Source organism: Paroedura picta, chromosome 13 (assembly GCF_049243985.1).
Source record: "Paroedura picta isolate Pp20150507F chromosome 13, Ppicta_v3.0, whole genome shotgun sequence".
NCBI classification, from domain to species: domain Eukaryota; kingdom Metazoa; phylum Chordata; class Lepidosauria; order Squamata; family Gekkonidae; genus Paroedura; species Paroedura picta.
The window spans coordinates 6157742-6267169 of record NC_135381.1 but is presented as its reverse complement, the minus strand read 5'-3'; the positions used below and the strand labels follow the sequence as shown (position 1 = coordinate 6267169).

Here is a 109428-nt window from a genome sequence, read left to right as displayed (position 1 = left end):
GAGGAGAAGGAGGAGAAGGAGGAGGAGGAGAAGGAGAAGGAGGAGAAGGAGAAGGAGAAGAAGAAGAAGAAGAAGAGAAGAAGAAGAAGAGTTGGTTCGTATATGACACTTTGCTCTACCAGATGGAATCTCAAAGCGGCTTACAATTGCCTTCCTTTCCTCTCCCCACCACAGACATCTTGTGAGGGAGGTGAGACCATGAGATAGCTCTGACAAGACTGCTCTGTGGGAACAGCACTATCAGGGCTGTGACAAGCCCAGGGTCACCCACCTGATTGCATGCACAGGAGCAGGGATTCAAACCCGGCTCACGAGATTAGAAGCCGCCACTCTTAACCACGACACCAAGCTGGCTGGCTGTAGATGCAATCTACTGCCTCGGACGGTGGTGGAGTCTCCTCCATTGGAAGTTTTGAGGAGGAGATGAGATAAGCCCATCAGGAGTGTATGAGAAGGTGGTGGGCTGGACTGGATGGTCCTTGGTAGCCCCTACAGCTCCAGGAGATTCTGATTCTGAGATGTACTTTGGAAACCAGATGGGCTCATCTCCAGCTTGCGTGGACGTTATCCGGGAGCCGAAGTCTCCTGACAGCGATTCGAGCAATGCTCATCCATCCATCAAGTTCTCTTTGAGATTAGAAGTCTCTGTAGAAGACAGGCGTTAGATTGCCAGCATAGGGCAAAGAGATTTGGGAAGGAGGCAGCTCCCGAAATCAGCAGCGCTAAATCTCATGTGCTTGAAAGTTGTTCAGCATGGCGAGATTTTCCTCCCTTTCTCCCAACCTGACAGCATGGTTACATCTTTCTCCAATATCTGGCCTACTTGTAGCAAAGGATAGTCAATATCTATTAACTTCTCTCTCTCGTGCAGTCGATAGCTTGCTCCTTCAATTCCTTCCCTCTCTTTCCCCCCCCCCTCTCTGAAATTTCACAACATATGGGTGAAAAGGTTTGTCATTGTTTTTTAACTTCTCTTTTTCTTAATACGTTTGAATGGACAGATGGATGGATGTGCTCTTTCAGCTCCATCTTGAAAGAGTTGGTTCTTCTATGCCGCATTTCTCTACCTGAAGGAGTCTCAAGGTGGCTTATATTCACCTTCCCTTTCCTCTCCCCACAACAGACACCCTGTGAGGGAGGTGAGGCTGAGGGAGCCCTGATATTACTGAAGAAGAAGAAGAGTTGGTTCTTAGATGCTGCTTTTCTCTACCTGAAGGAGTCTCAAAGTGGCTTACATTCACCTTCCCTTCCTCTCCCCACAACAGACACCCTGTGAGGGAGGTGAGGCTGAGGGAGCCCTGATATTACTGAAGAAGAAGAAGAGCTGGTTCTTACATGCCACTTTTCTGTCCCCGAGGGAGTCTCCAAGCGGCTTACATTCTCCTTCCCTTCCTCTCTGCACAACAGACACTTGGTGAGGTAGGTGGGGCTGAGAGAGCTCAGAGAGAACTGTGAGTGGCCCAAGGTCACCCAGCGGGCTGCACGTGGAGGAGTCACAGGGAATCAAACCCAGTTCTTTAGATTAGAGGCCTCCAATCTTAATCACTACATTGTAGCAGCCCTGAAGAGGCATGATGAACCCACTGCTCAAAGAATAAAATATTATGAAGGGAAACATTGTTAAAAGTCACTTTGACCTATGGGTGGGATCACCCAACTTCAGGAAAAAATGTCCAGCATGCCCAGTGTGGACAGCTTTGTTCACCTCCTCATCTGGCCGGGTTTGTGTTTCAATTATTCCGGAGAAGGCCGCTTCTTTCTTGCCCTAATAAACACCACCGAGGAAATTAAATTACTCAGACACCACGACACAAAGTGGTTTTGACATCTCTCCCAGGCACAAAGATCCTGCCGTGTTCACTGCTTAAGTGCGTTGGCCGGCACTGGAGGCCTCATGTTTATGGAGGAGGAGGAGGAGGAGGAGGAGGAGGGTTCATTGTCAAGACCAAAGAGCCAAAATTAATTCCAAAATGTTATGGAATTTGCCAGGAGAACGTTGCCTCTTCTGTCACGGATGTGACATCCCTGTTGGAACGGATGATAGCCAAAGGGGTAGCTAGGGCTGACAGGTAACCCGGGCCAACAGCAGGTGATGGAAGGGACAGAGCTGTCGGATCCCAGTTTCGAAACTCCCGGACACTTGGGGATGGAGCTTGGGGTCCCCCCGTGGGGCACAATGCCACAAAGTCAGCCCCCAAAGCATCTGTTTTTTTCCAGGGGAACTGATCTCTGTATGCTAGAAGAAGAAGAAGAGTCGGTTTTTATACCCTGCTTTCCACTCCCCAAAGGAGTCTCAGAGCGGCTGACGATCGCCTTCCCTTCCTCTCCCCACAACAGCCCTGTGAGGTAGGTGAGGCTGAGAGAGCTCTGATAGAACTGCTCTGTGAGAACATTGGGTAGGCTCACGGTCATTGCAGTCCATCCGGAGAGCTACAATTTGGCCAGCCCAGCCTTGGATGAAAGGGCTGCCAGCTCTGGGTTGGGGAATACCTGGGGGGATTTGGATAGTGGAGCGCGACAGGAGGGGCAGGAATTGGGGAGGGGCTTCAAGGGGGCATCATGCCCAAAAGTCCACCTTCCAAAGCAGATGTTTCCTCCAGGGCAGGGGTAGTCAACCTGTGGTCCTCCAGATGTTCATGGACTACAATTCCCATGAGACCCTGCCAGCAAATGACTACACCTGCTCCAGGGGACCTAACCTCTGTTGCCCGGAGACCAGGTGTCATTCCAAGAGATCTCCAGGCCCCACCTGGTAATTGAGAACCCAATTCGATCCTCCCCTTCCCCTTGCCGTTCATCCCCGAATCTGGCCCTTTCTTTCCAGCTTTTTCTGCCTCCCGGAAGAACGGCCTGTTGAAAAAGCCTTCGTAACCCATTCCATCTTAAATGCAAGTTGCCTTACAGAGGGGCCGGCACCTCCAAAATAACTGGTAGCTGCCTTTCTTCTGCCAGAAAATGAAAATGTCCCTAAACAATACCAGGAGGCTGCATTTCACACCCACCATTAGACCGAGAACCCTTTGTAAAATAGAGCGTTCCGACTCTTTCTTTTTCTCCTTGGCCTCCTGGCGCAGATAACCTTTGATTCTGCCCTTTGAAAGCCCTGTTCTTGACACAGGGGAGGTGAGAGCCGGAACCTTGACACCCCCCTACGATGCTTTTCTTTCCGTTGCTTTCTTCCTCGCGTCAGCCTTTCATCCTCCATGACGCCCCCCCTTTGGGCATGTAGCCGCGCATTCATCACCATGTCCCCTCTTTAAAGCAATGCACTTGACAGCCAGAAGCAGGGATGGGCCTTATGCCCTCCTGGAGCGCTTCTTGCGGAGACTCTCTTGAAATTTGGAAATGCCGCACAAAAGAATCTCACTGCGATTGCACCTGCGACCACATCAAGGTCACCTTTTTTGCAAAGGTTGTATCCACTTGCACCTGCACATCAGGGTTGTGGAAGACAGCGAAACAGACAAAAGTGCACATCCCACCCAGGGATAATGCACTTTCAACGTGCTTTTGAAGCTGGATTGTCCTGGGCAAAGCAGGGAAATCTACTTCTAAAGTGCATTGGAAGTGCATTATCCTACGTGTGTGGAATTGACCAGAAAGCGCAACAAATGACACACGCACAGCATTTTGTACCAAAAACCCCCCCGTATTGGTTCAACGGTTAAGTAATTTGAAACTCCACAATCCAGAGGGAAATTTGGACGAAGACAATATCGGAAGCATCCCTAAGTAAAGAAGAGGTTTTGATTTACTCTCGGACCTAGCTACACTTGACCTAGCTGTGCTTTGAGGACTGAGAGGGCGACGTGATGGATTTGCTGCAATACCAAAGGGGGTCGTAATGTTCAATATGTCATCGCTCTAAAGGTGAGGATCATCACAGCAAAATAAAGGGGGGTGGAAGGAGGAGAAGAAGACGAGCAAATGTTTAACAGCAAAAAAAGAGCCTTTTCATCGAAACGTGGAAGATGGAGACAGATGGTCCTGGATGAGCTCCGTCAGAGCTTTCATCACAGATCCTCTCGGCTTCTCTGCAAACACGACTGCAGTCTGGCTCCCACAAAGAGGGCAAATCCAGATCTGGGCTGTGCCACTTCGGATTCACTTCTGCCAGCATAGCATAGCGGCTGGAGCAGCTATTTTCAGACAGGGTTATTCCAGAGCTCCGAAGGAGTTACTCCGATTGGAGAAGATTTTATTGTTTTAAAATATATTTTTTAATTTTAAAAAATTTACCAGGGTGATTTTCTCCATATTAGGGGACCACTCACCACCTCCCAAAGTGGAACACACAGCCTGTGCGCGGATTGCTTTCTTCCCAGATTTCCCCTTGCCCTGGCAGCCAGTTCTGATCCTAGGAAAATATATTCTTACGTCTTGCTAGGATTGCCAACTTTCTGATGGTGCCTGGAGATCTCCCAAAGTTACAGGTGATCTCTAAGTCACACAGGTTTCCCCCCCACACACACTAGAATTGCTGCTTAGCATGATGGGCTTTATGACAGCTGAGATGAATACTTCCTTGTTTTGCTCAGGCAAAGTGCTGCACACTCAAAAACAAAACTAACTTCTTATTTACCAAGTATTTTATTTTATTAGTGACGCCCTGCATACAAAACATGTGACTTCTGGGGGCGTGGCACGGGGGCATGGCCAGCTGACATCACTTCCAGGGTTACTCAAAGGCTGAAGAATATTTCATGGGTTACCCCATGGTTAAAAGGTTGAAAAGGCTGGGTTAGAGCTCTAGATTAGGATCTGGCAGACCCGGGTTTGAATCTCCATTCTCCCCTGGAAGCTTGTTGAAGGACCTTGGGCTGGTCATGTTGAGCTGTTGTGAAGCTAAAAACAAAAGAATGGGAGAATAATGTTGTAAACTGCATTTGGTCCACATTGAGGTGCAAAAGTGTGGTTTAATAAATAAACACAGGAGGGCTGAACTGTCCTCCATAAAGAAAAAAATCCCCTGTCCATAGAAAATCAACATGCCAGGAAGTTAGCTAGTATATAGCACTTCACTCTGTTACCTGCAGGCAGCCGATTTTCAGGGTGGTGTGGGGCTGTATTTCACCCAGGCCTTGACCTGTCTGCTTTTTTAAAGGACTAAGGCAATGCTGTCCAATTTCCGTTGAGTCCCACATTGTAAATCTCAGCAAGAGTCGAAAAAGCCATTCTAAGCTAACCTTCTTAACTAATCAACTTGGAAAGCCGATATCTGCGTTTTGAAGATACATAAAGATAGGTAGCCATGTCACTGTGTCCGTAGCAGTAGAAAAGAGCAAGTGTCAAGACTTTTAAAAAATCACGTGGCTGGGGAAGAGAGTTCGGGAGTCACTTCGTCAGGTAGACCGAGATGGGTCGCCGTGTTAGTCTGCCTGCAGTAGCAGAAAAGAGCAAGAAACCAGCAGCCCCTTGAAAACTGGCAAAATAGGTGGCAGGGTAAGAGCTTCCGTCTGTCACTGCTCACTTCTTCGGGTAGATCCAGACGGGCAGCCGTGTTTCTCTGCCTGTAGCAGGAGAAAAGAGCCACAGTCCAAGTCCAGAAGCACCTTCAAGACGAACGAAATTCGTGGCATGGGAGGAGCTGTGGTGAGTCACGACACACTTCCTCTGACTGCAGAGCTGTCCGGTCAAAGGCCATCCCTGCAGCCACTAAGCCGCAATGATCTCATCCAAAGGGGTCTAAATCCAGTAGCATCACCTCTTAGGACTTCTCCCCACTCAGGGAAATGGGTGTACCTGAGGGTTGCTAGTGCTGAGAAAAACATGGAGATTTGGGAAGTGAAGCCTGAGGGGGGGTGGGGGGCTGAGGACAGAAAGAACCTCAATGGGGTATTATGTCACAGGGCCCACCCGCCCAATGCTGCCACATTCTCCAAGGGAATGGATCCCAGTCATCTAGAACAGGGGTAGCCAACCTGTGGTCCTCCAGATGTCCATGGACTACAATTCCCATGAGCCCCCTGCCAGCAAACGCTGGCAGGGGGCTCATGGGAATTGTAGTCCATGGACATCTGGAGGACCACAGGTTGACTACCCCTGATCTAGAAATCGATTCTGGGCAACTGCCGTGTGCCTGCACACGTTTCTACGAGACTCACCAAGGAGACCCCTGAGATAAACCAGGGCTCGACCCCAGCTGGTGGCTTCATCCCTCGACAGACGGATGGAAGAGCCACTGCAGAGTACAATTTCGGGGCTGTTTGCGACAGAAAAGGGGCTGGGAAGAAAACAGCCTGTTTCAGGAGGAAGCTGCCTGGCAGGTTCAATTAAATGGAGCTAATTAAATTGGGAAGGCTGGGGGGGGGCTGTAAGCAAAGATTCCCCCTCCCCGCTCCCCTCGAAGCCATTTTATTACCGTATCAGGGACCGCTTCCTAATAAATAAGGCGTGGAGATAAATGGAGACAGAACAATTAACAAACACGATGATTCAGCTTCTCGGGCTTTTAAGGAGTTTATCTAATCTTTATTCACAATGCCAGGGCTCGTAGATAGATCAGGGCGATGATGGCAAGTTAATTTAGCCATTTAGAGTGCACTTTTCAGATCTCTTAACCCGGATTGTTTCAACCTTTCTGTACGGCTGGGGCTGCACGCCATTTGGGGAGGGAGGGAGGGAGGGGGAGTTGTTGGGCTTTGTAGCTTGCTTTTCACTACCTGAAGGAGTCTCAAAGCAGCCTACATTTGCCTTTTCCTTCCTCTCCCCACAATAGGCACCCTGTGAGGTAGCTGGAGCTGAGAGCTCTGGGAGAACTGGGACTGGCCCAAGGTCACTCAAAGTGGCTTGCAAGCACCTTCCCTCCCTCACCCCCACAGCAGACACTCCATGAGGTGAGTGGGGCTGAGAAAGCTCTGAAAGAACTGCAACTGGCCCAAGGTCACTCAGTAGGCCCCATGCGTCTCAAAATGGCTTACAATCGCCTTTCCCTTCCTCTCCCCACAACAGATACCCTGTGAGGTAGGTGAGGTGGAGAGAGCCCTGAGAGAACTGTGTCTAGCCCAAGGACACCCAGCTGGCTGGCTGAGGAGGAGAAGTGGGGAATCCAACCCGGTTCTCCAGATTAAACTCCACCACTCTTGACCGCTGGACCAATCTGCCTCTTTTTTAAAAATTTCGGGACCACTAAAAGGATAGGAGGGAATTTCCTCCTCCCTAACTTAGTAATGAAGTTTTAAAAGTCTGGGGGGGGGGAGGGAACCCATTCTTTGGAAGCATCAGCATACAACTTGCATCCGCCCAGGATAAATTCGGTGACCTTTTGATTCTGCTGCGATCAGGTCCCCCCTCCCTCCCCCGCCCCCTGCTTGTACTGCCTTTTCAATGCCTACCTACCAGTTTGAGCGGCAGGGGCTGATCAATACCGCTCCCAGGCTTAATGGTATCCATAAATCAGGTGCGATATAAATTGTTAAGCTGCCGGCCACGCCGAATCCCCGGCGTCGTTAATCTCGGGTGCCCGATGATCCGCCCTGGGCTCACGTGGTCGGAGGAGACCCAAAACCGGGAGTTCATTGCGGTTGGACAGAAGCAAGGATTCAACTGAGAGCCCTGGATCCAGCCTGGGGTTTCTTAGGCGTATGAAAACATCGTCCCCAGCAGGTCTCCCCCGTTCATTTCCTTCAAGCGGGAGAGCACCACCTTCCAAAGCAGCCTTCTGCTCCAGGGGGACTGACCTCTGCAGCCTAGAAATGAGTTTGTAATTCCATTAGGTCTCTACTCACTACCTGGAGATTGGCTGCCTCAAAGGGAGGTGCAGCGGTTCACAAGAAGAGATGGGTTTTTATACCCCACTTGGCACCATCCAAAGCGGCTTACAAACACCTTTTTCCCGCCCTCTCTCCACAACAGACACCCCGGGAGGTAGGTGGGGGCCGAGAGAGCTCTAAGAGAACTGCTATGCGAGAACAGCTCTAAGAGAACTGTTCCAAGGACACCCAAGTTCCACCCCTAAGCCTCTGGAAATGTTTTCCAGCCTGCAGTTGGCAGCCCTGCAGTTTGGAGAAGAATCTGGGGCAGGGGTAGTCAAACTGCGGCCCTCCAGATGTCCATGGACTACAACTCCCAGAAGCCCCTGCCAGCATTCTGGGAGTTGTAGTCCATGGACATCTGGAGGGCCACAGTTTGACTACCCCTGCTCTATGGCATTGCATTCTTGCTGAGCTCCCTTCTCTCCACCAAAGTGTCCTGGAAAGGAATGATTTTGGAAAACTGAAAATATTAATGCTGGCAGGGGCTTCTGGGAGTTGTAGTCCATGGACATCAGGAGGGCTGCAGTTTGACTACCCCTGATCTGGGGGGTCTGAGTTCAAATCCACACATTGCCCCCCCTACCAACAAAATGCAGCATTCCTAAATTGGCTATTCCACAGTTGCCGGCATCTGCTTCCATCCCTCGAGCTGCCCCAAGCAGGAGGCAGATGGTGATTCAAAAGAGACTGATGAAGCTGTTTGTAGTAGCAAAACCGGGGGGGGGGGGGAGGTGGAAGAGAGAGAGAGAGACGCCTCGGACATTAGTATGCTAAGCCCCATGATGGGTCACATTTGTAAGAGTTTTCCCCTTCCGGCTGTACACTAATATATTTGAGAATGCTCTCGTGTCGTGCGGCGTCAGGCGACAGCGTTTCCCGCTCCGTTCCGCCGAGAGGAACACGCTTCAATCTGCCACCCGCTCTTGAAGCCTGACCTTTACTGGCCGTTCTGCAATCTGGCTGGCAAACCGGTCGCAAGTTGGGATACCCTGGGAAGACTGGTGGGAGGCAGATCTTACCCAGGGCCCTGCGAGAGGCTGGGGGTAGGGGTGTGATGGGGGGCAGGAATCAATTTGGCCTCTTCTCACAGCAACGGAACAGGCCGGGCAGGTTTCGGCTGCAGACGGGCAGCGGGAGACCGTGGCGGACACGATCCCAGCCAGCTTCTCGTCTCAATGCTCCTGGAATACCGGAGGCAGAAATCCCCGTAAGTGGCAGAGCACAGAACGGCTAAACGCTGCAGCAGAAGCCGTGGGTTCCTCGTGGGCGTACAGGCAAGAAAGCAGCAACAAACAAAACGGAGGCTTCTCTTTGGCTTTTCAGTCGAATTTAACTACTCTCGTATAGGAAATCCATTCCTCGATAGGACAGCAGAAAGACAGAGGGGATAAAGGGGCAGGAAGTCTACATCAGCCATTATCAGTCTTTTGGGGGCTTTTGGGAGCGCTTCTCAGGTTCCAGGAACGCCTGCAGGAGGGATTTCCATCTTCCAATGCAGCTATTCTCTACAGGGGAAGGGATTTTCGTCACCCGGCGATCAGTTGTAATTCTGGGAAATGCCCAGCTACCAGCTGGAGGTTGGCAACTCTAATTGTTCGGTCTCTTTGATTCTATTAAATGATTCTTTGGTTTTTTCAATTCCGGTATCATGGGGACTGAACTAAAATTTGGGAGACCCAGGTTCGACCCCCCCCCCACTCGTTGTCGGGCTATGCAAAATCTGCGGGGTGCATAATTGGACAAAGTATAAGGCCTATCCTGCAGGGGGCATCGGAAGAGATGCGTAGTTGGCATGGTTCGAATAAGAACGTCCTGTTTTTCAAGCCATCTCCTCCTGCAAGCTGATTGGCTCGCTGGGAGACTTCCTGTTGCTTTGAGCGTACTTCCTCCCTGCTTGCCTCCAGAACCAATAGAGCAGACCGAATGTCAGTCAGAGACAGTTAGGCCGTCGGACTCTCTCTCCTCTCTTTTTCTCGACAAAGTTGTCTCTCCTCGTAATAAAACTATTTTATTCTTTTTAAGCAGCCTGCTGCTTCGCACCCTTCTTGCATATCTAAAGTCAGCCAAAGAAAGTACCTCCGGCCAGGGACCAGGGGGTTGCTTCTTACAGACCAAGCTGGCCCAGTGGCTCCATTTCAATTTAATTGACTTCACAGGGTCAAGGCCTGCTTTGAAACATTAGAACAGGGGTAGTCGAACTGCGGCCCTCCAGATGTCCATGGACTACAATTCCCAGGAGCCCCCTGCCAGCGAATGCTGGCAGGGGGCTCCTGGGAATTGTAGTCCATGGACATCTGGAGGGCCGCAGTTTGACTACCCCTGCATTAGAATATCTGTTCAGGCATCACTGATATACCCCCTCAGGCAGGAGCCTGGGGCTAAGAGAGAGGAGCAGAGATTTCTCTAGGTAGCGGATTCTGGAACCTCTCTGCCACCTGAGGAAGGGGAGGGGAGAATAAGATCAGACCTGTAACAAAACCAAGAATTGCAGGCCTTCGGCCCCCAAAGCGTGCCTTCGCCAAACCCCACAGGCCTTGGAAAGATTATGCCTCAGAGAAATCATAGGCTAGAAGACATGGCTCACCACGGATGAGGAATCGCCCCTTCATTTTACAGAGACGATCCCTATTCTTTCGGGAAAGGGGAACAGAAGAAGGAAATATAATTTAAAAATGGGCCGCGGCCCCATAAATAATGGAAGGGAATTAATTTTCGACGGTTCAGGCCAAATGAACTTTGATGCAATATATCAACAGGGAGACGTTACGGTGGGAAAGTTGGCTCTTCTATCACAAAATGCTGAGGCTATTGAATTTTTTAAAAATGACGGTCTGCAAAGGGGGGGGGAGGGGATATATGCCCAAGTCACAAGCCGGGCCATCTGCTTTCTGTAGCCTGTGAATAACGTGGCATTCATCGGACAGTCAAAATGTGAAAATCAACTACCAAGCCCAAGTTTCTAGTCCTCATGGTTCCGGAGAAACATTTCAAAATATCCAAGGTGTCTGTTGAGTTCGTTCATGTCAATGAATAGTAATCAAAGATGGAGTGAAAAAAATTGGTAGGACCAAAGCCCTTATTTTTGCAGTAACGAACGAGTTTTAAAGAACTATTTATGTGCTGCTTTTGTCAGCAAGAGAGACCCCCAGATGGCTTTACATCCTTCTTCCCACTTTTATACTCATGACAATCCTTCTGAGATTCTTTGTTTCCCTGCTCCTCCGCATTGCAGCCAGCTGGATGTTTCTGGATCAAGCCCCTCATGTGCCGAGCAGAGGCCCCAAACCCCAAGAAGTGACAATTCATTTCCTGCCTCCCCCCCCCCCCCCATGTTATTCACCCCACCTTCTTCTCGGTTTACAATGTGATCACACGCCTGTCTAAACAACCACCTTGAAATAGATTCTTCAGGCCTGTTTCCCCCATAAAACATGGCAATAATAATTATTTCTCCTGTAAACGCAACCGGTTCCTGTTGGAGCTGTAATTTCCATTCCCCCAAGCCGTCCATGTGTGGTTGATGGCCGTCAAACTCCAGGCCTGCAGGAGGTTGGGGGGCAGGTCCTTCGGGGGGGGGGGATGGACGGATGGAGGGGAGCATTAGCCTTTCAGATTTTACCACACAGGGTGTGGACACCGTTTGTCGATTTCACAAAGTAAGGTTGCCAACTCTGGTTTGGAAAATACCTGGAGGGCAGCACCAGGAGCAGGCAGGATATAGGGTGGGGGCAGATCCCAGTGGAGTCCAAAGCAGCCCTTTTATCCAGGGGAACTGATCCCTGTAGTCTGGAGATGTGCTGTAACTCCAGGAGATCCCCAGGTCCCACCTGGATCCCGGCACCTGTATCCAAGGAGCTGAGGATGGCCTCCATGATTCCCCCTTCCCCTTCCTTTTCGGCCTCACAACAACCCTTGGAGGTAGGCAGCATGGAGAGACCCAAGCTAAAGGTTTCCCGGAGAACGGCATAGCCAGGTCAGGGGCTCATGGGAATTGTAGTCCATGGACATCTGGAGGACCGCAGATTGACTACCCCTGACCTAGATGGCATTCAGAATGCCTGCCCCGGAGGTTGAACTGCCACATCCAGGTCAGGGCTGGAGGTCGCCCCAAATGACCGTTCATCTCCAAACTACGTACATGGTGTCTTAGGTATCTAAAACACGCATTCCATATCTCCTGGAGGAAATGCCTGCTTGGAAGATGAACTGTATGTTGTTATACACTACTGAGGACCCTCCCGAAACTGGATCCTTCCATGCTCCACCCTTAAATTGCCAGGAACTTCTGAATCCAGGGCTGGCACCCCTGCCCAGATGCCCGCCCACCCTATGGACCCTTGGTTTGCTAAATTATGCAGCGACGAAGGACATTGTGCTTTAAGGATAAACCATCTCCCTGCCCCAAATCCCACCCGCTCCAAGCTCCACCCCAAAACTCTCCAGGTATTTTCCAGCTCAGAGCTGGCAGCCCTAGCCGCTGTTCACGCCTGATGCACCTGGTTGCACGAGGTTAGGCTTCTTAAAAAGTCTTTCGTTGGCAGGTTTTGTCTTTTAATCGTTCTCCTCATTCAGCCATGAAACTTCCGCCTGCCCTGAGTCCGTGTCATAAATTTAATATACTTCCTTCGAGTGGAAGTTTCTCATCACAGGCTGAGCCTGTTTGCTTGGGGTTTTTATTCCGCCGCAGAGCTGCCCTCCGAGATATTTGGGTTATTATGTACAGCATTAGAATATTCAGTGGTTTCCATCATCCCGCGCTGATCCCCGAAGCCTAGCTATTATATTATGGGATAGCAGGCTAGCGTGACAGCATTTTCTATGTAAATATGGGATTACTGCCTGTAAACACAGATAAGAAAGGGAGATTTGTGTCGGTAAGAAAATTGATTGGCTTCTCGCCTCCCCTGTTCTTGAATCATCTACTGGAGGGCCAAAATAATCCTAGAGGTGTAACAGTGTTCAAGTTGGGAGTTTTGATAATTTGCCATTTGGTACTTTGAGCATGGGGAGGAGGAAGGGGCCCCAAGACATGCACGCCTATCCATCCGTTCAAAGGGGCATGTGTGCACACTGGCCCGAGTTTCAATTCGCAAAAGAAGCCAAGCACCGAACTGCTTGAGAGTAGAACAGTTGGATTAAGAAGTGAAACAACTATGTGTAGAGAGAGGAGGGAAGAGAGAATCCTAACTGTCTAATTGTTTCCTGTCTGCTGCAGAGAGGAAATGTGAAGAAGAATCATAGATTCATAGAGTTGGAAGGGACCTCCAGGGCCATCTAGTCCAACCCTCTGCACAATGCAGGAACTCACAACTACCTGCCCACCCACAGTGACCCCAATTTCATGCCAAAATAACCCCCCTAACAATCTCCAGAATCCAGTCTGGCCTGGAGGGAATTCACCCACCATCCCCCAGTGGCGATTCCCTGGGTATGCAAGGAAGGGCCACAAGAGACAAACCCTGGCCCATCCCTTCCTGCCCACCCACCCACCCACAATCTGCCTAAGTTCATCAAATCAGCATTTCTGACAGATGACTCTCTGGCCTCTGTTTCCAAACTTCCAAAGAAGGAGAATCCACCACCTCCCGAGGAAGCCTGTCCCACTGCAAAGTTGGTTTCTATACCCCACTTTTTACTACCCAAAGGAGTCTTCTGCACACCGTCTGGTCTGTTCCCTGGAACCTGAAGATGTCCCTCACGACACTATCTCTTATTTTGCACATTCTGGCTCGGGCGAGTAGTTCTGACCGCCTTCTGGACACTAGGCGCATAATGGTCGATTTCGCTTTGTTCTAGCTGTCCTTTGAAGATAAAAGCCTTTCTGCCGTGGGAACAGCTAATGGCAGGGATACAGTGTATAGGTGGGAGAAGGAGGGGTGTCTATATGTACCCCAAGACTGGTCAAGTCAGTTCTGCTTAGCAATAGATTATCTTCGGAGATTGGCACCTTCCGTAGTCCTTCTGGAAAACGGCGAGCTTTGGCTGTTACCCCACCATACTGATGCTTGAAGCCGGCCTTGGTGCACGGAGATCTGTGCGCATGGAGACATGCAGCTGTGCCCACAGAAGGGTGTGCCCACAGAGGTTTGGTACATCTCCCTGGATGTGCAAACGGGCCACAGCCTTTAAAGGAATGAGCTGAGGAAGGCGGACAGGTCGTTGCCAAGGGAAAACGCATTTCTCTTCCACACACGCCCCACCTGAGGGGGATTGGCCGTTGGATGGTGTTTTTTATGGCTATACGGATTCAAAAGGAGCCTCCGCCATCTGTTCTGCTGTGTAATTATAAATGCAAAAGGGGGGGGGGAGGAGAGAGAGAACCATAATTCACATACGCATAATACTTTTTTGAAAAGGGAAGGGAATGAGCAATTTAAATGCATGCGCATCTTGGCAAGTGAATCGTTTTTTAGATGTTTTTTTTAAAAGGTGTCTCCTGTCCATCAGTTTGCAGGTAGATAGAATCCTGCACCCAACCACCAAAAAGAAGGAGATATGGGTTTTATACCCCGCATTTCTCTACCCTAAGGCCTCACTAGTCTCAAAGCAGCTTCCAGTCGCCTTCCCTTCCTCTCTGCACCACAGACACCCTGTAAGGTAGATGGGCCTGTGAGAGCTCTGAGAGAACTGCGAATGGACCAAGGTCGCCCAGCAGGCCTCACAAGTCTCAAAGGGGCTTCCAATCGCCTTCCCTTCCTCTCCCCACAACAGACACCTTGTGAGGGAGGTGAGGCTGAGAGAGCCCTGATATTACTGAAGCAGAAGAGTTGGTTCTTATATGCTGCTTTTCCCTACCCAAAGGAGGCTCAAAATGGCTTACAGTCACCTTCCCTTTCCTCTCCCCACAACAGACACCCTGTGAGGGAGGGGAGGCTGAGAGAGCTCTGAGAGGAACTGCTCTGTGAGAACAGAACTATCAGGACTGTGATGAGCCCAGATCTGATGCCGTAGAATCAATACTATAAAGAAGCTACTTTATCCAGGGGAAATCACAGGGTTGCCAGCTCCAGATTGGGACATACCTGCAGATTTTGGGGGGGGGAGCTGAAGAACCGTAGGAGGGTGGGGATTGAGGAGGGGAGGGACACAGAGTCCTCCTTCCCAGGTGGCCATTTCCCCTGAGAGATCTGATCTCTGTCACTTGGACATCAGTTGTAAGAGATCTCCAGCCACTGCCTGGGGGTTGGCAACACTATGGACTCACCTCTGTCATTTCAGCATATTGCCACCCTGCAAAGCAGCCATTTCCTCCATGGGGGCGACTCTCTGTTGCCTGGAGATTGGTTCTAATTCTGAGAGACCTCCAGGCCCCACCTGGAGATTGGCAACCCTTCCTGCTCGCCCAAAAGGCTGGGCCTGTTCTGTATCGGCCACCTCCGCCTTCTAAAATTGCAAAATGGCCCTCAGCCTTTCCTTTGGCCAATATTTTCGCCCGGAACCCATTAAACAAAGGAATGTCGCCCCCTGCTGTTCATCACTATTCAGGACGGTTGTGACGCCCTGGATTCGAATCCTGCGACAAACTCAGATGAGCTCTCCTTTCTTAGCAACCGCTCCGGTCGCCGTCTGCCGGCCTGGGCCCCGATCTATATTTCACCGCGATGCTTCGTGTGCCGCTCTTCAAGCTTCCCGAACTTTCAGGCATTAATTCTGTACTTAAAGAGAGGCCCAGTCCCCCACCCCTCCCCTCCCCAAACCACCAATGCCGGGTTTATTTGCAATCCCCCGGTAGCTGCAATACATCCAGTCTAATGCTGGGGTTTCTGGCTGTGCAGAAATGAGAAAGAGCAAAATTGAAACGCGAACACGAGGCCATCACTCACGTAAAACAAACCCGAGGAGCGTCGGGCGACGGGAACAAACAACTCACTCGGCTTGCTCTTCGCCAGGCTATGCCTCGCCGGTTCTGGGGACTGCAGACTCACGTTTAGCATAGAGACATTTATCATGCGCTGTTCTTGCCACAATCTTCAAGTACATTCCAGGGAATCGGAAAATGCAGCCATTCATCACGGGAGCGCTTTCGGTGCAAGTCGCTTGCTGGAGCGTCAGCGTCCCGAGAAAACCAAAGGCGAGTCGCGCTCCACCCAACTGGGACCGGGCGGTTTCGTCGCCCGGGGGGATCTGCTGAAAGCGGCCCCTCTCGAGGTGACATGCGTCATTAGGGGAGCGAGTCCAGCGGCTCTGAGATGAATGCACGCTTGCGGGTTCGGACCCCAGGTCCCCCTAATGGGCTAACCACACGGCGGGGAAAGAAGGCAAATGCAATCATGGGCTGTATCAACAGGGGCATCACATAAAAATCACAGGATGTCGTAGCTCCGCTGTAGACCGCATTGGTCAGACCCCACCTGGAGTCCTGGGTGCGGTTTTGATGGCCTCAGAATGGAGGACAAAATGGAGGGGGTTCAGAGGAGTGATGAGGATGATCCAGGGCCTGGGGACCAAGCCCTGTGAAAGAAAGGCTGAGGGGAATGTTCAGTCTGGAGAAGAGGAGGTCAAGAGGGGACAGGATGGCTCTCTTGAAGTATCTGAAAGGTTGTTACTTAGAGAAGGGCAGGGCATGGTTCCTGTTAGCAGCAGAGGAGAGGACCCGCAGTAAGGAGCTTAAGCCACACGTAGAACAATATTAGCGAGATATCAGGAAAAAACTTTTTCATGGTCAGAGTAGTTCAGCAGTGGATTCGACTGCCCACGGAGGTGGGGAGCTCCCCTTCACTGGTGGTCTTCAAGCAGCAGCTGGACAGATCCTCATCCTGGATGCTTGAGGCTGATACTGCACTGAGCAGGGGAGTGGGACTAGATGGCCTGGATGGCCCCTTCCCACTCTAGGATTCTATGAATCTAGTTCCGCAGTGGAATGGGCTGCCTAAAGAGGTGGGGAGCTCCCCCTCACTGGCCGTCTTCAAGCACTGGCAGGATAGATCCTTCTCCTAGATGCTGGAGGCTGATCCTGCACTGAGCAGGGGGTGGGACTAGATGGCCTCTATGGCCCCTTCCCACTCTAGGATTCTATAATCATTTTCATAGCAAGAGCTATACAAACTTTTAACACAAAATAATCCAAACTCACGTGTCACAAAAGAGGAGAGGGGGTTGGTTTCTAATAGCAGAGCTTCTAGGGGCAGGCCAGCCACAGGTGAGGACAAGGTATCAGCACCTCAGGAGCAGCTGGCAGGAGAAAAATATGAGTTTTGCAAATAAGGCCAAAGTGGGGACAAATGGCTTGATAAGGACTGAATGTATTCCAAGAGGCAAAATATGTTCAGAGCTGTGTTCAGAGAGGGGCGGACTACAAATCGAATAAATAAAATAAATAAATAAGCCATGCTCTCTTTCTTCGAAGACCAGAAGTCTGGAAGCCATAGTGGAAATCCTAGAAAAGACGCCACATGAATTACTTCAGCAAAATATCTCTGGCCATTCATAGAATCATAGAGTTCGAAGGGACCTCCTGGGTCATCTAGTCCAACCCCCTGCACTGTGCAGGACACTCACAACCCTCTCGCTCATCCACTGTCGCCTGCCACCCCCTTGAGCCTTCACAGAATCAGCCTCTCCATCAGATGGCTATCCAGACTCTGTTTAAACATTTCCAAAGATGGAGAACCTACCACCTCCCGAGAAAGCCTGCTCCACTGAGAAACCGCTCTCACTGTCAGAAATTTCTTCCGGAGGTTTAGACGGAATTTCTCTTGAATTAATTTCATCCCATTGGTTCTGGTCCGTCCCTCTGGGGCAAGAGAGAACAATTCTGCTCCATCCTCTCCATGGCAGCCTTTTAAATACTTGAAGATGGTTATCAGATCCCCTCTCAGACATCTCCTCTCCAGGCTCAACAAACCAAGCACCTCTGCTTTCAGCCCTGAAATCAAATTAAGGTCTGGTGTTCCAGCCAGAATACCCATCTTTGCTTCTTCTTTTAAAAACTTCCATTCTGTTACAAAAATTTATCCCATTACACTATTCCCTTCCCTGCAACGCACGCATACCCCCGAACCAGTGGGTCAAAGAGATGGCCTTAATTACTTTACAAATTAAATTTCCCTTCCCAAGTCCCCAAAGTCATTATATAGAAACATATGCATGAAAAGCTTCTTTTACCCAATCTATCGAAGGAGAAAACCAAGGGAGAATTCTGAGGGCCTGGGGGCAGAAAAAGCAATCGCAGGATTGAATCCGGGGCCCCAGGAAAATGCTCATCAACAACTGGTCCTTGCCCTCCCGCAATTTTTCCGGGAATAATTTGCACCTTCGTCCTCATGGATCTCACCCCTCAACAACAACAAAATGATTTACTCTGGCAAGAGAAAATAAGCCGTTTTCTCTGCAAAACACATTTCTCCTTGCCGTTCACACCCAGGGCTTACAGGCGTGGAGCCATGCTTCAAAAAGCCATTGCTGACCTCTAGTGTCCGTTTTTCTACAGTCAGAGAAAGCTTTGCCATTTCAGACCTTCCCAGAAAGCTGAGAGAATGTGCCCATGGAAGGGTGGTGGTGGATCACAGTAGGGGGCCCAGCCTCCCCCTGACTCACGTGCCCCCACTAGAACAGGGGACCTCCCATTTTTATCAGCTCAGAGGCACCTTTGATATTTTTGAGCGAAGCAGCTGTCGTTTGAGATGGAGCCAAAGAGAACATCTCCCTAGGGCAGGGATCCCAACCAGGGTGCAAGGGAGCCCTGGGGTTCAGCAAGCCCTGGGGGTTCCAAGAGTGCCATAGAGTCTGTCCTTCGAAGCCTTCATTTCTTCCAGAATTGATCTCTGAAGCCTGGACATGAGCTTTAATTATGGGGGTTCTCCAGGCCTTACCTGGAAGCTGGCATCCCTAGCTGTACTAGTAAACCACAGCCCGTAATGTCCCAATATGATAGGAGGTTCCTAGAATCATAGAGTTGGAAGGGACCTCCACGATCATCTAGTCCACCCCCCTGAAGAATGCAGGAAATTCACAACTAAAACACCTTTTTTTGGTGTAGTGGTTAGGAGTGCGGACTTGTAATCTGGCATGCCAGGTTCGATTCTGCGCTCCCCCACATGCAACCAGCTGGGTGACCTTGGGCTCGCCACGGCACTGATAAAACTGTTCTGACCGGGCAGTGATATCAGTGCTCTCTCAGCCTCACCCACCCCACAGGGTGTCTGTTGTGGGGGGAGGAATGGGAAGGCGACTGTAAGCCGCTTTGAGCCTCCTTCGGGTAGGGAAAAGCGGCATATAAGAACCAACTCTTCTTCTTCTTCTTCTTCTTCTTCTTTTTTCTTCTTCATTTGTACCTTGAAAGGGCCAGCTTGGTGTCACGATTAAGGACAGCAGCCTTTAATCTGATGAACCAGATTTGATTCCCCACACCTCCTCCTCCGCATGCAGTCAGCCGGGTGACCTTGGGCTAGTCCCAGTTCTCTCAGAGCTCCCAGACCAACCTACCTCACAGGGTCCCTGTCGTGGGGAAAGGAAGGTGAGGCGGTTGTAAGCCGCTTTGAGACTCCTTCAGATAGCAAAAAAGTGGGGTACAAAGAACCAGCTCTTCTCTCTCTTATCATACCTCCAGATTCAACTAAGAAACTTCAGGCAAGAAGAAAAGGAGGGGAGAACTCGTATCCCAAGTTCCGAAAACGAAGCCTTAAACTTCCTTGAAAACCCGACGGTTGATCATTTCGACCACGTGCCGTTGCCTCAAAAGACATTTCAGTAAACGAGGCAAGATCTCCGAGAACTAACAATTTATTCGCGAAACACCCCGCGTATGACTTAAAACCATGTATAATGAAGCGCCCCGTTCTCTCTCCAGAATACAGAGCGGTTCCTGCACTTGATTTCCCAGTCCGGCCGCCTGCTCCGTGCACCATGACATACCGATGCGATTTTAAAACCGTCACAGGAGCCCGGGTGGAATTTAGTGCGCCACGGCTCCGACAGGTCAAAAATTAAAGATTACAAATTAAAGCGTAAATGCTCAAAATGTTCTACATGGGCTTTTATGGAAATGTAATAAACTTGCTCTCCCGTACGCCGGGATTGTACGTTTGTTTGCAAATGAGAGATAACAGCCGCTACAAAATATAACATGAATAAATGTATTTCTCGCGTTCGTTTCAAGGGGTGGTGGGGGGGGGGGGGGATAGCATTAGCCTGAAGCCCTAACCCGAGAGAGTTTAGACAGTCTTGGAGGAAGAGATTTGGCTGTGTGAATTAAAGATTTCAGTGTATTTCAACGCATTGGTTTCTCACAGGCTTTTTATCTATTCCACTCCATCCTAGAATCATAGAGTTGGAAGGGACCTCCTGGGTCATCTAGTCCAACCCCCTACATTATGCAGGACACTCCCAACCCTATCGCTCATCCACTGTCACCTGCCACCGCCTTGAACCTTCACAGAATCAGCCTCTGACCAAGAAAGCTAAGGGGAGAAGAGGACCGAGGTGGGATGGATGTAGGTTTCCAGAGAAGCAGCTATTGCTCTCGTACAGTGCAGAGTTTTCCCTGGGTTTCAGACTTCTGGGTTCTTCCCGACCCTTTATGATGTGCAGTACTTTCAAGCCACCTAATAAGTCAACCCCATAAACTGACTGAAAAGGTTTTATTATACAGGGTTTACCAAGGGAAACGGAAAACGTGCATCACGCCAGTGTAAAGTAGTCTGCCAAAACGTCGTTCTTCTGACCAAAGAGGCCTGTGGCTCGTTGAAATTCCAAAGGGACAGAGGTGGCTTTTTTCTTTAGATCTCTGTCAAAGATCTAGCGGGGAGAAAGAGACGGAGAAGGACAGAAGTTTAATTTCACATTCCTTTCGGGAACACCCTTTCCAGCCCAGATGTTCTGTCCACATCCAAAGGCTTCTTAATCGATTAGGGCCAGGCAGTTCACTAAAACAGGGGTAGTCAACCCGTGGCCCTCCAGATGTTCATGGACTACAATTCCCATGAGCCCCTGCCAGCGTTTGCTGGCGGGGGCTCATGGGAATTGTAGTCCATGAACATCTGGAGGACCACAGGTTGACTACCCTTGCACTAAAATATAGAGAAGGCTAGGCCGGGCTTTCTCAAGCTGGATTTCTTGACCATCTCAGAAGGGTTTCCTGAATTCATTTTATATTTATTTAACTTAGTTAAACATTTATCGGGTGACAGGACCATGTATGGTCAGATTGCCCCGCCCCTCTCCCAAAATGGCCAATGGTGAGACTGGGAGGGGCCCCAGGTGGGCGTGACCACAGCTCTGCTTCCCGACCCTATGTGCACGATCACAACAATTCTGGGGGGTTTTGAAGCCTGAAGAATGCTTCAGGGGTTTCTTTCTATTTCTAGTTGTCTGGGCGGTATTGTGGCATTGACTTTTTATTTTGCTTTTATTATCATCTGTCCTTTGATAAAGAGACAGAAAGCCAAACACACGTTGTATCCCACTGGGAATCAGTCCTACCTTCCACTGTGAAAGTTCAAACTTCACACCGCAGGAAACCAACCCCCCCTTCGAGGTACCGTTACCTCGTAAGACGTCAGCTCCAGGAGGTCAGTCAAGTCTTCCTCCGACTCGGATAGGGCTGTGTTGATCGAAGCAGCGGCTTTGGCCACGTCCGGGTGGTAATGCCTCTGCAGGGTCTGGGGTGCAGAGAACAAAATGGGAGGTAGCGGGGGGAACAACCTTTGTTCAAGTCCTGGCTGCCCTGAGAGGACGTGTTTCATCTATAGGGCCCACGTCTCTATTGTAGAGTGTATTCTTCCCTTCCTCTCCCCACCACAGACACCCTGGGAGGCAGAGAGAGCTCTGAGAGAACTGTGGCCAGCCCAAGGTCACCCAGCTGGCTGCGTGTGGAAGTGCGGGGAATCAAACCCAGCTGGCCAGATTACAAGCTGCCGCTCTTAACCACGATACCAAGCTAGCTCTCTAGGCTAAGGTCTCAGAGTCTTGGGTTCAAATCCTCCATCGGGACTAGAAAGTTGCTTCTCGGCACAGAATGTTCACTCTTGGTGAAGGGAAGGCATGAGGGAAACGCCTCTGTGCTCTCCTTGGTTGTCGTCCCCACCTCCCCATGCTTGGGACAACTTATTGAAGACTTTTCTGTTAGGTAGTAGCACTTGGCAGGTGCAGAATCTTAGGTGCCTCCTGCGGAGAGCTCCCTGAATGTTGCAAACTAGCAACGCCAAATCCTTACCACCAATCTGCTACTTTTCCACCCAAAGGGAGGAGCTGGTGTCCTTAAACTGGAATGAGCGTTTGAAAAGACAACCTTCCACGCAGTCTGCAGAGGGGGAACTTGGAACACTGATGCCTCATTCGGCTCATCTTTTTTTTTTGAGATTATTCCTTAAACTTCTCCAAAAACTCTTTCTGAGACGCACCTGGATCTCCCAGAGGGAGCTCTCTAGGGCCCGGCTCTCTGAAGGATCTTCTTCTTCCATCACGTACGGATCTGCTGGCAGCTCTGCAGATGAAGGAGCAAGTGATTACCGAGAAAAGGCCTGGAAACAGTCGTGCAATGAGATCACGGATCATGGGGACAAAGGACTACAATTCCCATGAGCCCCTGCCAATGGTTTAAGATAAGTTGAAGAATTACGTTGGGAGGATTTTATAGACAGCTTTAAATTGTTTAGGCTAAAAATTAAGGTCTGTCGTAACTCAGCCTTTCAGATAGAGCCGAGCCTGGTACAGGCATGCAGACAGGGACTCATGGGAATCGTAGTCCATGGACATCTGGAGAATCAAACATTTGGCCACTCTTGTTCTAGGCCAAGCTGGTTCTCTGTGTACAAATGTCAGTACCAGCAGGGGCTCATGGGAATTGTAGTCCATGGACATCGGGAGAGCCACAGTTTGGCCACCACTGTTCTAGGCCAAGCCTTTGTGTACAGCACTGGCAGGGGCTCATGGGAATTGTAGTCCGTGGGCATCTGGAGAACCACAGTTTGGCCACCACTGTTCTAGGCCAAGCCTTTGTGTACAGCACTGGCAGGGGCTCATGGGAATTGTAGTCCGTGGGCATCTGGAGAACCACAGTTTGGCCACCCTGGCCTAAAAAGTCCCACAAGCCTTGGCGTAGATTTCATAACCTTGTTCCCCAAACAGCTTCCCCAAGGAAGAGCCGCCCCAGACGCTGGACTTCCAGAAGCATTGAGGGGCTTTCTTCTCACCTTCGGGGCCGCCGGGCCTGTGGACGAGCACTTTGCACGAGGGGTGCCTCCGTAAGAGGTTGCAGATGAAGGGGATGGCCATCAGCAAAGCATCAGGAGGAGCGGCCAGGCAGAGGCGTGCCAGGCGCTTGGCAAAGGCCGCTACCAGGTAGGACGGCAGGTGCCTGTCGGACAAGAAGGGGGAGAATCCCTCTTTCATTACCCTTCCGTGATTCCAGAAAAGCACAAAGCTTCTCGAGACAGACATCCGAGAAGAAAACGAACTTGGTTTTTAGATTAAGGCTCCCTCCCCGACTGGACAAAACACAAGGGTCTGTCTAGTGCAGCCTTTCTCGCTTTTTAATTGAGAACCCCCTGAAACCTTCTTCAGACTTTGAGAAACCCCAGAAGTGGCAGAACATGGTTGGGAAGCAGAGCTGTGGACACGCCCACCCGGGGCCCCTCCCCTTCCCACCCCCTCCAGGCCCTTCATTGGCCATTTGGGGACAGGTGGGGTGGGGGGTCAACACGACCATACATGCTTGTATCACCTGATTTTTTAAAATCGTCCACTAGAGGGACTAAAACACGAGCAAGAACAGGAAAGAAACCAAGCAACAGGAAAATGTTTTTAAAAACAATGTTAATTCACTCCCACCCATTGGGGAAACCCTTCAAGAAACCCCGGGATTTCACAAAACCCTGGTTGAGAAAACCTGCCCTAATTAACAGCCTTTCTAGGGTAGGGTGTCCGCAGCTCATGCCCTGGGTGCCGTACTTGATAGAGGCACACTGGGCCCCATCAAGCCCTCATAGGGCACACTGGGCCCCATCAAGCCCCCTGACCAGCCTGTGCCGAGTGACGCCTGTCCCACAATGCTGTGCACCTGAGGCTGACCCCGGTGGCTGTTTGCATCAGACAGAGTGATGCCCGAAGCCCCCCCCCCTCCCCAGCGCAAACCCCCACAGCCCTCCTCCTGGCACGGGTGTCCATGTGAGCCGAGTTTTATACCAGCCATAAAGCGTTGTAATATCAAATCGTCCACTAGAGGGACTAAAACACGAGCAAGAACAGGAAAGAAACCAAGCAACAGGAATGCAGAACGTGGCAGAGCACAGAGCGTAAACAGGGCTCACAGTCTTTTCCCCGTGCTCGTACTTACGAAGACGACAAGAAGAGATCCAGCAAATGGAAAAATCGGGCGCGGTACTTCACGTAAAAGATGGAGGGGTCCAGAAGGCTGTAGAGTTTCTTATAGAAATCAGGATACTCCCTACGCAAAGGGGACAGACCAAACAGACCATGTGATGTGCTTCAGCCCAGAGAGAGAGAGAGAGAGAAAGAGAGAGATTGGGGCATGACAAAGCGGAGTTGTCGTCCTTTCAAGTCAATATAGTAAAAAATGAAAGTAACTAGCGGCCTACAATGCTACGGGCCAATTAACCAGCTCACTCTATGATTCACAATAAACCTGGGCAGGGAAATGTTATTGGAGAATGGGAGAAACTTACAGATTATGATGGAGAATCAGGACAAACAACCCGTTTAAGGCAAGAAGACTGATCGCTCCACCTAGAAGAGAATAGAATAAAGAATAAACGCATCACAAAATCTCTCCCGGACCATCCTACCTGCAGGACTGCCTCTCCTTACCTATGTCATAGGCGACCGTCAGGAAGTCGATCATGAGGGTGGGCTCGTTCAAATGAGGCAGGATGGAGTCGTGCAAGATCACCAGGACCTTCTTGTAGAGGCTGCTGGGGAGCTGCGGGCACAATGGGAAGAGAGAAGGGACAAAAATCACATTCAAGCACGTCTGCACTGGATAAGGTCCCCTCCAGAGGCGGCCTCGAATCTGGAGAACTCTGATTGCTTCCTCATTTCTACACAGGAAGCCTGCTGGGAGATCTTGGGCCAGTCTCTGTTCTAGTGGCCAGCCGCTGTGTGAAAAGGGAAGGGGATGGGAAGTCGCTTTGAGACACCTTTGGGTAGAGAAAAACAGGGTATAAAAACCAACTCTTCTTCTTCATCTCCCATTCCTCTGGTGACTGGGAGTGTGAGCCAGACTCCCGGGGATGCCTGGGGGAGGAGGGCAGAGGAGCAGAGGAGGAAATAAATCAGGATCTCTGCTACCTCTTCTCCTGAACCCGCCGCTAGGAGGATCGGGGCCTTGTGCCTCCTCCCCCTGCTCAGGCAAGCCACATGCAAAGGAGTCATGGCCCACTTTTGGGAAACAGCCTGCCATTTGAGAAGTTAGAAAGCTCACTGAAGGATCCCAAGAGTTTTAACCCCTCCTGAGGCATCCTGGCTACAGGGACTGCAGTCAGGGGGGAAAAGGGCTCTGTGATAGTCATCCAAGGCCTCCCGCTCTCACCTTATGTTTAAGAAACCCAAGCCACATCCTCTCAAAGGCCCTTCGGTGCTCCTGAAAACAAAGGAAAGAGCAAGGTTAACACAGCAAAGCTCTCCTCTCTCTCTCACACACACACACAAACAATTCCCAGACTCACTAATTCCTAGGTGTCCCACATCCAGACAGAACTGGCCTATCAGTGACTATGAACCTCCATGTGCAGAGGCAGTATACCCCAATACACCATCTCCACCAGGGAGGGTTAAATTAGGGGTATTGCTGTCCTGCCTTGCTCAAGAGCTTCCCAAAAACATCTAAACAGCTACTGGAGGGAACAGGATTCCGAAATAAGTGGATTCCTAGCCTCCAGCGAGGGAGTTCTGATACGGCAGCCCGACGCTAAACTGGTTAAGAGAAGCCAGTTTACCTTCAATTTCGACACTTTCCATTCCTCCTGGTTTGCTACGGAGAGGAGAGAAGGAGAAAGTAAACACACCATACCAGAAGCCGTTCTTCTTGCAGAACACGATCGCACCACCTTATTTGGTCAACATCTGCAGGTTTTATTTTGTAAAATCCTGCAATTAACTTTAGAATATGTCAGTCGGGATTCCCAACCAGGGGTCCATGGGGATACCAGAGGGGGTCCACAGCCTGTCCCCTCCTGCTTTAATGCAGCGGTAGTCAACCTGTGGTCCTCCAGTTGTTCATGGACCACAATTCCCATGAGCCCCTGCCAGCGTTTGCTGGCAGGGGCTCATGGGAATTGTAGTCCATGAACATCTGGAGGACCACAGGTTGACTACCCGTGCTTTAATGCACTCGGTCAGCAGCTAGTTGCTTCCAATGCTTGCCCTCCCCAGCATGAGTGAGTTTGCTCATGGTTTCTGCACCTGGGTGTGTGTGTATGGGGGGGGGGATCCTGTATGCCTACTCCTGCCTTAAACCACCTCCTCTCTCTCTTCCCCGAGTCCTCCTCGAGCCCGTCTGTTAATGGGGGCAGTGATGTCACAGAGAACCAATCCATTCCTGGGGCCATGATACTGTCCTACCTCGCAGGGCTGTTTTGAGACTATCAACCTAACATGTTGTTTTCCTGCTTTTGCACAGTTCTCCTAGGATTGCAAATATCAAAGGGGAGGCCTGGAGATCTCCTGGGATTATAACAGACCTCCAGGCAAACGAGAGGAGGAAGTGGCTGCTTTGGAAGGGGGGGGGGGGGAGGGAGGGAATCTATGGTGTTATTTCCTGCTGAGGTGCCACCCCAAATCCAGCTATCTTCAGGCTCCAGCCCCCAAATCTCCAGGACTTTCTCAACCTGGGCTTGGCAACCCTGGATCCTCCCCTCCTCATTTATCATCGCTACAGCCCTATGAGAGAGATAAGGCAGAGATCGTAACTGGCCCCAGTCAGCCCTTCAAGGTTTGTGACAGAGCGGGGGGATTTGAACCCAGGTCCCCCCAGGGTCGGAGCCCGACCCTCAACTCCCACTAAACCAGGCCGCCTGTAGAAAGCACCGTGCGTCCCGCCAACTCCATACAGACGTGGGAAGCGATCATTGTGAGCATCTCGCTCTCCTCACCGTGCTTCACAAGGAAGTTCTTGATCTCGCTCTCCTCGCTCGGCATGGAGACGGACGACAGGAAGGCAAAGGCGTTCTTCTGGAAGATGGGGAGCGGCTGTTTGGGGAAGGAGCAAAATTAGCACAAGGAGGAGAAGAGGACTAGATGGACCCCTGGTCTGACCCAGCAGGGCTCTTCTGATGTTCTGAGGAAGGCCTCGGCCTCTCCGCCCTGCGGTTGGCCCTCAAAGGGATTCATTGGCCGCTGCGTGAGGCAGGATGCTGGACTAGGTGGACCCCTGGTCTGATCCAGCAGGGCTCTGGAGAGCCAGTTTGGTGTAGTGGTTAGGAGTGCGGACTTCTAATCTGGCATGCCAGGTTCGATTCTGCGCTCCCCCACATGCAACCAGCTGGGTGACCTTGGGCTCGCCACGGCACTGATAAAACTGTTCTGACTGGGCAGTGATATCAGGGCTCTCTCAGCCTCACCCACCCCACAGGGTGTCTGTTGTGGGGAGAGGAATGGGAAGGCGAATGTAAGCCGCTTTGAGACTCCTTCGGGTAGGGAAAAGCGGCATATAAGAACCAACTCTTCTTCTTCTTCTTCTTCTCATCTTCTTATGAAGACCTCAGCCTCTATGCCCTGTTATTGGCCCTCAGGAGGAACTGGTTGGCCACTGTGGGAGACAGGAGGCTGGACTAGATGGACCCCTGGTCTGACCCAGCAGGGCTCTTCTGATGTCCTTAGGAAGGCCTCGGCCTCTCTGCCCTGTTGTTGGCCTTCCAGGAGAACTGGTTAGCCATGGTATAAGACAGGATGCTGGGCTAGGTGGACCACTGGACTGATCCAGCAGGGCTCTTCTCATGTTCTTATAAAGATCCTGACCTCTATGCCCTGTTGTTGGCCACCTGGAGGAACTGGTTGGCCACTATATGAGGCAAGATGCTGGACTGGGTGGACCACTGGTCTGATCCAGCAGGGCTCTTCTGATGTTCTTAGGAAGGCCATGGCCTCGGTGCTTGTCGGCCCTCCGCAGTACCTAGCTGTCCACTGTAGATGCAGGACTGAATAGGCTACAGGTCTGACTTAGCAGGACTTTTCTCATGGCCCCCAAGCTGAGAACGTGATTTCCCCCAGCAGTATGAAGAGTGTTCCCGCTGGAGTTATCATTCCCTCCACCCCAACCATCAAGTTCCAAGCCATCCTGGGCTCTCTTTCTCCGCCACACGATTGCTGGTACCTCTTTGGTCTTCTGCATGACGTTGCCGATGTTCTCGGCCACCGCCTTCATCGCGAAGAACCGGACGTCGTCCCGCTCCAGGTACTCTTGGAAGCGAGAGATCAGGAGGCAAGAATCTTCTTCGGCCGAGATCAAGCCCTTCACCACCAACTAGCGCGGAAAAGAGGGCATGGCGGGCATTGCTATAATTATCCTTAAGGGCATCATTGCACAACAAATTGTAATGACTGGGGAAGGCACTGGCCAACCTCCCCGTATTGAGTCTGCCATGAAAACGCTAGAGGGCGTCACCCCAAGGGTCAGACATGACCCGGTGCTTGCACAGGGGATAGCTTTATCTTTAAATCCACAAAGGCTTCGAATAACCCACAACGGCCTACCTTTAAAAGGTCTCGAGGGAAGTTGAGGCTCCAGTCTGCTTGGACCAGGGGGCGAGCAGCTTCCAGCTCCACAAATTTCATCAGGGTGCAGAGAGCAGCTTCCTTTGAAAACAGATGAGGCAAAGAGAAGTGGAAAAGGCAAGAGCCCTATGGGAAAAAATTCCCTTTATTTGGACTTCACTGGCGCAAAAGGATCTTTGCGATGCCGGCTTCATGCCCGTTCCTGGGACGTCAACCCTCAACACGCGTTCTCAGGACGGCCACAGAAAAGGAACTGGACACCCCGTGCAAAGAACATTCGTAGAAGAACATGATTGTGACATCTTGGCTGACGGCGGGTACGAGAGGGTCACTATGGCCTAATTTGCTCCCTGAGATGGCTACACCCCTCTGCACAGTGCCTTCGTCAAAAAGACCTGAACTCCCTGCACATAGAAAACGCATCAGAGACGAGGCAAAACTTTGAGCATGGCGTCGACACGCAGGAAAACAGTTTCTTTGGGGGCAGGGGTCTAATCTGGAACTCTCGGTCTCGGGAGCCCCCCCCCCCCCCGCACACACCTGAACTGGTAGAGCCCAGACCCCCTTCAGACTGGCTTCGACTTGGTCCTGCCCGACTCACTTTGATTTGGAAAGATTCGTGGCTCATCAACTCCGAAAGGCAGTGGACGCAACTGTTGTACCGATGTCGCATCCAGATTTTATACTTCTCTTCTGCGCTGTAGCTTTCTGAGGGGGAGGAGGAGGTACATTTACACCCTGCAAATGTAGTTTCTCCAGGCTAAAGAGCCCTAACCTCTTTCACCTTCCTTCACAAGGAAGCTGTTTCACCCCCTTCGTCATTCTAGCCGTCCTTTTCGCTCCCCCTTTTCTAACACTATAATGACTTTTTTTTTGTTTTGCTCAGTCACAGATTTTCTAAATGAGCAGAACAAGAAGAAAAGCATTCAAAGCAACCTGAAAAAATATAAACACACTTTCCTTAGGGGTGCAGCGCTCAGCCTGATAGAAACAGGACATCAATATGGCAAAAGACTGTCCCGGATGTGTGACATCTGCCCATGCTACCACCATTTCCTGCAATGCCTAGTTTGCACGGCCCTGATCCGTAGCGCCATCTTGGTGAGTGGCGGGCTCTAATCTGGCAAGCCGGGTTTGATTCCCCGCTCCTCTACATGCAGTAAGCTGGGTGAGCTTGGGCGAATGATGGTTCTGTTAGAACTGTTCTCACAGAGCAGTTCTTCCAGAGCTCTCCCGAGGAAGGTTAGGCGATGATCAGCCGCTTTGAGATTCCTTCAAGTAGTGAAAAGCGGGGTAGAAAAAAAAAGATCTCTCATCGATACCGCTAAGCTCACATAAGTTTTTATTTCAGACCCTTCGGCTCTAAAATGCCCAGCACTGGATCCCCGTGGGAATGTCTCACCTGGGAGGGATTCCTCTTCCGGAGGCAGCTGCCCCACAAACAGTTCACCCCGCTGCAGAAAAGCCCCAAAGAGACGGCTGCAAGTCCGGATAGCGCTCAAGACCACCTCGGCCTCCTCGGCCTGTTGGGAAAGGGAGCCCAGGTGGGCAGGAAGGAAAGGAGGACGGAAAAAGGTTTCATTTTAGATGCATCGGCCCAAGGCACGAAGCCAGGGTTAGGAGGGCCAGAAATGGCCCCACACTGAGTTGAAAACATTGACTGGCTGGTTCACTCTGCAGTCCTAAAGGGCTGCAGGACACCCTCCTACACCCACTGGTTGTCTACGTCCCACTAGCAACCCTGGGTGCCAGCCTCCAGGTGAGCCCTGCAGATCTTCAAGGGTTGAATGTTAAAAGTCTATTGCTTTCATTGGGCACAATTTTAAAAAAGAACTTCGGGAATTAAACTTTAGGAATATATACACACAGCCATTCAATCTTGCAGGTCCTAACTGCCACCAATTAGGTTTTTATGGTTCTATTCCCAGTCCTCCCCACACATTTTGGGTTTTGTTTTGGGACCTAGGGATCTCCTGGAATGCCAGCTCATGGCCAGGTGACAGAGATCAGTTCCCCCTGGAGAAAAGGGCTGCTTTCTCAGGATGCCAGCCTCCAGGTGGGACCTGGAGATCCCCTGTAATGCCATCTCATGGCCAGGTGACAGAGACGAGTTCCCCCTGGAGAAAAAGGCTGCTTCCTCAGGATGCCAGCCTCCAGGTGGGACCTGGAGATCCCCTGGAATGCCAGCTCATGTCCAAGTCACAGAGATCAGTACCCCCTGGAGAAAAGGGCTGGTTTCTGGGGATGCCAGCCTCCAGGTGGGGCCTGGGGATCCCCTGGCATTCCAGGAGACTGTAGGGCATCGCAGCCCCCTGCCGCCCCTGTCCTCCCCATTCCCCAAATCCCCAGGCGTTCCCCGCCCGGACCTGCCTCCCCCGGGCGCCTGCCCACCTGCAGCAGCTCCAGGATGTCGAAGACGCGGTTGGCGTGGCTCCGGCCGGACAGCAGCGCCTCCAGGCAGTCGCCCAGCGTCGCCTCCGCAGCAGCCATGGCCGGACGGCTCCTCTCCCCACGTGCGCGGAAGGGAAGGGAAGGAGGAAGGACGCCCGGCTCGCCCCGCCTTCCCTCCGCCTCCCTTGCGCCCCTTCTGGCCCAGCAGACGCGTGCAAGGCGCTGAAGCCGCTCCTTTGCGCGCCGGCGCAGGGAACTCTGTTTTGGAGGGGGGCTGTAATCTCATCCCCCCCCCCTTATCCACTTCTAGGTTCCAGCCCGAAATCGCCTGGAGTCTCTCCAGTGCGCCTGCCCTTGCTTGGCAGGTTTAGCCCAGAGCGGGCTCTCAGCCTGCGGATACAGGAGGCTGCTTTGCGCTGGAGCCGATGCCCAGCCGTGCCCGATCCTGTCCGATCTGGGAATCGAGTCAGGGCGGATCCCGGGCTAGGCTTCGGAGGGGAGGCCTCCACGGATTGGGGTGGGCGTCCCTCCAAGGAGCACGAGGGGTCATGGTGCAGAGGCAGGCAATGGCAGACCACCTCTGGACGCTGGGTGGGCCAAGGAGCACTAGGGGGTCATTATGCGGAGACAGGCAATGGCAGAAAACATCCTAACGTCCCTGCCTAGTATTTGGATGGGAGACCTCCAAGGATTTGGGTGGGAGTTCCTCCAAAGGACACCAGGGGTCATTATGCAGAGGCAGACAATGGCAGGCCACCTCCAAATGTCTCTAGTCCAGCAGCCGGACAATCCTCGCGTGGCCTAACATACACACCATACGATAAATAACATAGTCTTTGGTCCAAGTTCTGCCACACCAACGGGGCAAAAAGTCCAGAAGCCCTCCCACTGTCACCCCCCCAAGCATACAGAGCATCACTGCCCCTAAGGCTGGCAGGGGCTCATGGGAATTGTAGTCCATGGACATCTGGAGGGACGCAGTTTGACTACCCCTAGACCTTGGGGTTCACAGCCACTCATGGGCCTCTGCTCCAGATGTTTATCCAGTTGCCTCTTGAAGATTCAGCACTACATACTGTTAATTAGCGGGAACTTACTACCCTCCATAAAAAAAAATCTCCAGGTACCTCCAGGTAGGTGGAAGTTGATCATCTCCCTCTCCTACAAATGTTTTCACCTTTTCAGCGGACTTACCTTGAAACCCGTTTTAGTATTCGTGTCTCCCCAACAGAACAGCAGGCCGGGCTAAATGGTCTTTCCGGTTAAATCAAAGGTCGAAGAAGGCCTTGGTTGAAGAGAATCTACAGAGGTGCCGGTCCCAAATTTGGGACCCCCCGAACTCTTTATGCAAACCTAGTTCTGAGACTGAAACTATTTTTGAAACATGCCGCTAACTCAGGCACCAAGAGCCTTTTCAGTGTTGGCCCCGACCTGGTGGAATGAGCTCCCAGGAGAGCTGAGGGCGGAGCTGACAAAGTTTCACAGGGTCTGTAAAATGGAGCTTTTCAGCCAGGTATTTGGTTGAGGGCAGGACTAAGATCTAGCCCCCCCCCCTTCCAGGCTGCACTGTACCATCTTGTGACCCCCCTCAGGGATTGGCTGTAGGCAGAGGGACACTTTTTAGGCATCTTCTTGATGAACTTTAGTGTTTCATGGGGTAGGGAGGGATTACTGGGTTTTATGTCTGACGTAACCCACCCTGAGTCATTCGAAAGAGGCAAGGACTGTCTTTGAGACCCCCAAACCCCCCAATTCTGCATTCCATAGGGATCAAAAAGCCACTGCAAATGAGAGTCAGGAAACTCACGTATCTTTTTGTTGGGATTTTGTTAAGCCCCGTGTTGGTCTAGGGCTGTAATAAAGACCAAATGATGCGGCGGATGTTATACAAATGTACACTTTATTACACTTTCAGGTAGGATACAGCACAACTCCTTACAATCCTACTGGGTCAAGTACAAATGTGTTGTGTTCATAAAGGTATTTACAAGTTCCTAGCACGCTTGGGAGGCGGAGAGAGGAAGAAAGGGAGGAGGAGGGGGAGGAGGAGAAATCTAAAGTTTCATCTGAACCGTACGGGGAAACAGAAACGGCCCCTGAGCCAGTCAAAAGCAGAAGACGGACATTATAAGATGGGGGGGGTGGGGGGACGGGGGGTGGGGGTGTACCTCTGTTTTGTATGTTACATTAAGTTCATGCAGGGATTTTATTTTTCAAACAGAAGACAATATCGGCGGTCCAACCAGGGCTACCTATCACATCGAAACAGATAAACGTCAGCACAGAAACGGGGGCGGAAATCTATCGAGAGCCGCATTCCTGCGCACGCCTCGCTCGAAATGAACGGGGACGGCGTCAAATCTCGGACTGGCTTCTGAGTCAAGGGTCATTTCGCTTTGCGGCGTTTGCACGGGAAATTATCCCAGCGGTTTCCGCAACTGTCCGGACCGACTGCTCCAGGGCCCGCGGGACGCTCCGAAACGCAAAGCGATACGCTCCGGGGACGGGGTTTCAAAACGGCTTCGGTCGGAGGAACCCGACAAGCACAGCTGAGCACAAACAATCACGAACGGAATATCCGTAGAAGGATGAGCCGGCGAGGAAAGCGGGAAGCAGCCGGAGGAAAATGTGGAGGGGGCAGGAGCCCTGGAGAGGATTCCTGGGGGCTATCGCGGTCGGTTGCCGGGCCAAGGGCTGCCCATCTATGCCCGTAAGATATTTAATTAAGACCAGGATCTGTGGGAGGTGTGCATGGCTAGCCTATGGAACCATGGATTTCGGGCAGGGATTTGTGCTGCAGTCAACCCCGGGACGGAAGTCTGTTTTCTCAAAACTCTCAGCCTTTCCGATCTGCGAAAGGCTGCGGCGGAAGCGGCCGGACAAGCCTTTAACTGTGCTCAGCGTTTCCGTCACGTGCGCCTGCTCCTCTCTTTTGGATCGTGGCCTTGGCTAAATGGGAGGGGAGATATTAAACAAAAAAAATCCCCCACTCAAGGAAGCTTCTTGCTAAAATCACGCACACACGCGCACACTGAATATCCCATATTTCAGGGATGGCCAAACTGTGGCTTCTCCAGACGTCCATGGACTACAATTCCCAGCATGGCAGGGGCTCATGGGAATTGTAGTCTATGGACATCTGAGAGCCACAGTTTGGCCCCTCCTGCCGTATTTCTTTGTCCTAACGGCCTGCTAGGTAGTACAGCAACCAAAGCAGGGGACTCATTCCCGGACGTAAGCAGTGTCCAGTTAATGTCCATAAAAAGGCCCTGGAGAAAGAAATTGGGGGCTGGGGGGAGCCACAGCTGTTCCAACTGGATCCCGGCCTGCTCAAGAACCTGGAAGAGTGTTGTGTGCTGCTTCGCAGAAGTGGGAACTCCAACACTTGCTCAAAAGGGTTTAAAAAAACAACAACACACAAACCTTTAGAAAAGGAATCACACGACCACGGTACTCCTACTTTTTGCTCCTATGAAGGATCGATTAGAATTCACTTTTCTACTTCTTCCTCCGGAGCAGAAAGGGTTAACTTGAACGTTTCAAAAGAGGATCTACAAACTTGGAACACAAGGCAAATGTGGGACGGAAATCCGCCTCGTCCCCCCCACTGAATCTGGGATGCCCCGTGGGAAGGACACCCAAACCAATATTAAGCAAACGTTTTCTTTTACGAATTAAGGGGGCGTGGGGAGAGGGTGGGGAGTCACAATTCAACACACATGGCCACTATCACACAGAATTCTTTTTTTTTTTCGTTCCTTTTTTGTCTCTCCAAAAAACCCACATGCCTACAACATTCATTAGGTGAAGAAAGAAAGAAAAAAAAGGTAAAAGAGAGCCGAAGGGATGGGGAGTCCAAAAACTGTACACCAAATGAAACAAACCGACAAATGAAAAACTGATTCAAACTAGCAAATGTTTTGTTAAAAAGACTTGCCAAAAAATGGAGCCTGGAATATGGTTTGTAATTACAAATATTTACAAATCTTCACATTGATTGGCTAAAGGCTTTCGCTTTTCCTGTTTGCTAAGCCCATCGCCCTGGGCATTCGGCAAAAGGCTGGATTCGAATGCAACTTCCAAGGAACGAGAGACATGACAGTTTCGCCAAGTGCTATCGGGGGTCCCTGCTGCCCTCTCAGACTGTAAGCCCACGCTTGAGGCAAGATTCCCACCCCCACCCCCGCCAGTGATGACCATAGACTACAATTACTATGAGCCCCTGCGAGTACAGTCAACTGGCAGGGGCTCATGGTGCCTGTACTCTCTGGACACCTAAAAAGCCACCGTTTGGACGCCTTGAGTCTAGAACATGCAGACAAAATTTGACAGATGCCTGAACACAATCTTGTCGTTACATTTCGGTGGAAAGAAGTGTAGATCGAATTTACACGCTACGGAGTCGGAACGAGCAAATGGACAACAGGTAGGCATTCTGCTGGGATGATGGGGAAGCATCCTCTGAATGCATCCTAGCTTAGAGAGAGGTGCACTGCAGAAGCATTTGCTGTTCAAGAGCCTCCAGCACGAACAGAGAAGATTCGTGGCCTCGTGGAAGAGGCGTGTCTTGCGAGAAACCGGCCTTATGCTTCCAGGAAGCTCAGAGGAGTGCGTTGCTTCTGCCTCCCGCTACAGAGCCTGACGCTCAACTGGGCTTGTTGGGTGCCTTCAAGCGGACCGGGGCCCTCATCTGCACTTTGGCTTGCTGGGTTTGGCTGTCGACGGGCGCTGGGGCCTGGGCCGGGTTGGGGACTCCGGGGCCCTGGAGTTGGGGCGATGCTGTGGTGACCACCTGCTGCTGGATCAGTTTCTGCTGGACCACTTGAGCGGGAGCGGTGGTGGCCGGGATCACTTGGACTTGCTGCTGTCCTGCCGTCGTCTGGGACAAGGTGACCGTCTGCGGCTGAGCTTGAACCTGAGCCGGGGGGCATGACAAATACATTCGCTATCTGATAGCTCGCTTCCTAGGCACCCACCGTCCTTCTCCTTTTTTGGGGGGTGGGGGGCATTGTGGAGAAGGGGGTCCCTTCAGGTACCAAGGACCCAGACTGTTTTACACCTTACAGGTAAGAACTGGAACCTTGAACCTGAACTTCTTTATATAAAACATTTATTGGCTGCTATTCTGCCTTACAGGGACTCAAGGCAGCATCCAAAGGGGTCCCTGCTCAGGAGGGCCTGAACATCTAGAGCAGCAGGTATGTGCAAGGGGAGGGCTATTCCGGCCCGTACTGGGCTGGTGCGGTGGGAGGTAGGAGGGAATAGGATGAGGTTATGCTGCCAGGGGATTTTATAACTGTAGGTTTTGTTGTAAACTGCCACAAACAGGCTTGGACTGGGAGCGGCGGTCAATAAATCAAATAATAAAAATTAAAAAAACAAAGTGAGCCCCTGCAAAATGCAGTAAAATGCTTACGAACCCGCCAATTTAAAACCAACAATTGAAATCTGCTGGGTGCTGGGGAAAAACCTGACAATTTGCAGCTTACCTAGATCTTTTAACCCCCCCCCCCCCCCAATTTCCATCGTTCTGAAAGGGAACCCACGGAGCACAGAGAGCTGACAAGCAACCACTCCCATGAGCCTCACCTGCTGGGAAACGGACACCATTTGCTGAATGTTCGCCACAGCGGCTTGCTGCGAGACCACCTGCGGGATCTTTGCGACCTTGAAGAATGATGGAGCGGGGAGGGGGAGGAGCAAAGGTCTGTGTTAAAATGCTTGGCAAATATTTGCTTTCAGACAGTGGGCTCTGCTCCACACTGATTCACTTGGGAGGAGGGTGAGAAGGAACTGATTTATGTAGCATAGAAGAAGCCCTGCTGGATCAGACCAGGGGTCCATCTAGTCCAGCATCCTGTCTCACACAGCGGCCAGCCAGTTCCTCTGGAGAGCCAACGACAGGTCATGGAGGCTGAGCCCCTACTCCTGAGGTTGCCTCTGGGCTCTGGGATTCAGAGTTTAGTGCTTCTGAAGGTGGAGGTTCCCCTCAGCCACCACGGCTGATGGGCTTATCCTCCATGAATCTCTCTCGCCCCCTTTCTGAGCTGCTCATTCCTCATTACATCCTCTTGAAGCAAATCCTGCATTTTAATCAGCCTCTGTGTACAGAGGTATTCCCTTCTGCCCGTCCTAAACCAGCTGACCCCATCCGCTCCCCTGGATGCCCTCTGCGTCCACTGAGTTCTGTCAAAGCTCTCTCAGCCTCACCTCCCTCCCAGGAAGTCTGTTGTGGGGAGAGCGAGAGAAGCTGATTGTCAGCTGCTTTGAGACTTCTTTGGGCAGTGAAAAGTGGGGTATAAAACCCAACTCTTCTTCTATTTTGGACTGCTGGTGCTGACTACCAGCTCCACAGATGGGGAGTGGGGGACACAGCCAGACTCATAGAATCATAGAGTTGGATGGGGCCATAAAGGCCATCTAGTCCAACCCCCTGCTCAACGCAGGATCAGCCCTAAGCATCCTAAAGCATCCCCGGTACCTGTATTTGGGTCTGGACTTGCTGGGCCCCACCAGGTTTGTGGGTCTGAGAAAGAGGAGCTGTTAGGAACTGCGTCTTGATAGCCGGTTGCGTGGCGTAGGTGACTTTTTGCTGCTGCGACGTCTGCTGTTGGGCCTGGACTGTGACTTGCTGGGGGTTGATCTGTAGAGACAACACACGGTTTAACGTGTTAGTTATCGACAGCACGAAGCCCTGCCGGTAGAACCCTTTCTTCTTGCTCGAAGAAAAAAAGGGAAGAAAGGGAAGAAAGAAAACGCAGAAAATGGAGAAAGAGAAGGTGGAAAGAAAAACGAGAAGGCAGAAAGAAGGTGGAAAGGAAAAGGCAGGAAAAGGAAAGAAAGAGAAGGTGGAAAGAAAAAAGAGAAGGTGGAAAAGAGTTGGAAAGAAGATAGAAAAGGGAGAAAGTAAGTTGAATGAAAAATGAGAAGGCAGAAAGAAGGTGGAAAGGAGAAGGCAGGAAAAGGAAAGAAAGAAGGTGGAAAGAAAAACGAGAAGGTGGAAAAGAGTTGGAAAGAAGATAGAAAAGGGAGAAAGTAAGCTGAATGAAAAACGAGAAGGCAGAAAGAAGGTGGAAAAGGGAGGTGGAAAAAGCAGAATGAAGACAGAAAGGAGAAAGAGAAGGCAGAAAAAAAAGAAGTGGAAAAAAAGAAGGTGGAAAAAAGGTGGAAAGAAAAGACAAAGAAAATGAACAGAAAAAGGCAGAAAGAAGGTGGAAACAACAGGGAAAAAAGATAGAAAGAGGATAGAGAAGGCTGAAAAAGGAGGAAAAAAAGACAGAACAAAGGCAGAAAGAGAAGGTAGAAAAAGGAGAGAAAGGCAGGAAGAGAGAAGAGACCTTTTGCTGAACGGCCGCTTGTCCTTGGGCAACCTGGGGCTGGATGGCTTTCTGCTGCTGAGCTGCCTGGTGATGGTGCTTGAGCTTCAAGAGCTGCTGGACATGCAGCGGCTGGGCCACCACCGTCTGCCCTCCTGCGTGGGACGAAAAAAGAAGGGGAGGGTGAGCTTCTTCCAAGATAACACCTGAGATTCCCGAGGGACAGCTTCTCTCAAAATGCCAGAACGCGAGGACACCCGACGCAGCTGATGGGCAGGAGGGGCGGGGAGGGCAAAAGGAAAGCCTGCTTTACGCAGAGAGTAACTACTACGTGGGATTCACTGTCAGAGGACCTAGTGATGGCCACAGGAAACAGCAGCCTGAAAAGGGGATGAGATACCTTTTCCTCCACGAATCTATCAACAGCAGCACCTTCCGAGGCACTATGCTTCTGAATCCCGGAGCCAGGAGACAACCCAGGGAGAGCGGGGGTGGCTAGGCCTTTATGCCCTGTTGTTGGCTTTCCAGAGGAACTGGTGGGCCGCCGCATAAGGTGAGATGCTGGGCTACTAGACTGGCCACTGGTTAGAAGCTCTAGATCAGGGGTAGTCAAACTGCGGCCCTCCAGATGTCCATGGACTACAATTCCCAGGAGCCCTTGCCAGCATTCGCCAGCGAATGCTGGCAAGGGCTCCTGGGAATTGTAGTCCATGGACATCTGGAGGGCCGCAGTTTGACTACCCCTGCTCTAGATGTACCAGCCACTCTCTTCCCTTACGCTGATTGTTAAGAGCTATCAAGTTTCTTCGTAGTTCTTCTCTTGCTGGCCCCTTGCTTGTTTCCGTTCCCCGTTCGAGCCGTCTAACCTGCATCAGCTCCATCTCTCGTGACGGCCCTGGAAAGGTTTCCCGAACTGCCACCAAATCTTTGGCATTACTTAACTTTAAACTTATTAATTTTTTTAACATTTGTTAAACATTTCTCGGGTGATAAGTTGACCTGCTCCCCCCTCCCAATGACGACCCTGGAGGGGGGTGGGAATGGGAGGGGCCCCGGGTGGATGGGTCCGCAGCTCTGCTTCCCAACCGTATTCCGCATACATTTCAAGGGTTTCTCGAAGCCTGAAAAATATTTCGGGTCTTTCTCGATGGAACAAAAGGGAAGAAAAGCTGCCATATTTTGTGTTTTCCTTTGCCTCATTGCACAGCGTATAGCGGGTCTGCTCCCTAGGGGGGTTTTGGGGTGCGAGAGGACGAAAGCTGAAATGGAAAGAGCTCAGAATCGTTCTGGTTCCCCCCCCTCTCCTCTCCCTCCCCACAAACACCTCGAATTCCAAGAAGCTGGGTGATACCTGCGGCCTTCTGCGGCTGCCCAATAGCGACGCTAATCCCGGCGACAGTGACGGGGAGCGTGGTGACTCCTGCGGAAGATACCACGGCGGCCGGCACGGACACAACCGGGGGTTTCGCCAAGGCCACCTGGGCCGCTTGCGGCGTCTGCGCCTGGATCTGACCTTGGGCTTGAAGCTGCGAAGCGGCAACACGAGTCTAAGCAGTAAGGAATTCAGATTATTGCACAGGCAGAGGGAAGAGGGGCCCGGCTGCTCTTTTTTTGGGGGGGGGGGGATGAAAAGTGGTGGTGAGAGGCCAGCAGTCGACCCCCATACACAGAAAGGCCCCAGCTTCAACCCCATACAATTAATTGCTAAGGTATCCAATCCAGAGGCCACAGAAGAGTACAGGAGCCTGGAATTGGAAGGGGCCTCCTGGGTCATCTAGTCCAACCCTCTGCACTATGCAGGACACTCAGAACCATATCGCTCATCTACTGTCACCTGCCACCCCCTTGAACCTTCACAGAATCAGCCTCTCCGTCAGATGGCTCTCCAGCCTCTGTTTAAAAATCTCCAGAAATGGAGAACCCCCCACATCCCACTTCTGGGGTTTCTCAAAGCTTGAAGGATGTCTCAGGGGTTTCTCAACAGTCAAAAGGGCTGAATGAAAGAGGCATCCTCCTTAGGCAAGGGGGAACTACATGCCCCAGCAAGAGTGCATAGCTCTTGTCTCTCTGGCAGAGCGACACCTGTGAGTCTTCCTATAACACTCAAAAAAGATTGTCTGCAATGGGGGACTTCATGAGAGGTGACAGGATGGCCGGCCTTCGGGGGGTGCTGAACTCCCCACCTGGCCTCCGGACGTCAAACTTCCCCCAACGGGTTGCTAAGCAGTAAAAGCTCTAAGGAACCGCCCCTCTGAGCTTCATGCTGCTCTTAAGCCATGAGGTCTAGAAACTCACCTTGCGCACCTTTCTGAAAGGGAATTTAGCACTCCACAAGAGCTGCCCTCTTGCGCCTCTGAGTGGCCGCATTCCGCTATTGCAGATGTCAGCTGGACAGATACTCCCCTCTCCATTCCCCCAATTGCAGCCACCTGGGAAGTACCCTTGGGCAGACATTCACAGGGCAGGGGGGTGGGGAGGGAGGTAACTCACCAAGCGAGCAACCTGGAGGTTGGTGACGGTGGTGCCCGTCAGGACCGCCCCGGGCCTTGGTGCCGCGACGGCCGTGAGCTGCTGGGGCTGCTGCTGCTGCTGCACTTGGACTTGCGTGCCCTGCTGCGGGGCTCCTCCCGACGCCTGCTGCTGGGCGGCCTGCTGCTGCGGAAGCTGCAGCTTCTGCTTCTGCAACTTGATCAGCTGTTCCTGGAAGGATTCGCTTGTTTTATTTCTTGTGGGGAGCCACACGTCTCGGGGAGGTCTGAGACTTGTCTGACAGCCAGGGCAAGGGACGGTGGGAGGTGGACGTTGCCGGCATCCGCCTAGTGGTCCCTGGAGGAACTGCCACCCAAATCCTTGGAGGTCTCCCATCCAGATACGGCACAGGGCCAGTCCTGCTTAGCATCCGAGATCTGGGCTGTCCAGGTCCGGGGTTACTACATGACACAGTTTGGCCACCCCTTCTACTATATGAAGTTGGCCCTCAATGAGTTGAACAGAGGGAAGCAACACACATTTCCCTAGAGGCCCTTGCAGAAGCCCAAACCACCATCCTTTCTCTGGCTGTTAAAGCAGCATTGCAGTTTTTTGTCTGGAGAGCTGGACCGGATGTGGCTTCCAGTCCCTACTGGCCATGACGCTCAGCAGGAGACCTTGGGCCAAACATTCTCAGAGCTTCACCCACCTCGCAGAAGTGTTGGTGAGGCTAAAAAAGAGGGGAAAAAAGAGGCCCACATGGCCTACAGTTCCCATGAGCCCCTGTCGGCATGCTGATGGCAGGGGCTCATGGCAATGGTAGGCCATGGATCTCTGAAGAGCTACATTTTGACACTAAGATAAAAATGCACAGAATAGAACCACGGTGATGAGCACTGCCCTCCAATCCAGGTGTGAGATTTCCTTCCACAAAGCTTTGGAAGTGACACCGGTGGAGTGGAGAAAGCCCGTGGCCGCGTGACTTGCAGGGCGCTGCCCTCACCTGCGACAGCTTCCCCACCGCTTTGATCTGGGCTGGTGACTGGGCCTGGGATTGGGCCTGGGGCACCTGGACCTGTGCGGCCGCCTGCTGCTGTTGCTGCTGCTGCCGCAGGATCTGGAAGTGGGCCTGGGAGAGCGTTTTCCCCGAGAGCTGAACACCCGCTGGAGCTGCTGAAAAAGAGAAATGGGGGGGGGGAGAATCAGGGCAAGGGGCCGTCAAGGGCTAGGAGCCCCACGGTATACAGAGAACGCTCTGTCTGCGGGTCTGGATTCTTGGTGCTTGAGGACCATCAGTGGGAGGACGTCTATGTAGAAAACCCACAAGAGAGATGAGCTGTGGAAACATTGTGCGCTCACTGGTATTACTCGGAAACCAGAAAGGCTTATGGGCCGGTCAAACGGGAAACGAACGATAGGCAGAGGAGGCTGCATTCTAATCGCAATCAGATGCTGAAAAATCGACCCTCTCACCTGGCGTCACCTGGGTCACCAGCGATCGTGGCTGAGTCTGAACCGGGGTCAGGTTGGTAGTCACCACGGCCGAGGCTGTCACAGAGGTGACCGCTCGGACCCCTGGAGTCGAGGCTATGGTCACCAGTTCTGCCGAGGCAGTGGGCGTTGCACCTGACCTCTGCTGGGCGTGCACCACCTGGGCCGTGGCCGTGCCCCCGGAGGCCTGCAGGAGGAGGGAAGGTGCTAATATTCACTGGAGAGAAGGCAGTGGGCCTCCTGACTGTTTTAATGTGAGTGACTAACGGGTTTAAAAAGCTGAAAAGGTTTTAACTCAACACGGAACGGACGCTCACTCACCCCCAGCGTCCCAGGGATTACAGGTGACGCCAGCCGTTTGTTGATTGGCTGAAAGGTGGCAGCCGGAGCTCCGGGCACGGTGTTCACGATAACGTTCCCACTCACGGTGGCTGAAAGCAAAGCCGAGGTCACTCGGAGACCGCCGCCCGAATGAGCGTCCTGAGTTGCGTTTTCTCGTCCCCCGCCGTGTTCCGTAACTACGCTGGGTGCCGCTTACCTGTCTGTATGCTTGTTCCAGTCACGGACGTTTTCATAGTGCCCGCCTGGTTGCAAAAGCAAAAAAGACAATCCGCAGTCAATCACAGTCAAAGATCAAGGTCACAGGGACCGTAAAGGCCCGAAGGGAAGTGAAAAGCTTTAAGCTTCAGCTTCCTCAAAAACGGAAGTCAAATGTGCGCCGGTTACAGGCTCAAGTTTCGCGAATCCTTTGTCAGTGATAATTGACTACAAGAAAACCAAGCGACCAAGGCACGAAGTCCGTTTCAGACAATGTACAAAGGCTCTCTCTCACCAATCAGGCTTACAAGGATTCAACAGCCCAACGACAGTCCCAATTCTCCCCATCGTTGGGTTGTTGAACTCTTGTAAGCCTGATTGGCATTCGGGTTGTTTACCCCTTGAATGGATTACTTCAAGCACACGCAAAGGAACAGACTGCACGATTTTTCTCTCCCTTGACGAAAGCTTTCTACTAAATATGGACGTCGTACGTGACAAAAAGGATATTTTATAGGTTCGGTTACTAGGGCCTCCACATAAACACCCTGGTCCCTCCTTCTCACGTTTCCCAGTCTGTGGCCCCTTTCAAACGTGGCAGCACCCCCCACCCCCAAGGGGACACGTAGTCCTACTTGAGAATGGCTGTGCTAAAACGTGCAACGATACTGATTCCCGATGGGGGTGTTGACATTCATAGTAAGGCTTCGTGGCCAAGCCCCCAGCCCCTTCCTCCCGTAGCGGGTCTTACCAGTCCTGCTGCATTGGCCCCGGTGGTGGCGGACGTCTGTGCCACGGCCTGGGGCTGCGCGGCTGCCGGGGCTTGAGCCTGGGGCTGGGGCTGGGCTTGCTGGACGGCTGCTTGCTGTGGGCCTGCTTGCTGCTGGGGACCCGCCTGCTGTTGGGCCCTCTGTTGCTCAGCCAGCGCCTAGACAACAGAAATGGCAAAGAGTCCACGGGATGGAAGAGCCTCTGTTCAAACCAATGCCCCCTTTAAATATCTTCTGCACCAAAACCCTTGGGAAGGATTTCCACCTCAGATTGCCCTTTGGTCAAGCAATTCCAACCAGCTGAGGATCTCTGGGGATCAGGATCCCGTTGAAACTATCCGAGTTCCGCAGGGCCTATAAGATGGAGTTCTTCCGCTGGGCCTATGGTTGAGGCCAGCTAGATTGATTAAAGCTAAACAATATAGTAATATCAGGCCTCCCTCCTGCCCCCTCTGCCTTCTTTTCCGTCCACTTCAATAACAGTGTTGAATGGTGATCCTATATAATTTTAACTAGGCTTTTATCTTATGTCTCATTGGTTTATTGAGTGTTTCAGACTTTGTAAACCGCTCCGATACGGGGAACCAAGAGTGATGGTATATCAGTGAATCAACCCAACCAATTAGACCTCAGTTAGGGCCCCTGTTTCTCCTACCCCCTCCTTTCTCCCATAGGACTGAGAGGACTGGAGTAGTGCATTTTAACGACCGCTGCCACAAAACCTCATGAAATGGGTCCAGACGAGACGAGACCCAGAAACATCTGAACCGGCCACCTAAGACCCGGGCTGAACACGCCTCCCTTCAGTTTCCAGCACAGGACAAAAGTCTTTGGGACGGAAAATGGCTAACACTTGGCCTCTTGTGCCTTCCATTTTTTTACAAAACAGCCACACGGAGAAGACCTAACTACGGATCGGCCAGTGCCTTGTCCAGTTTTAGGTTTTCAACCAAAACAGGGAAAGGGAACCCTTTGCTCGGCCTACCTTTTTCTCCTTGGCGATACGCTCTGCTCGGAGAGACGCGACTTGAATGGGAGGGAGGGGCTTGTCATAGTTGATTCCGCTGGAAGGAAAAGTGGAATGGATTAGCTTAGAAAGCAAAAACACAGCCATCGAATTGCTGTTCTATTTACGCCCGCCACCCTGCCCCAGTTTCTACGCTCTTGCAGCCCTGGGAAAGCACTAAGAGCGACTGTGCCCCAGGCCCAACCGCAGATCAGCTGCCTACCTCTCGGCCAGCACGGACGTGTGCTTGGGATTCTTCTGGAAGGGATTCATGCCGAGCCTGAAACAAAACCCAGAAAACAAGAGTTGCGAGGCAAACATGTCAAGGATCCTTTGTGATCAAGTCTGGAGTCTAGTAGGATAAGGAACATAAGGCCCAACAAGATTCCTGGGGTGTGAGGATTTGAGCATCCAGACTCCTTTTGTCAGATGTCTCGGTGACCAAGAACCTCACAGTGGCACCCTTCTGAAGGAAGAGACCTTGATGTGCACAAAGGGCACAGCGCAACCGTGCTCATGAGTACGTCAAATCTGTCTCAACTCCAGTCCTCTCCAGCCCCTTTGCCCATGCCAAATGTGCGTCCCCGTGGCATGCTTCCCCACATGCGCCCGCCACCTAAGGCATAATGTGCATTTTCTCAATCAAGAAAATACAGACAGCACGCAGACATCTTGGACTTTGTATAGGAGATTGTGAATTGTATATTTTTAGGGGTAATTTTATCTGGGTTTTTTATCTGTTGTAACCTGCCACGAGCCTTGTGGGAGTGGTGGGCTAAAAATCAAATAAACTAAAGTAAACCTAAACCCTTCTGGCAAACCTTGCTGAAAACAAAATTAATCACACGTGGACTGCAGACAGGCGAACAAGAAAACTGCGGCGTTGACCCGTTTGGAAAAGAGGTGCCGCTTCTTTTGTTTGTCTTTTTAAAAGCCCATCATCCAACTCCAGAGCTAGAAAGAGCCACTCGTACCCTCGATTAGACGTACCCAGATCCTGTGCTAGCCTCTGTCCTGTCCTGACTTCCCGCAGACACATTACTGCAGGATTCCAAGATAACCGACTGTGCAGATCTAGAGAATGCCTTTTTCTGCGTTCCAAGGTGTTTGCGTGGGGAAGGGGACACACTTACAGGGGCTTGATCGGGGGGCTCCGCTTCCCGGCGATCACTTTCATCATCTCAAAATGGTTCGTGTACAGCTGGGTGTGCGTCGCGCCCTCGTCCTGGGCGTACAGCTGACTCGTTCGCAGCGGGCGGCTGTTCTTTGTCTAAAGGTGAAGGCACAATGAGATGACTTTTGTGGGGCGGCGAGAGGAAAGGGGAGAAAAAAGAAAACCACGCAGGGGCGCCTGCTTTCGTGCTGGAGAACTCCCAATCTGCTCTGCTTGCAAATACTAACGGTGGGTTGGAAAAAGACTACGGGGCACGTTCTCCTTTGAGGATGTGGGGATGCAGAGCACAAATGCAGGGGCATTAAACGCCCCCTCCAAAGAGCTCTGTGGTCAGCAAATTCCAATCTGCTGACAATCCCTGGCCCTAAAGAGGTCGCCTGACCTTGAACAGAGCCAGGGCCTTTTTGGTCCTGGATCCAGCCTGGTGGAATGAGCTGCCTGCAGAAACATGGGCCCTTGCAGAGCTCCCTAAATTCCGAATGACCTACAAATCAGCATTCTTCCACCGGGCGTTTGGTTCAGGCTGCACCTCCATTATCCCTCTGGGCCTACTACCTACTGCTGGGTGGGTACCCCCTTCTCAAGCCAGGCTTTTACCGAAATAGCCTGCACCTTTCCCAGGTGTGTCCTTGCAGTGGTGGAATGGACCCCATGGTCCAAACCAGAGGCACAGGGCTGCTTCGGCCTCAGGCCAGATGCTGCCATATAGGATCCATCCTAGCCACATGGATTCTAAGTCCACCGGGTGCCCTTAGCTGAGCTGACTTATTTCCCATTCATTCCAAAAAAGGCTCAGAGCAGACAAACCTGGGAGCTACCAAGCGCCCGGGGGAAAGAAAGTGTCTTTACAGGCTGATGAACAACGAGGCAAACCTCAAAAGGATGCTAAAACAGAGCTGGGCTCCGCTGTCCATATTTTGTGAGAATAAAATAAATTCCTGGCAATCGTGTGAAAAAGGGGGAGCGTTTGCACTGGATGAAAGACTATGAGAAACTCAAAATGCACATGGCAAGAATGTGGTAATTTGGGAGGGGGAGGGATGCTTCGCACCCAAGTATCTACATTATAGGGTTGTGAGTGTCTTGCATTGCGTGGGGGGTTGGACTAGATGACCCAGGAGGTCCCTTCCAATCCTGTTATTCTATGATTCTACCTCTTCAAATTCCCCTGGTCTCCCCTGTTCCGGCCTGGTCCAAACAATCATGTTCTAAAGTTGCATATGTTCCCCACTAGCCTGGCTTCCCAACCAACATTATGAGGTTAACTGCAAAACCCCCACGGCTTTCCCCCCTAAAGGTATTTTGCTGACCTGAAACCAGTTAAGGGGGAGCTACTCCCAACTGGCCCCGCCCCCTCCTCCACAGTGAGGTTCTAGAGAATGCTCTTTAGACAAAGGTTATTCCAAACACTATCACTACTTTGAAACTACGTTTCTGGCAGCTTAGAATCGGGGGTGATACGTTACCTGATGGGGCGTTGCAGGGGTTAATTCATTAAATGTCTGCAAAGCAATCAGATTTCAAAATGAAAAGTAAAAAAATGCCAGCAACAGAATGTTTAGGAAAAGAAAAAGAGAAACGTGCTAACTGAAATAATTGTGCGGAATGAGGTGGCGTTTCTTGGGAGGTGGACAAACTCTGCTTTGGTTTTTGGTTCCACCCCCTCCCTTTTTTTTCCGAGGAATTCAAACTGGCTCAAGCGGCTCGTGGTGAGAATCGTGCCTTCAATTGTCTCCTTCCCCTCCCCGCCCCCCGAGGCAAGGACGCCTGGTGCCAAGCTCTACCGCGCCAACGCGGAAAAGAGGCGTGAAGGCTTTTAAAAACAGCCCAATTTCAGCGTTTGGGTCGGGGCTCAAAAGACGAATCCGCCTCACTCCTCCTTCTGCCCACCTCTGTTGATGCTTAGAGATACCAGACTGTCTGCATCAGAAAAACAATTTATAAGTGCACACCTTATAAATGCTTTTTGTCTTCTTCTTAGGGTTCGCTTCGTACATAAGCTGCAAAATAAGAAGCACAGTTTGACTTTCCACGATGGGTCGGGGGCGAGATAAAAAGGATGTCTCTCGTACAGCCACAGTGTGGAATTGAGAGCAGGGAGATTGGGGCGCTCACATCCCGGATCAATAGGGAGGAGGGGGAAAGGAACATGCCGAAGGCCACGGGCATGTTCAATGTATGGTCTACTAAGACTCCTAGATCCTTTTTGCATATACTACTGGCAAGATAAGTCTCCCCAATCCTATATTGGTGTAGAAGCTTACCTAAATGCAGAACTTTACATTTGTCCCTATTGAACTTCATTTTAGCCCACTTCTCAAGCCTATCAAGATCATCCTGTACCCTGATTCTGTCTTCTGTTGTGTTTGCTACCCCTCCCCAGTTTAGTATCGGCTGCAAATTTAATAAGTACCCCCTCTAATCCCTCAATCACCCTTCTGTAAAATGGGTGTAACAGTGCCTGACCTCACAGGGATTTGTCAGGGCTCTTAAGCACGTTGGCCGTTTTTTTAAAAGGGTGTGCCACATCAAATATTGTCAAAAATCAAAAAGGAGGGTTATAATTTTTTTTAAAACCAAGTTGAAATAGGACCCGCTCGCCTTGCTTGCACCCCCAATGGGGTGCGCGAAAGACGCGTGGTTCGGGCAGCACCCACCTTTCCTTCCTCTCTCGGGATGACGACGTTCTCGTAGCGGCTGCGGCACTGTTTGGGGGAGCGGTAGACGCGGCTGCAGGAGTTCACCACGTCGCAGACGAGGTCCCAGTTGGGCGTGTGAGCTGGGGACACGATGGCGAGGTTGAGGGGCAGCTCCAGCAACTGCTTGACGGCCTGGAAACGGGGAAAAGGGGCGGGAGAACAGAGGACGGCAAGGTGATAAGCTATCAGTGATATCGCTCGTTTCTTCCACGCTCAACTTGGTCAAGTGCCTTATGGAAAGGCAGCCAAGTGGGGCGAGATCCTGCTTCACAGGCCGCATTTGGTTTGGGTATGGATTCCTCACTGGCGCCATGGGAGCTTGCTGGGTGACTTGTGTCTGGTCACACCGTCTCTGCCTAACGGGGCTCGTGGTGGGGATAAAATGGAGATGAAGAGGAGGGTGACCCAGAATTTGAGTTCCAGTGGGGGCGATAGGCAGGATGTAAATAAATAAAATCAATCGACACAACCTTCTGTGGGGACTGCCTCCGTGCCTATGTCCCCAAAAGAGCTCTATGCTCCACCACCACCAACCGGCTAATAATCCCTGGCCCCAAAGAAGCCCACCTGGCCTCAACTAGGGGCAGAGCCGTTTCGGTCCCGGCCCCCACCTGGTGGAATGAGCCCTCAAAGGAGATCAGGGCCCTGATGGAGCTAAAACAGTTCTGCAGGGCCGGCAAAAGGGAGCTCTTTCACCAGGCCTTTGGTTGAGACCAGGTGACTGGCAACATCTACAGGGTCTCTGCCCCCTCCCTCCCAGAGATCCACCCATGCGTTCTGCTCTGGACCTGTTTGCATTATACTCTGTTACCTCTGTTATAGTTCAATGTTATTGTTATTGTGAAAAGCTGAGTTCCATGGACTGTTTTCTACGTTTTATGTAAACCACCCTGAGCCATAGGGGAGTTCGGTATATAAATACAATCAATCAATCAATCATTCAATGGTTGAGGCACTCAGTCAGGAGCCCCATTGTACCTCCTGCTGCATAGCCTAGCTGCCAGTGGAAAGGGTCCCATGAGGGGGCACCCAATACATGCCTGTACCCACTGGGCTAATAGATGTGCTGGGTGGGGAGCAGAGAGTGCCGATCCGTCTCACCTGGAGCAGGGCCCAGTCTTCGCTGATGAGCCATTCCGGATTGTCTTGGCCGGCCTCCGCCGCCGGCTTCACAAGCGTGGGCAGGGGCTTGGCGAACTGCGTCTGCTGCTTCAGGAGGAGGTTCTTCTTCTGCTCTTTCCCCTCCCGCCGCATCTTTAGCATCCCCGGAGTGGCCCGGTCAAAAAGCGAGCGGGGCGGAATGACCGTCTCTCCGTGGCGCTGCTTCTTCTTCCTCCCTGCAGCTGGGGAGAGATGTGCCAGGCTCAGGGTGCGGATTAAGGGGGTCAAAAGGGGCAACGGATTTTGCAGGGGCCCAAAGAATGAAATGGTTGTGTGTTGTAGGTTGTCTTTGATGTCTAGGGTTGTGTGTTGTGTGTAGTAGGTTGTCTTTGACGTCTAGGGTTGCTATCTCAGAGTTGGGAAATACCTGGAGGCTTTTGGGGAGGGGGAGCTGGGGGGGGATTTGGGGCAGGGAGAGATCTCAGTGGAGTATGATGCTATGGAGTCCCCCCTCCAAAACAGCCATTTTCTCCAGGGGCCACTCATGAATGGCAGCTTTCAACATTTCATAGGCTGTTAAAATACACCCACTCTGGCCCACGATTGTCTCCGCAGCCAAACTGTCAACTCTGCATTCGGGGGGAAGAAGGGGGGACCCAAACAAAACTCATGGAGAAGCTCAGAGCCTCTCTAGCAGCACAGATCCCCAAACCAGCCAAGCGTTTACCGGAGGGATCCGTTTTGTGGCGTTTGCGCTCCTTCCGGACGTACACGGGTGGGAGTTTGGACTCCGGGATCGGGGTGGTCTCGTACATCAGGCACATGACCGAGTCGATGTAGATGTCGTTGTCGTCTTGCGGCGGGGTCGGGGGAGTCCAGAGCTGCACAAACGATCCCAAGAGAGTCGAATCCTGGCTTGCTTACTGACCTTTCTCTCCCCAAGTTTTTTTTTAAAATAAATAAGCAAAACAAAATGGTAACTTGGACTTACAGGCATTATTTCGGTTTGTCCGTCGGGCCCTTCGTAGATATATTCCTTCGGGGGTAAAAAAGAGATCATGGTATTACTGGATGGGACTCAGGTCTGCATCTTGAAGCATACAGAATCCTTGTGGCTGTTGCCATCTACTGAACAAGCTCACAATGCATTCTAATACTATTTCGAACCATACTGAATCGTTTCCGATCTACCACAGTGGTAATTTTCATCCCTTTTGGCCTCCAGTCACGAATCGCAATCCGACAGCTCCTTGGTTCTTTGACAAGTCCACAAGGGGGGGGGGGCTCTTTTGAGGAGCCAAGGCCCCGCAGCACCAGGGACAGGTGTGCTTACCTTGCTATAGGCATCCTCCCGAGTGTAAGTGAGCAGCTCCTCCTCCTCCCCGCCCAAAAGCATCCGCTCTTCTTCCTCTTTCAGCCCCTTCAGCCGATGGGTCTCCCACGCCTTTTTCGCGGTCCTCACTTCCATCTGGACAAGGACACAGCGGCAAGGAAGTCAACCGGACACAGAGGGCTGCCCCCAAACAGAAACTGCCTTATGTAGCACTCTTCGGGGCACGAAATCTTTCACAGTCTCCCTCTCACCCACCCTTCACCCAAAGGGCCTGGGAAGGACAGACCGTGCACCAGGTGGCAAGGAATGCCGAAGGAAGGTAAGCATCGCTTAAAGGGTAGGGAAGAGGGAGGTGCGAACAAGGCCTGGTCAAGTCTTTAAAGCAGCTTTTATATATACTTTTGACCCTAGGGGAGCCCCTGAAATGATTTCTCAGGCTTCGGAGAGTCCCGGAATTGATATCAGCTGGCCATGTCGTCTCCCCCCGCCACACCCCAGGAAGTGACATCACTACCTACACCCTTAGCCCTCCTTTTTTGCCCTCCCATCGCTCTGTCTCGTGTGGGCCAGAAAGAAAGGCAGGAGCTAGCGGCCAGGACCCTGCCCCATATCACACCAGAGCTCTTACAGACCCCCTTTCACAGCTCCCACAGACCCCTGGCTGGGAATCCCTGCATAGGGGTCAGGGAAGGAATTTCTCCAGTTCTTTCTTTCCTCCCACAAATGCTTGCAGGGTCCAAAGCGTTCTACCTGGCTGTCTTTCGTTTCACCGTCGTCCGTGGAAATATGGAACAACTCCAGATAATTCAAGGCATACTTTTCAATCGGGGTGAGCTGAGAGAAGAAGCAGAGAGAAGTAACGGCCCAGCTGACAGCACATTAAGACACGGCAGCAGAAACTACGGCTTTCTTAAATTAAGAAGTGGCTCTCCAGTCCCTTGAGGTATTTGTACAGAAATAACTTTGCATAGGATTGCACTCTTACGTCACAGCAGGCCCTGCTCTTACCGTTTTCCAGGGCTTGCAGATTACAGTCTCCATCAAAATTATGACTGTTTAGATACACAAACAACACTACAGAGGATTTCATGAGAGCCCGGTGCAGCTTATTTATTAATGCTCGATGAGCACCAGATTCGGGGGAGCAAACAAGAAGAACCTCAAACTTGTAGAAAGTCCCTGTGGTGGTTTTGAGCTCCCGGCTTGTTTTACGGCACAATAAACCCGTCTTCCTCGCAGCCCCATCGACTGTTCACAAAGCAGGAAGGGAGCTGGGGATTTCCCAGCTCTTGGAGACGGAGCATTGGAACACTTCCCAATTTTCCACACCGACCAGACAGCAGTGTGGGGGGAAAAAAACCATGCACGCCGTGAAGAAAGAAGGGAACTTTTAATCTCTTCTCCCATAATGCCAGAACTTGGGGCCAATTTTATTCATTTTTATTTATCATTACATTTATATCGCGCTGTTCCCAGCACAGCATCATCATCATAACGAGCAACGCTGTCCAAATTGGCCCCCTTCCTGCAGCAAGCTCCCCTGGAGCGAATGCTGGCAGGGGCTCCTGGGAATTGCAGTCCATGGACATCTGGAGGGCCGCAGTTTGACTACCCCTGGGCTAGACTGGAAAAGGCCTAAGCTAAGAGTGAGCTAACAATGGGTCATTCCCGATATTCATGATTCCCAACAATATTCAGCTCCCTGAGCCCAAGGCACTTAAAGGGACCCTTGGTCTCCCCCTTCTCACGTCTTTCAGTCTGTGGCCCCTTTCAAGTGTGTCAGGGCCCCCCGTGTGTGGGGGGGGGCCATAAGGCCCCTGTTGAGACTGGTTCCATTATCCTAATCCAACAGGAAGTTCTTAGATGGGTCTCAGTGGCAAGGGAGGGTACCTGATCCACCACAGTAACCAGCTCCTGCAGCTGAGAAGATTCGTCGAGATACCGGGACCTTCCAAGCTGCGAAACAAGAGGATCCAGAGCCGATTCGGTCTCCATGTCCTCCACGCGGCTGTGGGGTTCCGCCCCTTCTTCTTCTTCCCGCTCCGTACTTTTGAGAGCCTTTGACAAACATAAAGATACGCACAGCTTGTGTGAGAGGACAGAATGGCAGAATGCGCCACGCAAGACGTTCTCCCTGTGCCAAGACACTCCTGTAGCTGTCAAGATTTCACCAAGTGATTGCCCATCTGCTTTCAAATCTATCGTGGGACTAGGCTCGCTTTCCAAGATACAGAAGCCCAGAAACTCAGGATGAAACTCACGCCCATCACCAAACTGCACGTCTCTGAGGAATACACCGGCAGCAAGATTTTGAATCACTCAGATTTTAAATCCCTGCGTGTCACTTAGGACTTGTGGTGCACACAAGATATCAAGAATTGGGTTTTGTACCCTGCTTTTCTCTACCAGAAGGAGTGTTAAAGCGGCATACAATCACCTTCCTTCCTCTGCCCAGCAGGCACCCTGTGAGTCAGGTAGGGCTGAGAGATCTCGGAGGGAACCATGACTGGCCCAAGGTAACATGGTAGGCTTCATGTGTCTCAAAGCAGCTGACAATTGCCAACCACTCCTCTCCCCACGACAGACATTTTGTGAAGTAGGTGAGGCTGAGATAGCTCTGACAGAAATATGACTGGCTCAAGGTCACCCGGCTACCTGCTTGTGGAGGAGGAGTTGGGAACCAAGCCTGGTTCCCTAGATTAGAGGCTGCCACTCTTAACCACGACAGCACGCTGGCAGCCTGAAGTCTGGCAACAGCCACATCCCAGCTGCAAGGTGCGCATCAACCTCTCCTCCTGAGGATCGATTTCCCAGGTTATCTTCCTGGCTTGTTAAGAAAAGGGGCCTGCTTATACTTCGACCGCACGCAAATTGAACACATGCATTTTTCAAAAGGCTCCAACGGCTCTCGGGGGAACCCGGTGAGCTGCTGCCGTGAATACTTCATTAACTTTCAACACGCATTGAAAGGAGACCCGGAGGGACGGACCAGATCCAATGGGGTGAAATTAATGCAAAAGAAATTCCGTCTAAACATCCGGAAAAAGTTCCTGCCTGTGAGAGCGGTTTCTCAGTGGAACAGGCTTCCTTGGGAGGTGGTGGGTTCTCCATCTTTGGAAATGTTTAAGCAGAGGCTGGATAACTATCTGACAGAGAGGCTGATTCTGTGAAGGTTCAAGGGGGTGGCAGGTTACAGTGGATGAGCGATAGGGTTGTGAGTGTCCGGCATAATGCAGGGGGTTGGACTAGATGACCCAGATGGTCAAATGGCGACGTTTGCGCCGGGAAAGGCAATGCCAGGCGGGTTACTGCCGCTCTCATTGATGTGATTCATGCTGAATTACCTCTATGAAAGGCCTTGCAACTTTGGGAGAGATGGTTTCCGCCGGAGAAGGCTCCTGAGAAAGCACCACAAACTCTTCTGCTTTCACTCGGAAGCCGGAATCTTCCACTGGGGAATGAACCTCAAAGAGTTCCTGAATTGTTTGCTGGGGAAAGAAATTTTTTTTTACTGTGGAGAAACCCCTGAAACGTTCTTCAGACTTTGAGAAACCCCAGAAGTGGCGCAATTGTGCAGAATCTGGTTGGGAAGCAGAGCTGTGGACACGCCCACCTGGGGCCCCTCCCCTTCCCACCCCCTCCAGGCCCATCACTGACTGTTTTGGGAGGGGATGGGCGGATTGACATGACCATATATGGTCATATCGCAATCAATGTTTAACAAATTTAAAAAATATATTAAAAATCCAATTAACTCCTACCCTTTGGGGAAACCCAGCAATGGCACCATTGTGCAGAAAATGGTTGGGAAGCAGTGGCCACGCCCACCCAGGGCCCCTCCCCTTCCCACCCCCTCCAAGCCAATCATTGGCCATTTTGGGAGAGGTGGCTGGGTGTATTATTTTGGACCCAATAGAGCCATCAATTCCTTGTATATCAAATGCAATTCGAAATGGAATTCCACAGATACGTAAAGTTAAATCAAATATTCATTTATTCTTCGAGGAGTCAATTCTCATTTTAACATACTCAGAACGAGTTCCTGGGTTACTCAATTCCCTGTTTTCCAATATATAAACCATCAAATTCGGGAGGGTTCGTCATAGTAAGGACACTGGAATTTGATGAGCTGAGAGCCTAGGTGATAACCAATATGCTGTAACTCGAAAATATTGGAAGGTACGTTAAGATGGAAAATGCTGGTTTATATACTGGCTTGCATCTATGTTAAGGACCTTAGAAATGAACATTAATTTATGCGCTTGTATCTTGTAGTCTCACAATCACTGAAGAAGACAGGGTAAACAGGTAACTGAGCAACCTGGGAACCTGTTCTGATTATGTTCAAAGGAGGATTGACCACTAGAAGAATAAATGAATATTTGATTTGACTTTACATGCCTGTGGAATCCCATTTCAAATCATATCTATTATATTTTGGAGGCATTGAACCCCAAATGTATCTTTTTCCACTGATTTTTCTGCAAGCCTGTTTTTTTTCCCCTCAGGCTTGCAGAAAGATCCGTTATGTCTGTTGATGGCTCCGATCTCTAGATTTAAGTATCCACAGACGGGGCCATATTTAGGATTAGAAACAACGAAGCGACTGCTTGGAAGAATCAGTCATAACAATCATACCTGTGTTAAAAAGGCCATGGAGTAGTCATTTCCCTGAGCTGCCACTTCTCGGATCAGATCTTTTGTACCGTTTTTTAAGAGCTTCTCCTCTACTGAGTTACCGCTGACGAGCCTGCAGAAACGAAAAACCAGCCAAATTTTAAAGCAGAAAGGTGCTGCCTTGATCTGGCACAGAGACGAAGAGAGGTGTTTGTTTTCTAATGTACAGCAGAAAATAATAGTATGCCAGCAAGAAGAGGAGTTAGGCTTTCTGTAGCTTGGAGAAATGACGACTGGGAGATGACATGACAGAGGTTTACAAAATTACGGGTGGCATAGAGAAGGTGGATAAAATACTTTCCCCACTCACTCACAATACAAGAACTCACGGGCACTCAATAAAATTAAGGAGCCGTAGGCTTAGAACAGATCAAAAGTGCTTCCTCAATCAAAGAGTACGTAACATGTGAAATTCACTACTGCAGGAAAGGGGGGGGGGGCAGTTGCAGGCATGGGGAGCTTTAAGCAGGGACACATCTGTCCTCCTGGGAAGGTTTTGAAAGCTTCAGGGAGTTTTCACAAGCCGATGTGGGTGGGTTGCAAGCTTCATGGATCTTTAAGTTGGGCAATGGGAGGATCTGCCCCCCCCCCACAACTCCCAATGGGGAGTGGTCCCCAACCCCAGAAAGCCAATGTAAGCATCTTGCAAAATAGCTTCCATGCTACCTAGAATCCTAGAGTGGGGAGGGGCCATCCAAGCCATCTAATCCAACCCCCTTCTCAAGGCAAGATCAGCCTCAAGCATCCAGAAGGATCTGTCCAGCTGCTGCTTGAAGACCGCCAGTGAAGGGGAGCTCCTTAGGCAGCCCATTCCACTGTGGAACTACTCTGGGAAATTTCTGCCCCGTGATATCTAGCTAATATCACCCTCTGTTCGACCCATTACCTGTAGATATGGATGTCCTTGCACCTGCCGATTCGGTCGCACCATTCCTGAGCCTTCGCATCCATCACCGGATTCAGGTCGTTGTCGTAGAACACGACAGTGTCAGCTTCGACAAGGTTGACCCCCGTGGAACGACTGTGGGAGGACAGGATGGCGCAGAAGATGCGCTTGTCTCGGTTGAACGTCTTCATCAGTTCCTTGTTTAGAAGAAGGACGGGCGGGGAGGGAGGGAGGGGGAGACAAAAACTGTCAAGCAAAAGCAGAACAGACTCTATGGCATTTAGTGCTTGCCGAATGATTTGACAGTGACGTGGTCTTCATTTAGAGAAACGGCCTTAGCGTGGCTTAAGACTGATGCTTGAAAGAAGACTCTGCTACAGTGAAGTATGGACGGCAAACTTATGAATTGCACTCTGCACATGCTCTGTGCAAATGCCCTGCGTTCTATTACTTCTTCAAATTATGCATTAAATATCTTTTACTTATTTGTTATTTCATTTGATAACCCTCTGACAAAATTGTATGCGGAACGCGCAGGGGTTGTATTCACTGTTCAAATTCCCTCTGTAGTACACCAGCTTGGTGTAGTGGTTAGGAGTGTGGACTTCTAATTTGGTGAGCCGGGTTTGATTCCCCACTCCCCCACATGCAGCCAGCTGGGTGAGCTTGGGCTTGACACAGCACTGATAAAGCTGTTCTGACTGAGCAGTAATATCAGGGCTCTCTCAGCCTCACCCACCTCGCAGGGTGTCTGTTGTGGGGAGAGGAAAGGGAAGGCAAATGTAAGCCACTATGAGACTCCTTTGGGTAGAGAAAAGTGGCATAGAAAAATCAACTCTTCTTCTTCTTTGTTTTGACTTGGTGCAGATCCCCTCCTGCCTTTTTTCTTCAAAGTGTGGCCAGAAGAACTCCCTGGATGCAACTGTATATTTATTTGCCCTGGCCTGGATCCAGATTAAACTAGGAGTTTCCATCGATTCCCGGGAGAGACGCAATTGTCCAAGCCGGGCTTACCTGGCGCTCTTCCTGATTGGCATACTCATCGATCCTCACATAGGTGAGGAAATGGAAGTTCAAGAACAGCTCCAGGATGTCCAACATGAAGATCATCTGAGACAGGATCAGCACCCGACGCCCTTCCAGCTTCAGCTTCTGAAGCAAGATGGCCAGCGCTTCCAGCTTCCCTGCGAGTCGCAAAGAAGGAAGCAGAAACGCCTGCTCAGGGGACGTCCGACGTGGGGCAGGCCTCGAGGACCCAAGCCTGGGTCAGGGTTTTTATTTGGGGGGGGGGGGGGGTGTCAGTCCTTCACTACCTGCATCGCACTGCACCAGTCGGAGGTCAGGAAACTGAAGCAGCTGCGGGACGGTGAGCCGCTGCAGCTGATGTCCGTAAGACGAGGTCTCCTCTTTCAGACGGCACCGGAGGAGCTTCAGGCAGTGGCTGTACAAAGCGGGAAGCTTGGCCACGTGCAAGGAGGGAGGGGCGGCCACGGCCGCGGGCAGCACGCAGAGCCCCCTGGAGGGGAAAAGATATTACAGGCACTTCAGAAAGGCTCCATGGTCCACAAAGCAGGAGCCGGCCCGCCTCCACTTCCTGCATGGAAGGATGCATAGGAATAGGGAACTAATTCCTGCGCATTTGGAAGGTGTCCCAAGATTCATGTAATGGCCCTAGTAGCTCAGGCTATCCCTATCTTGTCAGAGCTTGGAAGGTAAACATTGTCAGTATGTGGGTGGGGGACTACCAAGGAAGACGGGGGCTGCTATGCAGAGGGAGGCAATGGCATTCCACCCCTGAATATCTCCATTGCTGGACAGTTTGCTTTGTGTAGGGGTCAATATCAGTGGTCTCCAACCTAGAGAACCAGGTTTGATTCCCCACTCCTCCACATGCAGCAGGCTGGGTGAGCTGGAGCCAGCCCTTGTTCTGTTAGAGCTGTTCTCACAGAGCAGTTCCGTCAGAGCTCTCAGCCCCACCCACCTCCCACTGTGTCTGTTGTGGGGAGAGGAAAGGAAGGCGGTTGTCAGCGGCTTTGAGTTTCCCTCGAGCTGTGAAAAGTGGGGTATGAAAACCAACTCTTGTTCTTGCCTAGAAAACTCCCATGAGACGGAACTTCAAGGGGTCACCATGGACCAGTTGCAACTTGGAGGCACGCTTTACCTTACTCAAGGTCCGTGTCAACCTTGCAAGGTCTAGTGTCAACCTTGCATCAGCATAGCTCTCCCCCCCAACCGGGCCAAAGTAGCACATGAGATCCCCTTGGTCCACTTCCAATGGGCCAAGGATCTACCTGTATCTCTGATTTAGTCAAGCTGGGTCATTCTGCACAGTGACTTATTGTGCATACATAGTTACACTGGGTACCCCCCCTCCCCAAATTGCCTTGGTAGTTAGAATGGGAAACAGGGCTGCTGTCAGTCCATGCCGAGATCATCCCTTCCCGGAACGATGACAGGCCGACCCCGAAAGCTCGGCGTTTGGTCCCGAATTCAAATTGTGGCTGGAAGTTCAAAGTCACCTGTTCACCACGTGGGTCAGGGAGGCCTGGTGCCGCTCCAGCGTTTGGGTCAGCTCCCGCAGAGGGTCTCGGCACTCCCCGGAGGAGTTCGCAGCAAGGCGGCAGTTTGAGAAGCCGGCCCATCCCCACTTGCTGACCGTGCCGGAAAACTGAGGAGGCAGCCTTTGGCTGGCAGCCACCGAACACGCGGCCAGGAGGTCTCGGCCGTAGACGGGGGCCCTGGAGCAGCGCCGCTCGTTGCACGAGAACAGCCTCTCCAGCCGCTCTTTCAGAAGCCGGTTCTTTTCCTCAAACGACTCCTTTCGCCAAAAAGAATGCCAGAGGAATACACGTTTATTGTCCATAAACTCCTGCTTATGGAGGGGGGGAGTGTTGTGGATTTATACTGCCATGTTCTTTATCTCTGTCGTAATTTTTGTGTCCCTTTCTAATTTTATTGGGGTTTTATTTGGGGACGACTGTAACCCACCATGAGCCGGTCTTGGGAGTGGTGGGAAATAAAAATCGAAATCATAACAATAATTATAATAATAATTATTATAATTCTGTGATATGCTGTAAGCTGGCCTATGTCATTGGGGAAGGGCGGCAGATGCATCCTTTACCGAAGAGTTACACCTGGGGCTTTATGCAAAATCTGCATGTTCTGCCCTCGAGCTATAGTCCTTCCTGAATTGCAGCCTGAACCAAGACGGGGAGTGGGTGCTTCTAGAATTTCGTTGACTAGAAGGCGAGTGAAGCATTCCATAAATGTGCACTTTCAGGCAGAAAGGTATCGGTCTGTTTTGAAACATCTTCCACCTTATTGAGCTGCTAGGAACCCTGAGAATTCGAACCCAGAGCTGGTGTAAAATGGTTGCTTTGGGAGGCGGAGCCAACCACAAAAGGCTGGGCATAATTCTAATAGTAACTTTTCAACATTTCAGGCTGCTCACTTTCCCGTCATTCATGTGCGGACGTTAAGCGCCACCAAGTCGGTTCAGAATTAGGGGGACCCTATGAATTAAGGACTCCCCCCCCCACTAAAAAAATGTCCTCTTGCTAAGAGTCTAGCAAGCAGAGGGGAAAGGACTTCCTTGAGTGAATCCAACCAGTTCTGGCTGGGTCTTTCTCTTCTCTTTCTGCCTTTGATTTTTCCTAGCATTACTGTCTTTTTCCCGGTAGCTCTGGTCTTCTCATAACAGAACTGATGTATGATATATCCATTCATATGTTTAAAAAAAAGGAGCCTGCATCCCCACCCCCGTCCCTTCAGCGCCACCCCCAGAGTTGATGGGGAAGAAATCTTAAACCTGATACGCACGTTTCTGCAAAAAGACAAGACGTACCTGTGAATGTCCCCCATGGAGAAGGCCGGGTTTCAAAGCCGAAGAGGAGTCTCCCGATGCTAAATTAGAACCCACAGTTCTACCTGGAACATACACTTAGGAATAAAGCAAGTGTTTACGCCCGTTTCAAAGAACCACTTACCCAAAGGCACTGCAAACTACTGCTCAAGGGCCCCCCGATTCAACCCCTTCAGGGAACAAGAGTCTGACACCCCAAGCAAAAGGAAAACAAGATTTCCCAGGATACGCCAAGTGGTTGATGCAAATGGACAGGGAGGGATGAACGTGTTTCTCCATCTCCCTGCTCCCACTGAAGGCTTCTGACTACCCCCCCACCACCACCACTTCTTCCTGGAGGTCTCCCAAGAGAGGCTTTTGGGATGGGGGAGGCGAGGGGGTTCTGCTCATCCGACAGAAATCCCGGCCAATGGAAATTACTGCTGAATCTGTGTTTGCAGATTGCCTCCAGAAAGTATTTAAAATGTACCGTAGGCAGATGGGGAGTGGGGGAACCCTTACTTTGAGGGGTCATGGCTGATGTCGGCAAGCTGGCTGGATGCTGATTTCCCAAAGCGTTCAGGGCGTTTTGAATGGTCCCTGCTTGAGACACCGTCTGCATCATGACCGGAGCCTGAGGACGTACGTACTGCTGCCCGGGAGCAGAAACAATCTGCAGAACGCTGCCTGTGAATTGCGTGAGGGAAGAATGTAAGAAGAGGCCTGCTCAATCACATCATTTGTCCATCTAGTCCAACCTCCTGTCTCACAGAGGCCAAATGTTTCCTCTGGAGGGCCAACAGGGCTTTCACAACAGCTTCAGAAGAGCCCTGCTGGATCAGACCAGGAGTCCATCTAGTCCAGCATCCTGCCTCACACAGCGGCCAACCAGTTCCTCTAGATGGCCAATATAAGAGGCCTTCATAAGAACCTAAGAAAAGCCCTGCTATAAAAGACCAGCAGTCCATCTAGTCCAGCATCCTCTCCCATGCAGTGGCCGGCATATTTCTCTGGAGGTCCAACAACTGGGCACAGAGGCCGAGGCCTTCATGAGAACATAAAAAGAGCCCAGCTGGATCAGACCACAGGTCCACCTAGTCCAACCTCCTGTCTCATACAGCGGCCAGTTCCCCAGTAGGGACTTTGCCTGGTTTCCCCAATGCCTGGGACTCCTGTGTATTTATCTTAGAGGGGTTCATTCGGGCCACACCCCAGGGTTGAATGTGAAGTCCCCTGGGGGAGATTTTGCAGTCGATCCTACCTCCCACGGTTCTTGCCAGGGGGAGCACCCAAAAAATAAAAGTGGTGGGGAGATGGCTCTCGATAACGTACGGGGAAGAGGAAGGAGAGAAATATGATGCATCTGTCAGGCTGTGCATTACAGAATCACAGAACCATAGAGTTGGAAGGGGCCATACAGGCATCTAGTCCAACGCCCTGCTCAACACAGGATCGGCCCAAAGCATTACCTTGCAGCTGCAGAGGTTGCCCTGCAGTGAGCTGACGCAGCTGACTGTGGGATAAAGTAAACTTGTTCCCTTGGAACTGCAACGTCACGGGCGTCTCCGGCTGAGCGATCCTGCCCTGCGCCCCGGCGATGGAAGCTAGCTGGGCTATTTTCACCACTTCGCCACCTGCAGGAGAAGGAAAGAAGTGCGCGTTGGGGGGTCCGTCATCCAGACACAGCTGGCATCCCCCTCCCCCACCATATCTCGTTTCAGGTTAGTAACACCGATGCTGAAACCGCACCCACCCCGCCCATGCAGAAAGGGAGACGTAGTGCAGAGAGAAAGTGTCATATAAAAATTACACAGGTACCAGCTTTATCCAACCACAACGAAAACGGGTGTTGGTTTGTAAAGAAGGAAAACGTTTTCGATGAGAAGGTGGAGGCGGGGGGGGGGAAGAAAGAAGTTAGTCGTCTGGTTCTTTTTATGCGTGACAAAAGCCAACCTGGCAACGCTCATGTGACACTTTGTGAAAACCAGAGAGCGGAAAAGTCGTTAAAGGTCGACCGCAACTGCCTTTTCAAAAGCGATACAGGACCCGTTTGAGAAACCAGCAGACGCTCGAAAGCTCGCATAGGACTAATGGGAAGGAGGCTCAGCAGCTTAAGCAAGACGTTAGGCCTGTTGCGGTTTCCTGCCTATAAGCCGCATTTGCTTGGACGGGACAGGAATAAAAAAAGAGCCACCCGGAACTTGTCCTTAAGGCGTTTTGCGATGGCTTTCCCGGACACGGCCATCGGATTTCGTTTTGCCTCTCTCGGAAGCGTGCGTGTAAAAAGGGCAACTCGAAACACACCGGCCGTAGCTTTTCCGTTTGGAAGACTGCTCTGGGCTTTGAGCCGTTGATCTAAGCTTGCCTCCCAACCTTAGGAGATGTCTGGCTTTTGCAAAGGCAGCTTCGTCACACCGCCCTCCCCGTTGCCCCCGAGGAATTAAACCATTAGTAAGTCAGTGCTGGAGATTCTCTAGACATGCTGAAAGGCAGTGTGCGAACGAGCCGGAAGCAAAGCCACCGGTGGGAGGGGAATCGCTCGCCCGTCTCTGGCCTGACCGTCACAACCCGTCTCCGAGAAAGTCTAGAGGACAATCTTAGCAGAATGGAGGTTAGTGTTTCAAAAAAAAAAAAGACAAAGGGGAGAAGTGTATATAATTAGGAAAAGATCTTTAGAAGTATAAGGTTCCCAGGTCCAGAGGAAGTCCGGCCAGCAGAGGAAAACATGCAGAAACGAGGAGATTAAGTTGACACCGCTAACGTATGTCCACAGCAAATTTCCCATTGTTCTCTTGTCCGAATTTGAGACACGGTGCTCGAAAGCAACGGGGGTGGTGAGCGAGCTACTCGGAAGAGCCGGCTGGAGGCGGGGCGTGGTGGAGACCGGGAAGGGGGGGGGGGGAGAGAGAGAGAGAGACAACGACAAATTGTTCTGTACACATCTTTAGGGTGCCTCGTAACTTAACCTCAGGGAAGCATGAAATAAAAACAAAGAGGCGGGAGAACCCTGGAAGGAGGGGCCGGCGGCGGAGGGAGAACCCTGGAGGGGGGGGGCACTTACTAGGCAACCGTGCCTGGGCCTGAGAGGTCAGTACCAGCCTCTGAGGCAGCACACTGTGTTGGATGGTGTGCGTGGCGGGGGCCTGCGGTTGGGCCTGGCCTAGCTGCAAGGCCTGCACAGTGGTCTGGGCCCGCAGTTTGGCAGGGTGGGCCGGGCCAGCGGTCATGGCGAAGGTCGCTGCTGCTGCTGCTGCCGGCTGTCTCGGAGGGCCGGCGGAAGACGCCTGAGAGCTCTGAAACTGGGGTGCGGCGGAGGCAACGGCGGCTGCAATTGATAAGGTCGGGTGGTGCAAACCGTTAGACTCGGCCTCGGGTTTGGACCTCGCGTACCGCTGGATTGGATGGCGTGTGTTTTTTTTAAAATCAGAAGCATGAATTCCCCCGCAAAACCTTTCTACTCACACACGACCCCCAAACCAGAAGATAAATACGATCAGCTAGCTTGGCTGCTGTGTTACGCGTGATCCGGGGCGTCCCCTGCTGCGGCAGCCGATGGGCACCTTCACCGGCTATGAGGGGGGCTGCCAAAGCCATGAGGGTTCTAGGAGGCGGGGGCTCTGCGCAAATCGTGGGAGAGACCCTCAGACCCTGGACTCTCCCTCTTCCCCGTGCCAAAGAGAACCGAAATGGTCATTTTGGAGGTAGCTGAGCTGGTCTGTAGTAGCACAGGTAGATTCAGGTCCAGGAGCACCTTGAGACACCTACAAGAGTTTAAGGATCGAAGCTCAGTGAGTCAAAGCTCTCCTTGTCAGCCCCTCAAGACTGACAAAAGAAGTTATAACTCTGGAAAGCTTACACCCTGAAGCCACGTTTGACGTCACCATTGGCCCATCCAGTCCAACACTCTGTGTCACACAGTAGCCAAAACACCAGTACCCTCAGAAGGTCCTACCAGCAGGACCAGAACTCCAGAAGGCTTCCCACTGTTGCCCCCCAAGCTCCAAGAATGCAGAGGATCCCTGCCCCAGACAGAATGCCCCATATACACCTTGGGGCACCTTGGTACTTCTTCAAGTATTTAAAAGGCTACCATGTAGAGGATGGAGCAGAGTTGTTCTCTCTTGCCCCGGAGGGATGGACCAGAACCAATGGGATGAAATTAATGCAAGAGAAATTCCATCTAAACATGGAATTGGTAGAATTCCGTTTAAGATGAGATTCTAATGTGCTTTTAGGAATGTGCTGTTTGCTGCCCTGAGCCTGCTCAAGCAGAGAGGGCTGTCTACATATTCAAGGGAATAAAACCAAATAAATAAACAGGGCGAATCAAAGAATCCTTGCACACAAACTCATCGGCAAAAAAGGTCAGGCTCGAACGCTTTGGTTTCCACGCACGGCGGTGTTTCTGTAACAAGGCGTTCAGACATCTGATTCCCTAACGCCGTCGTCAATCCACATAGTTCCCATGTGACACAAAACAGTCTCAAATGGGAGGGGCCTGGAAATAGCATTCCCAAACCATCATCCGCTAATCAGGAGTGGAACTGTCCTACCCGTCCAGATAAACACTCATGCACTCAGATCTACAATCCCCTGGGGAATGAGAGGGAAATCGCCACTCTGTCCCCTGACCCAGCCGAGATGCCCAAACATGATCTACACAGCAGGGGCAGGACGATCCCTCCGTAGAGGAGGCCGTAAACAAATCTAGATCACTCAGGGTCAATTCGGATGGTCAAATCGGCACATTCAGAATGAGGGTTGGTTAGTCCCCGGTGGAGGGCGGCAGAGCCAGGCTTCCGGATGCTTTATTGTGGGCCAAACTCTTAAGCTCGGCCACCCTTTCCCAAAGGCAAATAGCCAGCTTGGTTTGGTCTGCTGCGTGATTGTCTTGTGCCCGTGCGTGCCAGCTGGGCACAAAGAGAGGCGTGCCTGTCAAATTGCCGTGTTATATACCAAACTTTTCCATTTATCCAATGAAACACTCGACCTCAACGTGCCAACCTGGTTGAAAAACATGGCCAACGAGTGGGACGATTAAGAGGCTAGCGTGCAGCATCCGCAGACAGGAGATGGTGAGGTCTGCGATACCTTCATTACCTTGATTCGCAGACACCGTAGCTACAGGCGACCTTCCGCGCACTTGTCCCTGCTGAGCCACCGTAGCCGTGGTTGCTGTGCGCTGCACCTGAGCGCTCGGAAACGCCGCGATCCTGCCTTCGGGCTTCTGTCCATACTGAACCGGTTGGAATAATCTGGCAGAGTTAGAGGCATGATATTAATCATCCCTCCCCCAAGAAAACACAAAACCTCGGAGACGGAAACAGAATTCGAGTCCCCCTTAAAAACCAAAAAACAAAAATCAGGCTGGTTATAAATCTTCTTGTGTTACATCTTCAGGCACAGAGGTGAGTGGTAGAAATCTGTCCCAAACTCCGAGGAGGGCATGGAATTTGTAGTGCTTAAAAATGGTAACTCTAGTTTACATTAGAATTTTTTTAACACAAAGGTAAATTATTTTCTTTCTAGAATACTAGAAAATATATCTATATATATAAAGGTAAAAGCATTCCCTGTGTAAGCACTGGGAGCATCCTCCTTACAGCAGTAGCAAAAACCTCATTTCCCTTCTTCTTCTCCGTACCCATTTGAAAAAGGGCAACTGACCATGCAGGCACTGCATCCTGTTTCCCAACTGCTAGCAAAACGGGCCCAAAAGATTCCAGGTTGGCTTGTGTTGCTGCTGGCATCCATCCGCATCCCCCCTGCCCCTTTCAGCGTGACATACCTGCTTGGCTTCAGCTTCACTGGATTGGGCCTCGGGGGAGGAGGAGGAGAGGTGTAGATTTCCTCTATGAGCTTCTGGGTGACCTTCTGCTTCGGCAGCACCTGCGACTCGTACCGGGTCATCTTGTCCTCGATCCCGATCAAATCGAAGAGGCCCCGGCCGGCGTCCTGAAAGCGAGGTATTGCGGAGAGGTTTCAAAGGCAAGGGCCGCCTTTGAGCCCGCCAGCCAAATTAACAACAACCACATGACCGTATATGATCATATCAGACAACAAATGTTTCACCCATTTAAAAAATGCACTAAACATTAATTCATTCCCACCCGTTTGGGAAACCCTTCCAGGGCTGTCAAGAAATCCCCGGGTTTCACAAAACCCTGGTTGAAAAAGCCTGGAGCAGATCCAAAAGTGAGAGCGTCAGGCTTAAAAATGATGAGATCGGAGAGGGAAATTCTTCAGGCTCCGCATTCGACAGACCAACCTTCCAAGGGTCGTGCTCCAGTGCCTTCAAGACCAGCGAGGCCGTTCTGAACTGCAAGGGCTCCGAGACATAGGAGGAGCTGGAAAGCCGGGGGTTTATCAAGTCGGGGTGGTTGCAGATCTTTTGGAGCTGCATCAGAACGTGGAGGACACTGACAAAATGCCCGCTCTTGAGGGCATCTTGAGTTCTGACAAGGGGTGGGAAAAAAGCAGGAGAGTCTATGAGTTATTGGGGGGACAGCCTCAAACTGTTGGACTACTTATCATCGTTGCTAATCTCTAATTATATCATTTCCGCTTTGGAAAACTGAGCCAGACAGACACACAAAATGAAAACCTGGACATCTGGTCTAAATACATAAAGTCATGATCCGCAAGACACTTATTGGGTGGAAACTTCAATGTGGAAGACCTAGTTTTTTTTTCATACTTCCCCCATAATAGGGCCTTACAAACACCTTTCCCTTCCTCACCCAATAACAGACACCCTGTGAGCCCTAAGAGTCTATGGGTCTAAGAGCCCTAAGAGTCTATGGTTGTGCATAGAGGAAATCAAACCTAACTCTCCAGATTAGAAGCACTGCACCATAAAATATATCCCCTCACTGGGTTTTTGCAGTCAATTCACTGATTCGCATAAATGTGGAAGGGCTTGCGCACGAGTTAATGCACTGTTTTCCCCATGGAGGATCTCGTCGACTGAAGCTACATCCCAGAGGTGGACCATGTTCACGAAACAGCGCATAAAAGCTGCCACGGATGATTCCACTGGGTTAAATACTCCAGGTGTGTGTGTGAAAAGCCCATAATCAGAGAGTCGGCCGCGTACCCCGGCTGCAGTATGACATCCTCGTACATGGCTTTCTGTCGGTTTGAAAGCCGGCATTTCAGCACGTGCTCGTATTTCTTCGTCAGCTGCTTTTCAACGTCTCTTTTGGACCTTCGTAAAATAAAGGGCTGGATCATCTGGGGGAGGGGGGAATGGAAAATTCCCAGTTAGTGTTAAATCAACGTTATTTGAGCGAAGCTGGGGTGGATGTGCATAATTCAAAGACAGAATGAGCAACTCACCCTGTGCAGCCTTATGACAAGTTTGTGGCAGTAATCCTGATTCTCCTCGTTGGCTGCTTTCACCGGGAAATCCAGGTAAGCTTTGGAGATCCCGGGAATTAAGAAGTGCACCATGGTCCACAGTTCCATCAAGGTGTTGTGTAGGGGCGTGTCTAACAGGAGCAAGCGACGTTGACTGCGGAGAGAGGCAGATTTAAATGGGTTTAATGTTCCAGCCATTGACTGCCGTCCATCATGGGTCTTAAGGGTGGGGAGGGAAAGAACCCCTGGAAAAGTAGCAAGTCAATCAGGGTCACAAAAGAAACCATGATAACAAGACAGGCATCACACCAAAATCACAAGATGTCCTAGTCTCGCTGTGTACTGCATTGGAGTGCTGGAGTGCTGTGTGCAGTTCTGGAGGCCTCACTTCAAAAAGGATGTGGGCAAAATGGAGAGGGGGCAGAGGAGAGCGCCGAGGATGATCTGGGGCCTGGAGACCAAGCCTTGTGAGGAAAGGCTGAGGGACTTGGGGATGTTCAGCCTGGAGAAGAGGAGGCTGAGAGGGGACAGGATGGCTCTCTTGAAGTACCTGAAAGGTTGTCACTTAAGAGGAGGGCAGGGAAAGGTTCCTCTTGGCAACAGAAGATAGGACCCATAGTAATGGGTTTAAACCTCATGTAGAATGGTAGCAGCTAAATATCAGGAAAAAATTTCCACATTCAGAGCAGCTCAGCAGTGGAACAGGCTGCCTAAGGAGATGGTCCTGTCACGGGCAGACTTCAAGCAGTGGCTTGACAGATTCTTATCCTGGATGCTTAGGGCTGATCCTTCGTAGAGCGGGGGGTTGCACCAGATGGCCTGTCTGGCCCCTTCCAATTCTATGATTCTACAATTCATAACTGAAAAGGGGAAACCCATCCACGAGCCCAATTAGAAGTGACTTTATAAAGAAATTCAGAGATCGGTTGGGCATGCCAATACTCCACCTCCTCCATGCAGACCAAAAAAAATTGCTGAATCTGGACCCAGGCTCTCCCTCCGTTTGCTATCCACTTCTCCACACAGACAGTTGGATTCCTGACCCAAACAGGGACAGCAAAAGCCAGTGGCCCAGATCTGTGGGAAACGTGACCCACAGAGGGCCAGCAAATCCAAAAGCGCAGCAGGAGGGGAAGGGGAAGGGGAAGGGGAAGGGGAAGGGGAAGGGGAAGGGGAAGGGGAAGGGGAAGGGGAAGGGGAAGGGGAAGGGGAAGGGGAAGGGGAAGGGGAAGGGGAAGGGGAAGGGAAGGGAAGGGAAGGGAAGGGAAGGGAAGGGAAGGGAAGGGAAGGGAAGGGAAGGGAAGGGAAGGGAAGGGAAGGGAAGGGAAGGGAAGGGAAGGGAAGGGAAGGGAAGGGAAGGGAAGGGAAGGGAAGGGAAGGGAAGGGAAGGGAAGGGAAGGGAAGGGAAGGGAAGGGAATGCTCCTGGAGGCTTCGCACCTGCGTAGAGAGAGGAGAGCTTCCCAGTGCTTCTCGGTCATGTTCTTGATCTGCTGCATCTCGTCGACCACCAGGTACTTCCACCGCATCTTCATGAAGGCCTGGTGGCCTTTGAAAAGCTGCTTGTAGGAGGTGATGCAGACATTGAAGCGGTTGGGCTCCAGCCACTCCTACGGAAGAGAAAGAGAAGGACAAAGACAAACAAGTCCCTGGGTACAGAAGCAGCCCTTGGAACAGGCGGAGAACTCGCCCACCTCTTCTTCTTCTTCTCCTAACCTACATTTTTAAAACGTTGCATTTACTGTGACACTGCAAACCCACACGTTTACAGCGCCAGGAATGCCAAAGCCAGCATTTTATTGATTTCGGTCGCTGTGTTTTGCTGCTCTGTCGCAAGCAATGTGCTGGCAGGGGCTCATGGGAATTGTAGCCCATGAATGTCTGAAGACCACCACCGTTTGGCCACTCCTGATTTATTTTTATTATATTATTTTAAGTTAAAGAGAATAACAGAACAGAAAAGGAAAAATAATAACTTTTAGATGAATATTTAAACAATTATGAAAATATATATATACAAATAACGCTCTTCATCTTCCCATAATTTATACAATTTCTCTGCCCAGCTACACTCTATTCGTTCTTTTAAACATTATTTCTGGTTCGACAATGACCTGTACCGTCATAAAAATAACAATGTACATTTATGTATCCACAAATTCTTTTTAAAACACCCAAGAGATCACTGAATTCTTGTAATGGTCTTTTTTTAACTAAGACGGTCAGTTTTGCCATTGTAACTAGTCATCTCGTTTTGTCTAGCCGTATGTCCCCATTTTGCAATTCTTGCTGCCGCTGCTGGTTTAAACCGTAACGTGAGTGGCTTTAACAATCATTCCAATGTTTTAAAAACCTATCATGTAATTTTTAACCATTTACATATTGTATAGTACAGTGTTGCTAATCGGATGTTACCTGCCCTGAGTCTGTTGAGAAGGGCGGGTCACAAGAATATATTTATTACTATTACTGCTATTATTATTAAAGTCAGTACCGTCAACTTAGACCGGCAGGGGTTCTTTCAGAACCCCGAATACTGGACCCTTTTACCTGTCGATGCCGGGGATTGAACTCAGGACCTTCTGTGTGCAAAGTGGAGGGCTCTTCCCCCCACACCCTGAGCAAGAAACAGCACAACACCTCTAAAATGTCCCACCTGTCTCTTGGCTCGGAGTTCTCGCTGGCTGCCGATATAGAGGAGGATTTTGAGCCCGGGGCACCAACGCTTCAGTTCCAGTTCCCACTTCAAGATGTTGCAGCTCCGAACGACAACAAGGTGAGGGCCCCAGTCGCCTGGGAAGGGACCAGAAAGAGGAGAATGAAAACGATCACCCCCTCGACAAGATCGGACTCGCTGGGTATGAACAGCGCCGAATCCAAGGGAACGGGCTTACCCTCGTTGCAGGCCAGGTGCGCAAAAAACGCAATGACTTGCACTGTTTTGCCGAGGCCAGCCTCGTCCGCCAGAACGCCGTTGAGATTCTTCTTGTACAGCTTGGCCAGCCAGTCTAGGCCGATCTTCTGATACTCTCGAAGGGTGCCGTAGAGAAGAGGCGGGGTGTTGTATTTGACCTGCAACAACATCACACGTTGTCTTTTATCATCAGGTTTCGTCTTTTCGACACGTGAGGATCCGAGGGCCCGCGTGTTGTTCACGGAAAACACTTCCGTTTGAATGACGGCAGCCGATAACAAGCCCTGTCGTGCTACGGCTGCCTGTGGAGGAGCGGGGAATCAAACCAGGTTCTCCAGTTTAGAGCCTGCTGCTTTTAACCACAGCACTATGCTGGCTCTCTAATGCAGACATGGAATTACAACTAAGCTGGCTTCCACCAACAAAGTGCTGAACGACAATTATGCGTAGCTGTTGAGGAACCTTTCCTGACCACCCAGTCACACTCAGGAAACAATGACCCAGAGATTTTCTCACAGGGAGCCCACGAGAACAAAATCAAGTTCTGTCCTCCAAGTATGAACAACTTCACGTCCCTGAAATGGAGATCACTTACGGAGGTGGTGATCCGGGCACTCCCTTTCGGCAAAAGGGTTTCCGCTGCGGCCGCCACTTCCGCGATGTCTCTTCCGTGCTTCTTGGTGGGGACCGCTCTCTCTACGCCCTTGTACTGATCAATGCTGAGAAGGGAGTCGATCAGAATGAGCTCCTTCGGGAGAAGGTCCCTTTCTCCAGCATGGTCTTCCATTTCTGGCCAAGCAAACAACGGACAATCGATTTGCAAAGGCTGGGGTTTATTTGTAATGTTCGGCACACTGGGTTGGCTAGAGCCTGTTTTTCCCCTGGGGGAAAGGAGAGGGGGGAGTCTGCTTTGACCTCCCAAAGGCCATTCCAGGGTTCGTGGGAACAGCATGGACAAAAGTCATATGATATTTATTTATTTATTTGTAGATTTATTGGCCAGCGCTCCATAAAATGAGGCTCAGGGAGCCTAAATGTCAATAAAAATACATATAGAAATATAAAATATGCGGTGTTAGTTTTAAAAATTCTGAAAGAATGATGAAAGAAAGAGAGAAAGAAAGAGAGAAAGAGAGAGAGAAAGAGAGAGAGAAAGAGAGAGAGAGAGAAAGAGAGAGAGAGAGAAAGAAAGAGAGAGAGAAAGAAAGAGAGGTAGAAAGAAAGAAAGAAAGAAAGAAAGAAAGAAAGAAAGAAAGAAAGAAAGAAAGAAAGAAAGAAAGAAAGAAAGAAAGAAAGAAAGAAAGAAAGAAAGAAAGAAAGAAAGAAAGAAAGAAAGAAAGAAAGAAAGAAAGAAAGAAAGAAAGAAAGAAAGAAAGAAAGAAAGAAAGAAAGAAAGAAGCCCCTGGACTCAATCTTTGTTCTAAGTACAACAAAGTGAATGCAGACACGGCTGACATTAAGAACATGGGCAAAGCCCACCTGGAACCAAGAAACAAGTGCCAGGTTGAGTACTGTGCAAACACACTTTCTCAAGAGTAGCCAGCACCTTGCTAAGGACCTAACAAAGCCCTATTGCCCCGTGTACCTTCTTCGCTAGTCTCTTCCTCGTTGTCCCGCTTCGGCTGGGGCCAATGGAAATTCTCAGAAAAGGCGCCTTCGTACATCTTGACCAAATCGTCCAGAGGCAGCTCGGCTGCAGGGGGTTGCAAGAGGAAATTATGAGATGATGGCATAACCCAAATGCCAAGCAGAGCGAGTTAAAAGGAGGGGAGCTTTCGAGGGCATCGAGGACACTGGGGTGATCGAGTTCGGACATAATGAAAATACTAAATGAAATTAGACTTTTAAAAGATGACCAGAGAGCCGCACATAATGTTACAAAAAGCAAGGGCCATTGCGGCGACATGGTTAGATCATCATTGATTTTTTTACCCCCCAGTTTAGTACCCAAAGGAGTCTCAAGGTGGCTTAGAATCGCCTTCCCTTCCTCTCCCCACAACAGACACCCTGTGAGGGAGGGGAGGCTGAGAGAGCCCTGAGATTACTGAAGAAGAAGAGAGTTGGTTCTTATATGCTGCTTTTCTCTACCCAAAGGAGTCTCAAGGCGACTCAGAATCGCCTTCCCTTCTGCTACCCACAACAGGCACCCTGTTAGGTAGGCAGGGGCTGAGAGAGCCCTGAGAGGCCTGGCCCAAGGTCCCCCGCTGGCTGCCATGTGGCAAATTGGGGAATCCAACCCAGTTCTCTAGGTTAGAGGTTCCTGCTCTTAACCACTACACCAAGCTGGGTCTCCGTAAGGTAAGAGGGAATGAAGTTCAACTCCCCCCTCTGCTGTGAAGCTCGATGAATCACCCTGAACCAGTCTCAGCCAACCTAACCCGCTGTGGACTGAAGACCTTACCTATGATTCTTAGAGTTCCCGGGAAGGAACAAATTAAAACAAAACAAACACAAAAAAAACCCAGCCAGATGGGGCAAGTAAAGAACTTCATTAGTGGCTTCTGACCAGAGGAAAGGGAAGCACAACCCCATTTTTCTCAGATGGCTTCTTCTCAGCCTCTAGCAGCCTGAATACCTGAAGCCCAAATACCTGGGCCTTTCTGCATGCTGAGCGGATGATCTAGCACTGAGCAACGGTCCCTCCAAAGCACAGGCAGATGTGGATAGAGGTTTGTGTGCACTCACCTTCCTTGGCCAAATTGGACAGCTCCATCTGATGGTTCACATGCCCTTCTTTCATTTCCTGCTCCTCGATGGTCTCTTCTTCATCTTCCACTAGAACACAAAAACACACATTCGACGGTTGGGTCAAGGGCGAGAAATGGCACATTCCAGCCGGACCATCTGATTTGACAGCTCGGTATCCTCAAAGAGAGCCCACGTAACAAGAACTTAAGCCTGATCTCAGAACTTAAGCCCACTCAGCTGTTTTGCATTGCGTGTGCCTGCAGCTAACCCTCCCCCCGGATCACTGCTGAAGTTCTGCTGACATCAACGGGAGCTTCGTATATTGGGAATGGATTAAAACTGGACCTAGCTTTATACTGCCTGTTTGGCTTCCCCTCTGAAACGGAGACACAGAAGGGACAGGACCATGACACGGTCTCAAAGCACCTTCTCTGCAGGCCAAAGGTTCTACTCTCAACATGGAAGGTCTCAGGAAATAGGGGCTGGGAAAGACCTACAACCAATCAGAGGGCAATTAATATTTACCGGGATGGGCACTGATTGGACATGGCAAGGTAGATTCATATGAACCGTATTTGTGGAGAAAAGAAGTCATGACTTGTTGGCAGACACACATGCTTTGGGTGTAGAGGCACCCAGGTCTGACTCCTGGCCTCCTGAATGATAGAGAAGACATTCTGCTGCCTGAGACCCTGGAGAATCGATGCCACCCCGAGGAGGCCATGCTGAGCATCAGGTGTCGGATGCTTTTTCTTCCACAGATACTTTCCAGATCTACTCTTTCCCCCCTCAAACCAGTCTTTTTAAACCTTTTGACCATGGAGGAGACCCTTGAAATATTTCTTGGAGTTCAAGCCCTGGAACTGGGCCGGAAGTGATGTCGACTGGCCACACCTCCCTGCCACGTCTGACAGGGACTGGGCGGGGGGGGGGGGGAGGAAGGAGGTGGTTCAAGGCAGGAGTAGGCATCCAGGCTCTGCCCCCTTTCCCAAGCACGGTAAACGGGTGAGAACATCACCCCCGGGGTCAATGGAAGTGGCCAGTTCCTGCTTTCGCAGCAATGCCTGGAATAGCTTGTGGCCGAGTCCATTAAGACAGGATAGGGGAAAGGCCGGGGAACCCTCACAGAGCTCTGGTTGAGAATCCTTGCCTCAGTTTGGAGAGATTGGGAAACTGGGTGGCTACCAATGAACACAAGCCCCACTGATTTGTATGGAAAGGGTTTCGATGGCACTCAAGAGAAAGCGAGGGGAGTTCCGGTGAAAGTGAAGATACAGTCCACCAATTTGCCCATTGCATTCCCCCCCCCCAGAAAAATGGGTGGCCCTGGCAGAAGAGGTAACAGTGGTTTAGCTTGCCAGCCACTAGACTGAGAAAGTGGCCAACCTTCGTCATCTGTCAACAAGGCGCTTGCCTTCCTCTTCCTTCCGGATGACCAAGAACCCTACAAAAAGGAACATAAACATTTCAAACCTATTGCAAGAGCACTCGAACGCATTCATCAGCATCAGCATTTGCAACTTGCACAATGAAGAAAGAGGAAAGCAAGAGGTAGGACCCGGCAAGAAGGGGGTCTATTTGACACGGAGATTCCTGTCTTGCCGTGTCCTACCTCTGAAAATGCCAGCCACAGTTACTGGCAAAACTACCTGACCATGACCACAGAGCCTGGAAAACCCCCACCAGCCACCCTTGCTTTCTTTCGCTCAAAGGTCTAAATGGGGAAATTTCATGCTAATCTTTGAGGTTTGCAATGCCGATAAAGCTGAGAACAAACACGAAATAAATGAGAAGGGGTGATGGGGAGGAGAGAGGCCTTACCGAGTCGCTTTCTTTCTCCAACAGCATGTCTTCCAGATGCCTTGTATCTTTGCCTGTAAAAGTGGGAAGGCTTTACACTTCCTGCAGACCACCCAGCACTTTCCGCATTTTCTCCCCATCTCCTCAATAGAAATGGCAACTAAACGGGCACGCCGAAGGAAAAGCGACCTGGCCGTACAAGATTTGGGGAAGGCTAATTTAAAATATAGTGGGAGGAGATGGTGGCTCCAAGCATTACTGTTCGTGATGAGCTTTCCTTTGCCGGATATTCAGCCCCGAAAGTGTAGTACCTGCCCTAGATTCACCTCAAAAGGAAGATGATCCAGAATGTTAAGATTCCCCCCCCCCCTCCTTACAAAAGCTATTTATGCACACACAGAAATCACTATTGTGGATGCAGCTGGAAGATATGCCTCTTTGATGGCATATCCAAGAGGAGACAAGTGTTGAATTTGAATACATACTGTAGATTCAAGCAGGGCTGAAGGTATGGACAACGCTACTAGCTCAGAGAGGAAGTATAAAGTCATTTGGGTCACCCAAGCAGTAGCAGCATTGCTGAGACATGATGGGGTGGCGTGGGGATGGTGCAGGCCAGTGCAGACTCCGGCAATACCATGCTAATAGATTTGTCATGATGCTGCGGAGGAGCAGATGTGTCTTTTCTCAATGAGCAGGGGGTTGGACTAGATGGCCTGTATGGCCCTTTCCAACTCTATGATTCTGTGATTCTATGACTGAGCCCTGAACGGGGTGGGGGTGGGGAGGTGCCATTTCCTGCCAGCTGCCCCACCCTGCCCTGGGGCAAAAAATCCACATAATCGCAGGAGGCTGGCTCAAATCCCACCCTAATTTTACATTCTGCCTAATAAATTTTGGGACAAACGCATCACTAGAAAGCCTAAAAACCAGACCCACTCAGATAAAAGTACAGGCTAGGGCCTCCCATTTAAGCAAAAACCAAATCCACTGTATATTGTGGCCTCGTTCAAAGAAAGCCACGTGGCCTAAGAGCATTACCTCTCCTCGAACGCCTCTTTAAATTTAATGCCTTCCTCCTTTTCTCTTGAAATTCGATCTGCAGCTTTATTTCCACCACCTGAAAAGATATACGGCGGCATTTAAGGACAGAAGAGAAGCCATGTTGGCTCAGGCCAATGGCTCATCGAGTTCAACACTTTGTGTCATATAGTGGCCAAAGCCCAGGTGCTATCGGGAGGTCCACCAGCAGGACCAGAACTCCAGAAGCCCTCCCAACTGTCCCCCCCACCCCCCAGCACCACTGCCTCATTTATGAGTCAGACAACTATTTGAACTAGGTTCAGGTGGGTCACCGTTGGTCTGAAGCAGCAGAACAAAGTTTGAGGCCAGGGACACTTAAGTTCTATTCAGGTTATAACCTTTCATATGCATGCAAACATCTCCAGGCGCCTGAAAAACTGTGCATGCGCATGAAAGCTCATACCTTGAATAAACCAGTTTTGGGATTAAAAGTGCCACTGGACTCAAACTTTGTTCTTTAAACTAGGGCAATGCAAGTTTTTAAAAAAGGGGGTAGGGCAACCAGCATTACAAAGGACGCAGCTGACGTAACAACGACCTCCGACGTTTCGCTGCTCCGGTTTACCTGCAGGTTGGTCCCAAAAAGTAGCCCAAAGCCCAGCACTAGCAGTGCAAAATCATGAAAGCAGGGCCCAGCTTACAACACGAATAACCGTTTGCTGACTGTACAAAAGTAAGTTCCCTTTGCACAGTTCCAAAGAATTTTTAACCTGTTACGATTGGCTGAAGAAACAGGGCAGAGACCAGCTCTGGAAGGACGTGGAAGGGGCCCTCTAGTCCCGCTCCGAGCCAAACCTTTCTTTGAAAACAATCCGGCCTCCCCATGGATGGAGACGACGCCCCCCTCTGGATCATTAGGTGATGACCAAGCAGGGAGAACCTTAGGAGAGTGTTTGGGCTGCTGGCAGGTAGAGGACAGTGGGGTGTGGTGGAGAAGTTACCTGCTCGATATTTGACCAGAAATACTCGATTTCCCTTGCGATCGAGGCGGCGATACGCCGGAGCTTGTTCTGCTCCTCTTTTCTGGCTCTCGCTTCGCTTACTTTCTTCTCGTCATGGTAACGAGCCACAGTTCGGACCATCTGAGCAAGAAAACAAAACAGCTGGCGAGAGCTTTCGTGTCTCCCCCGAGAGAACTCGGTCACCGTCTTTTACGGCGTGGCTTTTATAGCTGCGTCAGCAGATCTAGCAGTTTGCTTCTGCAAAACTGACTTGATATAATAATAATAATAATAATAGCAACAATAATAATAACAATAACAATAATATGTTAATAGAATATAAGGAAGCCCCATAAGGCCTGACTCTGGTATCTAGTATCCCACTGCCCATTTGCAATGATAGAAGGGCCCGTCTGCAGCCACTGGGGATGTCCCTTCCTACTATAAAACCCAACTTTGCACTGTAAGCTTAAAAAAAAAATTACTTTATATTATATCTCCCTTTTCTCCCAGGGGTGGGGAGGGGGACCCAGAGTGGCTTACAGTGTTCTTTTTCCTTCTCTGTTTTATACTAAAAACACGCTTAAGGGTAGGCAAGGTTGAAAGAAGAGGAGCTGGTTTTCTGTACCTTGTTTTTTACAAAATGTCAGCTGAGGATAGCCCCTCCGCCCCCCTGGTGCTGCTGCTTCCTATTCTGAGCAAAAGGACACAGGGGTTCTTTAATTTAAAAAGAAATCTATCCTTATTTGGGCAATTGACCCCCCTCCCCCTCACAAGAGGCTAATGATGGGCCTGGGGGGGTGGAAAGAGGAGAGGACCCCGGCCACATAACTGCACGCCCAATAGCTCTGCAACTTGTTGGATGACTTGGGGGGAGGCCAGTCGATGCCTCTTAACATGACCCTCCAAGGTGGTTAAGAGAGAAGGGGAGAATCGACCCCAGTTTCCCAGGAGAACGAAACTGACGGAGGGGATAGTCAGAAGTATGGGAAACGTTTGCCCACCGTTCTACTAATGAGGACTATAAAACTATTTTCAAAGTGTAAAGAATACAGGTGAGTTCACCCTCGACTATACAGTTCCCTTCCGTTTTATAGGCAAATGTAGATAATTTTATGCCCCACTGGGAGAACTTCTGGCCGTGACACAGCAGTGCACTTACGGCCTTGCCCAACCGCTGGCGAAGCGTCCCAGTTCAGAGGTGAAAAGGCGAAGCTTGCAGCCTCTGGAATTAAAGCGAGATACCCCCCCCCCCGGAATGCAGGCCCCGGCCAGCTCCGTTTCAGGTTCGGCCCCACCGCACCTTCTTAGCCGCTGCCCTCTTCCACATCCGCTCCTGAGCGAAGTCGGTCGCCATCCACTGCATTTCCTCCAAAAGGTAGTCCCAGTGAGATTTGGGCCTGGGGGCCTCCTGCAGTTTGGGCAGCCGTCTCAGAGACCACAGCCCCTCTTTCCTCAGCTCTGCTATTCGCTGGTGGACCTGGTTTTCCTTTCAAGGCAAGGGAGAGGAGGGAAAATGTCTCATTGGGAAGGGGGGAAAAATGTTTTATACCCCACTTTTCACTACCCAAAGGAGTCACAAAGCTGGCAATCGCCTCCCCCCCTCCCCCTGTGAGGTAGGTGGGGCTGAGAGAGCTCTGAGAGAACTGCTGTTTGAAAGTTTTTAAGCAGAGGCTAAATAGTCATCTGTTAGGAATGCTGATTTTATTAACTTAGGCATATGGTGAGTGGGTGGGCAGGTAGTTGTGAATTCCTGCATTGCGCAGGCAGTTGGACTAGATGACTGTAGAGGTACCTTCCAAATCTAGGATTCCATGGAAGGATATCACTGTGTTTAGAGTCGCATAGCTGCTACCCTCCCTCCCTGAAATGAACCGTTCAGCTGTGCTGTACAGCAGGGGTAGTCAACCTGTGGTCCTCCAGATGTTCATGGACTACAATTGTAGTGCATGAACATCTGGAGGACCACAGGTTGACTACCCCTGCTGTACAGTAGACCTGTCCTACATTAGATGATGTATCTAAAGCACTTTACACGCTCCCTGACCTGGACAGCCCAGGTAAGCCTTATTTCGTGAGGTCTCTGTAGGTAAGCAGGGTAAACCCAGGCTAGTTTTTGGAAGGGAGATCTCCAAGGATTTGGGTCCAGTAAGCTCTGCAAGACGCCTGTCAAGGCTAACGATGGATTCGGGGCAGGAAAGCTGGCATAAAAAACCAGGTGCACACATTTTTAGATGAGCATATGCACACCAGAGCTTCTGCACGCGGACGCTTCTCTCATCAGACGACAAGATTCTTACCAGTTTAACTTGCTCGGCCAGCTTCTCCTGAGAACTGTCCTGGGGCGGAACGGTCGCGTTCTGGGCCGGACTCTGGGTCTTGGGGGCCGCGGTCACGGCCAAGCCTGGGGGTTTCGAGGCGACGGGAGAGGTGGACTTGTTTGTGGCTGGCGAGGTCCGGCTGGCCTGGGGCGGGTAGGTGGGCTGCGGCGCCGTGGTGGAAACGGCTGCTGGCGGGTTGGATGAGGTAGCAGGGAGGGTGCTGGCTGGAAGACGCTGGGAACTTTGGACAGGGTCTGCCGACGTCCGCGCCAGGGTCACCGTCTGTAAAGGACAGCCATATTTTGAGAGACAGACTTCTTTTTTTAAGGGGGTGGTCACATGCGATCTATACTCACTTTACGGCAGGGGTAGTCAACCTGTGGTCCTCCAGATGTCCATGGACTACAATTCCCATGAGCCCCTGCCAGCAAATGCTGGCAGGGGCTCATGGGAATTGTAGTCCATGGACATCTGGAGGACCACAGGTTGACTACCCCTGCTTTATGGGATGGCAGAAGGATCCCAGGGAACAGTGAGGAATTTGAGGCAGCGTGTGTGTGTGTTGGGGGGGGGGGATTGGTGGGCAGCAGGGGACCAGCAGTCTGCCTCTTCCTGCTGTGGCAGCATTTTCCTAGTGAGAGACCTTCCAAGGTGGCTTGCCATTGCCTGCCTCTGGGGAGTAGCAACCCTGGACTTTCTTGGTGGTCTCCCATCCCACTGCTGACGAGGGCCAAGGACCCTGAGACACTGGAGAACGGCTGCCAATCTGAGTAGACAATTCTGATTGGTGGACGAAGGGACTGACTCAGTATGAAGCAGTTTCACGTCATCAACGGCAATCAACCAGGGGCCCAATCCAGCCCGATTTGGCTTCAGCACCCGTTGAAGTCAAAGGCGCCATTGACTTGAATGGGAATTCTGGCGTTTCCACCTTTCCCGGGGCCTGGGGTGGAGCGGGTTCAGTTACAGCCTCCAAACTTTCAGGGTAGCTCCAGGAGACTCTCCCCTGGCCCCCTTCCAAATTTCACAACAATTGGACCACAGGGTCCACTTCCAGGGGTTCCAAAAAGGGTACCCCATTCGCTCCATTCTATCCAATGGATTTCTTGATGGCCCTGGGGGGGAGGTTTCCGGAATGGACGGGGGAAGACTCTTTCTTCCCACCCACCCCGTCCGCACACATCCAATTACCTGTTGCTGGGCTGGACCTGCTGGCTGGGCTATCTGAGCCGCGACGGGTCCCTGGACGTGTGCCGCTGGCTGGGCCGGCTGCTGCGGCGGGGTTTGGACCTGGCTGTGCGGCACGGCCGTGCTGACGGAGACGGCTTGCGGCGGGGCCTTCACGTGGATCGGAGGCTGGACCGGCGCTTCGGTGACCTGGGGCTGCTGCTGGGAGAGCTGCAGGGCGGCCGGGAGAGACGCGACGGGCACATTGGTGGGCTGCAGCCTCCCCGGCAGCTGGGGCGGAGGGGTGTGCAGGCTCGCTGCGTTCTGCACGGGGGGGCCCTTGGAAGGGTCGTACTGCTGCTGGCTTTGCTTCTGCCCCGTCAGCTGCACCGCTTGAGGGGTGGGAGGCATCCCCCCTGCAAAGCAAGGAGAGAACGAGGAGGGGTGAATCCCGCCAAGCCGCTTCGGACTGCAGCGAACATCGAGGAGGGAACTAGTCTGCTTACTCTGCCCACAGGACACCGTCGCTTGGAAGAAAGGGTGCAGGACAAATCACAACTTCCCCAAAAAAACGAAAATCGGCATCACAGTCTACCATGCACAGAAACGGATGGCGTGTTTGGCAAGGACATCGGCACACACAGAATGGAAGGGGGGGGGGGAAGACCCAATAGCTCCTACTTTGGAGACACATAATCTGTTTGCTTTTTGGAGAGAAACGGCACAGATGTAATAACTAACGCTCAACTGTAATCACGCCCTCTACTCAAGAGCCGCCTTCTCGCGGACAGGCAGGCCGGCTCTGCGGCGGCCGAATTCGCGTCGGCCCCCGCGACAGGTTCTCACATGCCCGCATGCACGGCGGAAGACTGTCACACGGCTGCTGACATGAGCCAGACATTTCGCGCCAAGCATTAATTTGCAAGAGGGAAGCCCGTGGTGGAACGGGAGACCTTAAAAAAAACACACACACACACACAACAACGCCACGCTCCACCACTTCTGGCTCCAGCACCGACGTCCCGCCTGCTAATTAATCTGCGGCTGGCGTGTGGCGACACAGTACCTTGCGCTGTCGGCATGAGCTGTTGAAGAGGGACTCCTGAAGCCACGCCTGGATGCTGAAAAACCATCCCATGACGGCCCACTTCAATTCGTGGTCTCTTAGACGAATCTGTGATATTCAAATTCCGTTTATGGCACGGTACAGCGGAAGGGGGTGTGTGTTCAAGGTTATGATGTTTACGAAAGAGGCCCCGAGCTTTGAGATCTAGCACTCTATGGTGCAGGGACGGCCTCGGAGGGGGAAGAGGCCTAAAAGGCACAGATTTATGGACCAAATCCGATCCTACTGGCTACAAGGGAAGGGCGTGGCAACAAGCCATGGGCTTCCTGTCGCGACCAACAACCTGAAGGCTCGGGCAAACCGTTTTGAGTGGATGAGAGACAGTGGTGATCCTCGTGTTAGCCTAAAAAGGAGAAGTCGGTTCTGCTGAAGGGACCGTACCTGCTGAAGAAAGCGCTTGTTGTCTCTTAAAAGCTTCAATTTCTATGGCATTCACCGTTCCTGTTACTGGAGCCCCTGCATGCACCTGCTATTATAAGAGAAAACAGAAAAGTCAGAATTCAGCTAAACCGGCACATTTTTTTTCTTTTACAGAAACTCCCAGAGTCTATTTCACAACTAATTCCTGTCTCTCTTATACAGCTCCGTGGAGGGAGGGGGGAGATGTGTCCAAGAGCTGCTGGCAATTTTGGAATACATCTGCAGCACATCAAGCGGAAGGCACTTCCTGATACTCTTAGCCCAATGGTTATTATATCCAGAGATAGCACCCATTTTGAACAAAGAATATTTGTGTTTAAAATGATGCACTCAAAGTCCTAGGAAGTGGAAAAAAAATAAGTTTGCAGGTTTTTTTGCTGACTCTTCTTGAGAGCAAATTTGCTCTGAGATCCCGAAACCCTCCAGCCGCTTGGCTGCATAATCCAACAACGGCTTTCTTTTGCATTGGAAACAAAACTCTCAAATTAGATCTGCGATGTGGCATCCAATGAAGCCCATGGGCAGTAGGGTCAGGCTAGACAAAAGCAAACATTGCTTTGCACAGAGAGCGACCAAAACGTGGAAATTGCTGCCAGAGGCCGTAGCGATGGCCACAGAAACAAACTATTTTAAAGGGGGATTAAATAGCCATGGTGACTAAGGAGCAACCTCCCCATTCAGAGGCACTAAGCTTCTGAACCCCAGAGCCAGGAAGCAATGGCAGAGGAAGGCTCTAAGGTCCCTCTCTGCCCTGTAGCTGGCCATCCAAAAGGAATGGTTGGCTGTGGTGTCAGACAGGTTGCTCAACTAGATGGACCACTGGTCCGATCCAGCAGAGCTCTTCTTATGCAGGCCTTGGCTCTTATGTCCTGTTTGTTGGATCTGTAGAAGAACGGGCTGACCACAGCGTGAGACAGGATGCTGGACTAGATGGACTATTAGTCTGATCCAGGAGGGCTCTTCTGATGTTCTTAATAGCACCAAAATCCAATATACTTCTCCAGCATATGAATTTTCCACCCCCGGGCTGGCCTTAGCCAAGATGAAAAACAAAGCTACAATGGACTTTAAGAACAACAACAGGATCTTCTAAAAGCCTCTCTGCCAACAGAAGCAAAACCAAAAATCAGCAGAGCTTGCACAGGCAAAGCACCGCTGAAGGTCTTCCTGGGTGTAATCAACGGAATGTGTCTAGATAGGGATGGCCAAACTGTGGCTCTCCAGATGCCCATGAACTACAATTCCCAGAAGCCCCTGCAGGCATAGTGCTGAAGGCAGAGGACATAGCCACCTCGGCTCCCAGCAAGGCTGTTTGGGGAACCTACATCCTCTGGCTTATGTTATGTAGAAGAAGGACCTGCTGCATGGGGTGGGTGGGCGGGGGAGGCACAACTGCTATATGACTCTGTGTCGGGAAATGCCCTCCAGCAACCGGGGGAAATCCAGAAAATGCTACGGGTCGACATCCATACAAGCAACTATTAACTTATATGGGAGAAAATGCTGGGGTGGGGACTAGCACCTCAACCAATCAAAATTACACTGTAGTCTATAGAGCCCTTTCCTGATCCTTAGCTAGAGATATGAAGGCCCAGAAATCATATTCTATGATTTAAACTCAAATTGGAAGACGGCAGCGGATGTTTATAATGCTTTTAATTTTTTCTTAAATGCTAATGCAGAATATTTTGTTTTTAAATGGTATTATAATTTAATTAATGCCAACTTATTAAGCCACGTTGTACATTGATTGCCATTGCTGTGCACCACCCTGAAGCAACCTGGTCGAGAGGAAGGCGGTAGAGAAATGGAAATATAATATAATATAAATAAATGAATAAATCACGACCCTGGCATTCCGTGGTGGGCCTCCCCTTCTGATTACTAACCCTGCTGTGCTTCGGAGATGTGTGGCTGGATCAGGTCGGGGCTCACAAAATAATTACCACGTTAAATTGTTCTGTTCATAGAATTCTGTTAACTGTCCTGGATGCAAAACAATAAGGGCTTCATGGGGGAAAAAATGTCCAATTTCCACCGCAGACTTTGGCACTGAAAAGGACAACTCACGCAAAGCCAGATATGCGGCGTCCACAACGTCACCCACTGCTTCCAAGATGCGGGGCAAAAATGTTTGGAAATAAAACGAAACTAGGATTGGCACCACCCATTGCTGTGCTGCAGTCCGACATTGTCCAATACCTCACAGAGCCCAGAGTGCCACTTATGTCGGCAGCTACTTAAAAAAAAAAATTCATTTCATTATGATGTCATTTGTTACCAAAGGCTCTAGGATCGGCCTTTGCAACTTCTTGATCGTGGAGGAACCTCTGGGATGTTTCTCAGGCTTTGAGGAATCCCGGAAGTGGTGCCACGCCCCTTCAGAGAAGGGGGCGGGGAAGGAAGATGCGGTAGCCGGCCAATCACCTGATCATTTATCGATTCCATCGTGGGGAAAGAGAGTAGACCCGTAGAGAAACAGGGGGGTGGTGGTCTCTGGTGACTTTTAGTGGTGTCAGCGGTCGTCTGAACTTCTGGGAAAGGCCGTGGAAACTGCGGGGAATGGGACCCTGGGGTAGCCCAGAATCCTGGTTGGGAATCCCAGGTCTAGACAGAGATGGGAAGGCTTGGGGGGGGGGGAGGTGGAAATTGGAGGAGGTTCCAGTTATTTCTCCTGACGTTAACTTTGGGGAAAAAACATGGTTCTCAACCTGGGGGTCGCGACCTCTATGGGGGTTGATCGACCCTTTTCCCAGGGGTCGCTGAGGCCACCGCCACATCACCCCCACCGCGGACCCAAAGGGGGTTGTGGCATTAGGAAGACTGAGAACCACTGAGTTAAACACTTTTCAGGACAAGTCAATGCCCAATGGAAAGATTTTTCACGGAGTCTCTACGGCGTTTGATCATAATTCCTGTGTTCGTTGTAACCTATATCTGTTTAGATGTGATTAAATTCTGCCCACACTTAATATGCAGTGGTAATACACTATGGCAGGGGTAGTCAAACTGCGGCCCTCCAGATGTCCATGGACTACAATTCCCAGGAGCCCCTGCCAGCGAATGCTGGCAGGGGCTCCTGGGAATTGTAGTCCATGGACATCTGGAGGGCCGCAGTTTGACTACCCCTGCACTATGGAATATGTTTTTGAGGATAAGACGCTGTTTCCAACCTTTCATTGTTCCCAACCTGCCGGATGGATATAAAATTAAGGTGAACGTGCTAAAGTAGCTAGCGGTGAAGTAATATGCAGCTGTGTTTTGTAGTGGTCATGGAGTAAAATCATTTAAGGCTTGCTGAGAAGGTATATGTCACATACATCACCATTTTCGCAAAAAATCACAATTTTTTCCAAGCTTCCCCCCCCCCTTGCCTTCAAAATTTCCAGAAATTCTGCATCTGTAAATTCCAATTAGCTACAAACCAACCCTGTTGTTTGTTTGCTGCTGTTCAGATAACATTATTACAACCACGTGACAGATCAGTAGACCAAACATTTGATTGTCTGTATGTTCAAACCTAAATAAAAGCTGTAACACCTACGATTACTTAGATAAACAAAACCGGGGTCACTTAAATGCGCTAGAAAGAAAGAAGCTGTGGCTGAAAATCTAACATTTTTTTGTGTCTGAATGTAAAAAAAAAAAAAAACCCTTGAAATTGAGGGGTGGAGGGAGAAAAGAATTTTAGAGTCAAAACGGCACAGACAGAGGGACCGACGCTGTTAATTAGGCAGAATGCACAAAGAAATCAAGACAGGCAAAAGTGAAATACATGAAAAGCCAAAAAGTTAATGAAATGAGCCAGCAACTTTGAGACAAAGGGGGGCGGGGGGGGATGGATAAACTTCCTCGACACTCCGTAAACACTCATGCATCTGAAAATTTTAAGGTCCTTTTTCCCCCCCCCCGTTTGAATTTGGTTGTTGAGATGAGAAGAGATGGGCCTCTTGGGTCTACTCTAATGCAAATTCCGCTATCCGATACCAAATCCGAATGAAAGACCAAAAATAAATAAATAGAGGAAATAATAATCTGGGATGAAAACTACAAGTTTAGAACCGTTGAAAAGTACCTGAAATGGTTGCTGCTGGGATGAAAAAGCAGCAGAAACATTTGGAGGAAGCTGGGTTGCTATAGCAACGGGAGTACCAGTCTGCCCATCCTTTCCTGTCACAACCTTTACCTGGGAGAAGATATTTTGGAGGGGGGAAACAAAAAGGGAAATCATTGGTGTTTTCTCTCTCTCTCTCTCTTGTTTTCGCGTTGGAAATCTGGTCAACTTTGCACTTTGGCGATGATTTCTCTTTGAAGAGGGGTTTATTAATAGTCCTACCCATCGGTGCAATGCAGCATTCACCTTAATTTTTTAAAGATATAAGAATAATGAAGAGTTCTGCTTTGTCGTTAAGCAGCAGAACCGAGTGGGAAGGGAGGGGTGGGGGGACACAGGCCGGGAGCCTCGATTTGATTTCGGCCGGGGCAATGAAGCGGGGGCGAGACTTTCGATAACTTGGCTTTCTCGACAGACAACAAAATTAGCGTGACAGACAGTTCACATCCAGAAAAAGCCCAAACATTTATTAAGCAATGAGCAGAGCTTGCATTCGCTCCCCGCCCCCAGCTCCTCCCACCCAGGAACAAACCCCCCCCCCAATAGTCATCAGCCCACCCAGGCAAGGGATGAGGTGCATTGCTTTAGCAGAAGGTGATACAGGGGGGTTGGGAATACGAGAGGAAGACCACAAAATGCGAAGAAAGGAGGTACAGATGCCCCGGAAGCAACTTCCTCAGCAATAAAAAGGTAACACAATCTGATGTTCATTTTATTACTCTGCAAAAGCGTTCCATCTGACTCTGAATCAGATATCTTTTTTATGCCTTAATTAAATCCCTAGAGGAAAATGTCTTAGAGCAGGGGTAGTCAAACCGGCCCTTCAGATGTCCATGGACTACAATTCCCGTGAGCCCCTGCCAGCATTTACTGGCAGGGGCTCCTGGAAATTGTAGTCCATGGACATCTGGAGGGCCGCAGTTTGACTACCCCTGTCCTAGAGGGAAGTATCCTAGACGGAAATGCCTTAACCTCTGCATAGCAGCATCAGACAAGAATAGATGAGCGTTCAACGTGTGACAAATCGTGGGCAAGTTCTGCTAAGGTTTAAGGCAGGGGCAGCCAAACTGTGGCTCTTCAGCTGTCCATGGACTACAGTTACCATGAGCCTCTGCCCGCATGGCCAACTGGCAGGGACTCGTGGGAATCGGAGTCCATGGACACCGGGATACTCACAGTTTGGCCAACCCTGGTTTAAGGAAAGCCCTTAAAAGCTTTGCATGTCGCACTCAGCGCTGCTGAATGCAGATGGATCATTTGTGATCATTCTGAAAATATCGCTGGGCGGGGGGGGGGGGGATGTTAATGTTACAGCCAGCCCAGTTCTCATCTGCATAAGGAACAATTGCTTTATTAAAACTTCCAGACCACGGAAAAAATATTCTTTCCTCTTACAGGTCACCTGACCTGCTCTGATGATCTTTTTTCTCAAACCCTCTTGTCGAGTTCAATGAGCTTTACTTTCTACCATTTTCAGGTTCAGCCTCTAAACCAGGGGTAGTCAAACTGTGGCCCTCCAGATGTCCATGGACTGCAATTCCCATGATCCCCTGCCAGCGTTTGCTGGCAGGGGCTCATGGGAATTGTAGTCCATGGACATCTGGAGAGCCACAGTTTGACTACCCCTGCTCTAAATATTAGATGCTTACTTTGACCAATCCCAAACCTTTCTGGCCACAGCCCTTTTAGGAGCTCTTCTGCGGCCCCCTGCAGTAAGCCGGCTGCATGCGTAATGAGCCTAAGCTAAGAATGAACTATCCTCGATGCACCTTGATTACCATATACGCAAGACAGATTTCTAAAACATTCGACCAAGAGAATCGTGTGTGTTTGGGTTTTCTTCCTCCTTGAATGCATTAATTCAAGCACACATGATTTTTTTCCCCTTGACAAAGGTTGAACTCTCTAGTATTTAATGATGTCACACGTGACCAAAAGGGTATTTAATCAATTCAGTTACCCCTGCCCATAAATCCTTTGGGCTCCCCTTCTCATATCTTTGAGTCTGTGACCCCTTTGCCCCCCAGGGAGCCATATGGCCCCAGTTGAGAATGGCTGCTTTAATAAGCCAAAGAGGCATACAATACTGTTGAGATATTACTGCTTACTCTTCTGACTGGACTCCTGGACCCACTGAGAAAAACCCCCCGCAACAAACAAGTCAAAGTTTTTGGGGAAAGGGGTTAAATTGCTTTCACCACAGCCCATATCAATCAAGGTACCCTAACCAAACCTGTTATTTAGCATTTAAAAAAAAATTCTGGGCAAATCTATGCACAGTCAACAAGTCATTCATCTACAGCAGGGGTAGTCAAACTGCGGCCCTCCAGATGTCCATGGACTACAATTCCCAAGAACCCCTGCCAGCATTCGCTGGCAGGGGTTCCTGGGAATTGTAGTCCATGGACATCTGGAGGGCCGCAGTTTGACTACCCCATCACAAAAGAGTTCCGCAAGATTTCACGGAAAACAGCAACCGACATTATTTAGCGGGAAGTATCAAATTCTAGCAGTTTGCAAACTCTCTAGGAAAGGCCATCTTGCAAATCAACCGAGAAATCCGTGGCCTTCTACCTCGTAGGGCCGTAAACAGAACATTAAAACGTCCCTCTGAAAGAAGAGGGTCATGCGCATAGACGGGGCGGGTGACTATGACTTCCGAAAACGTGTGCAAGCAGTTCCGCTCCAAGCTAGACAACTGAACGTGCTGCCACACTGAGTTGAGGCGCATCCCTCGGAAAAGGGGTATGGAGCTGTGGCATCAAGTAAGAACTCTTAGTTTACTCCATTATGTTCAGTGGCTTTCAAATATGGGACCACCGGCCAGGATGGTATTGGAAATAAGATTCTGTAGAGATGGTGATGATTCATTTATTTAGGATATTTCTATGCCACCTCCTGCAAGACCTGCTGGAGACAGCTTGCAGTTAAGTTCACTACTAAGCTATGTATTCAAACTGCTTTAATCTACTACTTAAAAAAAAAAGAATGACAGGCTAGTCATTTTTAACAAGAGCAATACCAGGCCCAAACAAAATGTTTCTTCCTTGCCGGTTTCTGCAGCTTAACTGTTCTTCAGGGATTCGGGGAAGGGTTGGGGGGGGGGGGGGGAGTATCATCTGGACACGGAATTGGGGGCACTGTCGGTGAGCAGGTAGTTGTGAATTTTGTGCATTCAGCAGAGAGTTGGACTAGATGACCATGGAGGTCCCTTCCAGCTAGATTCTATGACTTTCCCGTGCAATTTTGTATGAGATGTGATAGAGCTGTTACTGGAAATGCCCCAGTCAGATTGGGGGGGGGGGGGGGTGGGCACGTGGATTGCCTCAATTCTGATCTTAGAAATAACAATCTAAATTCTAAACCATGGACCTGTTTGATTACTATTCTGTTAAACTGTTACCTCCTGTCACTGTCATTATTGTTACTACTGTGATATTCTAGTTTATGGACAAAACTGAGTTCAATGTACGGTTCTCTTCATCCCGTGTAAACCGCCCTGAGCCTCAGGGGAGGGCCGTAAACAAATGTAATAAATAAAATCAATTAAAATACACATTTGCAGAATCTGAAACCTTAATCAGAACCTGAGTTCTTTCTTGCCAGCATCACTACAGAAGTTCAATGGCCCTTCTTTAAAGATACACAGTTAAAAGTTTGCCGTTTTGAAAGTTTTATAAAAGAACCAGCAAAGCGCATAGACTTCTTCTGTAGGCAATGAAAACGCAATCGTGCACTAAAACTCTTTTAAGTTTTTTTTTTGTTTCTGATCAGGAAAGCAGAAGGCACCGAAAACACCTAGAAGAGCAGACCACCCCACACGACCCAATTCTGCTCCCTATCCCCACAACTGATTTATCTTTCCTTTTTCATGTTGCCCTCAAGAGCTTCCACGGCTGAAAGCCAGCCTACAAATCGGGTTGATCCAATGAGCATATTTAACCCTAAAACACATTCCCACAACCCTAAAACACAAAAGGTTACTGCAGTAGCATCCCCTAAGTTCTCTCATGGCCCAGAAAGCATTACAACTTCATCCTAACAACCTTTATGGCCATTTAACTGGTTTCACTGGACCAAGCTGGTACGCCTAGGGCTGCAGAATCAGACAACTGGCGTCCCTTCCCAATTTGCAGCGATGCTTTTCCGTTGCCGAAAACCATTAAAAGAGTCTTACCTCGTCATTGATTACCTCCGACTGCTCTTCGTCCTCCTCCTCCTCCTCCAAATCCAAGTCGTTCTGCCTGAGGTACGCCTGCAGCGGCATGCAGAGCTTCTTTTTAAAGGCCAAGAAATCCATCATGTTCCCTTGGAGGTGCTGCAGGAAAAACAACTCGATCAGGTACTCCTTGAAGGTTTCTTTCAGGATCTCCATCTGCCTGAGGTGGTGCTCCAGACACTGCTTTCTCATCTGGGCGGTCTCTTGAGTCGCGGGCGGGATCTCCTCCAGCTTTTTGGGTTTCTTCACCACGGCGCACACCGAGGGAGCGAGCGGGAGACTCGTCAGCCCCTGGGCCATGCTGGCGCGGGAAGGGCTGGTGGGAGGGGGCGGGGACGTCATGCCAAACGTAGGCGGGCCTCCCACGCCGGCGATCAGGCTGCCGGGAGTCCGGTCGTAGCCCAGGGGCCTGCTCAGCTGCTGCCCTTGCAGGACCTGCTGCTGCTGCTGCATGCCTTGGATAATGTTGCTGATTTGCGGCGGCAGGTTGTTCGTCGCGATGTGGCCGGGGCTCGGCAGAGGCTGGATGTTCGCCCCGCTAGCGACGGGGCTCTGTGGTCCCAGGTGGTGAATGGTGCCCCCGGTCTGGGAGTGGGGCTGCGACAGCCGGCGTTCCCTCACTGTGGCAGACGCTCCGGGAGAGGAGAGCTGCACCTGAGCCGCAGCGCCTTGAGAGATCTGGGCGATGCCAGATCCTTCCTGGTACACAAAGTGACCGCCATTCGAGGGGCTCAGGCTTATCTGTCTGACGAGCACGCTGGCGTCCACGAAGCTTCGTGTCGGACTCTGACTGCACATGCCCAAGCCGGGTCCCGGGGTACCCGTCCGAACGTTAGAAATGGACTGAACTGGCACGGGGCTGGGCTGTGTGGGGCTTTGGGACTGAACCTGAGGGGGCAACGGCGAAGTAACTTGGATGTAAGAAGGCGATCCATGCTCGAACCTCCTTTGCTGGGGACTGAACTGGAAGCTCGGCGACGTCGGGCTTGGGATGGGCAAAGGGGTCAGGGTGATTTGCTGGTTTCCCGCTGTTACCGAACCGACGTTCTGCAGGGTGATGTTGACGTTCTGCCCGGCCACGGGACTCCTGCTCATTATAAACTGCTGGATCTGGTAGCTGGGAGACTGCGGCGCAGACGGGCTGGCGGAAGGCGCAAACGACGCCGCGGGGGACTGTGGCAGGTTAGCCTGCTGATCTTCGCTCTCGCTGCCGGTGAAGGACCGGGATCTTTGGAGCTGCCGTTGCGTGTTTTGAGGTCCGTTCCCATGGTGCATTCTCACCTTTTCTAATGTTCTCGAATTCTAAAAAGAAATTAAAAATGGTGTCAAGGGGAACATCCTTCTGACTCAGTAAACATACAGCACTTGGCTACACAATTTCGCCGTTTGTTCCTTTTGCCTCTACCGTTGTTTTATTTTCTAATCTGACCATTCTCAATCTTTTTTCTTTTCTTTTTTTTGGTCGTAGCCCTTTTAGGAGCTTTTCTCAGGTTCCCCTTGCAGGAGGCTGGCCACTCGCTCAATGAGCGAGGCTAAAAAAGGCCTAAGCTAAGAGTGAACTTGATGCACTCTGTCTTATATATACATGAGAGAGATTTCTAGAACATTTGACCAAGAGAAGCATGTGCATTCTGGAGGGCTTGCAAGACCACTTACATCAGACCTTTGGCTGAAGCCTCAGACCACCATCACCATTGTCGGGCCTCCAGCCAGACCCCCTCCACATACCACCTTCCGTTTTGTGCCTGGTTGATCAACTATAACCATCTTATCCCCAGGCATATAGGGAGAGCAAGTGTGATGTGTACAGACTGTTTAAATATCTTTTAAAACCTAAACTTATTGTACTGGTTTTAATCTTATTGTATGAGCCGCCCCAAGAAGGCCAGCCTAGAAATTGAAATATACATTTAAAAATTAACTAGCCCCCTTGGTGTAATGGTATTGAGGAGTTTTTTTTATGATTTTAATGCTAAATTATATTTAATTGCTTAACTGGGCAAATTGTACTTATTGCGGGTTTTTTTTTAACTGCTGTTACCCAACCTAGTGGGAAGGACAATCTACAACAATTATTATTATTGCCTTGTGAAACATGTTACGCTAAGAGAGTGGGTGACTAGCCCAAAGTCATCAAAAGAAGCTCTGGGACAGAGTAAGGATTTGAAACTGGCTCTCCCAAATCCTAGTTTGACACCATCTGTCTCTTTATGCATAAGACAAAAATATATCAATTGCACTGTTATACCTGGCTCTCTTTTAGAAGGATGAATGCTGACTCTAAAGCGACAGATACCTAGAATTCCATTTAATGCACCAAGGTTTTATACTGTTAACGTAACACACAAGAACACTCTAGTTAAAGCATTATTAAAGAACGTTACAGTTAAACACAGACCACATTTATCTTCCCGTGAGGGGAAACAGAAAATTATGTTCTGCTCTTCCAATTTTTAACCAAATGAAAGGAGAAACTCGTAATCTACACTATGTCGTTCTCCTTGAATTTTCCTGTTGTATGCATGTTTTCACAATCCCTATAAAGCGAAAAGAGATGCCACCTGATGCACTGACAAATATTCCTGGATTCTTGCTGCTTTCTACCCCAAGGCACATTAAAATTTGAGTCCAGCGGCATCTTTAAGACCAACAAAGATTTATTTAAGGTGTGAGCTTTCATGTGTAGGCACCCTTCCTCAGACAATGGCACAGGGATCACAAGAGTACGAATATAAGAAGAATACTAACTAACTAACTAACTAACTAACTAATTAACTAACTAGCTGGCAAATGAGTGAACAGCATGACAACATCCAAATATGCAGTATGATAATTCTTTGCTAGAAAAGCAAACCAGTTCTTTGGGTTCAATTGTCGTTCACAAGAACATTGGGGCAATAAAAATGTTAAGGTTAGTGATTAGTGGCAGACGCTGTTCCAATTGTGGAAAGAATTAAAACAGTCTGTATTCTAAGCAAAGAATAGCTTCTGAGCTTCCTATCCCCAATGCAAAAGACTGCTTTCACCAATAGGTCAAGATAGGGGAAGCCGATGGGGATCAGTCAGGATCGACCTGACCTCCTGAGGGTTATATGGATCTCTCTGTTGCCTATCAAACCAATTTTGACAGGCAAATCACTTTCAGCAAGAATAGATTCAAGCTTCCTATGGCCAATCCAAAAGATTGCTTTTGCCAATACTGCAAGAGGATCCACTGGGGAAGCCAAAGAGGATCTGGCAGGATCGACCTGACCTCTTGGAGGGGTCATACGGATCGCCTAGCAAATCAGATAACAACCCCAAACTTCCTATCACTAATGCAATAGGCCAAGCGAGTTTACTGGGAAAGCCGACAGGGATCTGGCAAGATCGACTTGAATTGGTTCCCTCCCACCCATTATCACTCCGAGCGGGATCCCAACAAGATCACCCACCCACCGACTGACCTGGACAGCACAGAAAGGGATTCGAACCCCGGCCGCCCGGTGCCTAGCCCGACGCGCTCCCCACTACGCCACCCGGACTCCGCTCTCCCGAGCGTTCCATCCGCCTCCCAAGTCCCGCAGCCAAGAAAGCGTTCGGCACGGCCGCGGCCTTTCTTGTCCCTCCCCGGCCCCCGTTAACTCCGTCCCGGGCCTAGCCGCTCCCCTCAAACCACCCGCGGCCTCCGCCGCCCGCCGAGGAACCCCGTCAGCGCCGCCCTTACCGCCTCGAAACCGGGCCCAGCTCAAGCCATTCGCTCCTCACAGGAAACTGGCCCGGAGGGGAGGGGGAAACCGAAAACAGGCGCATCCGCCACTTACGGGCGCCGGCGAGGGACAAGCCGCCGACGTCCCCCTCCCCTCCCCCAGTCCTCTTCGCGTGTGTGCGAAAAAGGAGGAAAGGGCAGTCTCGGGCGGCTTCGCGTGCGCTACTGCGCATGCGGAGAGGGGCGGGGCTTAAGCGCGCTCGGAACGAGCCTAGATTTGAATGGAGATGGAAGGATCCGCGCGCTGATCGCGGCTTTGGCTTTGTGAATCGGAGCTGCGCTTGCGCTTCTCCGTCCTCCGGGGCGCTTGGCTGCTTTTCTTCTTTCTATTAAAGCCTACGCCTCTTGATCAATCATGCTCCGGCTTGGGGGCGTGTTTTGAACTGTAATGATAGTCTATCACGATGCTCATATTGTTCTTATTTCCTGCCCTTCTTGGCAGCTCAGAGCCAGTTACTATACGGCCAAAGAACCCGATTTAAAAACCAGTATAAATATGAACAGGCACTTAAAAGGTGCTGCATTTGCACAAGAGCTAGAGTGTGCTTTGATAACAACTGGTGCCAGAAATAAAGATTTGTATTCCAAGTGGGTTGGCATGTTGGTCTGAAATAGCACAACAAAATTTGAGTCCAATGGTGCCTTTGGGACTGACCATGATGTATTCAAGGCGTGAGCCTTGAATACATCATGGTCAGTCCCAAAGGCGCCATTGGACTCAAATTTTGTTTATTTTATTTATTTATTTACTTATTCAAGGGTCTTGCTCCCGCCTTGAATAAATCTTGATCAGTCCCAAAGCTGCCACTGGACTCAAATTTTGAGGTGGTGTACGCAAGTGCCTTAAAACCCTTTGCTAACAGAAAATAGGAGGATAATAAAATCAGAGTCCAGTGGCACCTTTAAGACCAACAAAGATTTATTCAGGGTGTGAGCTTTCGAGTGCAGGCACTCTTCCTCAAACTATGAACTCCTAACATGACAGGGAAAATAGGAGAGCATTTGAGAACCCTAAAATGAAGATTCGGCTGTGCGGTTAAAACAAAACAAGTTACTTTATTGATTGAAAACCAGGAATCACCAAGTCACGTTTTTTCAAAAGCATTGTAACACGGAACGCTGGATTTCCCCAGAGGCCTGCCATCAGACCACTAACCACAGCTGATCCAACTTTTCTTTTGAGATCGGACTGCGCTGTGCCATTCATGCCAAGGCCTGGGGTAAGGGCCTTCCTCTAATGGAAAACACTAATTCCCCTTGTGAGTCCCTTTTGGACACTTCATCACAGCTATTCCCTCCCAAGAAAGTGGTTTTCAGATCACAGCCCGGCGCGCCCCAAGTTGTGAACCGTTCCAGTCCTGCACAGTGTTTCTGGCGACATCTCCAGGGATCACAAACGTCCAAGCTCTTTTTTCCAATGCAACTTTCCCCCTGTTTTTCCAATCCAAATCACATGGCTCTGTCAATTGAACATCCTGCTCTGGGGATTGTATTTGACTCAGTCTGCATAACCAGGATCTGTGAGAAATAGATACATAAATAAAAAATTCAGTCTCACTGCTTATCCTAGAGCGTAAGCAAAATAACCTTTTAGTGTGTTCCAGTATACAAACTCTTTGGATACCAACATGGAAGGAGAACAGGCAACAAAAAGGTTCCTGCCATGCCATTACAGGGGAACCTTGAGATTTCTGAGAGCAGGGTGTGAGGTCAGACTAAGATCTAGGGGACCCAGGTTCAAATCCTGACTCTCCCATGGAAACCCGCTGAGTGATTCTGAGCCAGACAGCCACACTCAGCCTAGCCCGCCTTACAGGGTTGTGGTGAGCATGAAAAGTGAGAAAGCCAAATAAGCAACCTTTAAACATTGAACAAATGATAGGTTTTTACCTGAAGGGCTCATGAAAACCAGCCGAGATCAAAATACTGCCCTCAGTTTGACTGTTTCCTCAGCCTCCTGGAATCTTTCTGCACCTCCAGTCTCGCTGTTCTGCCTCGCATTTTTCGTAATCCCTGTTTTTTAAAACAAACACAGGCTGCCAGAAAGGAAGCACACTTGCTTTCAGAAACATGCGGGTTAACTTTCCCTACCCGCATAACTAGAGAAATGCAGAGAGCCAGAAGCAAAATTCTGCCTTGGACAGCTGTTTGCTCAGAATTGCAGGCCCCAAAGGAAACTGAGGCTCCTAGTGGGGACGGATCCGAGCAGGATTTTCATGTCTCCTCAGGCAATGCCAAGGCACACTACCGGCCAGAGCGCCCCTGGAGTAAGGCTGAGGAAATTCAGGCTTGTAACGCGGCATTCTTGCTGAGGAATCTACTTTCTTCCGAACCAAGCTAGAATCCAGTGGCATCTTGAAGGCTTTGGAGCGGGGACTTTGGGATGCCAGCCTCCAGGTGAGACCAGAGGATCTCCTGGAATTCTCGCATATCCTTGGACTAAAGAGATCAGTTCCCCTGGAGAAAAGGGCTGCTTTGGAGGGTGGACTCCATAGCATTCTACAGCACTGAGGCCTCTCCCTGCCCCAAATCCTGCCCACTCCCAGCTCCAAAGTCTCCAGAGATTCCCCAACCCAGAGGTGGCAACTCTACCCGGATCCCATCCCAAGGCAAAATATGCAATGGGTTGTATTGCAGGAGTTTCCCTTCCAGAACGGCTGGATCCTTAGAGACCCATCGCAGGGCTTAGATTTTGGCCAGTCATGGTGTCGATAAAGGACCAGGAGTAATATCAGGGGAGGGAGGGGGGGAGGGAGGGAGGGAGGGAGGGAAGGAAGGAAGGAAGGAAGGAAGGAAGGAAGGAAGGAAGGGGATAACTGCCCCACCCAAACACACACACAGAGTGTAGCAATTACCATCTTTTTCCTTGCCGCCTTCTGACAGCGCAAGGCAGAAATCCAACAGGTGCAGTGGCTTCAACAGAGGAGGCAGCTCACACTGACAATAAAAAACCAGGAGGAATATCAGGGGAAGGAAAGGGATACCCTCCCCCAAATACACACACAGACACACAGAGTGTAGCAGTTACCGTCTTTTCCCTTGTCATCTGCTGGTCGTGCAAGGCAGAAACCCAACAGGTGCAGTGGCTTCAACAAAGGAGGCACCTCACGCTGTCGATTTAGAACCAGAAGGAATATCAGGGGAAGGAATGCAGGTGATAACTCCCCCCCCCCCCACAACACACATACACAAACACAGAATTCAGCAGTTACCGTCTTTTCCCTTGCCGCGAGGCAGAAGCCCAACAGGTGCAGCCTCCCCAACAGAGGGGGCGGCTCCGCGGCGCCTGCCGAAGACGCCCTCGCGGCTTTTGTTCCGCGGGTTCGCCTCGAGGAGGGAAATGCAATGAGACAAAGGCAACCTGCTATGGCTGCGGAGAGTGCGGGGCAAGAACGGCATTCCCGGTGGGAGCTGCAACGCCGCGCAACTCTGCGCGGATCCCGCGCCTCCTTCTCCAGCCGTGCCCATTTCTCCAGTTCCACCATACACCCCCGTCTCGCGATTCCACTTGGGCTCTTCCACCCGTTCTTTCCAGGAGACAGCTGCAGACGATACCATTCGTACCCGGCCATGGGGATGTTCCTTTCCTAGCTGGATAATACCATCGCGACCTCGGAGCTGGAGAGCGTCCGCTGGCGAATACCAAACGAAACTTCCGGGGGGGGGGCGGCGGCGGACCATACCATGAATCTGTCTCTGGACCCCGAATGGGTCAGCCCATGAGGGACAAACTTGAGGCTGGAAAAGGGGGGTTGTTTGATCTGGAGCACCTTATTTGGAAATGCAGACGGGTCAAAGGAGTCTTCTCTAGGTTATTTATAGGCAGGGGTGCCCAAACTGTAGCTCTCTAGATGACCATGGACTACAATTCCCATGAGGCCCAAGCAGAAAGGGACTTCTGGGAATTGTAGTCCATGGAGATCAACCCTGACTGCTCTTTAGAAGGCCAGATCCTGAAGATGAAACTCAAATACTTTGGCCACCTCATGAGAAGGAAGGACTCCCTGGAGAAGAGCCTAATGCTGGGAGCGATCGAGGGCAAAAGAAGAAGGGGATGACAGAGAATGAGGTGGCTGGATGGAGTCACTGAAGCAGTAGGTGCAAACTTAAATGGACTCCAGGGAATGGTAGAGGACAGGAAGGCCTGGAGGATCATTGTCCATGGGGTCGCGATGGGTCGGACACGACTTCGCACATAACAACAAGTCCATGGACATTAGGAGAGCCACAGTTTGGTTACCCATGTCACCTATAAGCTTACACCTTGAATAATGTGTTTTTTGTTTTGCTTTTAAATTGCAGCACAGTGAAGCAAGAATTCTAAATGATGGGGACATCAAGAAGCTGCTTTAGCTGTTTTCAGCCTCAGAAGGCATTTGACATGTTATTTTTCAAATGAGCTGTCCCTATGAAAGTCCGACAGAAAACTCCCATGGAATTAAAGTTTCCTGTTTCCAACCCAGAGCTTTCCCCCTTTCCTCCCTGATCTCCTTGTATCTCCCCTTGTATGTGTTTGTATGTGTGTTTTTATCTTTTATATTCTTTTAATAAAAAACCCCTTCCAGTTCAACATCTAAAGGGAAGAATCCCCATGAACGTTGATAGAGAATCCCAGTTACCGCTTCTTGCTTTTCAAGCTAATTTCCCCAACTAACGAGGAGGCCGCCTCTTTGGTTAACACGTAGATAGCTTTTAGAAGGGGATTAGTTTCATAGAGGATACTGGTTAAAAGAAACTTCCACGTTCAGAGGCAGTAAACCTCTAAATCCTATTGCAAGGAGGCAAAAATCAAGGGAAGACCATGGCCTCTATGCCCTGCTGCTGGACCTCCAGTGGAACTGGTTGGCTACTGTGTAAGACAGGATGCTGAGCTAGATGGATCACTGGTGTGATCCAGCAGGGCTCTTCTGATGTTCTTATGAAGGCCTTGGCCTTTCTGCCCAGTTGTTGGCCCTCCAAAGGAACTGGTTGGCCACTAGGATAGATTCAAATGGGTAGCCGTGTTGGTCTGAAGTAGCACAATAAAATGAACTACAACTGAATTCGAGGGGACTGTTTTGGCAAAGAATTATCATTTGGCTGTATTTGGATGTGTGACACAGTTTACTCATTTAACAGAATTAAGTTTTGCTTTATATTCCCACTGTCATGATGGTAGTTCATAGTCTGAGGAAGAGTGCTTGCACTCGAAAGCTCACGCCTTGAATAAATCTTTGTTGGTCTTAAAAATGCTACTGGACTCTGATTTTGTTGTCCACTGTTTGAGACAGAACCCTGGAATAGACAGAACAATGATCTTAGGTTTTAATCCAGGACTCTCCTTCTAAACAAGCATCTAGCATAAAAAAGACGTATTGAAGGGAAGGCTTTATATTATACCTTGGAATAAGCATCTTTTATTTATTTTTTTCCCCTAGAAAAAAAGAACAGAGCCTATTGAGTTTAAAAATCCCTGTAATTGGTACAATTTGCGTCAGTCAAAGGAAGCTGTTGGCTGTTCCACATTCAGAAGCTGGTCTTTCAAGCATAGAAATTGTGTCCAGGAAGCTGTAAGAAAACCACTCAAGTTCACTGCAGAAGTTGCAATAAGTACGCTCAGGAAAAGAAAAGAAAGAAACATCGCCCACAGAGAGTGGACCCTTGGCCTTGAAAAATAAAAACCAAAAATAATAAAAACTTGCATCCCTCACAGTCTTGCCACATCGTAACCATTTTCTGCAGTCTGCTTAAGGTAGTAAGACGACATCGTCCATCCAATGCGAAAAACAGTTTTCTTCCGTTAAGCCTGAACAGATGCGCCATGCGCTCCGGCCGCAGGGAAGATCGGTTCTCGATGCCACATCTGTCTTCTCCCCCGGTTCGGCCTGCTCACGTATCAACGGCTACATTCATCGAAGAAGTGGGTCAAGAATGCCGCTTGGGGGAGGGCAGGCTTCTAAGCGTCGGCTGGGGTTTGGGCAGCTCACCGCGTGCCGGGCTCCGAAAGGGATTCCCCGTTCAGTCCGAGTCGTCTCCGCATCCATCGCTGCCTTCGGGATCGCTGATCTGCAAAGGGGAGGAGCAAACTGTCCATCAGTCGTTTGGGGAACAGGTGGCATGGACACACTCAAGGTGGCCTTGTACTAAAATCAGACCTTTGGGTCGACTGAGGTCAGTATTACCTTTTCAGACAGGCGGCTGCTCTCCAAGGCCTCAGGCTGTCGCATCATCTATTGTAGGAGTAGTCAACCTGTGGTCCTCCAGATGCCCATGGACTACAATTCCCAGGAGCCCCCTGCCAGCGTTTGTAGTCCATGGACATCTGGAGGACCACAGGTTGACATCTATTGCCTAGTCCAGGGGTAGTCAAACTGCAGCCCTCCAGATGTCCATGAACTACAATTCCCAAAGCCCCTGCCAGCATTCGCTGGCAGGGGCTTCTGGGAATTGTAGTCCATGGACATCTGGAGGGCCGCAGTTTGACTACCCCTGGCATAGTCCTTTTTAACTGGAGGGACTGAATCAACTCCCACCCATTCGGGAAACCCTTCCAGGGCCGTCACGAAACCCCAGTTGAGAAAGTCTGGGGCAGACCGAGAAGACGGCGACGTTGAAAGCAGTTGGCAATTGCGGCCAAGGCCGCTTCTTCTCCCTTACCTTTGGCTCCTGGCTGTCCGCCCGCGCCCTCGAGGCTGTGGAACTGAAGTCGTGGTTGGAGAGAGTGGCCAGCCAGCCCGCCATGGACTTCTCCTCCTTCTCCGTGCTGACAATCGTGGGGTAGATATGCTGCTCCTTGAAAGCCGCGATCTGGTCTGCCTCGGCGGCCCACTCCAGGGCCTCGTGGAGACCGTCGTTCCCGAACCGCTGGTTATATTTCTCGAAGTGGACCCGCTCCAGAACCAGGCCCAGGCCCGGTGCCTTGGGGACGTCCACCTTCTCCTCTCCCCAGCTCTGCTCCAGGATGCTCTCGGGGGCGTAGCCCTTGATGACGGCGATCACCAGCCCGATCATCTTCCGGATCTGGTGCATCATGAAGCTCTGGCCCTTCACCTTGATGACGGCCAGCTCGATGCCGTCCCGCACGAAGGGCTCCTCGCAGTACATCTCCAGGATGTAGCGCTTGGCGCTGGGGTCTTTGGGCCCCTTCTGAGAGGTGAAATTGTGGAAGTTGTGAGTCCCCTTGTAGCAAGCCAGGAGCCGGTTGACCGCCCCCAGGGTCTCTGGGCTTAGGCGGTACGCTTCGTCCTGAGGATCGTGGTCTTTGTGGGCGAAGGCAAACGTCGGCAGCATGTACGAGTAGGTCCGGGCGTCGCATTTGTTCTTGGAGTTGAATCCTCCCGTGACCCTCTTGAGTCCTAGTCACCAAAGGAAGACAGAAAACCCATCAGCGGGATCCCTGGAATGAAGCAGCTTCAAGTCCACAGAGACTCACTCAAAGCCATTCCGGTGTCGTGGGTGAAGAGCGGCGGACTCTGATCTGGAGAAGCGGGTTTGATTCCCCGCTTCTCCACATCCAGCCAGTAAGGGGACCTTGGGCCTGTCAGTTCTCATAGAGCTGTTCTCGCAGAGCAGTCCTTTCAGAGCTCCCTCAGCCCCACCTATCACAAAGGGTGTCTGTTGCAGGGAGAGGAAGGGAAGGTGATTGTAACTGCTGCTTTGGGACACCTTCAAGTGGTGAAAAGGAGGGTATTAAAAAAAAAACAGTTCTCTTTTGTCTCTTTATTCTGTTTTGGCAAGATCATACCCCCCAGGACCCCCTGCCTGATCCTTTCAGCTGAAGGAGCCTGGGATTGAACCTGGGACCTTCTGCATGCCAAGCACAGGCTCTACCACTGAGATGCAGACCCTCCACCCTCCCGCAAACCCAACACAAATCACAGAAACATCCTGAGAAGTGAAGCTCAATTGCCAAAAGCCTTCAGAATCTGAAAGAAAAATACCGTATATACTCGAGCATAAGCTGATCCGAATTTCAGCCAAGGCACTTAATTTTACCACTAAAAATGTGCTAAAACGTAGGCTTATACTAGAGTATATACAGTATGTCATTGATTGAATGGCAGCTGTACTCGGTGGTTGTTTTCACGTTGGATCGCGCCCACCCGCTTGCCCAGTTTGCCATTTCGGACCACGTGGTGGTCTGCTCGGAACCTTCCGAATATGGGGCGAGAAGGAAGGTTCTGTGTACAAATCCGGTGCTCGTTGTTAATCTTCACCTAGGATCCTTATGTGCGCAGGGAGGTAGTCGTTAATCTTCTGTAAAATATCTTCTATCAGCCAGATCTTGAGAGAGACAATCTGCCCAGCCGCAGAGACACCCTGCGTGGGAAGCAGATTTAAAAACGGCGGTCAGCAAGAGGAAATCCAGGAAGCCCGACCGAAAACGAAGACACCAACAGCAACGCTGGGTCCCGTCCCAGATGCCTGGAGTCTAGTGGCATCATGAAGACTAGCAACATTTAGAAATCACATAAGAAGAATCAATATTTATATACCGCCTTCTCCTGGCTAGCTCAGGGCAATTAACAATTTATTTATCGTTTTTGTATTTGATTGGTGACCAATTGATGCTTGATTTGATTTGGCCCTTGCTCATTCCGGCTGCTCCAGTCAGACTAGCACAGCCATCTATCTTGATCTTCCAAATACGAGCTTTTGGAGTCCACATTTCCGGCAGGTATGTGAGCAGCCATACCCTGAAAACGTTGCTGGTCTGAGATCCAATCTTGTGGCGATTTTTTTTCATTCCTATTTTTCCACCCCAACTTTCCCCTTGGAAGAAAAGAAATAGCACCATGACAAATTCATGAAGTTAGATTCAGGTGCGTCGCCGCATTAGTCTGAAGCAGTGGTTCTCAACCTGGGGGTCGAGACCCATCTGGGGGTCAAAGGACCCTTTCACAGGGGTCACGGCAGGTCAAGCAGCTTGGCGGTGGGGGCGCCATCCACACAACAGCCTTGCAGGGTAGATCGAGATACAGTGTTCGTCTGACTGGAGCAGCAGAAAAGAGCGAGATGGGCATGGTGGGACAAGAGGCAGAAGTGAACTGAGACACCCCGGAAAAAAGCCAATTTATATACAATCATGAACAATGAGTCTTCACGCCATTGGTCAGTTTCGGTTTAATTTCTGTGAAAGAACCCTTGCATAGTTTTATGGTTGGGGGTCACCACAACATGAGGAACTGTATTAAAGGGTTGGTTGAGATTAGGAAGGTTGAGAACCACTCTGAAGCAAACAGAACAAGAGTCACTTGGCACCTTGAAGGCTGACAAAGTTTAATTATGGGGTATAAGCTTATACACACATAGCCTTTGTTATACCTTTGTTTGTCTTAAAGGTACCACTTAAAGGTTTGTTACCACTTAAAGGTATGCCTTTGTTTGTCTTAAGGGTATCACTGGGCACACATGTTGTTCAAATTAACAAAGCGGATAGCGACTGGGTACAAGGCCCACTACGAATCAAATACAAACCCCAACAAAAAAAGACACATCATGCTCTGTCGAGATTAGAACTCAGTTCCCCTTCAGAGGCGCTCAGAGAGATATCCTTCTGACACTCCCTTACCTTGTCCGTCCTGGCACACCTCTGGAAAGACATTTTCTTCATGTCCTCCCCGTGATTCTCCGGGATGCAGCCTGACCGAATGAGAGCCAACACCAGGTCATCCTCGATGGTTTTGAACTGAGAATTCCCCACATTGCGCTGGGGAAATCGAGAAAAACTCACATGAGCAGAACGTCGGATGCAACTTGCAGCTACCAGTGCAAAGTGGGCCACCCCAAGGCCGAATATCAACCCCACCAGACCTTCGGCAAACCGTGGTCTCTGTCCAACCGCAGGGACAGCCTGCCTGTAAAATGGCACTTCCTTTTTAGTTCCAGCAAGGAAAACCCTTGCTTCTGTCCGCAAACTTCTTGTCAATAACAAGTTTGCCTATTGAGAACTCAACAAAGGCCCGACACACAGAAGGAACTAGCTAGTTATATGGGGGTGGATGGGAGGGCTTTGTCAAGCACATTTCGCCATGATCCACAGAGAGAAACATCCTCCCTTTCCCTTACACTGGTGAGTCACCACTCCCGCTGTGGCATCAGTAGCCATGACACCAATGCCCATCCTCCCCTCACCCCTATTTGCAAATTTAACAATCCACAACCAGGCTCAGCAACAAAGGTGAGCAGACAGAAGTGAACTCCCAACACGACCCCTCTCACCCTTTTTTCCGGGGGCGGGGGGCTTCTTTTCATATTATTTCCTTTCCGCTCAGCTACGCACCTGCATCCCGTGATAGCCCTTCCCCGAATACGCCAACAGCAGCACAATCTTCCTCTTTGGGTATTTCTTATTCCCCTCTTTTCCGTCTCCTTGGCTGGCCTTGAGCCGTTTCGCTTCCCGCCCATTTTCCTCCTGCTTCGCCTCCTCTGACTCCTCTCTGCCGTCGCCGCTCTTTGGCCTCCTGGCCTGGCAGTTTGTCACGATTCTCAGCTCCTCCGCCATCCCAAGACCCTGGAGGGGGTTAGACAGGACAGCCAGAGGCAGTTCAAGCAGCGGTGGGGAAGCAGCTAAAGAACCCATTTTGATTATTTAGTTCCTACATTTGTTTTCCACTCAATCTCTGGGGACTCTGGGCAGTAAGTAAAATGTTCCAAGTAAAATTACATATAAAAGTAGAATTGTCCCAGTTTTGCAGGGCCGGTAAGACGGAGCTATTCCACCAGGCATCTGGTTGACGCCAGGAGAGGGTGCAACCTCCTGGTCTTTGGCTACCAACTGGAGGTTAGCAACTCCAGGCAGGAACCACGTCACCACCACACACACATCTCCCAACAGCACAGCTCCACCTTGACCAAAACTCCTAGGCACAAGACTCACAAGCCCTGCCAGACTCTGTCCAAAAGCTCCCTTCACTCCAGCACCTAGATTCCCAAGGAGGCCATCCACACACCTGGTAGCCAACCACCAGATTAGCATTCAGAGGTGCACTGCTCCTGATTGTGAAGGCTCTGCATACTCCCTAGAGCAGGGATGGCCAAACTGAGGCTCTCCCAATGTCCATTGACTACAATGACCATGATACCCTGATAGCACCATGATGGCAGGGGCTCTTGGTCATTGTAGTCCATGACCATCTGCTAGCAGAAGCTCATGGTAACTGTACTCCACAGGCATCTGCTGGCTGGGGCTCATGGTAACTGTAGTCCATGGGCATGTACTGGCTGGGGCTCATGGTAACTGTAGTCCATGGGTATCTGCTGGCTGGGGCTCATGGCAATTGTAGTCCATAAGTAACTACTGGGCTCATGGTAACTGTAGTCAATGGGCATCCGCTGGCTGGGGCTCATGGTAACTGTAATCCATATATATCTACTGGGCTCATGGCAACTGTAGTCCCTGGGCATCCGCTGCCAGGCGCTCACGATAACTGTAGTCCCTGGGCATCTGCTGGCAGGGGCTCCTGCAACCTGTACAGCCACCACTCGCCGCCCCTCCCCTCCCCTCCCCGCCGCCCTAGAGGCAACCCACAGGTACCTACGCCGCTGCTGAGCCGCCCCGGCCAGCTCCTCCGCGCTCTCAGCCAGGCATCAGCAACCAGCCTCCGCCCCGGCCAGGAGGCGAGCATCGCCGGGCCCCCCGCCAGGCATCTGCGCCCCAGGAAGGCCGAGCCACAGCCGGGCACGCGCTGGCCGGGCCGGGAGAAGCCGGCGCCGCTCAGCGCCCCACGACCACGTGGCGGAAGGAAGGAAGGAAGCGAGGCGGGGCGGCCGGCGGCGGCCGGCGAGGGACAATCCGGCGCGGAAGGCGAAAGGCGCGGTCCTTCTGCAGCGGCACCAGCAGCAGGAAAGATGGGTGGGGAGGCCGGGTCGCCTCCTTTGACCGCAGTCGCAAAAAGAAGCCAGAGTCCCGCAGCACTTTCCAAACGAATTGACCTTCCCCGTGAACCGCCTTGGGGGAGAAAGCGGTATATAAATGCAAGCAAGCGATGCAATAAACCAAACGGGTGGCAGAGAGCGAGGTTTCCGCTCAGTTCTCCCCAGAGGGTCGCCGCCTTATTAATTTGTATTTATTTGATTCCTATAGCGCCCTTCCCTATGGCTCAAGGCGGTTTACATGCAACGACATAGTCTGCCTGTCGTCGTGGAAAGGAGCCAGACTCCAAAAGGCCCCGGGGCCAGGGACCACCACCACCACCATTTGCTCCTCGGGCGGTGGCCTGGGAGAGGCGACCCCTGAGACCTGTGCAAGCCTTGAGCTTTAAGGACAGCGCCTACAGATAATGGCGCACATGGAGCACACTGATACCTTCATGCGCCCCATGTGCCGTAAGAACCGCATTCAGGCGCTGCCTCCCTCTGCCGAGAGATCCTACGTCAATTTCATGGCGGAGTAAGCCGCTTGGCCACTCTCCCCGCTGAAGCCGCCTTTGGTTTTAGCACTCCGGTTAGATTTGCACTCCACTTTCGCTTCCCTTGTCCAGGACAGTTCAGCCCGGCCTGCCCCTCGAGCTGTCTCTGGCCCTTCGGAATGGCTTTGTCCGGAGAGGCCAAAGTTGGGCAGCAGATGGCAGCATTTCCTTTCCAGAAGTCTTAAAGGTGCTACTGGCCTCTGATTTTATTGTGCTACTTCAGACCAACTCGGCTACTCATTTGAATCTTTCCAGAAGGAAATGGGAGTCCAGAAAGTTTTGTTCAAGGTAGACACTTTTCATAGAAGCATAGAGTGGAACTTGGAAGAGACCTCCAGGGTCCCCTAGTCCAATTCCCTGCACAATGCAAGAACTCACAACTACCTGCCCACCCACAGTGACCCCAATGTCACAGTGTCATGCCCAAGTGATCCACCCTCCCCACCAAAAATCTCCACACTCCAGCCTGGCCTGGAGGAAATTCACCTACCATCCCACAGTGGTGATCAGCAATTCCCTGGGTATGCAAGGAAGGGCCACAAGAGACAAACCCCGGCACATCCCTTCCTGCCCACCACCATCTGCCTAAGTTCATCAAATCAGAATGTCTGTTATTTCTGTGTATGCACACTTCTTCTGATACAATGAAACAGAAATATATACAATATATACATACATATGGCCAAAAATTAAAAGTGTATATGCACACAAAACCTTATAGTAGCCTTTCTCAACATTTTTACCATTGAGATACCCCTGAAATATTCATTCATTCATTCATTCATTCATTCATTCATTCATTCATTCATTCATTCATTCATTCATTCATTCATTCATTCATTTACATTTGTTTACCGCCCTCCCCTAAGGCTCAGAGTGGTTTCATTTTTTAGGCTTTGAGAAACCCCCAAATGTGATTGTGCAGAATTTATTAAATATTTTTCAGATGATATGACATGTCAGCCTGTCCTCCCCCTCCCAAAATGGCCAATGATGGGCCCGGAGGGGATGGGAAGGGGAGAGACCCCAGGTGGGCATGTCCACAGCTCTGCTTCCCAACCATATTCTGCATTGTTGTGCCACTTCTGGGTTTTTTTGACACCTGAAGAATGTTTCAGGAGTTTCTCAACAGTAAGAAAACGGAGAAAGGACGCTCCAAATTATACAATTTCTCCAGGGAAACGGTGCTCCATAGTCGAGTTGAATTATAATTCTGGGGAATTGCCAAGTCCCACTGGGAGGCTGGCATTCCTAAATTATTAAAACCCACAGACCAGGATTTTATTCCCTGGAGCAGTTTCCCGTTGGAAAAAACAGCATGGGCAAGAAGGCTTTCAGACCCACCCCCATGCATCACGGCCCCACTCCAACTAGTCCAGAGGTGGCCAAACTGTGGCTCCCCAAATACCCTTAGACTACCATTCCCATGAGCCCCTGCCAGCGTGGTACTGGCAGTGGCTCATGGGAGTTGCAGTCCATGGGCATCTGGGGAGCCACAATTTGCCCCCCGGACTAGGTCACTTGGGAATGGAGTTCCCAGCCCCAAATCGGAAACATTCATTTTCAAGACCTCACGGCGGACACACACAACCCAAAGATTTCGTGACATGCCGTTCGCTTCGAAGACCAACCAAAGGAAACAAAGGGAGTACAGCTCCTGGAGGCGTTGGATGTACGTGTGCAAGACTGCTTTTGAGAATCCAGTCCCCCCCCCCCTTCACCACGTACTTACGTATGTTAAAAGGAGGCGAGACATCCCTAAGCAAGAGCTAAAATTAGGAAGCTGCTGCCGGGCCTGTTTTCCCTTTGCCAAACTTCTCTCCCACACCCAGTTCTGTTGACTTGGAGTTGCCAACTTAAACTTTGTTGATTCGGTGGTGACAGATTGTCGAGCAGCTATATATATATATAAAAACTGGGATCTGATCCAAAGCCTTTGGAGGAGAATTGTTAATTGCTCTGTGCTCTACCAAATAAATCATGATGATTAAACAAACCACAGGGCAGAAGACACTTAGGAGTGAAACAAATAGTTATTCCCACTATACCCACACAAATATATATATTTCAAAGGAGTGTTCCTGTTTTGCTAAATCCTGCCTACGCTATGACCCCTTTTATGAACTGTTTTCTGACCTTATCTTGACCTTGACTTTCTTTTTGAAAAGAGCCTTTGCCGTTCGACCAAAAGCGATGGGTAGTTGAAGGGCTGGATCCATTCTGTAAGAACTACATTTTAGTAACCATTTTTCCCCTCCATCAATGGTGTCTCAAAGCAGCTTACAATTGTTTTCCCTTTGTCTCTCCGCCACAGACCGCCCTGTGAGGTAGGTGAGGCTGAGACAGCTCTTGACAGAATTGGGGCTGGCCCAAAGCCACCCACAGTAGGCCTCTTGTGTCTCAAAGCGGCTCCCAATTGTCTTCCATTCCTCTCCCCACAACAGGCACATTGTGAGGCAGGTGAGGCTGAAAGAGCTCTGAGACTGTCCCAAGGCTACCCAGCAAGCCCACCCTGTAGGTCTCATGTGTCTCAAAGTGGCTTACCATCTCCTTCCATTCCTCTCCTCACAACAGGCACCCTGTGAGACTGAGAGAGCTCTGAGAGAACTGGCTATGAAAGAACATTTCTTCTCTTATCTAGGCTTGAAACTGTAGCAATCTGTTCATGGTATGTTAACTGTACCAACATGAATTTGTCAGGTAAGACAGGCTTGTATTTTTGTAAGTAAAATTTCTTTCTCTGGTTACCTTCAGAGTCTGATCATCTTTGCAATTTGTTTGAACAGCATTTTACCCTTAACTGGGAAATGTGGAGTATAGGGGGATACAGCATAAAGTTGTGTTTCTAAATCAAATGAATTCATTTTTTTAACTTTTAACCCAATAACAACACAACCAAAATACAATAGCCTCACATCGGGTCGTTTTAGATTCCCAACCAGGCATCCGTCAACCCCTGTGATTCCGTGGGAGCTCTTAAGTGCCACGGTCTGGAGGAGGAGGATCTGGGCTGCATTCTCAGCTCC

The 109428-nt window shown here is 50.6% G+C and overlaps 3 protein-coding genes, 1 long non-coding RNA gene and 1 other non-coding gene across 18 annotated transcripts; all 5 read right to left on the bottom strand.

Annotated features, from left to right (window-relative positions):
- Positions 1-20318: 20318 nt before the first annotated feature.
- NOC4L (nucleolar complex associated 4 homolog) lies at positions 20319-30991 on the bottom strand. Its single transcript, XM_077308370.1, has 15 exons — positions 30813-30991; positions 29824-29944; positions 29023-29129; positions 28401-28502; positions 28021-28170; positions 26801-26897; positions 25646-25680; positions 25240-25290; positions 24519-24630; positions 24377-24437; positions 24028-24138; positions 22886-23049; positions 22094-22176; positions 21239-21352; positions 20319-20489 (listed from the first exon to the last, which is right to left on the bottom strand). Exons 1-15 carry the CDS (start codon positions 30909-30911, stop codon positions 20373-20375), a joined length of 1524 nt encoding a protein of 507 aa, XP_077164485.1. The 5' UTR covers positions 30912-30991; the 3' UTR covers positions 20319-20372.
- A 1702-nt stretch (positions 30992-32693) lies between these two features.
- On the bottom strand, positions 32694-94318 carry EP400 (E1A binding protein p400). Of its 12 annotated transcripts, none has more exons than XM_077309083.1 (56): positions 93972-94318; positions 90224-91567; positions 86008-86118; positions 81894-81981; positions 81453-81560; positions 80411-80802; positions 79199-79501; positions 78202-78387; positions 76899-77039; positions 75916-75994; positions 74896-74948; positions 74461-74518; positions 73072-73161; positions 71972-72079; positions 70982-71175; positions 70367-70544; positions 70129-70265; positions 68913-69082; positions 67454-67628; positions 67212-67348; positions 66384-66570; positions 65904-66070; positions 65216-65370; positions 63177-63440; positions 61585-61749; positions 60638-60802; positions 60119-60213; positions 58791-59089; positions 57585-57787; positions 57286-57455; positions 56272-56468; positions 55347-55458; positions 54053-54196; positions 52599-52766; positions 51459-51542; positions 50709-50843; positions 50367-50411; positions 50103-50256; positions 49376-49617; positions 48233-48406; positions 47528-47575; positions 47042-47077; positions 45535-45671; positions 44625-44681; positions 44381-44459; positions 43377-43553; positions 42627-42672; positions 42410-42519; positions 42071-42275; positions 41601-41770; positions 40619-40828; positions 39480-39675; positions 38150-38283; positions 37294-37455; positions 36402-36479; positions 32694-35727 (listed from the first exon to the last, which is right to left on the bottom strand). In XM_077309083.1, the coding sequence occupies exons 2-56, from the start codon at positions 91538-91540 to the stop codon at positions 35458-35460; spliced, it is 9465 nt and encodes a 3154-aa protein (XP_077165198.1). In that variant the 5' UTR covers positions 91541-91567; positions 93972-94318; the 3' UTR covers positions 32694-35457. The 12 variants fall into 12 exon arrangements, with proteins under 12 accessions (XP_077165198.1, XP_077165199.1, XP_077165193.1 ...); XM_077309084.1 differs by lacking the exon at positions 93972-94318 and adding an exon at positions 93712-93835; XM_077309078.1 differs by lacking the exon at positions 93972-94318 and adding an exon at positions 93607-93623.
- Positions 94319-95049: 731 nt separating this feature from the next.
- Positions 95050-97561, bottom strand: LOC143822919 (uncharacterized). The gene is made up of 5 exons (XR_013226303.1): positions 97226-97561; positions 97042-97123; positions 96869-96950; positions 95904-96026; positions 95050-95531 (listed from the first exon to the last, which is right to left on the bottom strand). It is a non-coding gene; the product is annotated as an uncharacterized LOC143822919 (long non-coding RNA).
- On the bottom strand, positions 96157-96295 carry LOC143823286 (small nucleolar RNA SNORA49). Its single transcript, XR_013226448.1, has one exon. It is a non-coding gene; the product is annotated as a small nucleolar RNA SNORA49 (small nucleolar RNA).
- Positions 97562-99449: 1888 nt separating the features above from the next.
- Positions 99450-106461, bottom strand: PUS1 (pseudouridine synthase 1). 3 transcript variants are annotated; one of them, XM_077308150.1, is made up of 6 exons: positions 106300-106461; positions 104275-104505; positions 103564-103701; positions 102209-102311; positions 100650-101347; positions 99450-100058 (listed from the first exon to the last, which is right to left on the bottom strand). In XM_077308150.1, the coding sequence occupies exons 1-6, from the start codon at positions 106330-106332 to the stop codon at positions 100011-100013; spliced, it is 1251 nt and encodes a 416-aa protein (XP_077164265.1). In that variant the 5' UTR covers positions 106333-106461; the 3' UTR covers positions 99450-100010. The 3 variants fall into 3 exon arrangements, with proteins under 3 accessions (XP_077164265.1, XP_077164264.1, XP_077164266.1); XM_077308149.1 differs by lacking the exon at positions 106300-106461 and adding an exon at positions 105533-105762; XM_077308151.1 differs by lacking the exon at positions 106300-106461 and adding an exon at positions 105529-105736.
- Positions 106462-109428: the final 2967 nt, after the last annotated feature.

Coding starts and splice junctions, on each gene's coding strand:
- PUS1 (XM_077308149.1), bottom strand. CDS start 105,619: ATGCTCGCCTCCTGGCCGGGGCGGAGGCTGGTTGCTGATGCCTGGCTG. Junction 103,702..104,274: donor AGGGCTATCACGGGATGCAG/GTGCGTAGCTGA, acceptor CGATTTCCCCAG/CGCAATGTGGGGAATTCTCA. Junction 102,312..103,563: donor GGTGTGCCAGGACGGACAAG/GTAAGGGAGTGT, acceptor CTTCCCACGCAG/GGTGTCTCTGCGGCTGGGCA.
- EP400 (XM_077309083.1), bottom strand. CDS start 91,540: ATGCACCATGGGAACGGACCTCAAAACACGCAACGGCAGCTCCAAAGA. Junction 81,982..86,007: donor CCCAGCAGCAACCATTTCAG/GTACTTTTCAAC, acceptor CTCTTATAATAG/CAGGTGCATGCAGGGGCTCC. Junction 63,441..65,215: donor TACGGTGTCTGCGAATCAAG/GTAATGAAGGTA, acceptor TATCAATTGCAG/CCGCCGTTGCCTCCGCCGCA.
- NOC4L (XM_077308370.1), bottom strand. CDS start 30,911: ATGGCTGCTGCGGAGGCGACGCTGGGCGACTGCCTGGAGGCGCTGCTG. Junction 24,438..24,518: donor GACGGTCGCCTATGACATAG/GTAAGGAGAGGC, acceptor ATTCTCTTCTAG/GTGGAGCGATCAGTCTTCTT. Junction 20,490..21,238: donor TGGAGCTGACGTCTTACGAG/GTAACGGTACCT, acceptor TCTCCCCGCTAG/ATCTTTGACAGAGATCTAAA.